Genomic DNA, 144,179 nt, shown 5'->3' with positions numbered 1-144,179 from the left:
CTATTTTAATACAAAAAATGTTCTCTCATGGCCGGGGTTTTTTACCAAGGGGCCAGTACAGAGGAAGGAATGTTCGCTGGCAACAAGACAGAGGGGGACATCATCAGATGAGCCCACAACCTCAACAGTTGTATGTCAAAACTCGAAACAAGCAATACTGGTGGTAGATAATGTAACTACTACAGACACTGAAAGATGTGAGGATACACTACCAATCTACAATTTATCGTCTACAACTTTTAGTGTAGAAGAGTCTTCCTTATTGAGTTGTGGTTTATCATTTGTTCCATGCACCCCACTCAATAAATTCAAGCTCCATGAAGACTTATTTGCCTTCTTTAGAAAGGTCAGATTGAGGAAATTTTTCATGGATAGACCAGTGGAACAAGAAAGTGACAACTTATCAAATTGTAAACCTCCTTCCACCTTTACCCCTACACTGGACATGGTAGGACCCGAAGTTCATATTTTTGAGCAAAATGTATTAAAGGATATTGCTCGTCTTTTGAAAGGCTCTAATAAACCGCGGTTTAATTTTCGAAAACTGAGAACATAGCCTTGAAAAAAATTGAAACCGATTCAGACATAGTGATTAAACCCTGTGATAAGGGTGGGGGTATAACTATTTTTAATATGGAATATGACAAGAAGATGCTAGAGATGTTATCAAGAGCTTAACATTACAGACCAGCACAGCCTAAAGAGCTTACAAGATTGAATGTATTGATCCGTGACATGACACAAAAATCCCTGAGGGAAGGTTATATCTGCGATGATGAGTATACCTTCCTGAACAAAACATGTCCCATAACACCGGCACTGTATGGTCTCCCTAAATCGCATAAAGATGAAAGACATTCCCCCATGCGACCGATTATTTCAACAATAGGTTCTAGTACAGAGCCACTATCAAAATATGTGGATTCATTTTTATGCCCACTGACTCAGAAGTATGCCTCATTTATCCGAGATACTGGAGACATAATTATCAAAATAGAGGGAATGCCATTTAATCCGGAAACAGACATCTTAGTAACGCTTGACATTGAGGCGTTGTACACCAACATTCCTCAATGTCAAGCGTTACGGGCAGCGGCATCACTCCTACACAGGTATCCTAGCAATAGTCTGGGCGGTTTTATATTGCAATGCCTGGAAATTGTCCTCTTGAACAACTTTTTTGATTTCAATGGGTCCCTCTATAAACAAATTAAGGGCACGAGCATGGGGGTTTCCTGTGCCCCCAGTGTGGCGAACACATACATGGGAGAGTGGGAACTTAGGAATGTTTTTAATGAGGCGGCTCCATTTTTTGACAATATTTTTATATGGAGCCGTTTCATTGATGATATTTTTTTGTATGGAAGGGTGATGAGATGCAATTGCAAGAATACATGCTGTGGTTAAATGCAAGCGACAAGAATATTAAATTCACTGCAAACTATAGTTCCAGTAAGGTAGAATTTCTGGACATCATGATTGATGGTGGGAGTTGCAGCCTACAGGTCAGTCTTTATAGAAAACAGACAGCAAAAAACACCATATTGCAATTTGGGAGTTTTCATCTCAATTGTCAAAAAGATTCTATCCCCTTTGGGGAATTTCTCCGTATTTGACGGAATTGTACGAATATGGTTGACTTCCATGTGCATGGTGATGCACTTAAGAAAAGGCTTGTAAATCGAGGGTATCCTCATCGTCTTGTACGTCAGGCTTACAAAAGAGCCAAATACTATGATAGAGAGGCACTACTGAAAGGAACAAAACGGAAACCACATTGTAAAGTCACCTGTGTGATTAATCACTTTGCTCTGAAATTCAAAATGAAAAATGTGATTAACAGAAATTGGAGAATTTTAAACACAGATGACAAAGATACTCAGCTTCCTCAACCACTGATAGCCTATCGGAGAAACCAGAACCTCAGGGATCTGTTGGTTCACACGAGAAATAAACCCAAGCTATCTGAAAATCCAATGACTATTACCGGTCTTCCGGTGATACTTGGAAACCATAGATGTGGCTCATACCATGCTTGTGATGCGGCTCTGGTGACAGATTCCTTCTGCTACAATAACATCAATGTGAAGTTGAGGTTTCTCACTAATTGTAAGTGTAGCAACATTGTATATGTACTCCTTTGCCTTTGTGGGCTGGCATATATAAGGGAGACAGGCCGTGAGTTTCAACTTCGTTTTAGCGAACACAAGTCTGCTATAAGTACGAAAAAAATCCCCGCTCCATTGGTACAACACTTTTTAGATACCCACCATCATGAATCTGATCTTAAGTGGTGTATATTAGAGAAAATCTAAACCAGAATGAGTCAACTTGCTGAAACAACTCGCAAGAAACGTGAGACCTTTTAGATCTTCCATTTGGATTGCATACGTGGAGAAGTGTGGCTCAGGGGTTAGAGGCGGCAGACCCGGAAGCTGAGATCGGTCCTGGACCAGGGTTCAATTCCCCGCCTCAGCGGGTCTTGGGCTCTAAAATTCCACGGACTCGATAATTCTCGTTCCGGTGCCTACTTGACTCATGGGTTCACACTCTGCGACTCTGGGCAATAGCTTGCTTAATCTCCACTACGGCCCCTCGCGGCGGGATGCCTGGCTTTCACCTTGTGGATACCCTGCTTGGGTTATCTCACAGGGGAATACCAGGACGGGTTCCCAAGGCAAGCGCCTTGATGCCTTCGGGTGATACGTGCGCTATATAAATCGCAATACATTTACACATACGCAAAGGGCTGATTGAGGATATAGCCTGGTATGTGACCAAAACCTGATAACACCATGATGATGTACCAAATTTTGATCCTTCGCACACACGCAGTATTTTAATTGTGTAAAGCACTTTTCTAACCTCTTCATTATTGGATGTTAGCCATTTTTTTAGCGTCTTTGACGATTATTGGTCAAGTAAATTAGAGCGCCTCTAATCCACATTGAAATGTGGTTCTTATATTAGATATCTGTATGTTCTAGTGTGATGTTAGGATCACACACTCTAGAAACACAATTACCTTTTTGTATACATGCAACCTTTTTTGATTGTATTTTTATTACCTCAATATGTATCAACCCTCTTTGTGAAATTATCTTTCTTTGTTCTCAATTGGGTGCAGTATTTTGATTCAACATATGATTATTGTTGAGTTCCAGGACTGCGTTCCTTATAATGAGGAGACTTGGTAGCCTTTGTCTATGGCTATTAGACATTAGGAACCGTCATCATTTCTTGATCATGTGATCTTACATATATGGGCCACCGTACTTACATCGTTTGGTGGCGTTGACTTGAATATATGTGAATTGGTTTTAGTGTTAAATCAAATCATTTTCGTATTATTGCAATCCCCTTTCCCTGATGGTAAAGGGCACAATTGGATTTGAAATACTATCAATGAGGTGTTTTGAGATGGCGTCCTCGTGACCAAACAAGTATGCAATCCTTCATTTAGGTCCATGATTGAATTAAAATTTTCGCCATGTGGTATCGCGAGATTGATGTACATGTACGAATCCAATGACTGGATATTACGGTTTTGATCTATACAGGTACTCAACATTGTCTAAGTTAAAACCAATTGATATTCTTTTCTTTTTTGTAATTAAAACTTCATTTATTGTTGTGAGGTATATACACTGCCTCTCCTGATATACGGTCTCTTGGGAGTTTCAAGATGGCGCCTGCTATAACAATGGTTAAGGTAACCCTTCGTTAATGTTTACTATCTACCACTGTTACTGGGGATCACCTGATTTGTCAGGATACAAGACTTTTTCGCGCCACGCCAGGATTTAAAAAGTTTGGAGCCCACAATTTTTTTGTTTCGTGGGACTCATCGGGCAGTGTGGATGCAGGAACTATGCTTTCCGGGAACCAAGGTGAGAACCGAATGATGCCTAGTGGCATATTGGTCGCTACTTTAATACGGGACCTGCATGGGTGTTTTTAAAAAAAACCTGGGAGGGTAACTGTCCCAGCGCGGAATATCGGATTCTCTTGTGTACCTAGGTAAAAAACAATAGTCATTGTCATAACTCGTAACTCGTTTGGCAATAGTAAAGAATCTTTAGTATGCTCAGTGGCCACTTATGATGTATGTTGGCCTAATTTATACGAACTGACAGGGTTAATATACTTTTGCGAGTAAGAAGTTTGGCATAGGCTGGGACGCTTATCAAGAACACTGAAGACAGTGTAAGTCACACGCATCACAATGTGAGTCTATGTGTTTTTTTAGGCATAACAGGCAACCTATATATCGGTGCCAGATACTCTGAAGACTGCACTTAATGGCGGAAGAAAAATCGTTTTTGAAAACATATGAGAGATTATATGAAAGTTAGTATGTGTCATTACTACTCGGATTACATTATAACTGCCGGTCCAATGGATCATATCTAATTATTGGACGCTGTCTTTCTCACAGAATTTCGTGTTTGTTCACCTATCTGCCCTGAATGGCCCAAGAAGATACCTACCAATATATTTAAAGGAACTAGATATTAGGTAATAGTTTCCTTTGAGGTGTTCTCAGTATGGTCCTTATATAGAATGCTCCTCTATTTATAGGATAACAGTGTGACTACTTTTGGATGATATGGCCGGACGACAGTATTTGATCTAAAATTGGAGTTTTAATATGGATTTTATATAAACTATAGTGCTTTGTAAGTAAACTGGTATACATACAGTATAAAAACATTTATTTCTCTTTTCTTATCTTTTTCATTCTTTGATTCTTTATAAAGAGTTTTTCTTTCACATGGGTTTTCTCTTTAAAATTCTTGGTGATGGCTATTCTTACTTGCATGATTGTTACTATGTTTCTAGACACGGGGATAGTCTTTTGAAAAAAAAGTATTTTGTTTTTTGACGTCTTGGTGCATATAATGATAAATTAGTATGAGATTGGTGTATCCCCCCTATTGTGATAGATGTGTGTCCATACTGGTTCCAACCACATCAGTTTGATAGATATAACATGCCCTATATTCGTGCTGTTTTTTGTACAAACACAACAGTGTTTTCTTCTATGTGTTTTCAGATCCCCTGGTGTTTGAAAGTGAAGAGTGAGTATCTGCACAGGTCCTGAGGAAGGTGGTTGTAATATACCAAATCCACCGAAACGCGCGTCAACCCTGCGTGGAATCCTGTTGAACATTCTGTGGTTCTCGTTATGGCAGTATATGACTGGTGTGAAAGTGAAAGTGTATGAATCTGAGTGATTGTAGTGTAATAGTATTTATGGTATTCTATAACCAGGGGTATATATGTTTCTCTTTTTGAAATCAATTCTGTTTTTGTAATGAAAAACAAATGTTGTATTAAAATAGTAGCAATGAAATATTGACAAATTGATGTATCATGTGGAATTGAGATGAACCATGTACTACATTTTTACATGTTATATTTATAAAAAATGAAAAAAAGAATATAATAAGTTGAAAGAAAGAGATAAAAAGTGATGATAAAATAAATAAATAAGAAAAAGTATAATCAGGAAAATATATGTGTCATTGTTGTGTTTTGAAGGTTTAAGAAAAGGATATGAACAATGTTCAAATGTATAAAGTATATAGGCTATGAGGGAACTTTCTAGTGTTTTGCTCATTTTTTCCCCTCTTTTCCCTGGCCTTAAGTATTTTTAGAGGGGTCCCCTGTTTCATGTTATGCCATGGTCTTCTCCGCCAAACTAGATTGCTTACTTTCCTAAACAAGCATTTGCAATGCAATAGGTCTCGCATTCGTGAGAGTTTGAGCTATTGGCATTGTAAATGACGATGCCTTTTATTTGTGTGTTTTGAAATTCTGTAAGTGGTGTGTAAACTTGCACTTTATACTTATAGTCATTGCTTAGGAGAAGCACAGTTGGCAGTAAAAGAGGCACAGTAAGTGCCAGCCTTGTTTCTTGTAAGCAACAACTATAAGTACGCACCACTGGCAGGTTTTCAAAACATAAATAAAAGGCATTGTCATTTACAAGGCCAATAGCTCAAACTCATGCACATGTGAGATTTATTCCATTGCAAATGCTTGTTGAGCTCTGAGACAGAGGCGGCAGCAGCCATAGGAAGGCAGGGACCGTGACATCAGGCCGTGCATTTCAAAAGCAGGAAGGGGGAGGAGGCAGCTGCAGCCAAAACAGACCTCGGACTTTGAATGCACAGCAAATGTGGCAAGATAAGAGCAAGATTTACAGCTCTGTTTACATCAGAGCTCTATAAACCAGGAGCACTGGTCTCTCATGCTCCAACTTAAAGAAAGAAATAGTGCTCACAAGCTCTGAGTGACAATACATGTAACAGGGGGGCAGTCTTTGAAAATGGGCCGCGTTTTTAAAGCCCTTATCATGAACACAGCATGTCCTGCAGATACAGTGCAAGAGCTGCCTCGGTGAGATCATAAAACGGCCTTTACCTCTGGAAAGGTGCTGCGGGCCAAAGCCAGAGAGTGGTCCCTTAGTGCTGCTGCTAAATACTGACTTCTGGCTGCCACCGTGAACGCATGCAAAGACTGCACAAGAGCACACAGCATGACTGCTATGTGCTTTATCTCTTCGATAGTTATGAGACTGCTAGAGGACAGGTAGGTGTGCTCGGAGATAGAAACAAGCTGGACATAAGGAGCGGAATTGAAACAACAGCCAACAAGAAAGAGTGACAGAGACAGCTTGGATAGCGCCATCTTGTCAAATGAGTTACTTTTATGCTCTTCCTCCCTAGAGAGGGCGTTATATTTTATTTTACATGCATTTTAGCATTCCATGGCTAACAGAGGCCCAGGAGCATAAAGTGATTTACACAGAATGGCGTTAGGATTTAGTCGAGGGGCCGGTAGTATCATTTCGTTTCACCGTACAAAAGTGGCAGCACAGGGCACAGAAGAAGAGAAATATAGAAGACAAGCACTGGCGTTGCCAATAGGTCTCGCAGTAGGAAAGTTGGAGCTATTGGTTTTGTAAATGACATTTTTTATTTATATATCGTTATTGGCATTGTCAATAACAATATATAAATATAAAATGTCATTTACAAAACCAATAGCTCCAACTTTCCAAATGCGAAACCTATTGGCAACGCCAGTGCTTGTTGTGGTTATGGCCCAGTTTTTCATTCTGTGCGCAACATATGGCTGAGCAACAAAGTATTCAATATAATAAAAATGCAGCAAAGTAAGTGGGGCTGACACAGAAGCAGACTGCAATTATGCTCCTATTTAGGCTTACACTCCCTTGCCCTTCTTTATGTATTGATGGACATGCTTCTAAAACTGGAACAAAAGAAACAAGTATATGCAATAACCAGATCACACACACCGTCATATTTTATATACAGCGCCTTACGTTTTAGATGTCAATCCTGTAGGAGAGTAGGGTCTGCTATCCTATGGTCACCCCAAATTTTTGCTTTTTGCTTCACTGGTTTCTGACTTAATGTGGCTGTGGGCCTGCTAATCAGACCCACAGCCTGCTGTTCTCTCTCTAAATTACTGCCCATGCACTCTAGGTGCATTACGAATTGCATTACGAATTGGAACTGGTTCACCTTGTTGGCCCCTGTAACAGTGTACCCTAGGTACCCAGGGCATAGGTGCATCCAAGGCCTACCAGGGGCTGCAGCATGTATTGTGCCACCCCCTGGCCTGGCCTCCATATTTGACACAACTGGCTGATCACTCAGCTGGGGTAAGTTGGTGTAATCACTCCTATGGAAGGCCTCATCAATCCTGAAAGCAGAGTGCTTGGAAATATGTGAGATGGTGCTCTAGCATGAGATGGCCCTGTCTGCAGCTGTCGGGAACCACTCCCTAAGCTGTTCCGGGATATTGCCATACCATATACTCTTAAGTGCATTATAATCCTCGCGGTTATATGCTATCTTTGGTTTGGCTTTATCAAAACATGTCGAGTAAGGTGTCATACGAATTGGAATACTATCCCCTCGACAGTTCTGTCGACGGGGATAGCATTCCACCCTTCTAGAAGGACACGACATGTGTGTAGCCTTAACCCCGGTTAAAGTTAAACAGAGCCTCAGCATCACAAAATGGATGCTGCCACCACAGACACGAGTCTGACCTCCTGCTGCTGGGAGTCCTTCCAGCGAGGAAGGCCTGGACAAAGGGTTTCCTGCCTGGGGAGGTGCGAGCACCACCCCAGACAGGGTTTTGTGTATTGGGTAGGACAGGGCTGAATAGAAACAGACATGCCCGGGGCACACAAGGTGTCCCCGTGCATAAGCCAGTCCAAACCGGTCCTGGGAATTCCCAGACCCAGGCCTGGCGAGGAGCTGGACAAAGGAAAGGGGGTGTAACCGCCCCCCTTCCTGGTTCCTCCCAGAGGAGGGACCTAGTAGGTGATCCACCCCTCAGATTGGGAATAAGAGTGGGAGCAGTGCCATTGCACAGCAGATCATCCTGAATCAACTTGAAAACTAAGAAGACGACTGGACTTCGACATTCTGCTGCTCAGAAGACTGAAGAGAATCTCCCTTGTGGCCTAGGAGTGGCCACCCTGTGAATACAGGTACCAACCAGCAAATCGACGTCTGCTTTGCCGCCGCCGGAGCCCGAGCCCAGAGCCTGACAAGACCCAGACTCCCAGACTTCTCACAGCCCGATCCACAGTCCCTGCAAAGAAGGGACCCGTGGAGGCACCGAGAGACGTGGGACCGGCCATCTTGGAAGACCCCCGAAGAGCTGACTGCGCAGCATCCGAGGCATCCTCGACGTTGTGCTTTGGGGACTAAGACCCTCAACCACCGAGCAGCCCTTGCACCGAAGATCAGCCCCCCAGCATCTCCACGATCTGCGTGGGGCCCTTTTGCATTGTGCCACTCGACGCGCCATCCCGGCCACTAGCCACGCGGCCAGCGGCCATCTGGGCGACAAAACCGAAGAGTTACACTGCGGGTCTGGTTGCTCCAGACTTGCCCTCGCTCCTGTAAAAAGGAGCACCCGCTCTGACCTTGCTGGTCCGAGTAAGAAGCCTTTTTCAACTCCTGCGTGGCTTGCATTAGCCAAGGCCTGTTTGCTCCGATCAAGTTGCCGACACCGCCAACAGCGAGAAGCCTACGTGGGACAGCTTGTGACCGACTCCTGGACATCCTCAACCCCCGGTGTCCACGTGGCTGCCGAGAGAAGCTACACCTCAACGCCTGTTTGCACCCGACATCGCCTGGTTCCAATCTGGTTCCACGGTAGTCACTGGCTAGTGACTTTGAACATTGTCCCCTCTGCTTTCAGGTCTTCACATCTTCAGATCCACCCTTGGATCCACCGGAACTCTTCGCATCAAGCCGCCTGCAGCATCTTCAGCTCCAAGCACCATCGACCAGCGTGACGAAACCCGACACTACTTCGACCCTGTGCACCCGCTTCCTGTGGGTGAGGTAACTCCGCTCCTCCGGTGCTCCCACACTGGTACACATCTCTAGGGCCTGTGTCTCAAGTTTCAGCTTTCTAGGTCACTCAGAAGGTTCTGAACTAACTAACTTTGTACTTTTTACGCACCATAGACTTTGCATTGGTGAGTGCGTGCACTTTAAACATTGCACCCGAGTCCCGCGGGCCTTTCCCGACTTAGTCACTGCTAGTCTCGAATAGCTCCAGCAATTCCCAAGGCCCTAGGCCTGTTTCCTTTCCGATTGGTATCTCTTATACCACTTTCTTAGTATATGGTTTAGGTGGCCCCTAGGGTTCATCCATATTGTGCAACTTTTGTGTATTTTAGACTGTCTTGTGTTTAACCCTTGTGCTTCTGTGCTCATAAAGAGTCCAGGGGATACTTTTAGTTAATAAACCTATATATATTTTCAATATATATATCTGTGTGGTGTCCTTTCATTTGGTATTCAAGGGGGTTGTGTATGGTAATACAGCTGGCTTCACATGCCTTTCAGATTTTAGCCTAAGACTGCTTTGTCCACGTTACCACTAGGATAACTGGTCTATAAGGTTGACTTACAACCAATCATCATAAGGGTTGCTTGGCATGGTACAAAGTGATCACTAGAATTAGTGAGCATTATATACTAGGCCAACTTCTCACAAATCCTGCAATACAAGTGTTACCTTTCTGGCCATCTAAACAGCAGCCACCTTGCTGTAAACTCTACCACTGCTGCTTAGTGGAGCTAAGCAGGGTACGTTAGGGATCAAAAACAATTACCACAAAAATAATCCTTCATGCACTTGATTTAAACAGGGGAAAATGAACTTAGCCAATATGTTCTGCTATTCTGCTTGTCATACACTATTGACAGGTCGGAAGGAGCGTTTTATTTCTTCCCAGCTGTTCACGCAGATCTTTCTCTCATGCTCGCTCACAGTGCCAAGAAGAGCGTGCTAGATTTAGGAAAGCGCATCACAGCGTAAGCTATTTTTAAACCTCCTTGCACGTGCGGCCATGGCTGAGTCAGCACGTGTGGCGCGTGGACAGTAGCGCACAGGCACAGTGACGCTGCACATAGGAATCCTTTAATTCTGTCCAGGGACAAATAGGTTTACGTGGATGCAGGGTCACCACATGTCATGAAGCCTCAACTTGAGCTAGCATTGTTGTCTCAAAAACTGAAAAAATTGCAGGAATCAATTATCATGAAAAAGGTAACGTACAGCAAAATGCGCTTCATGCCTAAAACGTGCCCAAAGGAATTGAGTTCAATCTGGATGTGCATTTATAGCATGCATACCATGCTTGAAGTAAACCACTAATGCTAAATATTGGCCCCTCTACTGTTTTACTCACAAACATGCCCGGGAAAAATCCTGCCCAAACTCGAAAATGACAATTACTTGGTGCTCGTGCAATCAAAGAGGCAGTTGTATGATGGTAAAATGGTCTCTGACGCTTGGGGCGTTACACTAACACTAAAGACAAACTGCCAACATATCGGTCTTCTATCATTACAGATGAGTCAATACACATATTCGGAAACGAACACGAAAACTCCAGATACCTCTAGAAACTTGCATAAGCTAACTAGCCGAAGCCAGGAACTCGCCCAATGCTCCAGTGTGCTAAATACAGCCCATACGTTTGGCGTTCGGACAGTTATAACACTGCTATTTACAGCAATTAAATCTGAAAACAAAGTGAACAGTCCTTAAGTTAAGGCTAGTTACAACCTCCTAACCAGTGCAACATGTGATATACAGTGTGTGGTGCTTAGCTACAAAAACGTGCCTCAATCCTTTCTCGGGAATGCCGCCATCACCATGCTCCGTTCACTAAGTGAGAAATCCGGACGCCTTTTAAACAGACTGTGGCGTTTGTCAAAAAGTAATGTGACCTAAATGTTGGCGCAAGTAAAATCTACATGGGAACAACAGACTATGGATAGTGCACAGGTTGTGAATTAGTAACTCAAGAAAAGTGCTCCGTACATGCTGGAAAGCCCTTACTTATTTAGGAATACTAAACATTCCGAAGCCTAGAATTTTGAGAGTACATGTTTTCATGATTAAACAAGACGGAGGGAAGGCAGAGAAGGGGAGGGGGTAGGAGAAATGCAACACGTCGGGCAGGGGAGGGGGCCGAGTTAGAGAGAGGCAGAGACAAGTTAGACTGAACTGTCTGTTCAGAGAGTGGGTTGATGGGTAGGTAAACAAGACGGAGGGAAGGCAGAGACGGGGAGGGGGGAGGAGAAATGCGACACGGTGTGAAGCAGCAGGGGCCTTTGAAGTGAAGCAAAGCTTCACTTCAAAGGTGTGGGAGGAATGCTGCTACGGCCTGGGGGAAGCTGGCTGGGGAGGGGGAGGAGAAATGCAAGTTTATGGCCCAAAAGCGCGTGCCTGTGGCCACGTGAACTCGAAGAAAACCGCAGCAAAAAGCCCGTGGTTTCACGAGGATTTTGAGCACTTGAATTCTCGCTCCCTCAATGCGCTTGCGCGCATTGTAGGTCACGAGACCTAAAAAAAGAGGGACATAAAGAGATGGAAAAAGTCAGAGATTTCAAGAAGTGGTGTGGAAAAATAGAGAAACAGTTTGCCATTGAAAGTGACGAGGGCGAAAAGAGGCGTGAGGGATGTACTTTGCTTGCAGTGGTTCTGCTTCAGCCTTGCAGCTTCGTTGCAATGGAAATAAAAGAAGGTTCTATAATGCCATCAAAAAAGCACTCGAAGCAGAGTTTGAAATGGTATTGTAGCTGTAGCGGTATTCTTTGCCCAGGAGTACATGTGTGATCTTAGGAAGCCTGTACTCTCCCATTAAAAGCCCCCACTGAGAAGAGCAAGTACTCTTTCCCGCTCAAACTAAAGAAGTGCAGGTACTGAGTACCTGTGAGCACTGGCTCATTTAAAGCACATAAGGAAAATGAGCAGTGGAATTAGGAAAGAGGCTCATGTGAAAAAGAACAGAGACGGGTGCAAAGCAAGTGTCACAGAGAAAAAGTGAGGTGTCTCGGCTAAACTTGTAGAGAACCGACAGAGAGAATGAGTGCCAAAGTAGAAACAGACAGAGTGGGAGAAACAGAGGGGCTAAATTGGCTCGAAGCAAGTTTCTCTAGGAAAGAGGGAAAAGTCTAAGAGAAAGGAGAGGAACTAAGAGGAAAAAAGAAATACTAAAAACGGCGAGACAGAGAAAAAGAGGGAATGTAACTTTTGCGAAGATAAACTGGAAAGGTGAATCAAAGAGAGATAGATATAGACAAAGGGTGGCAGAACCATGAGAAGGGAGAGAGTGACAGGAATGGGAGGGAAAAGGGTCAAGTGTCAATGGAAACGCGGGTGTGATAATCGGAAGTATGAGTGAAAACTGATGGAGGACACTCGCAGAAACTAAGAACGCGAGAGAAAGAGTAGAGCGAGGTAAAGTGAGAGAACAAATGAGACTGAAAGAGCAAAATATAGAGGTAGGAAAGGGAAAAGATTGAATTTTCATCCTCACACTGAGAGCTGGGGGTAAAGCTGAAGAGTAATCTAGGGGAGCTCTGTGAATCAGAACCGTGGCTATCAGAGGCGCGGCATGAGCAGTGTCACCGGGGCTCAGGGACCGAGGGTCCAATTAAAATCAAAGCAGAATCCGCACTGTGAAATTAAACACACTAAAAAGCAGTTCGTATTTTGCAAAAATATTTTTAAATCAATTTAATGTGTCGTGCTAAAAATGATGTGCCTCAAATTGTGTAGAAATATGCAGAGATGTTTCTTTTCCAGTAATTGATATTCCTTAAATATAATGGTGTCATCTATTTTACATTCTGTTTGCTGCAATAGTTTTGTAACACTGTAAGTGAGGGTAAGATAGACTATATAGGTTGGAAGTAATAATAATGTTAATCTAGATATAAGGGTTTTGTGTAGTGCTTGCTACGTGGATATGGCTGTTTCTGCAGTGTTCATGTTTTTATTTTCACTCACCAACTTTGCCATGATTGCATGCCCTATTTCCCAGCAGCATACCACTTCCTTTCAGACTTTTTCAGGCAGACAAGGGACCTGATATTGATGGTTATCTCGAGGTGTTTTTTTTTTTTTTATTCTAGCCAGAATGGTAAAATACTTGTCAGGAAGCAACTCTACCTGATGGATAGATGGTATTTATCACACCCATTCAAATCTGAAATCCAGGAGCCCAGCAGCTTTGACCTGCTGAAATCTATACTGGAGGGGGTTGGGGCAACCCTACCTGATGGATAGATGGTATTTATCACACCCGTTCAAATCTGATACCCAGGAGCCCAGCAGCTTTGACCTGCTGAAATCTACACTGGAGGGGGTTGGGGCAACCCTACCTGATGGATAGATGGTATTTATCACACCCGTTCAAATCTGATATCCAGGAGCCCAGCAGCTTTGACCTGCTGAAATCTATACTGGAGGGGGTTGGGGCAACCCTACCTGATGGATAGATGGTATTTATCACACCCGTTCAAATCTGATACCCAGCAGCTTTGACCTGCTGAAATCTACACTGGAGGGGGTTGGGGCAACCCTACCTGATGGATAGATGGTATTTATCACACCCGTTCAAATCTGATACCCAGGAGCCCAGCAGCTTTGACCTGCTGAAATCTACACTGGAGGGGGTTGAGGCAACCCTACCTGATGGATAGATGGTATTTATCACACCCGTTCAAATCTGATACCCAGGAGCCCAGCAGCTTTGACCTGCTGAAATCTACACTGGAGGGGGTTGAGGCAACCCTACCTGATGGATAGATGGTATTTATCACACCCGTTCAAATCTGATACCCAGGAGCCCAGCAGCTTTGACCTGCTGAAATCTACACTGGAGTGGGTTGAGGCAACCCTACCTGATGGATAGATGGTATTTATCACACCCGTTCAAATCTGATACCCAGGAGCCCAGCAGCTTTGACCTGCTGAAATCTACACTGGAGGGGGTTGGGGCAACCCTACCTGATGGATAGATGGTATTTATCACACCCGTTCAAATCTGATACCCAGGAGCCCAGCAGCTTTGACCTGCTGAAATCTACACTGGAGGGGGTTGAGGCAACCCTACCTGATGGATAGATGGTATTTATCACACCCGTTCAAATCTGATACCCAGGAGCCCAGCAGCTTTGACCAGCTGAAATCTACACTGAAGGGGGTTGGGGCAACCCTACCTGATGGATAGATGGTATTTATCACACCCGTTCAAATCTGATACCCAGGAGCCCAGCAGCTTTGACCTGCTGAAATCTACACTGAAGGGGGTTGGGGCAACCCTACCTGATGGATAGATGGTATTTATCACACCCGTTCAAATCTGATACCCAGGAGCCCAGCAGCTTTGACCTGCTGAAATCTACACTGGAGTGGGTTGAGGCAACCCTACCTGATGGATAGATGGTATTTATCACACCCGTTCAAATCTGATACCCAGGAGCCCAGCAGCTTTGACCTGCTGAAATCTACACTGGAGTGGGTTGAGGCAACCCTACCTGATGGATAGATGGTATTTATCACACCCGTTCAAATCTGATACCCAGGAGCCCAGCAGCTTTGACCTGCTGAAATCTACACTGGAGGGGGTTGGGGCAACCCTACCTGATGGATAGATGGTATTTATCACACCCGTTCAAATCTGATACCCAGGAGCCCAGCAGCTTTGACCTGCTGAAATCTACACTGGAGGGGGTTGAGGCAACCCTACCTGATGGATAGATGGTATTTATCACCCGTTCAAATCTGATACCCAGGAGCCCAGCAGCTTTGACCTGCTGAAATCTACACTGGAGGTGGTTGGGGCAACCCTACCTGATGGATAGATGGTATTTATCACCCGTTCAAATCTGATACCCAGGAGCCCAGCAGCTTTGACCTGCTGAAATCTACACTGGAGGGGGTTGAGGCAACCCTACATGATGGATAGATGGTATTTATCACACCCGTTCAAATCTGATACCCAGGAGCCCAGCAGCTTTGACCTGCTGAAATCTACACTGGAGGGGGTTGGGGCAACCCTACCTGATGGATAGATGGTATTTATCACACCCGTTCAAATCTGATACCCAGGAGCCCAGCAGCTTTGACCTGCTGAAATCTACACTGGAGGGGGTTGAGGCAACCCTACCTGATGGATAGATGGTATTTATCACACCTGTTCAAATCTGATACCCAGGAGCCCAGCAGCTTTGACCGGCTGAAATCTACACTGGAGGGGATTGGGGCAACCCTACCTGATGGATAGATGGTATTTATCACACCCGTTCAAATCTGATACCCAGGAGCCCAGCAGCTTTGACCTGCTGAAATCTATACTGGAGGGGGTTGGGGCAACCCTACCTGATGGATAGATGGTATTTATCACACCTGTTCAAATCTGATACCCAGGAGCCCAGCAGCTTTGACCTGCTGAAATCTACACTGGAGGGGGTTGAGGCAACCCTACCTGATGGATAGATGGTATTTATCACACCCGTTCAAATCTGATACCCAGGAGCCCAGCAGCTTTGACCTGCTGAAATCTACACTGGAGGGGGTTGGGGCAACCCTACCTGATGGATAGATGGTATTTATCACACCCGTTCAAATCTGATACCCAGGAGCCCAGCAGCTTTGACCTGCTGAAATCTACACTGGAGGGGGTTGAGGCAACCCTACCTGATGGATAGATGGTATTTATCACACCCGTTCAAATCTGATACCCAGGAGCCCAGCAGCTTTGATCTGCTGAAATCTATACTGGGGGGGGTTGAGGCAACCCTACCTGATGGATAGATGGTATTTATCACACCCGTTCGAAACTGATACCCAGGAGCCCAGCAGCTTTGACCTGCTGAAATCTATACTGGAGGGGGTTGAGGCAACCCTACCTGATGGATAGATGGTATTTATCACACCCGTTCAAATCTGATACCCAGGAGCCCAGCAGCTTTGACCTGCTGAAATCTACACTGGAGGGGGTTGGGGCAACCCTACCTGATGGATAGATGGTATTTATCACACCCGTTCAAATCTGATACCCAGCAGCTTTGACCTGCTGAAATCTACACTGGAGGGGGTTGAGGCAACCCTACCTGATGGATAGATGGTATTTATCACACCCGTTCAAATCTGATACCCAGGAGCCCAGCAGCTTTGACCTGCTGAAATCTACACTGGAGGGGGTTGGGGCAACCATCCCTGATGGATAGATGGTATTTATCACACCCGTTCAAATCTGATACCCAGGAGCCCAGCAGCTTTGACCTGCTGAAATCTATACTGGAGGGGGTTGGGGCAACCCTACCTGATGGATAGATGGTATTTATCACACCCGTTCAAATCTGATACCCAGGAGCCCAGCAGCTTTGACCTGCTGAAATCTATACTGGAGGGGGTTGAGGCAACCCTACCTGATGGATAGATGGTATTTATCACACCCGTTCAAATCTGATACCCAGGAGCCCAGCAGCTTTGACCTGCTGAAATCTATACTGGAGGGGGTTGGGGCAACCCTACCTGATGGATAGATGGTATTTATCACACCCGTTCAAATCTGATACCCAGGAGCCAAGCAGCTTTGACCTGCTGAAATCTACACTGGAGGGGGTTGGGGCAACCCTACCTGATGGATAGATGGTATTTATCACACCTGTTCAAATCTGATACCCAGGAGCCCAGCAGCTTTGACCAGCTGAAATCTACACTGAAGGGGGTTGGGGCAACCCTACCTGATGGATAGATGGTATTTATCACACCCGTTCAAATCTGATACCCAGGAGCCCAGCAGCTTTGACCTGCTGAAATCTACACTGGAGGGGGTTGGGGCAACCCTACCTGATGGATAGATGGTATTTATCACACCTGTTCAAATATGATACCCAGGAGCCCAGCAGCTTTGACCAGCTGAAATCTACACTGAAGGGGGTTGGGGCAACCCTACCTGATGGATAGATGGTATTTATCACACCCGTTCAAATCTGATACCCAGCAGCTTTGACCTGCTGAAATCTACACTGGAGGGGGTTGGGGCAACCCTACCTGATGGATAGATGGTATTTATCACACCTGTTCAAATCTGATACCCAGGAGCCCAGCAGCTTTGACCAGCTGAAATCTACACTGAAGGGGGTTGGGGCAACCCTACCTGATGGATAGATGGTATTTATCACACCCGTTCAAATCTGATACCCAGGAGCCCAGCAGCTTTGACCTGCTGAAATCTACACTGGAGGGGGTTGGGGCAACCCTACCTGATGGATAGATGGTATTTATCACACCTGTTCAAATCTGATACCCAGGAGCCCAGCAGCTTTGACCAGCTGAAATCTACACTGGAGGGGGTTGGGGCTAGGAGAGGGGGTAGTTCCGTCTTCAAACCAATCGGTAATTACAGGGTTTGTTGAAATCCGACCCACTTGTAAATGCAATCCCCGTACGGCCTAAACAGAGTTTTAAAATTTTGTAGATTTGGCTTAGTGAGCGCTTGGAGAGCAGAGGCAGCTCCGTGGTCTCTGCGTCGGAAAGGGAACAAGGCCGCCCGCTCAGCGTCTCCTTCCTCTGTGTACGTCGCTGTACTGTACTGTGTCACTGAATGCAAGCATTTGCCCTAATATGTCAGTGACGACACGTCATCGTCACGCGACACACGCACACATGGGGGGGCGACACAGTACTGTGTCACGACTCACACTTTGGAAAGCTCTGCCCTAACAGATCGTCTAATAAAGAATAAAGGAGCAGAATTAAGGTTACGTCATCCCTCCTAAGCGGTGCTATTGGATTTCTATACCTTACAAAACATTCTCACCTCAAAACCCATCCTTCCCAGTCACGATTTTACAAAACCTTTTATTCCCAAAACAGAAGCGTTGGGAGTTGGCTTAGGTACAACACTGTCCCAAAAAGATGAAAGGGAAGTTGAAACCCCCTCCTATATATCGCTGCATGCTATTTCAGCAAGAAAAGAACAATGCTACAGTGGAAAAAGAAGCCTTAGCTCATAAATGGACTTCGATACTACTTGGAAGGACAGCCTTAGCTATTAAATGCACTTTGATACTACTTGGAAGGACAGGAAATTGTCCTCTATGCATACCATGCTCCTGTTGAATGGATGGCTCATAACAAGGGTAGAAACCCTCGCATGCTAAGATGGTTCCTGGCCATTTCGCTTTTTCAACACCATAAGAGAAGTGGGAGAACAAGAGAAAGACGCCAGCATGGAGGAGAGACAGGAGTGAGATCAGCAAAACAAAGAGACACCAGAAAAGAAGCCTTGAGTCAGCGCCACACTGGAGGAGAAGAATCAGCAGGACCGCAGCAAGGCAGAAGACATCCGCTAAGTGTGGTTCACCACCGAATGGTAGACATTGCCAGAGATACTGCTGCAGCCCGCAGCAGCTCAGGAGAGCTCTGAGCAAGGCGGGGTGCATCATTGTGGGTAGGGGGAGTACCTGCATGAAGGGGAAAGAAGAAAAACTGGTTTCCCATGCATGTGTCCTAGAAAGTGCCAATATACAAGTAGTGGGAGTATAATATGAAATTCTCCCTTAAGTTTGGCACAGGAACTGAGAGATCCGAAGCTTCCATTTTTTTCTTTTTCTTTTCTTCCCTACCTTCTCCTTTTGCACTTTTCTATGAACTTATTAATAACCTTGTGCACTCCCTCCGGTCCACCATGATGCTCCTACCAGAGAGAAAAGAGACACTGAGTCTTTAGAATCCTTCATCGTGGGTGACCTGGTGACGGGAGAAAATTGTAAAAGAATAGAGTAGCTTACACCTCGCATTGCCCCTATTTATTTTGGAGGAGACTGCCAGTGGCACCATCCCTCAAGAAACCTGTGGAGAGAAAAAGGAAACCATTACCACACCTGTCAAGGCCAAGAAGCCGCAGCCCTCAGTCCATACCCTTTGGAAGTTGGTTTATCTATATTATTGATTCATAAAACTGTAGCAATACCCTAACACCCAAATAAAAGGCAAAATTCATCGAAGCCATAATCTCATGAATGACCAAATGAAAGGAGAACCACAACAGGTATATATAAAAAATATATGTATTTATTCTAAACACATCACTCTAGTCTCTTTATGAGGCTAGAGGCAAAAGTACAATACAGTAACTTACCCCTTTAGTACTGGACAATTTGAGAGTCAAGACCAACCGGAGCACCAAAGTACTCGTGTTACCTCACCCAGGGAAGCTGGGTGCATAGGTGTCTTTTCGTGTCGGGTTTCGTCGTCGTTTCCTATGGAGAGCTGCAAAGAAGTGCTGCAGGCGACCAGATGAAAAGTGTCCGGATGGATTCAAGGGTGGATCGAAGATCGGAAGAACCTGAAAGTAGAGGGGACAGGGTATGGGTCACTTGCCAGTGACCAGGGAGGCAACAAGAAAAAGCCAGCCGATGTTGGGTAATTTCAGGTTCAGGAGGTGAAGCTTAACTCTTCAGCCACAAGCACCAGGAGGCATCAACGACAACCAGGATCTGGATTCGAGCTGTCCCACATCGGATGTCGAGTGTTGCGGTGTCTGTATCCGGATTGGACCCAACAAACCTTGGCAACAGCAACCCACGCAGAATGAAAAGATTGGCTTCGGAGTAGACCAGCAAGGTCTGAGGGACTCACCCTTTGGAGGCTGGGTCATTGACAGCGATGAGTCCAGGATGGACCCCAGATTGCGTGTGTGGTCGGTGGGAGTCGGTGCAGCTCCCAGTGTGGCCGGCCATCTGGAGTCATCCCAGGAGGACGGGGTGCAGCTGAGGATGAGGACCTCCATCTTGTCCGAGTTCAGTTTCAGGTGGCTGTTCTTCATCCATTCGGCGACAGCCTTCATTCCTTCGTGGAGGTTGGTTTTGGCGGTGGTGGGGGCCTTGGTGAGGGAGAGGATCAGCTGGGTGTCATATGAGATGATGTTGAGGTTGTGCGTCGGGCCATGTGGGCGAGCAGTGCCATGTAGACATTGAAGAGTGTTGGGCTGAGGGATGATCCTTGGGGTTCGCCGCAGATGATCTTGGTGGCTTTAGATTGGAACGGAGGGAGCGGACACTTTGGGTTCTGCCGGTGAGGAAGGAGGTGGTCCAGTCAAGGGCTTTGTCATGGATCCCTGCGTTGTGGAGGCGTGTGCGTAGGGTGTGATGGCTGACGGTGTTGAAGGCAGCCGAAAGGTCCAGGAGGATGAGGGCCGTGTTTTCTCTGTTGTCCAGCAGGGTCCTGATGTCATCAGTGGCAGTGATGAGGGCAGTTTTGGTGCTGTGGTTGCTGCGGAATCCGGATTGGGATGGGTCCAGGATGTTGTTTTCCTCGAGGAAGAGGGTCAGTTGCCTGTTGACAATCTTCTTGATGACTTTCGTCAGGAAATGGCCGGAGGTTTTTGAGGTCCTTAGGGTTCGTCTTGGGTTTCTTGAGTAGGGTGTTGATCTCGGTGTGCTTCCAGCTCTCTGGGAAGGTGGCGGTCTTGAAGGAGTTGTTGATGATCTTGCGGAGATGGGGTGTGATGGTGGAGCTTGCTTTGTTGAAGATTTGGTGCGGGCAGGGGTCTGCTGGTGAGCCGGAGTGGATGATGCTCATGATTTTGATAGTGTCGTTGTCGTTGACATGGGTCCAGGGAACCAGGGGATTAGTGTGGCTGGGGGCGGTGAGTCTGAGGTGTCGGTAGCTGTCTGTTGGGGGCCTGGTTGTTGAAGCTGTCGTGGATGTCTGCGATCTTGCGGTGCAAGAAGGTGGCTAGGGAGTCACAGAGGTCTTGCGATGGCAGGATGTCGCTGGAGTTGGAGCTGGGGTTGGAGAGTTCCTTCACGATGTTGAAGAGCTCTTTGCTGTTGTGTGCGTTGTTGTCAATGCGTTCCTTGAAGAAAGTCCTTTTGGCGGTTCGGATGAGTTGGTGGTGTCTGCGGATGGCGCTCTTGTGGGCTGCATTGCTGTCCAGTGTCTGTTCGTGGTGCCACTTCATCTCGAGCCTTCGGCAGGTCAGTTTGGATGCCTGGAGGTCGACGGTGAACCTGATGGCTTTTCTGTCAGTGCGTATGTTTGAAGGTTACTTGATCAAGGCGTGAGTGTTGGCACAGTCGTCAATCCTTTGCCTGAGGTTGCGGGCTGCATTGTCAGTGTCCGCGGTGTCAGTTGGTGGGTTTCGGGCAAGGGTGGTGATTAGCTGGTCTTCGGTGACTTTGCTGCAGCGGGGGTCGGTTGTGTGTGGTGGTGCGTGGTGGGTTTCTCGAAGATGAAGTGGATGCATCGCTGGTCGGTCCAGTGGAGTTCGGTGGTGTGGCTGATGGTGATGTGGTTGCTGGCGGAGAAGATGCGGTCGAGCGTGTGTCCGGCGGAGTGGGTGGGTGTCATGACAAGCTGATTGAGTCCGAGGTTGGCGAGGTTTTCGAGCAGGGTCGTAAAGTTACTGTCGTTGGTGCTCTTGAGGTGGAAGTTCAGGGCTCAGAGGAGGAAGTAGTCCGGGGATGCAAGGGGGTGCGTGCTGACAAAGTCAGGGATGGAGTCGCTGCACTGTGGCCATGGTCCTGGGGGTCTGTAGACAAGGGTTCCTCTGAGGGTGGTGTTGGGGTCGATGTGCATCTGGAAGTGCAGGTGTTCAGCGGCGCTGAGAGTGTTGTCGGTGCTGGTCGAGATTCTGAGGGTTTTCCTGTGGGCGATGGTTATTCCTCCTCCTGCTCTGTTGGTATGGTCCCTGCAGATGATCGTGTAGCCGTCCGAGATGGCTATGGCGATGTTGGGTGCCGAGGAGGGGTTCATCCAGGTCTCCATCAGGAAGGCGACTTCCGGGGAGGATGAGTCGAGTGGGTCCCAGAGTTCAATGGCATGCTTGCGGGCAGACCGGTGTTGAATAGTATGCATTTGAGGTGGTTGATTCCTACCCTGTTGGGCGAGGTGGAGGCTTGGAGGCTGGTGAAGCTGCAGCTCCGGCAGGCGAAGGGTCCTTGGGTGTGCTTCGGGGTGGCCAGGAAGTATGAACGGCCATCGTTGAGTGCGTGAAGGGTGTTGGTGTCATAGTGGCGGCGGGCATTGTAGCGTTCGCGGGGGCCAGGGGGTCTGGTGCTGGGTGCGGTCCAGGTACGGACGAGCATAGATGGGCTTGCATTCGCCACGCCTTCGGCGCGGCCACAATAAGAAGGGGAGGTGGGAGTGAGGAGCAGCTGGGATGCGGGAGCGGGATGAATGGGCGAGTGGGGAGGCGGGGCTGCAGCGGCAGGAAGGGGAGAGGAAGGCTGGAATGCTGGAGGGCTACAGAGCGAAAAACGGGCGGAAGCACAGAATACAAAGAAAATGAATACAACAATGGGCACAAAATAATACAGAAGCAGAATACTAAAAAGTAATACAACAGTTTGGTAACAGATACCGCAAAACATAATACAACAACAGACAAATAACAGGCAAAAAGGAACAGAGTGAGCACACAGACACTTAGGGCTCACCACTGGGCCACCAGGTATAAGGCGCAGGCGGGAGCCTGCAGGTGGAGGAGGGCTGAGAACTCGCCGCAGCAGGGAGATCAGGGAGCAGGGACACGGGCACAGACAGGTAGAGCTGTGTGGCATGGGGTGCGACCTGCATGGATCAGGGTCAAGGGTTGCTCCTTTATCTCACTCTTGATTCATGGCTGTTAGAATTGGGGGTCTCTGGTTGGCACAGGTAGGCACTTGTGACAAGCAGGGACCCTCTCCTCTACTCAGGGCCAGGGAATTACCCTTTCATAATAACCCCTGCTCACCCTTTGGGTTGCGTGGCGCGAGCAGCCAAGGTTAATCTTCAGGGCGCTAAGTCAGTTAAGCATTTATGACCACATACAGTAAATACAATGACGCACCATGAATGGACACCAGTCGTAGAAGTTGTATCAAAAATACATAGCTTTATATCAAAATACTTAGTTGCGGAATTATCACAAGACCATATAACGTTTTAAGAATGAGGCCACAAGATGTTATTAAGCAATAAGGTGAGAAAGAAGCTTTTCTAGTTCGTGATTCTGTACTTAATCAGCAAAGTTCAAGGGGTGACACGCGATCCCCCACCTTCCTAAAGCGGGTCCTGGCCTGGTCGCACAGTTTGCGGTTGGCCAGGCGCTGCGAAGCGCGCTGGCGTACTCTGGGCTGAGCGACGGCAGGGCGGCCTACTGAGGCTCACGCGCTGTGCAGTACGAAGCGTACGGCGTGGTCTGCTTTAGAGCGGGGTATGAGTTGAAACAGTGCAGCGGGGAAAACAGAACGTTGCAGACCCCGAGTTCATGACTGGCACTGTACCTTGATTTGCATGATGTAACATAGGCGCTTCAGTCCACAAGGCGGTCCTGGTGGGGAAGAGGCGTACTCTCTTATTACGTGCCGGCGGGCGAAGCGTACTTTCTGATCTTTGGGGGCTTGATGCTTTCCACCAGGCAGGCGCGGCACAGGACCTCCAGTACGGATCGTACTGGGGGTCTCTCCAGAGTGCGGCGCGGCCTTCTCAGATCTTGGAGTGCAAAAGCGGGGCAGCCGGATACGTTACGACGTACGGCGGCCATCCGAGTCTGGGGATCGCGCTCCGATCCGATTCTGGCGGGAGGGGTGAAGGGGCACACCAAGGGCTCCAGTAGCAGGCAAGCGACAGGGGAGCAAGCAGCCCGGCCCGACGGGTGGAGAGGGCCTCGGTCAGAGCAGGGCTCTCAGCGGGAAAGGGTGGACAGGATCCTGAGTGTCACTGCCCTAGGAGGGGGCGAGGGCACCAAGGATCACAGCTCTGGAGGGAAGGAAGCACACGGCTGGCCAAAGACGAGCGAAAGCACAATGAACCCACTGGTCCTGGGGTTCAGTTCAGGGGGCAAGCACAATCAAGCCCTTGGAGATAGTTTCAAGCACAATAAAGCAAAGTCTTCTCTGGCCTTTTCCTCTTCTTCCTCAGCAAGGCACCACTGCAGGCCAGTCCTTCAGCTTCTTCTTGGTCCTTCTAGTTGGGCAGAGGTTCATTGTGGTAAAACTGGATTTGATTTCTTAGGAGCAGGACTCCTACTTTTATACTGAGTTTCTTTTGTCCTGGCAGACCAGGGGGGCCTTTGCATAGCTCATTCACGCTCTGGAGTACTTTGTTTTGGCAACTCTGGGTTAACGACTATTACTCTATTGTCCTGAGCCAGTGCTTTCTCTCTCACTACAGCAATCTGTACCACAGTGAGGATTTCCTCAGTACGTGCGAAACGCATTTCAGCGTTGGTGTACAAACGTGATTTGTATGCAATCTGTACGGTATAACTTTAATTGCAAGTGATATATATGTACCTAGTGGTTTCAGCACCTATGCGGATCACCAGGTTAGTTGTGTTTACACGTGTGTGCAAATGTTTGGAAGATAACATATCAGCTTGTGCGGAACATACAATGTTTTTATGGTCCTGTGTACAATGGTTGATTGAAAAATCAGGTCTAATTAAGTCGTAGAACAGTTTTATTCGTTCTGCGTAATCCAAAATGTATGCTCTGCCAAAATTTAAAAAATCCTAAAGTGGATTGTAATCTTTTCAGAGTTGTTGGAGGTTGGAGCAGTGCACATTTTTCAGAAAAATGTGCTGCCAGGCTTTTGGCTTCACTTGACAACTCATTTCCGAGAAACAGGATAATGAGGTGGGCAATTTTAGATTTTTTAAATTAAATTTGTAACGCAGGTGAGCGAATCCAAGGGTTATGTGGTTCACTCTAGCCAAGTGTTCCATTGGCTCATAGTCCATCAGATAAATCTCATCTACATAGGACAATGCTTCCTCATCTAAAGTTTGAAGTAACTCCGTTACCCTGGCTGAAAATAGCCCCGGGCTGTTCCTATACCATTGAGGTAAACGACAAAATTGATGCTGTAAACCTAACACTGAAAATGCGGTCAAATATCTGCTTTCAAGTGCTACATTCGGGCAGAAAAATCAATTCGATATATCTAGGGTTGTTTTGTATCTATTCTGCAAAATGTTCTCCTTAGCATGGCACTATGTGCATTTTGTAATGCAAATATGCGTGTGGAAGTGTTCAAATGTCAATATGAATTGTCCGGTTTCAATACAGGAAACAAAGGATTATTCACGGGTGAAGTACAATTTTCTATCTACCCTGATACTCAAGCTGTTATAGGATTTCCCTAACTTGCATTTTAGCTTCATGTTTTATTGGGTATTGTCTCTGCGGCTGAGGAACTGGTTTTATTGGTATTCCCATTAAAACCACACAACATGATAGTGGTAAAATGCAGGAGCTAGCGCTAATGCCTGCACCTGCACATATGACTGTTTAACTGATTCTGGAACGAAGTCGGAGAAGGCAGGTTAAATAACCTTTTCTCCCAGTGGGCATTCCATTACGAACTCAGGAGGCCAATCCTTTTCAGGAAAAAGAAAGTCATAACCATGTATCGGGTTCTCCCAAAAGAGAGCCTTGATCTTCCTGAGTATGTCCCCCTCCATTTGGAGCATTAGTTTGTATAAAAGATGTGGGATACTTACCCTTGTATCAGGCGTTTCCACTGTGATATGCTCATTCAGTGTTACAATCACTAGAAAATTTATCCGGTTCCGGCGACCTATTGCGACTTCTACCGCGCTGTCCAGCATTGTCACTTCCACTCCTGTTTCAGAAGCAGAGTCCTCAGTAGTCTGGGCATGTCTTATTTTAATCCCTCTACCTTCTTCTTTTTGAATTGTGATTTTTGAGTCTTTTGTCCTCTTTCTGGATGTAATCTGAAGTGTGATGCATTTCCCTTTTTGGCTTCACATGCTCTTCTAATCTGCGCTCTGACCATCCACCTCTCTCAGAACCTCTACCCGATGAATCCTGAAAGGAACGAGAGGATTATGTATCAGTATCCTGATACTTGTCAGGTTTTTTAATGTTATCACGGTTTCTCAGATTGCCTTTTTTGTCAGTGGATTTCTGCTGAGGAGGCCGACCCTGTGATTGTGTGTTATTTTGTTTATTTTTTTGTTTATTATATCATTTCTTCCTGGAAGAATTGGGTGCTTGCTTAGAGTTATCCTTTTCAGAATTACTCTTAACTTTATGGAGTAATCAGAAACTCCCGGTCCGCCAGAGATCTCCTGCTGCAACCTGATCACTTTCAGAAAAAAAAACGTACAATCGTGCTTTTTCTGTGGCCGCTCCTAGAATATGGAACTCTCTCCCACCCTCCATCAGAAGAATCCCTTATCTGTCATGTTTCAAAAAGGATACCAAAACCTTCCTTATGGGTGAATTCCGCATTTACATTTTGGCTTCAACCACCACTATGACCCTGATATACGTCTGGCTATTGCCTCCCTTCGGATTACCTAGTCACCCCACTAAGAAACCTGTTATGTATTATGCCCCCCGCCACCTCCTAATTGATTTTTTACTCTTGTGATTCTAAGCTTTTTTGTACAATCCTATAATTCCTTTAAAGCACTGTGATACCCTAACGGGTCAAGTAAGCACTCTATAAAACAAAAAAACTAAAAATAATTGTGTTTTCCCAGATCTGGCCCCAAATTATCTCTGTCTAACGTAGCATAGGTTTCCTCGATAAGTCTAGGTAATTCCCATTCCTGTTGTGCAGGAGTGAATTTCCTCAGGCATTGGTGTATAGCCGATGCTGCTGCTTCCCCTTTTATGTTACTTAACATAATGGTCGTGTAACGAGGTGCCTTGGCACGAGAGAAAGGAAACGAAAACCCATGGCGAATGGTGGCTCACCGATCCATTTCCTCCTTCCCCTCCCGACTATCAGGACCAATGGGAGCCGCTACCGCAAATGGAGAGAAAACAAAGCGGTGCCTTTAAGTGGGCGTGGACCTCAAGTGAAGAACCTCCTCAGCATGACAAGACTCTCGCAGCTGCGAGTAAAAACCCGGAAAACGACCAGTCAGTGTGGAACCACCCCGGAGAAGACGGAGCAAGGAGAGTAGGAGAAGAAGACCAAAGCGAGGTGCGGCGTGATCCAGGAGGAGAAGAAGACGAGCCAGGAGGCCAACGGATTCACGCTTCGCCGTGCCACACTCCCGAGGGAGTAGTGTGGCTATCAAAGGTACGGCAGAGGCTTTCAAGGTGGGCGGGGAGAAGGAGCTCGGGTCCACCATAGGAACGGAGACACTATAGTTAGTGCCTCCGGTTGTACATAGCACCCCGCTTCCCTTGTCCTACCTCCATTTCCCTCACTCTCTACTCTTCACGAGATCTACAGTATAGCCTACAGAGTCAGCGGTGTCCCTCACTCCCCGGTTCCCCACGGGATGTATATAGCATGAGGACGTGAAAGTAACAGTCCTTCTATTTCTGTTTTGTTTCATACGACCCCGTGAGAGAGAGTCCCCAAGGAGCTGCCAGGAGGGAGACTGCGAGAAGAGAAGGGACAGCACAAAGACAGCCTCACCACGGATACCTCTGAGTTTGCCCGTGAAAGACTGACATTTCGCCGGAAAAAACTATATGTAAAAATAAAACCTGCTTTACCAAGACGAAGTATCCAGCCTCTCACTACCTCCCCCGTTACAGTGGTGTCAGAAGTGGGATCCGAAGACCTCCACCAGCAACCCCTCATGGAACAAGTGATACAACACCTCATCGAGGGACAAGACAAACTGGAATGGGCCATTAAATCCCAGATAACATCGGCGGAGGCTGATAGAGAACTGTTTAAAAATGCCATTAGTGCCCAACTTGAAAACTTCCAGAAGGTCACACAAACGTCCGGTCCAGCAGCTGAACGGAGAACAGCAATGCCTCATCCCTCGGGTGTCTCCCTACAAAAGTATGTACAGGGGGAAGACCCCGATGCCTTCCTGTCCAATTTTGAAAGAGCAGCACAGGCATGTGGGTGGCCTCCGGATAAATGGCCGTTTTTCTTGGCCCCGCTTCTATCCGGGGAGGCGCAAGCGGCCTATCAAGTGGCCAACCATGCTGGAAACACCCCTTATGCTGAAATCAAGGAGGTCATCCTAGACCATCTCGGGTTGGACGCAGAGGCATATAGGGTTTGTTTCCGAAGATAGAAGGGAGTCTCGGGAGAAAACCCCAAGACCCTATACCTCAGACTAAAGATGGCAGCAGAAAAATGGTTAAGACCCGAACAGAGAAGCAAAGAAGAGCTTATGAACAGTATTGTGTTGGAGCAATTCATGGAAGCCTTGCCATACGGCACGCAAAGATGGTTGCGCCAACACTCCGGACTGACGGTAGCCCAAGCCATCAACATGGCCACGAACTATTCCAGAGCACAACCACGTACGTTTGCCTGGGACACCGACAAAAATCCCAAAACGAATCTGGCTCCAAAGCCAGAAAAAAAGAAACAAGAGACGACCCCATTAATGAAACCCCGCCCCACCAAAATGGATTTCAACCCCATTAAGGGTCCTCAATGTTTCGATTGTGGTGAATGGGGCCACATAGCCAGACTCTGCCCACGACGAAAGCCCCAAGAAGAACCCATGGAAGTGGGGTATATCCCCAGAGCAGTAATGTATACGGCCGAGATGGGTCCAACGTTTTATGTACGTATATCCATAAACGGGAGACATGTCTTGGGGTTGTTAGACTCGGGATGCCGCCAGTCAGTATCAATCAATCAATCATCGTATTTATATAGCGCACTACGACCCGGAGGGTCTCAAGGCGCTTTGGGAGGGGGGGGTCCGCTACTGCTCGAACAGCCAGGTCTTGAGCTGCTTCCTGAAGGCGAGGTGGTCCTGGCTCAGGCGGAGGTGGGTCGGGAGGGAGTTCCAGGTCTTGGCGGCCAGGTAGGAGTAGGACCTTCCTCCTGTTGTGGCTCTTCGGATGCGGGGGACGGCGGCGAGGGCGTGGCTGGTCGAATGGAGCTGGCATGTGGGAGTGTAGAAGTTGAGGCGGCTGTTGAGGTAGCTCGGACCTTGGTTGTGTAGGGCTTTGTGTGCGTGGTTGAGGAGGTGATTCTCTTGTTGACCGGGAGCCAGTGCAGGTCTCTCAGGTGTCCGGAGATGTGGCTGTGTTGGGGGATGTCGAGGGTGAGTCTCGCTGAGGTGTTCTGGATTCGCTGGAGTCTCTTCTGGAGCTTGGCGGTTGTTCCGGCATAGAGGGCGTTGCCGTAGTCCAGACGGCTGGTGATGAGGGCCTGGGTGACCGTCTTCCTGGTCTCGGTGGGGATCCACCGGAAAATCTTACGTAGCATTCGCAGGATGTTGAAACAAGACGAGGAGACGGCGTTGACTTGTCTGGTCATGGAGAGGGAGGAGTCCAGGATGAAGCCCAGGTTGCATGCGTGGTCTTTTGGTTTGGGTGCGGTGCCCAGGGCAGGGGGGCACCAGGAGTCATCCCAAGCAGAGGGCGAGGAGCCCAGGATGAGGACTTCCGTCTTGTCTGAGTTCAGTTTCAGGCGGCTGGTCATCATCCACTCGACTACGTCTTTCATCCCTTCGTGAAGGTTGGCTCTGGCGGTGGCGGGGTCGTTGGTAAGGGAGAGGATCAGCTGGGTGTCGTCGGCGTAGGAGATGATGTTGAGGTTGTGTTGGCGTGCGATGGTTGCGAGAGGGCTCATGTAGACATTGAAGAGGGTGGGGCTGAGCGAGGAGCCTTGAGGAACGCCGCAGGTGACTTCGGTGGCTTCTGATCTGAACGGCGGTAGGCGGACTCTCTGTGTCCTTCCAGCGGTCAAGGAGATGATCCACTCCAGTGCCTTCTCCTGGATTCCGACGTTGCTGAGGCGCTGCACTAGGGTGCGGTGGCAGACAGTGTCGAATGCCGCAGAGAGGTCCAGGAGGATGAGGGCCGCTGTTTCTCCGTTGTCAAGCAGGGCTCGGATGTCATCGGTGGCTGCGATGAGGGCGGTCTCAGTGCTGTGGTTGGCCCGGAAGCCGGACTGTGATGGGTCGAGGGATCCATTCGTCTCGAGGAAGGCGGCCAGTTGCTTGTTGACGGCCTTCTCGATGACTTTGGCTGGAAACGGGAGGAGCGAGATTGGGCGGTAGTTTTTGAGTTCGGTGGGGTCCGCTGTTGGTTTCTTCAATAGAGAGCTGAGTTCGGCGTGCTTCCAGCTCTCCGGGAAGGTGGCGGTGTCGAAGGGGGTGTTGATGATGTCCCGCAGGTGGGGTGCGATGACAGCGTCGGCCTTGTTGAAGACGTGGTGAGGGCAGGGGTCGGTGGGAGATCCGGAGTGGATGGAGTTCATCGTGCGGATGGTGTCTTCGGTGCTGATCGGGGTCCAGGCACTGAGGGTGGTGGTGGGGGGCGATGGTGCGGGCATGGGAGCGTTGGTTGGGTGCTGAAGCTGTTGTGTATGTCAGCGAACTTGTTGTGGAAGTAGGAGGCGAGGGAGTTGCAGAGGTCTTGCGATGGGGTGATGTCGTTGTTTCAGGCGTTGGGGTTGGAGAGCTCTTTCACGATGTTGAAGATTTCCTTGCTGTTGTGTGCGTTGTTGTCCAGCCGTTCCTTGAATGCTGTTTTCTTGGTGGCGTGGATCAGTTGATGGAGCTTTCGGGTGGCGAGCTTGAGGGTGGTCATGTTGTCTGGTGTTGGGTTTCTTCGCCAGGCTCTCTCGAGGGCTCAGCAGTTCTTCTTGGAGCTCTTGAGTTCGTCGGGGCCTTCTTGCTGCCGGGTCTGCTGGGCGGGGTCCTCAGTGGGGCGAGGTCGTCTGCGCAGTTGCTGATCCACTTCGTGAGGTTGTCGGCGGCCTGGCTGGGGTTTGCTGAGCTGGCGGGATGAGAAGACGGGGTCGAGTGTGTGTCCGGCGTAGTGGGTGGGGGTGGTCACCAGCTGCTTGAGACCGAGGTTGGCGAGGTTGTCCACTAGGGTGGTGGTGTTGCGGTCGTTGTTGTTCTCCAGGTGGAAGTTGAGGTCGCCGAGGAGGATGTAGTCTGCGGAGGGGAGGGCGTGCGGGCTGATGAAGTCAGCGATGTCTTCGCTGAATTGTGTGCGTGGTCCCGGGGGTCTGTAGATGAGGGTGCCTCTGAGGGTGGTCTTGGGGTCGGTGTGGATCTGGAAGTGCAGGTGTTCGGCGGATGTCAGGGTGTCGTCGGTGTTGGTCGTGATGCGGATGGTGTTCCTGTGGATGATGGCGATGCCTCCTCCGGTCTGGTTGCCGCGGTCCCTCCGGGTGATCTTGTAACCGTCTGGGATGGCAATGGCGATGTCGGGCGCTGAGGAAGCGTTCATCCAGGTTTCCGTGAGGAAGGCGACGTCTGGTGATGTTGTGTCGAGGAGGTTCCAGAGCTCCACGGCGTGTCTGGGGACGGAGCGGGTGTTGAGCAGGATGCACTTGAGGTGGTTGCTGCTGGTGTTTGGCTTGGTGGGTGCGGATGCTGTGCGGGTCCGGAAGCAGGTGAACTTGCAGGAGTGGCAGCTGAAGGGTCCGTGGGTGCGTCTCGGGGTGGCTCGGTAGCATCCAGGGATCCGGCCGGTGTTGAGTGCGTTGAGTTCGGTGGCGTCGTAAGTCCGGCGGGTGGGCTGGGATCTGCGGGGGCCAGGGGTCCTGGCCCTGGGCGGGGTCCAGGCGTGGACGGGCACAGACGGGCTTACCTTTGGCACACCTTCGGCACTCAATCGGTGCTCCCGCTGCGCGCGGTCGCTCTGGGGGCGTCATAAGAGAGGAGCCGGGAGGGTGGGTCAGCTGGGTGGCGGGAGCGGGGCGGCCAATGGGCAGGGGGGGCGGGGTCGGCGGAGGTCTGTGGCGGGAAGGGGCTCACAGGGCGGCTCTGCAGCGGCTGGGTCGTCCGGCGGAGGAGACCCAAGGAAGGGGGAGGGCAGCAGAGGGGGGTAAGGGGTACACAGGGCAAGCAGGAAGGGAGAAAAGAAAATGAGGTGGCAGCAGAGGGGAAGCAGGAAGGGAGAAAAGAAAACGAGGTGGCAGCAGAGGGAAAGAACGAAATAGGCAGCAGCGGGGCAGCAGGAGGGGGGAAAATGCAGAAGGCAGTAGCGAGGCGGCGGAGCAAGGCTCAGGCTGGCAGCAGTCAGCAGCAAGGCTCAGGCAGGCGGCAGGAAGGAGCAGCGGAGTGGGGGCGACCTCACCTTGGAGAAGGCTCAGCGGTCGTGCAGCAGTAGTGTAACAAAATCTAGTGTTACCTTCCCAGATTCTTCCCAACACCCTAGTGCATATTAGATGCGTACACGGTGACGTGAAGCCCTATCCCGTAGCTAAAATCACTATAACACCACAAAACAGAACCCCTGTCACGGTTAAAGCGGGGGTTGTGGCTTCGCTTCCTGAGGACCTCATAATAGGGGTAGACAACCCTGACTTCATGTCCCTATTCAGCACCAAGTTCCTTAACCACATCGCTGCTGCACATTTTCCCCTCCGGTGCTGAAGACTTCAGATTTACATCGTTTCATGACGAGCTCAGCTCGTCATCAGCACAGCTCCACTGTGCCTCATGACGAGCTGAGCTCGTCATGAGCATGGAAAGGGTTAACAAAACAGAAGGTCCTCCAACCAAAATACCGGCCCTGTTAGCAAAAGAACCCTGGGTCCTGGACAGGAGCTTTCGGTTCACACAAAGCAACGATGCCACCCTGTTTAACGCCTGGGAAGCGGCACATGCAGCTCAGTCCAATAGAGTAGTAGCTTACCCTCGTTTTGTCATAAAACAGGATCTTCTCTATAGGGAAGGGAGAGCAGGCGATCCGCCTCAATTGGTTGTCCCTATTGATTTCAGAGAGCAAGTCCTATACTATGCTCATACTCACCTCACTGCAGGACACTCAGGGGTGGAGAAAACCACGCAAAATATCACCAGACATTTCTTCTGGCCAGGTATTTATAAAGAGGCCGAAAAGTATTGCAAGAGCTGTGAGATATGCCAAAAAAAGAACATGACCAGACCCCAGGCCGTTCCCTTACAAACACTACCCATCATAGGGAAACCATTCGAAAGGGTTGGAATGGACCTTATAGGTCCTCTGCCTCGTGCCTCAAGGGGACACACCTATGCACTGGTTGTAGTGGACTACCATACCCGGTTCCCCGAAGCCTTCGCTTTAAGGGCACCAACCACGAAAAACGTAGCAGACAAAATGTTGGAGTTATTCACCAGGGTGGGATTCCCCAAGGAGATCCTAATGGACCAGGGGACACCTTTCGTGTCTAGAATGATGAAAGAGGTGTGTAAAACGTTAAATCTCCACCAAATAAAAACGTCAGCCTACCACCCACAAACGGACGGTCTCATTGAGAGATATAACCCAACGATAAAAACGACTCTAAAGAAAATGTTGACTGTGGAGAATAAAGATTGGGACACCGTATTACCCCTGGCCCTATATGTACTGAGAGCACAGGTTCAGAGCAGTATAGGGTGTTCGTCTTTTGAGCTGCTTTATGGCAGACAACCTCGTTCTCTACTAGAGATAACCAAGGATGCTTGGGAGCAAGAAGAGAGTGAGGAGCGCAGGTCCTTCTTGGACTACACTCAACAACTCAGGTCCAAGCTAGGGAAACTGAGGGACCTGGCCTATTCTCATCAGGTACACAGTCAACAAAAACAGAAAACCCATTATGATAAGGGCAAGAAGTGGCGTAAGCTAGAAAAGGGTGATTGGGTGTTAGTATTACTACCCTCTTCAAGCCAGAAGTTTAGGAGTGAGTGGTTGGGTCCGTATCCGATAATCGAAACGATAGGGAAGACGACCTACAGAGTGTGAATGTCCCCAACGAGACAGCAAACATTTAACATGTTAAAGAAATGGATTGGGCCCCTTCCCCGGTCCGCCCATTTTGGCCTACCCGTAAGTGGAAGCCAGTCCACTCTAGAGCAATTGCCTATCAACCCCGAATTATCCCCAAAAGAGAAAGAGGACTTCTTAAGTGTTCTGTGCCCTTTTTCCTCATTGTTCTCCGATACCCCGGGTTTGACTCACTTAACTGAACACCAGATAGACACGGAAGAAGGCAAAATGATAAAACAACAACCATATCATATCCCTGCTTCAAGGAGAGCAGATGTCCGGAGGGAAGTGAAAGACATGCTTGGGTTAGGCGTGATCAGGCCCTCACGCAGCAACTGGTCTTCCCTGATCGTATTGGTCCCAAAACCAGACGGATCAACCAGATTCTGTATGGACTTCAGGGCCCTAAACGCCATATCTGCCTTTGACGCCTACCCGATACGCCGGGTGGACGAACTAGTGGAGAGGATAGGAGAAGCCAGGTACATAACCACCCTAGACCTAACGAAGGGTTACTGGCAGGTCCTTCTGAGAGAGGAGGATAGGCGAAAGACAGCATTCGCCACGGAGGACGGGTTATATGAGTTTAATGTTCTCCCATTTGGGTTACACAGGGCCCCGGCCACATTCCAAAGACTTATGAACAATTTCCTACTTGAACATACTGACTATAGCTCAGTATACCTGGATGACATTGTCATATTTAGTAAAACATGGGACCAACATCTAGAGCACATAAAGCGCATCATGGAGGCACTACAGGAAGCTGGCCTACACGTAAATGCAAAAAAGTCAAGAGCTGCATATCCCAGGGTTAAATATCTCGGGTTTTTGCTTGCTCCCCCAGGAAGAAAAAGTGAGGGCTATAGTGCAAACACCATTTCCGAGAACAAAAAGGGACTTAGGGGCGTTCCTAGGCCTCAACGGCTATTACAGACGCTTTATCGAGAACTTTGCAGAGATAGCCAGTCCTTTAACCAACCTCCTAAGAAACACCGTAAAACCCGCACAACTGCTCAAACCCTCAAACGAGGCCAAAGAGGCCTTTGAGTACCTCAAAAATGCTATAATAACCAGTCCGGTCTTGATACCACCTGATTTCAATAGACCCTTCACGTTGGCCACAGACGCTTCAAACTCCCATCTGGGAGCTGTCCTGTCACAAGAGGGGGAAGACGGGAATGAACATCCCATTGTATTTCTTAGCAGGATGTTACATCCTCGGGAAAGGAACTACCCTACAATTGAAAAGGAATGCTTGGCCATACGCTTGGCCATTGACAAACTAAAGTATTACCTAGAGGGACGTTCCTTTGTCTTGTTTAATGACCACGCCCCATTGCAATGGATGCAGAAGAATAAATCCCAAAATCCGAGAGTACTGCGGTGGTTTCTATTTCTCCAGCCCTATTCATTCACAGTGAAACATCGCAAAGGACAGGATAACTGTAATGCGGACTTCCTGTCCAGGGCACATTCCCTCCCCGAACGGGAGAGACCAGGGGGGGAGGAGTGTTACGAGGTGCCCCGGCACGAGAGAAAGGAAACGAAAACCCATGGCGAATGGTGGCTCACCGATCCATTTCCTCCTTCCCCTCAGGGCTATCAGGACCAATGGGAGCCGCTACCGCAAAGGGAGAGAAAACAAAGCGGTGCCTTTAAGTGGGCGTGGACCTCAAGTGAAGAACCTCCTCAGCGTGACGTGACTCTCGCAGCTGCGAGTAAAAACCCGGAAGACGACCAGTTGGTGAGGAACCACCCCGGAGAAGACGGAGCAAGGAGAGTAGGAGAAGAAGACGAAAGCGAGGTGCGGCGTGATCCAGGAGGAGAAGAAGACAAGCCAGGAGGCCAACGGATTCATGCTTCGCCATGCCACACTCCCGAGGGAGTAGTGTGGCTATCACAGGTACGGCAGAGGCTTTCAAGGTGGGCGGGGAGAAGGTGCTCGGGTCCACCATAGGAACGGAACACTATAGTTAGTGCCTCCGGTTGTACATAGCACCCCGCTTCCCTTGTCCTACCTCCATTTCCCTCACTCTCTACCCTTCACGAGATCTACAGTATAGCCTACAGAGTCAGCGGTGTCCCTCACTCCCCGGTTCCCCACGGGATGTATATAGCATGAGGACGTGAAAGTAACGGTCCTTCTATTTCTGTTTTGTTTCATACGACCCCGGTGAGAGAGAGTCCCCAAGGAGCTGCCAGGAGGGAGACTGCGAGAAGAGAAGGGACAGCACAAAGACAGCCTCACCACGGATACCTCTGAGTTTGCCTGTGAAAGACTGACATTTCGCCGGAAAAAAACTATATGTAAAAATAAAACCTGCTTTACCAAGACGAAGTACCCAGCCTCTCACTACCTCCCCCGTTACAGGTCGATAACGCAGAAAAAGTTCCATCAGTTTCATCCCTAAGTTCAGGGCAGGTCTTGACCCGTACTCATTCTGTACCTGTTTCGGTACATCAGGTAGAACTGCTATTGAAGGGGTACTATGAGTTCTGGTGTAGACTGCAGCGAAGACTGTACACCAAGTGGCACAATCTTCACAATAGGGGGCCAATCTCATTGACAAGCAAATTGCTAATATTCTGTGTTTATGCTGTGCTCCCGTATGGTGACAAAACACTTCAAGCTGGCTTGTTTTCTGTGCACTTCAGAATGTAATTTGCTCCTGACCGGCGAGAACTTTTCCGATAATTGAGGGCTGATACCAGTAGCAACCAATTGAGGTTGCGCAGCTTTAGCCATCTGCGCAGAGTTAACTGTCAGTGTTCTCATGCTGTACTGTGTAAGATTTCTGTAAATCTTTACTAAATCATCATATAGTGTTGCTATTTCTGCTGCATCTAAATTGACAAGATTAGGATGTGGTGTATGAGCAGCTAGGACCGGCAAGTCACTCCTTCTTTACTGAGCGGACCCAGTCTCACATCTTCTATGGCATGGGGGAGGGCACCTTTAAAGTTTTTAAACCAATTTATATGTTTTTGGTAAGTTAACAGAATTTATATGTCCACATATGGAAAATGTTCCCATCGTATCGTATCTCATTTTCAATGTAAGTGTGAAACAATTTTGAACGAGCATTCGCAGGTGGGAATCTAACCCAAGACTAGAGTACCTCTGTTCTGAATGCTTTATGTGCCTCGACCACAAAGGTAACGTCACCACCCGTTGCCGGGAGGCCTTAATGTAATAATTTCAGAGTAATTGAATGTCTGCAATTTTCTTTAATATTTAGAGTAACAACATCCTTTCCACTGGTTCCTCCATTTATGGACATTGTGTGAAGGGAGTAGAATTGTATGGAGACGAATTTATGGAGATAGTGTTTGCACAATATGGGAACATTTTATCCTACAAGCTTGCATAACCTATAGTCAATAAATAGGGTATACCTACTCAGCTGAGGCAGATTTTCCTTATCACCACGTACGTCTTCGGTTTGGAGGTGAGTAGTATTCACTGAGTAAAGTACAACTGAACTACTCAGATAGACTGATAAATAAGAGCCCAACCAACATTGGTGGTGCCATGTCGTGCAGTTCCCACTAATCCGTATTACCTGCACATTTGTTTGGACAACATGAATTTTGGGCGAGGTGACTAGACTGATTCAGGGCATCCCCGCAGGATGTGTTGGCCTAGAGACCAGCTAGCTCGCAGTGCCACCATAAGCCCTCAAACCTTACCAGGGAATGAATAGTTTCCAGCAACCACTGAACATGACAACCCTGACCCCTCAGGGATTGTGGAAACGGATCAGAACCTTTCTCTCAGTCACCCGTGCTTACTAGTGCGCAGATAAATATACAGAATACACAGTGAGACACTTTCAATATATTTATTGAACCAATGTTATTCTTGTATGGAATACATGTGCTGCAATAATCAGAAGACAGAAGATCAAAGTGATCACAAGCACCAAAATAGTAAATAGTAGGTACAGCTCTACCAGGGTGCTAAAACAGTGTATATAAGTAGGTATATAAACAAGGCAGCAATCAGGCACAATCCTCGTATGCAAAACACTACTCCAAGTGTACCTAGATTGTATGTAGGTTTAGAGACAAGAATCTTCGCAAGGAATGATCCAACCCCATTACCTGGAGGGAGAGAATGAAGGACCCCATCTTGGTCACGAACTGGACACCCCTTAGGAGATGTCAGGCTGCTGCGTGGTGAAGTCTCAGCATGCAGGGACCTTCAATGTCAGATGAAGTGCCTCCCCTGCTAGTCTATCGGGATGCTCATTATTTATATTAGAAATCAGCCTTGCTATGTACATTGTTGATAGTAATGTTATGGATTTGTTGATAGCTCTGTCACCCCGTGGACGAAGATAGAACGACATTTGTACATAGTGCGTAAAGAGGCCTTGTACATGATGTATGAGGCATCATGATAATGATGTGCACAGCTATATGTGTAAAAAAATAGTTTCAGAGAAACTAATCCAACATTGTTGTCTTTGGAAATATTTGCAAAAGTTCAGGATAGAAATGTTATTGTGAAAAAGTGGACAATGTAAGAAATGAGCAGCTTTGCTACGTGGGCCTAACCCAGGAACGTAACATAAGGTGTTATACTATTTATTGCTACTTTTCCTCCTGTATCGGGTGAGGATCAGACTAGATACAACTTGCACTTCCTCATAAGGTGGCAATACCCTGTTGTGTCATATACACTACTATGAGGTGAGGGTGAGAGTAGACACGACTTGTTACCTCTTAAGGTGGCAATACTCTTGTTGTGCTACCTACTCCTATACGGGTTGAGGCTCAGACTGGACACACCATGAGCCCCCCCAATACTGGAAGAGCTTCACAATGGAGCTATCACGCCAGAAGTCACCTCAGTTTGCAGTGACAATCAGTCGGAGACAGGCTCCGGAAGTAGTGTTGAGAAGTGACCTTCAGCCTTGCCCTGTTTATCATATCCAGGCAAAGCTGTGATATAGGATAGCCAAACACAGAGCGAAGGTGATTTCAAGCATCAGAATAGTAAATAGTAGGTTCAACTCTACCAGGGTGCTAAAACAGTGTATATATGCAGGCGTATAAACAAGGCTGCAATCAGGCGCAATCCTTGTATGCAAAACCCTACCAAGTCCAAGACTCACCCGCAACCACCGCACTCAATGTCTCCAGCCCCCAGCAGAGTTTGACCACCTGGATTACCATCACCTCTAAAGACACCCTCAGGATCAGGAAGAACATCCACTCCAGAGCCCCCTCGGATCCATGCCCTAACCACATCTTCAACAGAGTCTGCACCTCCATTGCACACAAGCTCTGCTACACCATCAACTGCTCCATTGAGTCCGCCACCTTCCCTGAAGACTGAAAACATGCAAAGATAAACCCCCCCTGCTGAAAAAAACCTTTGCTGACCAGACAGACTTCCAGAACTATATACCCAACTCTCTGCTCCCCTTCCCAGCCAAGGTCATCGAGAAAACCATCAACACCCAACTCTCAGAGTTTATCAAAATAAATAACACCCTGGAACTCACCCAATCGGGCTTCAGAAGCAACCACAGCACCAAGACCACTCTTCTCACCACTACAGACGAAATCCACACCCTATTCGGCTGAGGCGAGACTGCTGCCCTCATCCTCCTAAACCTCTTGGCCACCTTTGACACTCCCACCACAACCTCTGTGCAAGACTCCATGACGCCAGCATCTGCGACAAAGCCCTAGAATGGATCCACTTCTTCCTTACGGCTGAACACAGAGAGTCAGGCTTCCGCCATTCAACTCAGAATGAACAGAGATCAGCTATGGAGTGCCTCAGGGATCCTCTTCAATATCTACATGGCTCAGCTTGCAGCCATCATCAGAAGCCACAGACTCACCATCGTCACCAATGCCGACGACATCCAGCCGATTCTCTCCCTCACAGATGAACCCACAGCAGCCATGAGCAAATTCCACAAAGGGTTGAAGGCAGTTGCCACATGGATGAAGGACAGCTGCCTCAAGCTTAACTCAGACAAGATAGAAGTCCTAATCCTGGGCTCCTCTCCCTCCACCTCGAATGGATTTTGGTGTCCCGCAGCTCTTGGACAACCCCCACACTCACAGACACGCATGACTGGGTGAGAGCTTTCTGCTTAATTCAGAGACTCTGTCCCTCACCACCCCTTGTTGTAAATATTTTTGTCCACCCTAAGCGTGGAAGGGTATTCTCAGATGTGAGACCCTTGCTCATTGCACCATCAGGATTCAAGCAAACCGGGCCGAAGACGGCTGTAATGCCAGAAACCGGTCCCCGGGAGCTGGTTTCCTTCCCAGTGTAAGAATTGGCTTTTGTAGTTTGGTTTGCCCTGTTCCCATCATGCACTGGGACAGGAACAGACTAATTTGCATACAGCCAGGTTCTGAAACTGGGATGGTGCAGTGAGCTAAAAAACGGTGTTGGATCTAGCCCTGATCTCTTGACTGGGTGAGAGCTTTCTGCTTAATTCAGAGACTCTGTCCCTCACCACCCCTTGTTGTAAATATTTTTGTCCACCCTAAGCGTGGAAGGGTATTCTCAGATGTGAGACCCTTGCTCATTGCACCATCAGGATTCAAGCAAACCGGGCCGAAGACGGCTGTAATGCCAGAAACCGGTCCCCGGGAGCTTGTTTCCTTCCCAGTGTAAGAATTGGCTTTTGTAGTTTGGTTTGCCCTGTTCCCATCATGCACTGGGACAGGAACAGACTAATTTGCATACAGCCAGGTTCTGAAACTGGGATGGTGCAGTGAGCTAAAAAACGGTGTTGGATCTAGCCCTGATCTCTTGACTGGGTGAGAGCTTTCTGCTTAATTCAGAGACTCTGTCCCTCACCACCCCTTGTTGTAAATATTTTTGTCCACCCTAAGCGTGGAAGGGTATTCTCAGATGTGAGACCCTTGCTCATTGCACCATCAGGATTCAAGCAAACCGGGCCGAAGACGGCTGTAATGCCAGAAACCGGTCCCCGGGAGCTTGTTTCCTTCCCAGTGTAAGAATTGGCTTTTGTAGTTTGGTTTGCCCTGTTCCCATCATGCACTGGGACAGGAACAGACTAACTTGCATACAGCCAGGTTCTGAAACTGGGATGGTGCAGTGAGCTAAAAAACGGTGTTGGATCTAGCCCTGATCTCTTGACTGGGTGAGAGCTTTCTGCTTAATTCAGAGACTCTGTCCCTCACCACCCCTTGTTGTAAATATTTTTGTCCACCCTAAGCGTGGAAGGGTATTCTCAGATGTGAGACCCTTGCTCATTGCACCATCAGGATTCAAGCAAACCGGGCCGAAGACGGCTGTAATGCCAGAAACCGGTCCCCGGGAGCTTGTTTCCTTCCCAGTGTAAGAATTGGCTTTTGTAGTTTGGTTTGCCCTGTTCCCATCATGCACTGGGACAGGAACAGACTAATTTGCATACAGCCAGGTTCTGAAACTGGGATGGTGCAGTGAGCTAAAAAACGGTGTTGGATCTAGCCCTGATCTCTTGACTGGGTGAGAGCTTTCTGCTTAATTCAGAGACTCTGTCCCTCACCACCCCTTGTTGTAAATATTTTTGTCCACCCTAAGCGTGGAAGGGTATTCTCAGATGTGAGACCCTTGCTCATTGCACCATCAGGATTCAAGCAAACCGGGCCGAAGACGGCTGTAATGCCAGAAACCGGTCCCCGGGAGCTTGTTTCCTTCCCAGTGTAAGAATTGGCTTTTGTAGTTTGGTTTGCCCTGTTCCCATCATGCACTGGGACAGGAACAGACTAATTTGCATACAGCCAGGTTCTGAAACTGGGATGGTGCAGTGAGCTAAAAAACGGTGTTGGATCTAGCCCTGATCTCTTGACTGGGTGAGAGCTTTCTGCTTAATTCAGAGACTCTGTCCCTCACCACCCCTTGTTGTAAATATTTTTGTCCACCCTAAGCGTGGAAGGGTATTCTCAGATGTGAGACCCTTGCTCATTGCACCATCAGGATTCAAGCAAACCGGGCCGAAGACGGCTGTAATGCCAGAAACCGGTCCCCGGGAGCTTGTTTCCTTCCCAGTGTAAGAATTGGCTTTTGTAGTTTGGTTTGCCCTGTTCCCATCATGCACTGGGACAGGAACAGACTAATTTGCATACAGCCAGGTTCTGAAACTGGGATGGTGCAGTGAGCTAAAAAACGGTGTTGGATCTAGCCCTGATCTCTTGACTGGGTGAGAGCTTTCTGCTTAATTCAGAGACTCTGTCCCTCACCACCCCTTGTTGTAAATATTTTTGTCCACCCTAAGCGTGGAAGGGTATTCTCAGATGTGAGACCCTTGCTCATTGCACCATCAGGATTCAAGCAAACCGGGCCGAAGACGGCTGTAATGCCAGAAACCGGTCCCCGGGAGCTTGTTTCCTTCCCAGTGTAAGAATTGGCTTTTGTAGTTTGGTTTGCCCTGTTCCCATCATGCACTGGGACAGGAACAGACTAACTTGCATACAGCCAGGTTCTGAAACTGGGATGGTGCAGTGAGCTAAAAAACGGTGTTGGATCTAGCCCTGATCTCTTGACTGGGTGAGAGCTTTCTGCTTAATTCAGAGACTCTGTCCCTCACCACCCCTTGTTGTAAATATTTTTGTCCGCCCTAAGCGTGGAAGGGTATTCTCAGATGTGAGACCCTTGCTCATTGCACCATCAGGATTCAAGCAAACCGGGCCGAAGACGGCTGTAATGCCAGAAACCGGTCCCCGGGAGCTTGTTTCCTTCCCAGTGTAAGAATTGGCTTTTGTAGTTTGGTTTGCCCTGTTCCCATCATGCACTGGGACAGGAACAGACTAATTTGCATACAGCCAGGTTCTGAAACTGGGATGGTGCAGTGAGCTAAAAAACGGTGTTGGATCTAGCCCTGATCTCTTGACTGGGTGAGAGCTTTCTGCTTAATTCAGAGACTCTGTCCCTCACCACCCCTTGTTGTAAATATTTTTGTCCACCCTAAGCGTGGAAGGGTATTCTCAGATGTGAGACCCTTGCTCATTGCACCATCAGGATTCAAGCAAACCGGGCCGAAGACGGCTGTAATGCCAGAAACCGGTCCCCGGGAGCTTGTTTCCTTCCCAGTGTAAGAATTGGCTTTTGTAGTTTGGTTTGCCCTGTTCCCATCATGCACTGGGACAGGAACAGACTAATTTGCATACAGCCAGGTTCTGAAACTGGGATGGTGCAGTGAGCTAAAAAACGGTGTTGGATCTAGCCCTGATCTCTTGACTGGGTGAGAGCTTTCTGCTTAATTCAGAGACTCTGTCCCTCACCACCCCTTGTTGTAAATATTTTTGTCCACCCTAAGCGTGGAAGGGTATTCTCAGATGTGAGACCCTTGCTCATTGCACCATCAGGATTCAAGCAAACCGGGCCGAAGACGGCTGTAATGCCAGAAACCGGTCCCCGGGAGCTTGTTTCCTTCCCAGTGTAAGAATTGGCTTTTGTAGTTTGGTTTGCCCTGTTCCCATCATGCACTGGGACAGGAACAGACTAATTTGCATACAGCCAGGTTCTGAAACTGGGATGGTGCAGTGAGCTAAAAAACGGTGTTGGATCTAGCCCTGATCTCTTGACTGGGTGAGAGCTTTCTGCTTAATTCAGAGACTCTGTCCCTCACCACCCCTTGTTGTAAATATTTTTGTCCACCCTAAGCGTGGAAGGGTATTCTCAGATGTGAGACCCTTGCTCATTGCACCATCAGGATTCAAGCAAACCGGGCCGAAGACGGCTGTAATGCCAGAAACCGGTCCCCGGGAGCTTGTTTCCTTCCCAGTGTAAGAATTGGCTTTTGTAGTTTGGTTTGCCCTGTTCCCATCATGCACTGGGACAGGAACAGACTAATTTGCATACAGCCAGGTTCTGAAACTGGGATGGTGCAGTGAGCTAAAAAACGGTGTTGGATCTAGCCCTGATCTCTTGACTGGGTGAGAGCTTTCTGCTTAATTCAGAGACTCTGTCCCTCACCACCCCTTGTTGTAAATATTTTTGTCCACCCTAAGCGTGGAAGGGTATTCTCAGATGTGAGACCCTTGCTCATTGCACCATCAGGATTCAAGCAAACCGGGCCGAAGACGGCTGTAATGCCAGAAACCGGTCCCCGGGAGCTTGTTTCCTTCCCAGTGTAAGAATTGGCTTTTGTAGTTTGGTTTGCCCTGTTCCCATCATGCACTGGGACAGGAACAGACTAATTTGCATACAGCCAGGTTCTGAAACTGGGATGGTGCAGTGAGCTAAAAAACGGTGTTGGATCTAGCCCTGATCTCTTGACTGGGTGAGAGCGTTCTGCTTAATTCAGAGACTCTGTCCCTCACCACCCCTTGTTGTAAATATTTTTGTCCACCCTAAGCGTGGAAGGGTATTCTCAGATGTGAGACCCTTGCTCATTGCACCATCAGGATTCAAGCAAACCGGGCCGAAGACGGCTGTAATGCCAGAAACCGGTCCCCGGGAGCTTGTTTCCTTCCCAGTGTAAGAATTGGCTTTTGTAGTTTGGTTTGCCCTGTTCCCATCATGCACTGGGACAGGAACAGACTAATTTGCATACAGCCAGGTTCTGAAACTGGGATGGTGCAGTGAGCTAAAAAACGGTGTTGGATCTAGCCCTGATCTCTTGACTGGGTGAGAGCTTTCTGCTTAATTCAGAGACTCTGTCCCTCACCACCCCTTGTTGTAAATATTTTTGTCCACCCTAAGCGTGGAAGGGTATTCTCAGATGTGAGACCCTTGCTCATTGTACCATCAGGATTCAAGCAAACCGGGCCGAAGACGGCTGTAATGCCAGAAACCGGTCCCCGGGAGCTTGTTTCCTTCCCAGTGTAAGAATTGGCTTTTGTAGTTTGGTTTGCCCTGTTCCCATCATGCACTGGGACAGGAACAGACTAATTTGCATACAGCCAGGTTCTGAAACTGGGATGGTGCAGTGAGCTAAAAAACGGTGTTGGATCTAGCCCTGATCTCTTGACTGGGTGAGAGCTTTCTGCTTAATTCAGAGACTCTGTCCCTCACCACCCCTTGTTGTAAATATTTTTGTCCGCCCTAAGCGTGGAAGGGTATTCTCAGATGTGAGACCCTTGCTCATTGCACCATCAGGATTCAAGCAAACCGGGCCGAAGACGGCTGTAATGCCAGAAACCGGTCCCCGGGAGCTTGTTTCCTTCCCAGTGTAAGAATTGGCTTTTGTAGTTTGGTTTGCCCTGTTCCCATCATGCACTGGGACAGGAACAGACTAATTTGCATACAGCCAGGTTCTGAAACTGGGATGGTGCAGTGAGCTAAAAAACGGTGTTGGATCTAGCCCTGATCTCTTGACTGGGTGAGAGCTTTCTGCTTAATTCAGAGACTCTGTCCCTCACCACCCCTTGTTGTAAATATTTTTGTCCACCCTAAGCGTGGAAGGGTATTCTCAGATGTGAGACCCTTGCTCATTGCACCATCAGGATTCAAGCAAACCGGGCCGAAGACGGCTGTAATGCCAGAAACCGGTCCCCGGGAGCTTGTTTCCTTCCCAGTGTAAGAATTGGCTTTTGTAGTTTGGTTTGCCCTGTTCCCATCATGCACTGGGACAGGAACAGACTAATTTGCATACAGCCAGGTTCTGAAACTGGGATGGTGCAGTGAGCTAAAAAACGGTGTTGGATCTAGCCCTGATCTCTTGACTGGGTGAGAGCTTTCTGCTTAATTCAGAGACTCTGTCCCTCACCACCCCTTGTTGTAAATATTTTTGTCCACCCTAAGCGTGGAAGGGTATTCTCAGATGTGAGACCCTTGCTCATTGCACCATCAGGATTCAAGCAAACCGGGCCGAAGACGGCTGTAATGCCAGAAACCGGTCCCCGGGAGCTTGTTTCCTTCCCAGTGTAAGAATTGGCTTTTGTAGTTTGGTTTGCCCTGTTCCCATCATGCACTGGGACAGGAACAGACTAATTTGCATACAGCCAGGTTCTGAAACTGGGATGGTGCAGTGAGCTAAAAAACGGTGTTGGATCTAGCCCTGATCTCTTGACTGGGTGAGAGCTTTCTGCTTAATTCAGAGACTCTGTCCCTCACCACCCCTTGTTGTAAATATTTTTGTCCACCCTAAGCGTGGAAGGGTATTCTCAGATGTGAGACCCTTGCTCATTGCACCATCAGGATTCAAGCAAACCGGGCCGAAGACGGCTGTAATGCCAGAAACCGGTCCCCGGGAGCTTGTTTCCTTCCCAGTGTAAGAATTGGCTTTTGTAGTTTGGTTTGCCCTGTTCCCATCATGCACTGGGACAGGAACAGACTAATTTGCATACAGCCAGGTTCTGAAACTGGGATGGTGCAGTGAGCTAAAAAACGGTGTTGGATCTAGCCCTGATCTCTTGACTGGGTGAGAGCTTTCTGCTTAATTCAGAGACTCTGTCCCTCACCACCCCTTGTTGTAAATATTTTTGTCCACCCTAAGCGTGGAAGGGTATTCTCAGATGTGAGACCCTTGCTCATTGCACCATCAGGATTCAAGCAAACCGGGCCGAAGACGGCTGTAATGCCAGAAACCGGTCCCCGGGAGCTTGTTTCCTTCCCAGTGTAAGAATTGGCTTTTGTAGTTTGGTTTGCCCTGTTCCCATCATGCACTGGGACAGGAACAGACTAATTTGCATACAGCCAGGTTCTGAAACTGGGATGGTGCAGTGAGCTAAAAAACGGTGTTGGATCTAGCCCTGATCTCTTGACTGGGTGAGAGCTTTCTGCTTAATTCAGAGACTCTGTCCCTCACCACCCCTTGTTGTAAATATTTTTGTCCACCCTAAGCGTGGAAGGGTATTCTCAGATGTGAGACCCTTGCTCATTGCACCATCAGGATTCAAGCAAACCGGGCCGAAGACGGCTGTAATGCCAGAAACCGGTCCCCGGGAGCTTGTTTCCTTCCCAGTGTAAGAATTGGCTTTTGTAGTTTGGTTTGCCCTGTTCCCATCATGCACTGGGACAGGAACAGACTAATTTGCATACAGCCAGGTTCTGAAACTGGGATGGTGCAGTGAGCTAAAAAACGGTGTTGGATCTAGCCCTGATCTCTTGACTGGGTGAGAGCTTTCTGCTTAATTCAGAGACTCTGTCCCTCACCACCCCTTGTTGTAAATATTTTTGTCCACCCTAAGCGTGGAAGGGTATTCTCAGATGTGAGACCCTTGCTCATTGCACCATCAGGATTCAAGCAAACCGGGCCGAAGACGGCTGTAATGCCAGAAACCGGTCCCCGGGAGCTTGTTTCCTTCCCAGTGTAAGAATTGGCTTTTGTAGTTTGGTTTGCCCTGTTCCCATCATGCACTGGGACAGGAACAGACTAATTTGCATACAGCCAGGTTCTGAAACTGGGATGGTGCAGTGAGCTAAAAAACGGTGTTGGATCTAGCCCTGATCTCTTGACTGGGTGAGAGCTTTCTGCTTAATTCAGAGACTCTGTCCCTCACCACCCCTTGTTGTAAATATTTTTGTCCACCCTAAGCGTGGAAGGGTATTCTCAGATGTGAGACCCTTGCTCATTGTACCATCAGGATTCAAGCAAACCGGGCCGAAGACGGCTGTAATGCCAGAAACCGGTCCCCGGGAGCTTGTTTCCTTCCCAGTGTAAGAATTGGCTTTTGTAGTTTGGTTTGCCCTGTTCCCATCATGCACTGGGACAGGAACAGACTAATTTGCATACAGCCAGGTTCTGAAACTGGGATGGTGCAGTGAGCTAAAAAACGGTGTTGGATCTAGCCCTGATCTCTTGACTGGGTGAGAGCTTTCTGCTTAATTCAGAGACTCTGTCCCTCACCACCCCTTGTTGTAAATATTTTTGTCCGCCCTAAGCGTGGAAGGGTATTCTCAGATGTGAGACCCTTGCTCATTGCACCATCAGGATTCAAGCAAACCGGGCCGAAGACGGCTGTAATGCCAGAAACCGGTCCCCGGGAGCTTGTTTCCTTCCCAGTGTAAGAATTGGCTTTTGTAGTTTGGTTTGCCCTGTTCCCATCATGCACTGGGACAGGAACAGACTAATTTGCATACAGCCAGGTTCTGAAACTGGGATGGTGCAGTGAGCTAAAAAACGGTGTTGGATCTAGCCCTGATCTCTTGACTGGGTGAGAGCTTTCTGCTTAATTCAGAGACTCTGTCCCTCACCACCCCTTGTTGTAAATATTTTTGTCCACCCTAAGCGTGGAAGGGTATTCTCAGATGTGAGACCCTTGCTCATTGCACCATCAGGATTCAAGCAAACCGGGCCGAAGACGGCTGTAATGCCAGAAACCGGTCCCCGGGAGCTTGTTTCCTTCCCAGTGTAAGAATTGGCTTTTGTAGTTTGGTTTGCCCTGTTCCCATCATGCACTGGGACAGGAACAGACTAATTTGCATACAGCCAGGTTCTGAAACTGGGATGGTGCAGTGAGCTAAAAAACGGTGTTGGATCTAGCCCTGATCTCTTGACTGGGTGAGAGCTTTCTGCTTAATTCAGAGACTCTGTCCCTCACCACCCCTTGTTGTAAATATTTTTGTCCACCCTAAGCGTGGAAGGGTATTCTCAGATGTGAGACCCTTGCTCATTGCACCATCAGGATTCAAGCAAACCGGGCCGAAGACGGCTGTAATGCCAGAAACCGGTCCCCGGGAGCTGGTTTCCTTCCCAGTGTAAGAATTGGCTTTTGTAGTTTGGTTTGCCCTGTTCCCATCATGCACTGGGACAGGAACAGACTAATTTGCATACAGCCAGGTTCTGAAACTGGGATGGTGCAGTGAGCTAAAAAACGGTGTTGGATCTAGCCCTGATCTCTTGACTGGGTGAGAGCTTTCTGCTTAATTCAGAGACTCTGTCCCTCACCACCCCTTGTTGTAAATATTTTTGTCCACCCTAAGCGTGGAAGGGTATTCTCAGATGTGAGACCCTTGCTCATTGCACCATCAGGATTCAAGCAAACCGGGCCGAAGACGGCTGTAATGCCAGAAACCGGTCCCCGGGAGCTTGTTTCCTTCCCAGTGTAAGAATTGGCTTTTGTAGTTTGGTTTGCCCTGTTCCCATCATGCACTGGGACAGGAACAGACTAATTTGCATACAGCCAGGTTCTGAAACTGGGATGGTGCAGTGAGCTAAAAAACGGTGTTGGATCTAGCCCTGATCTCTTGACTGGGTGAGAGCTTTCTGCTTAATTCAGAGACTCTGTCCCTCACCACCCCTTGTTGTAAATATTTTTGTCCACCCTAAGCGTGGAAGGGTATTCTCAGATGTGAGACCCTTGCTCATTGCACCATCAGGATTCAAGCAAACCGGGCCGAAGACGGCTGTAATGCCAGAAACCGGTCCCCGGGAGCTTGTTTCCTTCCCAGTGTAAGAATTGGCTTTTGTAGTTTGGTTTGCCCTGTTCCCATCATGCACTGGGACAGGAACAGACTAATTTGCATACAGCCAGGTTCTGAAACTGGGATGGTGCAGTGAGCTAAAAAACGGTGTTGGATCTAGCCCTGATCTCTTGACTGGGTGAGAGCTTTCTGCTTAATTCAGAGACTCTGTCCCTCACCACCCCTTGTTGTAAATACACGCATGAAACCTCAGCATCCTCCTGGACTTCTTGCGTTCAATGAACCACCAAATCAACGCTGTTTCATCCTCCTGCTTCCACACTCCTTTGTAGGATCCCCACTGTGTCCAGGAAAATGGTCACCAATGTGCTTGTCAGCAGCAGACTAGACTACGTCAATGCATTCTACGCCAGCACCACCCAGAAGCTCCCAACAAAACTGCAGAGCTTCCAGAATGCCTCCGCCAGACTCATCCTGAACATCCCATGCTGTAAGCACATCACCCGCCACCCGAGAGACCTTCACTGGCAATAAAAGAATCACCTTCAAGCTTCTCATGCATGCCTACAGAGCCCTTCACACCAGTCATGCATACCTCAACCACCGCTGCTCCTTCTACGCTCCCACTAGACTTCTACGCTCTGCCCAAGTGGCCCTGGCAACCATCCCACGGATCCGCAAGACCACGGCTGGAGGAAGATCCTTCTCCTACCACGCTGCGAAGACCTGGAGCTCCCTGCCTCTGCACCTCAGGCACTCACCACTGCTGCCACAATTCAGGAATGACCTCAAGACCTGGAGCTCCCTGCCTCTGCACCTCAGGCACTCACCACTGCTGCCACAATTCAGGAATGGCCTCAAGACCTGGAGCTCCCTGCCTCTGCACCTCAGGCACTCACCACTGCTGCCACAATTCAGGAATGACCTCAAGACCTGGAGCTCCCTGCCTCTGCACCTCAGGCACTCACCACTGCTGCCACAATTCAGGAATGACCTCAAGACCTGGAGCTCCCTGCCTCTGCACCTCAGGCACTCACCACTGCTGCCACAATTCAGGAATGACCTCAAGACCTGGAGCTCCCTGCCCCTGCACCTCAGGCACTCACCATTGCTGCCACAATTCAGGAATGACCTCAAGACCTGGAGCTCCCTGCCTCTGCACGTCAGGCACTCATCATCGCTGCCACAATTCAGGAATGACCTCAAGACCTGGAGCTCCCTGCCTCTGCACCTCAGGCACTCACCACTGCTGCCACGATTCAGGAATGACCTCAAGACCTGGAGCTCCCTGCCTCTGCACCTCAGGCACTCACCACTGCTGCCACGATTCAGGAATGACCTCAAGACCTGGAGCTCCCTGCCTCCGCACCTCAGGCACTCACCATCACTGCCACGATTCAGGAATGACCTCAAGACCTGGAGCTCCCTGCCTCTGCACCTCAGGCACTCACCACTGCTGCCACAATTCAGGAATGACCTCAAGACCTGGAGCTCCCTGCCTCTGCACCTCAGGCACTCACCACTGCTGCCACAATTCAGGAATGACCTCAAGACCTGGAGCTCCCTGCCTCTGCGCCTCAGGCACTCACCACTGCTGCCACAATTCAGGAATGACCTCAGGACCTGGAGCTCCCTGCCTCTGCGCCTCAGGCACTCACCATTGCCGCCACGATTCAGGAATGACCTCAAGACCTGGAGCTCCCTGCCTCTGCACCTCAGGCACTCACCACTGCTGCCACAATGCAGGAATGACCTCAAGACCTGGAGCTCCCTGCCTCTGCACCTCAGGCACTCACCACTGCTGCCAGAATTCAGGAATGACCTCAAGACCTGGAGCTCCCTGCCTCTGCACCTCAGGCACTCACCACTGCTGCCAGAATTCAGGAATGACCTCAAGACCTGGAGCTCCCTGCCTCTGCACCTCAGGCACTCACCACTGCTACCAGAATTCAGGAATGACCTCAAGACCTGGAGCTCCCCGCCTCTGCACCTCAGGCACTCACCATCGCCGCCACAATTCAGGAATGACCTCAAGACCTGGAGCTCCCTGCCTCTGCACCTCAGGCACTCACCACTGCTGCCACAATTCAGGAATGACCTCAAGACCTGGAGCTCCCTGCCTCTGCACCTCAGGCACTCACCACTGCTGCCACAATTCAGGAATGACCTCAAGACCTGGAGCTCCCTGCCTCTGCACCTCAGGCACTCACCACTGCTGCAAGAATTCAGGAATGACCTCAAGACCTGGAGCTCCCTGCCTCTGCACCTAAGGCACTCACCACTGCTGCCACGATTCAGGAATGACCTCAAGACCTGGAGCTCCCTGCCTCCGCACCTCAGGCACTCACCATCGCTGCCACAATGCAGGAATGACCTCAAGACCTGGAGCTCCCTGCCTCCGCACCTCAGGCACTCACCATCGCTGCCACGGTTCTGGAATGACCTCAAGACCTGGAGCTCCCTGCCTCTGCACCTCAGGCACTCACCACTGCTGCCACGATTCAGGAATGACCTCAAGACCTGGAGCTCCCTGCCTCTGCACCTCAGGCACTCACCACTGCTGTCAGAATTCAGGAATGACCTCAAGACCTGGAGCTCCCTGCCTCTGCACCTCAGGCAGTCACCACTGCTGCCACAATTCAGGAATGACCTCAAGACCTGGAGCTCCCTGCCTCTGCACCTCAGGCACTCACCACTGCTGCCACAATTCAGGAATGACCTCAAGACCTGGAGCTCCCTGCCTCTGCACCTCAGGCACTCACCACTGCTGCCACAATTCAGGAATGACCTCAAGACCTGGAGCTCCCTGCCTCTGCACCTCAGGCACTCACCACTGCTGCCACAATTCAGGAATGACCTCAAGACCTGGAGCTCCCTGCCTCTGCGCCTCAGGCACTCACCACTGCTGCCACGATTCAGGAATGACCTCAGGACCTGGAGCTCCCTGCCTCTGCGCCTCAGGCACTCACCATTGCTGCCACGATTCAGGAATGACCTCAGGACCTGGAGCTCCCTGCCTCTGCGCCTCAGGCACTCACCATTGCCGCCACGATTCAGGAATGACCTCAAGACCTGGAGCTCCCTGCCTCTGCACCTCAGGCACTCACCATTGCCGCCACGATTCAGGAATGACCTCAAGACCTAGAGCTCCCCGCCTCTGCACCTCAGGCACTCACCACTGCTGCCACAATTCAGGAATGACCTCAAGACCTGGAGCTCCCTGCCTCTGCACCTCAGGCACTCACCACTGCTGCCACAATGCAGGAATGACCTCAAGACCTGGAGCTCCCTGCCTCTGCACCTCAGGCACTCACCACTGCTGCCACAATTCAGGAATGACCTCAAGACCTGGAGCTCCCTGCCTCTGCACCTCAGGCACTCACCACTGCTACCACAATTCAGGAATGACCTCAAGACCTGGAGCTCCCTGCCTCTGCACCTCAGGCACTCACCACTGCTGCCACAATTCAGGAATGACCTCAAGACCTGGAGCTCCCTGCCTCTGCACCTCAGGCACTCACCACTGCTGCCAGAATTCAGGAATGACCTCAAGACCTGGAGCTCCCTGCCTCTGCACCTCAGGCAGTCACCACTGCTGCCACAATTCAGGAATGACCTCAAGACCTGGAGCTCCCTGCCTCTGCACCTCAGGCAGTCACCACTGCTGCCACGATTCAGGAATGACCTCAAGACCTGGAGCTCCCTGCCTCTGCACCTCAGGCACTCACCACTGCTGCCACAATTCAGGAATGACCTCAAGACCTGGAGCTCCCTGCCTCTGCACCTCAGGCACTCACCACTGCTGCCAGAATTCAGGAATGACCTCAAGACCTGGAGCTCCCAGCCTCTGCACCTCAGGCACTCACCACTGCTGCCAGAATTCAGGAATGACCTCAAGACCTGGAGCTCCCTGCCTCTGCACCTCAGGCACTCACCACTGCTGCCAGAATTCAGGAATGACCTCAAGACCTGGAGCTCCCTGCCTCTGCACCTCAGGCACTCACCACTGCTGCCACAATTCAGGAATGACCTCAGGACCTGGAGCTCCCTGCCTCTGCACCTCAGGCACTCACCATTGCTGCCACGATTCAGGAATGACCTCAAGACCTGGAGCTCCCTGCCCCTGCACCTCAGGCACTCACCATTGCTGCCACAATTCAGGAATGACCTCAAGACCTGGAGCTCCCTGCCTCTGCACGTCAGGCACTCATCATCGCTGCCACAATTCAGGAATGACCTCAAGACCTGGAGCTCCCTGCCTCTGCACCTCAGGCACTCACCACTGCTGCCACGATTCAGGAATGACCTCAAGACCTGGAGCTCCCTGCCTCTGCACCTCAGGCACTCACCACTGCTGCCACGATTCAGGAATGACCTCAAGACCTGGAGCTCCCTGCCTCCGCACCTCAGGCACTCACCATCACTGCCACGATTCAGGAATGACCTCAAGACCTGGAGCTCCCTGCCTCTGCACCTCAGGCACTCACCACTGCTGCCACAATTCAGGAATGACCTCAAGACCTGGAGCTCCCTGCCTCTGCACCTCAGGCACTCACCACTGCTGCCACAATTCAGGAATGACCTCAAGACCTGGAGCTCCCTGCCTCTGCGCCTCAGGCACTCACCACTGCTGCCACAATTCAGGAATGACCTCAGGACCTGGAGCTCCCTGCCTCTGCGCCTCAGGCACTCACCATTGCCGCCACGATTCAGGAATGACCTCAAGACCTGGAGCTCCCTGCCTCTGCACCTCAGGCACTCACCACTGCTGCCACAATGCAGGAATGACCTCAAGACCTGGAGCTCCCTGCCTCTGCACCTCAGGCACTCACCACTGCTGCCAGAATTCAGGAATGACCTCAAGACCTGGAGCTCCCTGCCTCTGCACCTCAGGCACTCACCACTGCTGCCAGAATTCAGGAATGACCTCAAGACCTGGAGCTCCCTGCCTCTGCACCTCAGGCACTCACCACTGCTACCAGAATTCAGGAATGACCTCAAGACCTGGAGCTCCCCGCCTCTGCACCTCAGGCACTCACCATCGCCGCCACAATTCAGGAATGACCTCAAGACCTGGAGCTCCCTGCCTCTGCACCTCAGGCACTCACCACTGCTGCCACAATTCAGGAATGACCTCAAGACCTGGAGCTCCCTGCCTCTGCACCTCAGGCACTCACCACTGCTGCCACAATTCAGGAATGACCTCAAGACCTGGAGCTCCCTGCCTCTGCACCTCAGGCACTCACCACTGCTGCAAGAATTCAGGAATGACCTCAAGACCTGGAGCTCCCTGCCCCTGCACCTCAGGCACTCACCATTGCTGCCACAATTCAGGAATGACCTCAAGACCTGGAGCTCCCTGCCTCTGCACCTCAGGCACTCACCATTGCTGCCACAATTCAGGAATGACCTCAAGACCTGGAGCTCCCTGCCTCTGCGCCTCAGGCACTCACCACTGCTGCCACAATTCAGGAATGACCTCAAGACCTGGAGCTCCCTGCCCCTGCACCTCAGGCACTCACCATTGCTGCCACAATTCAGGAATGACCTCAAGACCTGGAGCTCCCTGCCTCTGCACCTCAGGCACTCACCACTGCTGCCAGAATTCAGGAATGACCTCAAGACCTGGAGCTCCCTGCCTCTGCACCTCAGGCACTCACCACTGCTGCCACAATTCAGGAATGACCTCAAGACCTGGAGCTCCCTGCCTCTGCACCTCAGGCACTCAACACTGCTGCCACAATTCAGAAATGACCTCAAGACCTGGAGCTCCCTGCCTCTGCACCTCAGGCACTCACCACTGCTGCCACAATTCAGGAATGACCTCAAGACCTGGAGCTCCCTGCCTCTGCACCTCAGGCACTCATCATCGCTGCCACAATTCAGGAATGACCTCAAGACCTGGAGCTCCCTGCCTCTGCATCTCAGGCACTCATCATCGCTGCCACAATTCAGGAATGACCTCAAGACCTGGAGCTCCCTGCCTCTGCACCTCAGGCACTCACCACTGCTGCCACAATTCAGGAATGACCTCAAGAGCTGGAGCTTCCTGCCTCTGCACCTCAGGCACTCACCACTGCTGCCACGATTCAGGAATGACCTCAAGACCTGGAGCTCCCTGCCTCTGCACCTCAGGCAGTCACCACTGCTGCCACGATTCAGGAATGACCTCAAGACCTGGAGCTCCCTGCCTCTGCACCTCAGGCAGTCACCACTGCTGCCACGATTCAGGAATGACCTCAAGACCTGGAGCTCCCTGCCTCTGCACCTCAGGCAGTCACCACTGCTGCCACAATTCAGGAATGACCTCAAGACCTGGAGCTCCCTGCCTCTGCACCTAAGGCACTCACCACTGCTGCCACGATTCAGGAATGACCTCAAGACTTGGAGCTCCCTGCCTCCGCACCTCAGGCACTCACCATCGCTGCCACAATGCAGGAATGACCTCAAGACCTGGAGCTCCCTGCCTCCGCACCTCAGGCACTCACCATCGCTGCCACGGTTCTGGAATGACCTCAAGACCTGGAGCTCCCTGCCTCTGCACCTCAGGCACTCACCACTGCTGCCACGATTCAGGAATGACCTCAAGACCTGGAGCTCCCTGCCTCTGCACCTCAGGCACTCACCACTGCTGTCAGAATTCAGGAATGACCTCAAGACCTGGAGCTCCCTGCCTCTGCACCTCAGGCAGTCACCACTGCTGCCACAATTCAGGAATGACCTCAAGACCTGGAGCTCCCTGCCTCTGCACCTCAGGCACTCACCACTGCTGCCACAATTCAGGAATGACCTCAAGACCTGGAGCTCCCTGCCTCTGCACCTCAGGCACTCACCACTGCTGCCACAATTCAGGAATGACCTCAAGACCTGGAGCTCCCTGCCTCTGCACCTCAGGCACTCACCACTGCTGCCACAATTCAGGAATGACCTCAAGACCTGGAGCTCCCTGCCTCTGCGCCTCAGGCACTCACCACTGCTGCCACGATTCAGGAATGACCTCAGGACCTGGAGCTCCCTGCCTCTGCGCCTCAGGCACTCACCATTGCTGCCACGATTCAGGAATGACCTCAGGACCTGGAGCTCCCTGCCTCTGCGCCTCAGGCACTCACCATTGCCGCCACGATTCAGGAATGACCTCAAGACCTGGAGCTCCCTGCCTCTGCACCTCAGGCACTCACCATTGCTGCCACGATTCAGGAATGACCTCAAGACCTAGAGCTCCCCGCCTCTGCACCTCAGGCACTCACCACTGCTGCCACAATTCAGGAATGACCTCAAGACCTGGAGCTCCCTGCCTCTGCACCTCAGGCACTCACCACTGCTGCCACAATGCAGGAATGACCTCAAGACCTGGAGCTCCCTGCCTCTGCACCTCAGGCACTCACCACTGCTGCCACAATTCAGGAATGACCTCAAGACCTGGAGCTCCCTGCCTCTGCACCTCAGGCACTCACCACTGCTACCACAATTCAGGAATGACCTCAAGACCTGGAGCTCCCTGCCTCTGCACCTCAGGCACTCACCACTGCTGCCACAATTCAGGAATGACCTCAAGACCTGGAGCTCCCTGCCTCTGCACCTCAGGCACTCACCACTGCTGCCAGAATTCAGGAATGACCTCAAGACCTGGAGCTCCCTGCCTCTGCACCTCAGGCAGTCACCACTGCTGCCACAATTCAGGAATGACCTCAAGACCTGGAGCTCCCTGCCTCTGCACCTCAGGCAGTCACCACTGCTGCCACGATTCAGGAATGACCTCAAGACCTGGAGCTCCCTGCCTCTGCACCTCAGGCACTCACCACTGCTGCCACAATTCAGGAATGACCTCAAGACCTGGAGCTCCCTGCCTCTGCACCTCAGGCACTCACCACTGCTGCCAGAATTCAGGAATGACCTCAAGACCTGGAGCTCCCAGCCTCTGCACCTCAGGCACTCACCACTGCTGCCAGAATTCAGGAATGACCTCAAGACCTGGAGCTCCCTGCCTCTGCACCTCAGGCACTCACCACTGCTGCCAGAATTCAGGAATGACCTCAAGACCTGGAGCTCCCTGCCTCTGCACCTCAGGCACTCACCACTGCTGCCACAATTCAGGAATGACCTCAGGACCTGGAGCTCCCTGCCTCTGCACCTCAGGCACTCACCATTGCTGCCACGATTCAGGAATGACCTCAAGACCTGGAGCTCCCTACCTCTGCACCTCAGGCACTCACCATCGCTGCCACGATTCAGGAATGACCTCAAGACCTGGAGCTCCCTGCCTCTGCACCTCAGGCACTCACCACTGCTGCCACGATTCAGGAATGACCTCAAGACCTGGAGCTCCCCGCCTCTGCACCTCAGGCACTCACCACTGCTGCCACAATTCAGGAATGACCTCAAGACCTGGAGCTCCCTGCCTCTGCACCTCAGGCACTCACCACTGCTGCCACAATTCAGGAATGACCTCAAGACCTGGAGCTCCCTGCCTCTGCACCCCAGGCACTCACCACTGCTGCCACAATTCAGGAATGACCTCAAGACCTGGAGCTCCCTGCCTCTGCACCTCAGGTAGTCACCACTGCTGCCACAATTCAGGAATGACCTCAAGACCTGGAGCTCCCCGCCTCTGCACCTCAGGCACTCACCACTGCTGCCACAATTCAGGAATGACCTCAAGACCTGGAGCTCCCTGCCTCTGCACCTCAGGCACTCACCACTGCTGCCACAATTCAGGAATGACCTCAAGACCTGGAGCTCCCTGCCTCACCACTGCTGCCACAATTCAGGAATGACCTCAAGACCTGGAGCTCCCTGCCTCTGCACCTCAGGCACTCACCACTGCTGCCACAATTCAGGAATGACCTCAAGACCTGGAGCTCCCTGCCTCTGCACCCCAGGCACTCACCACTGCTGCCACAATTCAGGAATGACCTCAAGACCTGGAGCTCCCTGCCTCTGCACCTCAGGTAGTCACCACTGCTGCCACAATTCAGGAATGACCTCAAGACCTAGAGCTCCCCGCCTCTGCACCTCAGGCACTCACCACTGCTGCCACAATTCAGGAATGACCTCAAGACCTGGAGCTCCCTGCCTCTGCACCTCAGGCACTCACCACTGCTGCCACAATGCAGGAATGACCTCAAGACCTGGAGCTCCCTGCCTCTGCACCTCAGGCACTCACCACTGCTGCCACAATTCAGGAATGACCTCAAGACCTGGAGCTCCCTGCCTCTGCACCTCAGGCAGTCACCACTGCTGCCACAATTCAGGAATGACCTCAAGACCTGGAGCTCCCTGCCTCTGCACCTCAGGCAGTCACCACTGCTGCCACGATTCAGGAATGACCTCAAGACCTGGAGCTCCCTGCCTCTGCACCTCAGGCACTCACCACTGCTGCCACAATTCAGGAATGACCTCAAGACCTGGAGCTCCCTGCCTCTGCACCTCAGGCACTCACCACTGCTGCCAGAATTCAGGAATGACCTCAAGACCTGGAGCTCCCTGCCTCTGCACCTCAGTAGGCGTGGGCGGAAAATCCGTTCCGCTCGCGGATTTTGCGGATTTTCGGGAAATCCGCAATCCGCGAGATTTGCGAATTTCCCGCAAAATCCGCAAATCTGCGAGCAGCGGATTTTGCTCGCACTGCTCGCACTGTTCGCGTGAGTTCGCGCCCCGCGAATAAGTGCAAAATTGCAGAAATACGATCTTAGCAAAACTGAAAGTAACTACTTACCAGGTTCAAAAGTTCAGGCTCATCATTAGTAGCCATTTCCTGGAGTGCTTCCTGAGGGGCCCCTCCAGAGTTCAGTTGCCAGTTGAAACTAGTATGTGACCCTGCTCTGCACCTCAGAATAGTTACACATATGCCACAAAGGTCCTGAATTACAGCTAAGGGAGACAAGCAGGAGCCAGGCTGGAAGTTAAAATCCATTAATCAGCCCCTAATTCATTATTGTCAGTTGGGGCAGGGCAGGTGTTGTAACTAATTTTGCAACAATGAAAGCACTTAGCAAGTGCAAAAGATCACTAATCAGGGCGCACTAAGGAAGCAGGTGCCAGCTAAAAAAATATTCTGTGACACATGAATCAGCCCCAAATTAATTCAGGTCACTTGAGGCAGGGAAGGTGTGCTTTGCTTTGCCGAAAATAATGTACACTGGACAACCAGAGGGTGTGGTGATGAAACAGAGGGTGGCATGGGTGGGCCAGAGGGTGGCATGAGTAGTCAGAGAGTGGCAGTGGTGACAGAGAGTGGCAGTGATGAAGAAGAGTGTCCCAAACAGGCTGGACACGTAGAAACAAAGAGTTCGCGAAACTTGCGACCCGACAGGTAAGTTCGCAATTTGCGAAAGTGTACAAAACCCTCGCGAACTGGCAGAAACACGGGCGAACACAAAAAAAAAAAAAATCCGCAAATTCGCGGGAATTCGCGGATTTTGCGGATTGCGAATCCGCAAATCCGCAAAATTCGCGAACGCGAGATCCGCAAAATTCGCTCATGCTTACACCTCAGGCACTCACCACTGCTGCCAGAATTCAGGAATGACCTCAAGACCTGGAGCTCCCTGCCTCTGCACCTCAGGCACTCACCACTGCTGCCACAATTCAGGAATGACCTCAGGACCTGGAGCTCCCTGCCTCTGCACCTCAGGCACTCACCATTGCTGCCACGATTCAGGAATGACCTCAAGACCTGGAGCTCCCTACCTCTGCACCTCAGGCACTCACCATCGCTGCCACGATTCAGGAATGACCTCAAGACCTGGAGCTCCCTGCCTCTGCACCTCAGGCACTCACCACTGCTGCCACGATTCAGGAATGACCTCAAGACCTGGAGCTCCCCGCCTCTGCACCTCAGGCACTCACCACTGCTGCCACAATTCAGGAATGACCTCAAGACCTGGAGCTCCCTGCCTCTGCACCTCAGGCACTCACCACTGCTGCCACAATTCATGAATGACCTCAAGACCTGGAGCTCCCTGCCTCTGCACCCCAGGCACTCACCACTGCTGCCACAATTCAGGAATGACCTCAAGACCTGGAGCTCCCTGCCTCTGCACCTCAGGTAGTCACCACTGCTGCCACAATTCAGGAATGACCTCAAGACCTGGAGCTCCCTGCCTCTGCACCTCAGGCACTCACCACTGCTGCCACAATTCAGGAATGACCTCAAGACCTGGAGCTCCCTGCCTCTGCACCTCAGGCACTCACCACTGCTGCCACAATTCAGGAATGACCTCAAGACCTGGAGCTCCCTGCCTCTGCGCCTCAGGCACTCACCACTGCTGCCACGATTCAGGAATGACCTCAGGACCTGGAGCTCCCTGCCTCTGCGCCTCAGGCACTCACCATTGCTGCCACGATTCAGGAATGACCTCAGGACCTGGAGCTCCCTGCCTCTGCGCCTCAGGCACTCACCATTGCCGCCACGATTCAGGAATGACCTCAAGACCTGGAGCTCCCTGCCTCTGCACCTCAGGCACTCACCATTGCTGCCACGATTCAGGAATGACCTCAAGACCTAGAGCTCCCCGCCTCTGCACCTCAGGCACTCACCACTGCTGCCACAATTCAGGAATGACCTCAAGACCTGGAGCTCCCTGCCTCTGCACCTCAGGCACTCACCACTGCTGCCACAATGCAGGAATGACCTCAAGACCTGGAGCTCCCTGCCTCTGCACCTCAGGCACTCACCACTGCTGCCACAATTCAGGAATGACCTCAAGACCTGGAGCTCCCTGCCTCTGCACCTCAGGCACTCACCACTGCTACCACAATTCAGGAATGACCTCAAGACCTGGAGCTCCCTGCCTCTGCACCTCAGGCACTCACCACTGCTGCCACAATTCAGGAATGACCTCAAGACCTGGAGCTCCCTGCCTCTGCACCTCAGGCACTCACCACTGCTGCCAGAATTCAGGAATGACCTCAAGACCTGGAGCTCCCTGCCTCTGCACCTCAGGCAGTCACCACTGCTGCCACAATTCAGGAATGACCTCAAGACCTGGAGCTCCCTGCCTCTGCACCTCAGGCAGTCACCACTGCTGCCACGATTCAGGAATGACCTCAAGACCTGGAGCTCCCTGCCTCTGCACCTCAGGCACTCACCACTGCTGCCACAATTCAGGAATGACCTCAAGACCTGGAGCTCCCTGCCTCTGCACCTCAGGCACTCACCACTGCTGCCAGAATTCAGGAATGACCTCAAGACCTGGAGCTCCCAGCCTCTGCACCTCAGGCACTCACCACTGCTGCCAGAATTCAGGAATGACCTCAAGACCTGGAGCTCCCTGCCTCTGCACCTCAGGCACTCACCACTGCTGCCAGAATTCAGGAATGACCTCAAGACCTGGAGCTCCCTGCCTCTGCACCTCAGGCACTCACCACTGCTGCCACAATTCAGGAATGACCTCAGGACCTGGAGCTCCCTGCCTCTGCACCTCAGGCACTCACCATTGCTGCCACGATTCAGGAATGACCTCAAGACCTGGAGCTCCCTACCTCTGCACCTCAGGCACTCACCATCGCTGCCACGATTCAGGAATGACCTCAAGACCTGGAGCTCCCTGCCTCTGCACCTCAGGCACTCACCACTGCTGCCACGATTCAGGAATGACCTCAAGACCTGGAGCTCCCCGCCTCTGCACCTCAGGCACTCACCACTGCTGCCACAATTCAGGAATGACCTCAAGACCTGGAGCTCCCTGCCTCTGCACCTCAGGCACTCACCACTGCTGCCACAATTCAGGAATGACCTCAAGACCTGGAGCTCCCTGCCTCTGCACCCCAGGCACTCACCACTGCTGCCACAATTCAGGAATGACCTCAAGACCTGGAGCTCCCTGCCTCTGCACCTCAGGTAGTCACCACTGCTGCCACAATTCAGGAATGACCTCAAGACCTGGAGCTCCCCGCCTCTGCACCTCAGGCACTCACCACTGCTGCCACAATTCAGGAATGACCTCAAGACCTGGAGCTCCCTGCCTCTGCACCTCAGGCACTCACCACTGCTGCCACAATTCAGGAATGACCTCAAGACCTGGAGCTCCCTGCCTCACCACTGCTGCCACAATTCAGGAATGACCTCAAGACCTGGAGCTCCCTGCCTCTGCACCTCAGGCACTCACCACTGCTGCCACAATTCAGGAATGACCTCAAGACCTGGAGCTCCCTGCCTCTGCACCCCAGGCACTCACCACTGCTGCCACAATTCAGGAATGACCTCAAGACCTGGAGCTCCCTGCCTCTGCACCTCAGGTAGTCACCACTGCTGCCACAATTCAGGAATGACCTCAAGACCTAGAGCTCCCCGCCTCTGCACCTCAGGCACTCACCACTGCTGCCACAATTCAGGAATGACCTCAAGACCTGGAGCTCCCTGCCTCTGCACCTCAGGCACTCACCACTGCTGCCACAATGCAGGAATGACCTCAAGACCTGGAGCTCCCTGCCTCTGCACCTCAGGCACTCACCACTGCTGCCACAATTCAGGAATGACCTCAAGACCTGGAGCTCCCTGCCTCTGCACCTCAGGCAGTCACCACTGCTGCCACAATTCAGGAATGACCTCAAGACCTGGAGCTCCCTGCCTCTGCACCTCAGGCAGTCACCACTGCTGCCACGATTCAGGAATGACCTCAAGACCTGGAGCTCCCTGCCTCTGCACCTCAGGCACTCACCACTGCTGCCACAATTCAGGAATGACCTCAAGACCTGGAGCTCCCTGCCTCTGCACCTCAGGCACTCACCACTGCTGCCAGAATTCAGGAATGACCTCAAGACCTGGAGCTCCCTGCCTCTGCACCTCAGTAGGCGTGGGCGGAAAATCCGTTCCGCTCGCGGATTTTGCGGATTTTCGGGAAATCCGCAATCCGCGAGATTTGCGAATTTCCCGCAAAATCCGCAAATCTGCGAGCAGCGGATTTTGCTCGCACTGCTCGCACTGTTCGCGTGAGTTCGCGCCCCGCGAATAAGTGCAAAATTGCAGAAATACGATCTTAGCAAAACTGAAAGTAACTACTTACCAGGTTCAAAAGTTCAGGCTCATCATTAGTAGCCATTTCCTGGAGTGCTTCCTGAGGGGCCCCTCCAGAGTTCAGTTGCCAGTTGAAACTAGTATGTGACCCTGCTCTGCACCTCAGAATAGTTACACATATGCCACAAAGGTCCTGAATTACAGCTAAGGGAGACAAGCAGGAGCCAGGCTGGAAGTTAAAATCCATTAATCAGCCCCTAATTCATTATTGTCAGTTGGGGCAGGGCAGGTGTTGTAACTAATTTTGCAACAATGAAAGCACTTAGCAAGTGCAAAAGATCACTAATCAGGGCGCACTAAGGAAGCAGGTGCCAGCTAAAAAAATATTCTGTGACACATGAATCAGCCCCAAATTAATTCAGGTCACTTGAGGCAGGGAAGGTGTGCTTTGCTTTGCCGAAAATAATGTACACTGGACAACCAGAGGGTGTGGTGATGAAACAGAGGGTGGCATGGGTGGGCCAGAGGGTGGCATGAGTAGTCAGAGAGTGGCAGTGGTGACAGAGAGTGGCAGTGATGAAGAAGAGTGTCCCAAACAGGCTGGACACGTAGAAACAAAGAGTTCGCGAAACTTGCGACCCGACAGGTAAGTTCGCAATTTGCGAAAGTGTACAAAACCCTCGCGAACTGGCAGAAACACGGGCGAACACAAAAAAAAAAAAAATCCGCAAATTCGCGGGAATTCGCGGATTTTGCGGATTGCGAATCCGCAAATCCGCAAAATTCGCGAACGCGAGATCCGCAAAATTCGCTCATGCTTACACCTCAGGCACTCACCACTGCTGCCAGAATTCAGGAATGACCTCAAGACCTGGAGCTCCCTGCCTCTGCACCTCAGGCACTCACCACTGCTGCCACAATTCAGGAATGACCTCAGGACCTGGAGCTCCCTGCCTCTGCACCTCAGGCACTCACCATTGCTGCCACGATTCAGGAATGACCTCAAGACCTGGAGCTCCCTACCTCTGCACCTCAGGCACTCACCATCGCTGCCACGATTCAGGAATGACCTCAAGACCTGGAGCTCCCTGCCTCTGCACCTCAGGCACTCACCACTGCTGCCACGATTCAGGAATGACCTCAAGACCTGGAGCTCCCCGCCTCTGCACCTCAGGCACTCACCACTGCTGCCACAATTCAGGAATGACCTCAAGACCTGGAGCTCCCTGCCTCTGCACCTCAGGCACTCACCACTGCTGCCACAATTCATGAATGACCTCAAGACCTGGAGCTCCCTGCCTCTGCACCCCAGGCACTCACCACTGCTGCCACAATTCAGGAATGACCTCAAGACCTGGAGCTCCCTGCCTCTGCACCTCAGGTAGTCACCACTGCTGCCACAATTCAGGAATGACCTCAAGACCTGGAGCTCCCCGCCTCTGCACCTCAGGCACTCACCACTGCTGCCACAATTCAGGAATGACCTCAAGACCTGGAGCTCCCTGCCTCTGCACCTCAGGCACTCACCACTGCTGCCACAATTCAGGAATGACCTCAAGACCTGGAGCTCCCTGCCTCACCACTGCTGCCACAATTCAGGAATGACCTCAAGACCTGGAGCTCCCTGCCTCTGCACCTCAGGCACTCACCACTGCTGCCACAATTCAGGAATGACCTCAAGACCTGGAGCTCCCTGCCTCTGCACCCCAGGCACTCACCACTGCTGCCACAATTCAGGAATGACCTCAAGACCTGGAGCTCCCTGCCTCTGCACCTCAGGTAGTCACCACTGCTGCCACAATTCAGGAATGACCTCAAGACCTAGAGCTCCCCGCCTCTGCACCTCAGGCACTCACCACTGCTGCCACAATTCAGGAATGACCTCAAGACCTGGAGCTCCCTGCCTCTGCACCTCAGGCACTCACCACTGCTGCCACAATGCAGGAATGACCTCAAGACCTGGAGCTCCCTGCCTCTGCACCTCAGGCACTCACCACTGCTGCCACAATTCAGGAATGACCTCAAGACCTGGAGCTCCCTGCCTCTGCACCTCAGGCACTCAGCACTGCTGCCACAATTCAGGAATGACCTTAAGACCTGGAGCTCCCTGCCTCTGCACCTCAGGCACTCGCCACTGCTGCCAGAATTCAGGAATGACCTCAAGACCTGGAGCTCCCTGCCTCTGCACCTCAGGCAGTCACCACTGCTGCCACAATTCAGGAATGACCTCAAGACCTGGAGCTCCCTGCCTCTGCACCTCAGGCAGTCACCACTGCTGCCACAATTCAGGAATGACCTCAAGACCTGGAGCTCCCTGCCTCTGCACCTCAGGCACTCACCACTGCTGCCACGATTCAGGAATGACCTCAAGACCTGGAGCTCCCTGCCTCTGCACCTCAGGCAGTCACCACTGCTGCCACAATTCAGGAATGACCTCAAGACCTGGAGCTCCCTGCCTCTGCACCTCAGGCAGTCACCACTGCTGCCACGATTCAGGAATGACCTCAAGACCCGGAGCTCCCCGCCTCTGCACCTCAGGCACTCACCACTGCTGCCAGAATTCAGGAATGACCTCAAGACCTGGAGCTCCCTGCCTCTGCACCTCAGGCACTCACCACTGCTGCCACAATTCAGGAATGGCCTCAAGACCTGGAGCTCCCTGCCTCTGCACCTCTGGCACTCACCATCGCTGCCACGATTCAGGAATGACCTCAAGACCTGGCTCTTCCACTGAATTGCAGACCCACCCCCCACACACACTCATCTCATTGAGACCCTCACGGGTGAGCAGTTGTGCTTTATAAGATTACTGATTGATTGATTGATTGATTGATATCATACCTGGGCAAAGCTGTGATAGAGAACAGCCAAACATCGAGAGAAGGTATGCTGAGCGATCCATCTCAAGAAACCCGATTCACAGGGTTTCTATGTACTGCTTGTGCTATGTTTTAGCATAGAGCTTGGAAGAAGATCTAGGGTGGTAGGACGAAAGAACTTCCCAACCATATTAGAAAAGTTCATGTTATTTTCCCTGACCATGTCATGCACTACTACATTTATTTTTGCATTCTGTGTGGCTACCGTTCATATTTTATGCACTACCCTTGGGCTTTATAAGTACATATTTTAAATCATACCCCATGCTTCTTAATGCACTTTTTAGTGTGTTATTCACTTATGAAAGAGGGTTTGGAGTTTCGCTTTGTCCCTGATTCACCTAGTGGGAATGATAACGACCAGAAAACACTCCCGGCACAGCACTGCACAGAACCCTCAGGACTAAGAGAAACTCCAATCAAGGTTGGGGGTTGGAGTCGGGTGTAATATCCACAGTCCCAGATTTGTATCGCCAAGCCCCAGGAGGCGGCTATAAAGAGGTTGTGCCGGACTGAGAAATGCCAGAGTGTTTTCTATCATAAGGTACTGAATATTGTCCTCCTATAGGGGATCATTCTCATCATATTCTGGGGATTGTGGGATCATTCTCATCATATTCTGGGGATTGTTGCCATTACCTGTGATATGAGTAAACGCAAAGAGGCAAGCTCAGCTCCGGGGGGTGGGGGCAAGGGGGACTTTGGATGCTTTTCTAATAAGGGCTGAGTCCCTGTTAATCCATTAAATTCAGTTGACTGAAAAGAGGCTCTCATTGGATAAGCTAATAGAACACAAGAGATTGTCCATGGGTTCTATAGCTAGGTGTCCACCCCCCACTACTGGGATTCCCCCTGGTCAACACAACACGGTAGCCAGTGCCATCACTAAGGCTACAATTCATACTACCTTATCACCATTGAGGGTGGACCTATCTCTACAAGCCATTGAGTCAATGGACGATGACCGTAATTAGACGCATAACACCACACAAGAGGGGGAGGGTATAACAGGCCGCATTTCCATGACACTTGACTTAGTAGGGTTAGGGGAAGAGGAGGATGTCATATCTATAGATGTGGCAGACAAAATACTCACCCCAAGGTCCAGTCCAATCCCGATTCAAAAAGGCCCTGCAGGCCAAGGGTACATCAACTATGACCACCGCCTTAGCTGAGGCCAAGGCCCTAGCTAACAGCTCAAGGAGAGGGGGACAACATATTTCAAAAAAACCAAGGCAGAGGGGAGGAGTGAAAGTGAAGGGGGTTACTGAAGAAGGGGTGTCTACAACCCCCACCCTGTGTCAGAACTGCAGAGAGACAGCGACGCCGCAGGGAAGGGACAGAGAACTAATGTCAAAGTTGGAGACGCTATTAACCTCTCATCTGGGGCCCCTGTATGAGAGACTGAACGTGATAGAAGGGCAACTTTCATAGCTACTCACACAAGGTAGTACTGTGGCCTCAATGGTGAAGGGGCCACGGCCTATGGGGAGGGGGGACGCTGAGACTAGTACACACCCCAAGGTAGCACAGTCGGTAGATCGCATGGGAGGGGCAAACAATGAAATAGTCCTGCACATGTCTAGGCAAGAGGTGGTAAAGAAGAATCCAATAGAGGGAACCAATAAGAGCAAGTACCTAGGACCATCTAGTTCTAGGGAAGACAACGGGCAGACAAGGGAGGAGAGGCTAGAGCACAGATCTAAAAGTAGAAGTAGTGCAATGAGCCCAATAAGTAGTAGTAACTGCTAATGTAACCAGCAGCAGTTTTATTTGCAATAAGTTTCAGAGTAGGAATCCAGACAATATAAGCAAAGTCAAAGAGGGTGTGTCGCTACCCCACTAAGGACACACAATACATAGCACGGTTTATGCACAGAGACAGAGAATGAGACCTGTAACTAAAATAATACGGATTTTTTTTTAAAACCTCTAATGACACTGTTGTTGTAGATACAGGCTAAATAACCAAAAGGCTAAACCGGTAGAGTGCCCCAAAAGACACTTACCTCTGGTATCAGTATTATATTACAGACAAAAACAGGGGGTAACTGAATTAGAATAACATCTAATTGCGACCAAAATTAATAAAGGTCGACACTGATCATAGAATTCTCTCACAACATCACAAGAGAGGTGCCCAAAATTATACAAACACCGGATAACTTATCTTCTCCCTTAGCCTGCAAAGTAAAAAGACAAGTCTATTAATAGAAATGAATGTATCCATTCTTTAGTATATAAACAAAGAAACAATGCTTGCAATGTAACCCCACACAGGTCAAATTGAGGAAGAGTCTCCGACGCTGCCTGCAGAATTAAAGGTATCCAGCGACGCTGCATTGAGGGACATTGAACCCCATTTTAGTGGGTGAGTAAAACTATATAATCGCTAAAGCCCTGAATATCAATCGTGGCAAGAGTTCTAATTCTCGACTAATGGCAATGTACTACTAACAGGAGCATTGGGGTTTACCACCTATCACCATAGCCCCCTTTCTCTAAAAAATTAATATTGTTTAGTTTCATTGTATCCTACTCCACCTATCCATTTGAGACCACCAGGGATAATGTACAATTACCCAGATGTATAGTCTGTGCAAAAAATATAATTTCTGCCTCATTTTACTTCCAGTTTTATATCTATAATACGGTGGCCCCCCTCCAGCATTAGCCTCATCAATGCAAAGTTCCTGAGATAATAAGGTAAATAGACATAGGCTAACTATTATCAAGGGGTCCAATTGGACAAAACAAACTTCTTGTTTAGAATTTTAAAAAAACAAGCATGATGACCTTGTATTCCTTGCAGAAAGGGACCGTTTACTGGATTTAAACAGACCAGATGCTCTACAAAATTGAGGGACATCGATCCTAATTCCCTCCGAAATTGAATATGAGAGGGATAGTAAATTACTAACTCACAGGTATGCATTATGATTTTCCCTCAGATGCTACCTAGAATGGCTACCTTCTGTGACCATATTTAAGAACCATGTGTATAGCCTGTTATACCTCAAATGCCTGAACGATGTACCAACGAGAAGCCCTATTTGACCAATAGAAATACCCTATTGTTGTGTGTATTAAAAATGTGCCTAAAAACAGTATTAATCATGTTTTTTTTTTAAAAAGAATGCTAAAGAATGCCATGATATGTATCTAATTGTAATGTTCTATTGTATAGAATTGTTTGTCCTGAAGAAGGTGGTATCATTCATACACCGAAACGCTGCGTCGACAACTCCAACAACTGTGATTCTTTGATCATTTTTAACTGTGTATTTTCTATTGATTTTATCTTTATACTGTAATTGCACTGAATATTTGGCACTATTATCTTATTGTACTACATTGTTTTAATTGATTTGTAATAAATTGTATTATTTATAACATACAGACTCCTTAGGATTCTTGATTTGTTGAACACATGGTTTTAATTGCATAACACTGTACATCATTTGTGTCAATCTGGCTTTTTGAGATATAAGGGAAATACACTAAAGGTTTCTTATCAGTTGAATGTCTTGGGACTTTACTCTAGAGCACAGATCTAACACTGGTGCTATAACTAGATCTTCCGGGGGTAGACCTACTAAACCCGAAGAACCAGGGTCATCACTAGAGGAGCAGGCATTGGACACCCGGGATTTACCCGTACTAGACCTCCCACCAGCTGCAAGCCCCTACACAGTAGTTCTGACAGGGATCCCAGCATTTAGAGACGCGAGGGAAGAAACCACACGCTCCTTGATCAACAAAACAGTTCATTGGTTGGCCAATAATTTAGGCTTTAACATTAGAATCACAGGCATATTCTAATGGCCAGAAGAGTGTCATGGATCGGAAATAGCAGGAAGGGTTTCCCGGGAGACTGTAATTTTAAACTTTAGATATCCGGTAATGGCCAGAGAACTTTTGTATTATCAAAAGTGGGGGGACCTACCAGGAGGAGTGTGGTACTAGCATCAGACTGCTCCCACTTAGTTTCTTTTACAGAGACCTGATACACCCTATGAACAGGTAAGATCTGAGGCGAAAGCCTGCAAGGTCAACCTGGGGGGATCGTCCAGAACCATTATTTAATCGATACGCGCCACTCCAAAGTGTTTCCGCCTTAAGTGAATTAGATTGACTGGTTGGGGGGGCCAATCCTAGGACAAGGGGTGGCACAGGAGGATGTGCACCACAGCAGGGATAATGAAGGGTTAGTCTAGGAGATGACGGTGATGTCAAAAACGCCCCTTATTCATGGAGCCCATAGCACGCTGGATATAGAGACAAATCCACGTAGATTAGTTGCAACTTTAACTGGGCACATTGACCAAATGTCTAACTCTCCAGTAGTAGGAGGGCAGGGAAATATTAATATAATCTGCTGGAACATAGCAGGCCTGTCCAGTAAACTAAAAAATTAGGACTGGCTAGGATATTTCAGGAGATTTAACATTATTTGTCTGCAAGAAACGTGGGAGGCAGATTGTAGCGCACTAGCACTGGAATGCTACAAAATGTATTCTGTTCCAGCATGTAGATCCTCTTCAGGGCAAGTCAAGGGAGGCCTAATTACTTATGTGGATTTGAGGTTACATGGGAAATGGGAGGACTTAGTTTGGGATTCAGAATGCACACAGGGAATACGGTTTACGAACAAGGGATTAAAATTAATTTTTATTAATTTTTGTAATGCCATCAAGGGCGGACAGACATTAGCCAGCTTGGTAGAGCTGGAACATAGGTTGATAGGATTAGAACCGCATGGGGTTGCTAGCGCCCAACTGGGGGTGTTGGGAGATTTTAATTGTCACTTGTGCCCCCACTTAATTAGCAGTAAGGGGGAATGGTCCGCTTGCCCAAGGGAAGAGGGACTGCACATGGAACACAGCAGGGAGGGATTTGAGTTAAGCAAGCTGTTGGGCACACATGACACGATGGATTTGATAGGAGCAGCGGGGGACTATCGTATCCTCCCAACCTTTAAAGGGAAGGGAAGGGGCTCTGTTATTGATTTTATTTTTGTTCCAAGCTCCTTAATATGTCGAATATTAAGTTTTAATGTGGAGTTTAGCACCTTTAGTGACCATAACCCCCTGGTGTTGATCCTAAGGGACCCTGACTCAGTTAAACATTCCCATCGTAAGTAGACCAGAGGCTCCTTTACAGCCACGGACTGGGAAGGAGACTGAGATGGTCAAACATCAATTGTGATAAATTCTACAGGGCACTACTGACGGAGAAAACCCAGCAGGTCTGGAAGTGTCTAGACCCAACAGTAGAGGAGGTGGACCACATCAATGCATTTGAGGGAGTAGCACATTGTATTGACGGCCTGCTTAGACGTAGAACGCCAAAAGAGGATGAGGATACTCACAGGTGGTTTGATCAGCAAGGCTCTAGTGCCTTGAGGGAACTGGAGGCAGCTTTAAAGATTGTTCCCAAAGATAAGACAACGGTGTCCACTTGCCGGGGGAGGTATAAACAGGCACTAAAACAACGCAAAACTTCATTGCAATAGCAGGCTTGGGAGAATCTGAGGGAAGTGGCTGAATCAAGGGATATGACCGCCTTCTGGAAAATTCTAAATAAACCCTGTTTTCAGGATAAGAATAAATCCAAGCCTGTCTGCCATGTCCTGCCAGAGGCTTGGGTGGAGCACTTTCAAGGCCTCTATAATCATGAGAGTACGAGCAATTTAGTACCATCAGCAGGGATAGGAAATCAAAGGGTTGTTGAAACCCCATTTTCTTTAGGTGAGATAAAAGCGGGAATTGAGGGCTTAACCCGCAATAAGGCCCCGGGCCCGGATGGGATCCCTCCAGATCTCCTATTAACCCAGGTAGACTTGTGGGCTTCTATTTTATTAAGAGTGATCAATACGGCAGTGGAGGCAGGGATGCTGTCATCCTGGTTTACTGCGACAATTGTCCCAATCTTCAAAAAGGGTAACAAAGGTAACCCACAATGTTACAGGCTTATTTCCCTCATTGATGTCACAGTGAAAGTCATGGGGAGAGCTATTCTTAATCGGTTTATGGATTGGGCAGATGAACATGACATCATTTCGGATATACAGTATGGCTTCAGGCCGGGTCGCTCAACCTCTGACCAATGTCTCAACTTTTATCTCCTTGTCGCCAAGTACACTGTTGCCAGCGATGAGACTGTGTACTTGGCTTTCATGGACCTCACAGCAGCATTCGACCAGGTTAACCGTAAGAAACTGTGGGAGCTATTGGGGGCCATGGGCGTGGATTCAGGACTGGTTAATATTTTAAGCACTTTGCACCAGTACACTTCAGCCCAGGGCAGATACAATGACGAGGGAGACATTTCTGATTCTTTCCCTTGCTCTAGGGGAGTGAGACAGGGCTGCATCCTGGCGCCTTTCTTATTTACTTTATATATTAATGGTTTAGATAAGGCACTGGGAGCATTAGGGGTGGACAGTCCGAGGATAGGTAGAAGAGGGATCCCGGTTCTGCTTTACGCGGACGACCAGTACTTCTGTCACGTACTGCGCGGGGCCTTCAGCACCTCATTGATGGCTTTGTCATCTTCATGGAGAACCCGGACCTGTCCGCTAATCTCTCCAAATAATACATCATGGAGATGGGAAAAAGGCCAGGCAGGAAATTCACCTTTAGGATCTGCATCCACTGTCTAGAAAAATTGCAGGCATTTTCTTATCTGGGAATTTTATTTGATAGCCGCATCAGGTTTAATACTCTGTCAGATGAGAAATGCAGATCTCTTATCAGCTCTTCCGGGGCAATCATGAATTTTGCACTCAGGTTGGGTCGCTGGGCTCCTGAGCAAATCTTGAATTTGTATAGGGCCATCTGTAATGCCAAAGCACTATATGACAGTGAGATTTGGGGTTTCATTGACCCATTAAGGATCCAAATAGAAGAAAATTAATTCCTTTGACATTTGAGCATCCCCTCCTATTAAATCCACGAAGAGTTAGGTCTCATTTACATCAGAGATGAGATTCAATTGAAACCTCTCACTTGCTGGCTTAAAATATGGACTAACCCTGAAGCGGCTCTAAGCAAACAGATAATAACTGATTGCATTACCAGGGAGACCCTGTTGGGCCTGGGTTTTGCTGATTATTTTAACACCCCGAGATCCTTGTTAGCCCGGGACAAGGCGATTGTTCAGTCCGCTTTCTTAAAGAACAAGGCCTCCATCAGGGAAGACACAGAGATGGTAAAACCATCCGTGAGAGCCCACCTCTTGGCTAAATCCAGCCCAGGTTTGGAACCATACCTGTCTTATTTTTATAATGCTCAGGACAGATTCCTGATGACTAGATTTAGGTTGAACCTACTCTATAACACACTGGGGTGTCCTTTGGGGTTTCTATAATCCATAGAGTTGAGGGGCCCCTGCGGCTGCGACTATAAGTCTCCGCAGGACATGCTCCATTTTGTTTTGTTGTGCCCCTATTACGGTCACCCCAGGAAGTTGTTTTTAAAGAGCATTTTAAAGAATGCTAGGTTCAAACACGGAAAGGTTGCGCTATTGTTCTTGAAATTGTCTGAGGAGGCCTTCACACTTTTTTGCACTGTTAATTTCCTAAAGATGGCCGCAAGACTGAGAAATACTAAGGACAGGGGATTATGACACTGGTCGTTAAATTATCCTTTTTTCTCTTTGGTACCAACACTTATGATGCCCTTCTCCTTGTTTTTTACACAGATGAATTTTATGCTTGGGGGTTTTTCCTTTTTTACCATGTTGGTTTTATATTACCCTTGTTTCGTAACTTGCCCTTTTTGAGTGTGATCTGCTCAGGAGTGTTAGACTTTCTAACTTTCAGCACATTTTTAACCTTATTACCCACGATGATTTGCTCTGTTATTTGCTAATATTTTGTACCAACTGTCTAGGTACCCGGTAGAAGGTTTTATTTCTTGTTTTTTTTAAAATTCTAACTGTATTGTACTTTTATGGTATTGCTGTATACCGAATAAAGTAATTTTGATTGATTGATTGATTGATTGATTGATTGATTGATAGTGGAAGGTCAGGCATTTGTTGTGTATGCTGGTCCTACGTTGTGCAAGGCCATGTAGGCATGACTCATCATCTTGAACTGGCATCTCTTCTGAATCGGGAGCCAGTGTAGTTTCTTGAAATGGGGTGTGATGTGGATCCTTCTGGAAGGTTGGATATGAGTCTTGCCACTGAGTACTGTATTGTCTGGAGTCTCGTCTGGAGGCGTGCAGTGATTCTTACGCAGATTGTGTTTCCAGTGTCCAGTCTGCTAGTGATGAGGGCTTGCATGATGGTCCTTCTGGTGTTTGCCGGGAGCCATCTGAAGATCTTGTGGAGCCTGCAAAGGGTGTGGCAGCAGGTGGATGAGATTGCATTGCCTTGTTTCTTCATGGATAGCTTGCTATCCAGAATGATGCAGAGGTTGCGGGCATGGTATGTTGATGTGGGGGGTATGCCGTGCTCCATGGGACACCATGGGTCATTCCATGGTGAGGTGTTGTTCCCAAAAATGAGGACTTCCTTCTTGTCTGGGTTGAGTTTGAGACAGGTGTACTTCATCCAAGCCCTTGATACAAGCCCTGGCAATGCAGAGTATATATGGTTGGGACTTTAATTCTGCCCATGATACCTCCCTAGATAGATCCTTCCCCCACCACAACATGAGAATGCAATCAGAATGACCCACGCATTGTGGACTGGGTTATGCTTACCCAGATGTGAAACATCCGGTGGCAGATGAATCCTCGTACACGAGAATACTCGTTGTTCTCACCATTACACTAACTGCACACCAGAATCGGCTTGCTCCTATGCAATCCCTCTGTTGCTTCCTTGGTCTTGTGACCTGAATGTCTAGGCCACACACTTTCAGACCACAACCACCTCAAAATGATGATTCAGTGGGGCAGACGACATGCACCAGTATCTACTAGGAGGCTGTGTGCCCCGGCCCTACAGGACAGAGTCTTCTGTGATACTGAAGGTACACATGTCGCCATATTTGAGACGAAGGAAGGGACTGCCTATACGACAGTGATAGAGTGGGGTACCTTTAAGGGTCTCACATAAGGCCAGTGCATCAAGATGTAGCATTGTGTAAAACATGCCTTGCGAGCCCAGAACCTCTCTCTTGAACAAACAATATGAACAACGGAAATAAATGTGGGGTAGCTGCATGAAACTAGAACACAATCACCCCTCTGTGAAAGGAGTGAAGAGAGGCGGTGGTCAGACTAGGAACACTACACTATAAGATACTAGCATGGCTACTAAGGTCGTTGACCTCAAAGACCCCCAGAAAGGCCAGCAGATCCCAGGTGGGCGTGATATTGAATGTACAAGCATATATAAACCAGGCTTTCCTGTAGTACCAACCAGACGTCTGTATACCATGCTGTGTTGGGAGTGCAAGCGCCCCAATTAGATGAGTATTTGAATAGACTGACAATCCCCAGACTTAACCCCCTTCAGGGACATACACCAGACGAAACCCTGACCACTGAGGAAATTGGCTTCATGATTGACTAGATTGCGTGCAACAAAACTCCTAGGATGGTCGGGTTCTCGGTGGACTTTTACTTCACCTACAGAGCAACCCTCTCTCCAAAGCTACTCCAAATGTACCAACAGGCCCGGCAGGTGGGCACATTGCCGGGATCCCTATGGGAGGCTATGATATTAGTCCTGCCTTAGCCCAACAGGTACCCCCTGGAGCTACGCTCCTACTGGCCACTGTACAACAACCACAAGATTTGCAGGAAGGTCCTTGCAAACAGGTTGCTCCCCTGCCTCTCTACATTGGCACCAAGACCAGAATGATTTCGTACCTGGGAGAAAAATATGTCTTAACCTATGGCGCCTCTCCGGCTAATGGAAAAGAATCTTCATGAATTGTCTCCATACACAGCACTCTCACTAGATATAGAGAAGGCCTTCGACACCCTTAAGTAGTTTTACTTAATGAAAGTGCTGATGGGCATGACACTAGGCCCAAAAATATTACACTGGATAAATCTCCTCTACACAAACATGCTGGCCCGCATCCGGACAGGCAGAGATCTCAGTTTCTTTTGAATGCAGCAAAGATGCCTGCTGTCGATTACTTTCGCCCTAGCCATGGATCTGTTCGCTGTCCAGTTTCGGTCACAGGACCCAGCAATCAGTATACCGAGTGAGTCAAATTAAGAGGACATATCACTGTATGCTGATGATGCATTTGTGTACCTCAGGAACATGCATTCATATCTACCACAGGTGATGGATGTTCTAGACTATTTTGGTAGGGTTTCTAGACTAAGGCTAAATTGGACCCAATCCAGCTTATATCCCATGCGCAAACTAACAACTTAAAACAGGAAGTGCTACCCAAATTAGCACTGGGGTGGCACCCTAACATCTTCAGGTATTAAGCGATGAACTTACCAAACGACAATGAACGTGTACAGGGCAAATTAGGTGATATCCAAGGTTTGCAGCTCCCTGTTGTTTTGGGGCTCCCTGCAACTATCAACCCATGGGTAGAGTGGAAATGCAAAAATGCTGTTAATACATTTATACTGCTTCTCGACCACTCTAGTTTACCTGCCTCTGCACTTCTTCAGGAAATTGGACTCTGTTTCTGTTCTGTTCGCAAACTTTACTCTACCTTGGAACGGGATAGGGGATGTACATTTAAAATACTAATAAAGAACTACAAACTACTGGGTGACTTGGAAGACGATTATTCCTCAATACAGCCCTTGTTTGTGATCTCGTTACAGTTCTCACATTATCATCTGCACTAGAAGAGATGGGAGCCTGGGGTGTCTGATCACAGAAACTCATTTACATACAAAGGGGGGGTGAAAGCCTGTTCACAAAGCACAACACAACTTGTTTATGTAAAAGTTTGAACATTGCACAGGGAGGGTGATTCAGTGTGAGTGTTGTATGACAGGAGCGAGCAGTCTTAGTTGCTAGGACATGAATCTGCCTCTTGAGCTCTTTCAACTGTTTGAGACTGTTTGAGAGGCAGTCTCAAATTCCCGGGGCACAGCTACCAACAGCTTCCCTCATAATTTTTGATTTTTGTATCTACAGGTGGTGCAGAAGCCAACTAAGATAGTAACCTTAGTGTGCTTTCTGGAGTCAGCCTGATTTGCTTTTCCCAAACTTTGGTCAGCAAAGGTAAATGTGTCTTCTACTGAAGTGTTCTTAGCACGCTTTTGGTAACGTGGCTTGAGCAGTATGGCCTAAGACACGCTCGAAGGAAAAGCAAAACAGTGGAAGTCACAAATTTCAATACAGTTTATTAAAAATAGACAAGGAACTGTAAGATTCAAATCAAGTTTAGAGCAAAAAGAATATTTAATAATTATTCAGAAGCAAAATCAAAAGGTGGGCTGTGATTTAAGGATTATTAATTAGCAAAAACAACTGTCAAAACCAAACAAAAAGGTAAATAAATAAAAAACAAGCAGTTCTACTGAATCAATCAAGAAGTCACCAACAAAATTGTAGCTGACTTTGGGAGCTATGCTCGAGAGGACAAAGATAAGTTTAGTCTCAGGTAATGATTAACACTGGAATTTGGTGCAGGGTTTTTGGCTGAACCAGTCTCAGAAGGTGACGAGCTGCACAGAAGTGGCTTGAAGTGCAAAATTCCCATAGAGTAGAGTTGGGTCATCAAGTTGAACCTGAATCCACGGCCATCAAAATGTGTGAAACTTCAAGCAGTTACAACAGCTGCGAAGTCTTCTGAGCTTCCAAGTTATGGAGACGGTTCAAGGTTGAGGATAAGAGCCAAAGCATGGAACCTGGCAGGCTTAAGGCATGGTTAAGGAGATAGCAGGTTCCATTGGAAACAAAAAAAAGATGTGGATCTTTGTAATACAAGGCTGTGTCTTTTTGGAACAGAAGTCATTAGGACTATTTAGGATGGGGCCAAGAATGGTTTGCATATGGCTGACCTCATCTGTAGTTACACAAAGACTAGAGAATGATGTGGTGGGGTGTTGCAGAGATTAACTACCAGTCCATCCATCACTTTTAGTTTTTCTCAATGATCAGCCCTACGTGGTACAGACATGAACAGATGTTGGTCCCATAGAGACCTATGACAAAGGGACTCCTGCTGCAGCCCCCTGGTGAAGCTCGTTAAGGCTGGAAACAGTTTGAGGTTCAAGCATTCCTGATCCTTGGAGGCGTGGTCTCAAAGTTCAGGATCGAATGGACTTTGTGGGTCAGTCATTGCTTATAAATACTCAGCAAACAAAACACGCTGAATGGAATGAGGCCACAAATAATTACAAAAGAATGAGGTTAATTCAAGCATTTCCATCCCACGCAGTGTGCTTTTCTCAGTAGACAGTTTGTTGGACAATCAATGGATCAATGTCTTTGTGGCTGCTTCATGTAAATGTTTTGCGAGTCTGAAAGCTCCTCCCCCAGGGTTTACAGTGAGCACCTTTTATTTTCCCACATTGTCTCTCTTATGTAGAAATGTTACATTTACAACTAAAGTTTTTGTCACATTGAGAGCACGAGTCATTTTCCTTCTCATTGTGGGTTCTCTCTTGTTGAATGAAACTGAATCTCCAGCAGACTCTTCCGTGGCATTTAGAACAATGATGACGTTTTTTCTAGGTAAGTTCTCGCAGGTTGAGTGAGAACCGATTTCCGACTGAAACTTTTCCAGCATTCAAAGAGCTAATAAGGTTTATCCCCAGTGTGGGTTCTCTCATGTCTAGTGAGAGTTGTTTTCAATCTGAAGCTTTTGTGGCATTCAGAACACTGATACCGTTTATGCCCAGTGTGGGTTCTTTCATGCACAGTAAGGTTGTATTTCTGACTGAAGCTTTTACAGCATTCAGAGCACTGATAAGGTTTTTGCCCAGTGTGAGTTCTCTCATGGTAAGTGAGAGTTATTTTCCGACTGAAGCTTTTCTGGCATTCAGAGCACTGATAGGGTTTGAGCCCAGAATGGATTATCTCATGTTGAGTTAAACCACATTTGTGATAGAAACCTTTTTGGCATTCAGAACACTGATACGGTTTCTGCCCAGTGTGGGTTCTTTCATGCACAGTAAGGTTGGATTTCTGACTGAAACCTTTCCGGCACTCAGAGCACTGATAAGGTTTTAGTCCAGTGTGAGTTTTCTGGTGTTCAATTAAACTGGATCTCTGACTGAATCCTTTCCGGCACTCAAAGCACTGGTAAGGTTTGTGTCCAGTGTGAGTTCTCTCATGTTCAATTAAACTGGATCTCTGACTGAATCCTTTCCGGCACTCAGAGCACTGGTAAGGTTTTTGTCCAGTGTGGGTCCTTTCATGTACAGTAAGGCTGGATTTATGACTGAAGCTTTTACAGCATTCAGAGCACTGATAAAGTTTTTGTCCAGTGTGAGTACTCTCATGGTAAGTGAGAGTTATTTTCCGACTGAAGCTTTTCTGGCAATCAAAGCACTGGTATTGTTTATGCCCAGTGTGGGTTCTTTCATGCACAGTAAGGTTGTATTTCTGACTGAAGCTTTTACAGCATTCAGAGCACTGATAAGGTTTTTGCCCAGTGTGAGTTCTCTCATGGTAAGTGAGAGTTATTTTCCGACTGAAGCTTTTCTGGCATTCAGAGCACTGATAGGGTTTGAGCCCAGTATGGATTTTCTCATGTTGAGTTAAACCGCATTTGTGATAGAAACCTTTTTGGCATTCAGAACACTGATACGGTTTCTGTCCAGTGTGGGTTCTTTCATGCACAGTAAGGGTGGATTTCTGACTGAAGCTTTTCCGGCACTCAGAGCACTGGTAAGGTTTTAGTCCAGTGTGAGTTCTCTCGTGTTCAATTAAACTGGATCTCTGACTGAATCCTTTCCGGCACTCAGAGCACTGGTAAGGTTTTTGTCCAGTGTGAGTTCTCTCGTGTTCATTTAAACTGGATCTCCGACTGAATCCTTTAAGGCACTCAGAGCACTGGTAAGGTTTTTGTCCAGTGTGGGTCCTTTCATGTACAGTAAGGTTGAATTTATGACTGAAGCTTTTACAGCATTCAGAGCACTGATAAGGTTTTTGTCCAGTGTGGGTCCTTTCATGTACAGTAAGGCTGGATTTCTGACTGAAGCTTTTACAGCATTCAGAGCACTGATAAGGTTTTTGCCCAGTGTGGGTTCTTTCATGTAAAGTGAGATTGGATTTGTGATTGAAGTGTTTCTGGCATTCGGGACACTGATGGGGTTTTCGTCCAGCGCTAGTTTTCTCATGTTTAGTGAGGTGGGATTGATGACTAAAGCTGTTCCCACAGTCATTGCTCTTATTCGAGTTGTTTGTTTCTTCAAGTTGGCTTTGTTCCTGGATACATGTCATCTTAAGACTGAATTTGATTTCTGATTGTGTACTTGTTTATGTTACAACTCAGCATTAACTTCTAAAATACATTTCAGATGCTCTTCTTTATGTATTTTAACTAATGATAGTTTTTAACTGGAAATTATTTTCCTACCTTTAAAGGAACCGATCTAACTTGTCTTATTAACTTTCACTGAGGAGCCCCTTGTATTGATTAAGAGGCCTCTCAGGGATTCATTTTCACCAAGTTATGCCCAGAATGTTTGAGAATGTTTTAACTTTCCTTGAAATAATCCTTTTCGTTGTGTTTCTCTTGTTTAATTAGTCTCATTTAGTGATTCTAGTTTATCACATTTGAATTAGGAATTTTAAAAGCACTGATAAGGTCTTTGGGCTTTAGTGTTTGCCTGTTAGGTATGTTTGCTCATACCAGTAATGACAGATGATATGGGCATGCCAGGGTGGTTTATGAATTATCAATAGCGTAACACTGGCCCCTTTTATACTTTCTGTGCCAGTATATGCTTTTTTGCACAGTAGCTAAGACAGGAACATGATAGACTTTGGAGTTAAAGGACACTTTGAAACCACTCGGATCAACCCAAGAGACAGAGCTGGTAGGGAAAATCTTTCTATATTGGAAATGGTAATCCAGTATCTTTGCTGTAACGACATCTGAGAAAGAGTATTTACAATGACTTTCTTTTAAACAATCTTTTCTCTCCTCTCGTCTTCAGGAGACAGAGACAAACGCTTGCGCTTGTAAACCAGGAATATTAGTCTCTTTGACGGGTCTGTCACATCACAACACGTCTACGGATGCTGATCGGTTGGGGAGGGTTTAGGTCTCAAAAGCATTTCTCATAAACCATAAAAACAGAATTACAGCACTGAGTTTTCTCAAGTGCACCGCGTGGGGATCAATCGTGGCCAATGTTCTCCTCAATCTGAGTTACTGACACTTGGTAAACATTTATGGCCATTTTACTATAGGGATTTGACAACTTTCTCATTCACCAGTTTCTTCCGCACCAACATCCTCACCATTCCTGGCACATAGAATGTGTTTCTTCTCAAGAGCTCGAAAATGTTTTAACTTTCCTTAAAATAATCCTTTTCGTTGTGTTTCACTAAATTTAAACCTTCTTTTTTCTGTTCATGCTTCAGTCACCTGTAGAAACGGAGTCAAAAATTGTAAATGAAAACAAAGAAAAAATATTTGTGACCTTATACTTTTCACAAAGAAAGTATTGACAAAAACAAGCCAGGGAATCTGTTGAGTATCATTTCTGATAGTGGTGAAACAGCTCGGGGACACTGTAGATTGGGAGCTTCGGATTACTGAAGCTCATGGAGATGAGAGAAAGCGTAATTAATAATTAAGAAAGAAACACAAGTTGCACATATATTGCGACATAGATTCTCAGAAGCAGCCAACACTATCAATTTACACTCTCTGTTCAACAGACTGGCATGATAGTGAGATATTTGTAATTCTTTTAATGAATTATTAGATGTTACTTACTCCCCTACTCACTTAAACTATTCATCTATTCCTTTTGCAAGGTATCTAGGAAGGGACATTTTATTGTACAAAGGAATTTACCTAGTTTTAATCACTGCTTTAAATGCCACTGTAGACTGACACGGTGTCCAGTTAGCTCAGTGGAATTTACTATTTCAAATTGTGCGGATGATAAGTACTTACTTGGTGGCTCAGAACTCATCATGCTCCTCCAACAGGACCCAGGCACTGCAACACCTGAAAAAGTGAAAAAAACAGCACAACAGTAAAGGAAACCAAAAAGGGTCAGGAAAAGAAAAACACAAAATAGAGGAAAGGAAAAAAAAGCTATCTTCCACTTTGACCTCAGGGGTCCAGCACAGGAAACTGTGCAGCAGATGCTTGTGAACCCATAAGTTACATATAAACACAGTGCCTCCAAGGTCAGCACCAGGTACGGCTCCACCGGTTGCACCACCCTAAAGCAAGCACTGTGTGCATGTGTGTCCACACACATATATTGTGTCTTTTGCTTGTAGTAGATAAGACGGAAAAGGATAGTATAGGAGTAGGTAAAGAGATAGAAGTCAGATCAAGAGAAAAAAGACGCCCAAAGAACAGTCAGAGGGGGGAGAGTATCACGTGGTGTAGAGGAGAAGCCAAATGTGCCAATAGTTAAGGAACTGCTGGGTAAAACTGACCTAAGAAGGAACTGGACCTGCACTACACCCCCAACATTTCCAGGAGGAATGTGACTCCATCATATTATTATCAGAGGTTTGATGACAACAAGAATAGTGCACAGAGGGAGTCAAATGTTGAAGCTGAAGAGACAAAAACAAAACAGAGATCAAGAAAGGGAATAGAGAAAGAAGAAACAGGGGAAAAGGAAACTTAAGAGTTATAGGAATCCTTACCTGACAGTTATATTATATTTTGTTCCTCCAAGGGTGGCAGCCACGCTGCACTTCCTGGTCATCCCAGAATACCTTGAAAGGAAGTAAAGAAATAGTTTTGCATCAGACGACTATCACACTTCATCACATTTTACAAATAACCATCCTGAACTTACAACACAAAAGAATCTCTTGTTCTCTGGAGGCCATTGTGAAGCAAATATGGGTATGAATAAATACTTTTTTGGTTCACCAAGAACCATGATCCCTTGCTGGAAAAGGTCTCTGTGAATATGGAGTGCACCCACAGTCTCAGAGAACAAACCCCAACAACACAGCCCACGTCTTCATAACCCCCATCTTTCCATTTACAGACCATGAAACTTGCAAATCAAAACAATCTGGTTTGCAAAGGTATGTTAAAGTCCTTGAACATAATTCTGCCCACACTTCATAAATCAACCAGACTCTTATATTTATACAAACCATGCTCTCTGAGCAACTGCAATTCAAGGTCAAACTGATGCAGAGTTTGAATGCCAAGCAATGGAAGTAACAAAGCATCAATGTGTTGGCGCTTTTTATCTATAACTTATCTGAAGGGATGATGCGGAGGGTCAGCATAAATAAATCCTTCACGAGACAAAGCTTGGAACATTGAAATGTTTAGATCTCCATTGAAGACAACAAAGCAGCAGCAGCCTATACAACCTGATATAGGCCCGCTGCTCGCAACATTACAATGTATGTATGTAAATGTAAATGTATAGGCATTTATATAGCGCACTACTTACCCGTAGGGTCCCAAGGCACTTCGACCGCTGCGAAACCCTTCCTGGCTTCCCTGAGAGATGGTCCCTTAATGGGTATCTCCATGGTGAGACCAGGCATCCCCGGCGGTCTGGTGGGGCCGTTAGTGAAGATGAGGCAAGCTAATGCCCAGAGTTGCCGAGTGTGATCGCTGATCAGAGTGGGCACCGAGGCGAGAGAATTATCGAGTCCGCTGACCCTGGTCCAGAAACCTGCCGCTCCGGGAATCGAACCCTGGTCCCGGGCCGTCCTCTGCTCTCGGGTCTGCCGCCTCTAACCAGTGAGCCACAATGTCCTAATACACAGCCTCTGCCTCTCTGAAATATATGGATTGGACAGGAGAAGGCAGAAGATAGAGCCTGCAGCAGGACACACAGGAGCCTCCCCCCTTTCTCCTCCCGTAGCTCGCAGTGTCACTGGCATCTCGGAAGGAGGGGGGGTTCTGCTCATCTCCCGTATCTCCCGACTCACCTGAATGATGAAAAGCAGTTTAGCCAAGCCCAGGGAGAACCAGGGGCTGACTTCAGCCTCCTTTCACAGCGATTGTTGTGATTGCTCAACAATTAACCCCTGTGGTCATGCATGCGGCTGTTAACTGTTCAACATTCACGCTTACAGCAGTTCGGAGTACCGGAGGAGTTTCAACCCCCTGGGTCTCTGGGACACCGTTGTTTTATTAAGTAACACATTCTGCTCTCATAGGTCAAAAAGTGTAATGACCTTATAGTCAGCCATAGAAGGCAATACTGCCCATTAAAGGACCATTCCCTTGGTAAAGACACTTGCCTTTGGAGCTACAACAAGCTACAAAGCTATATTAAAGGTTTCAAATTATTACTGAAGGCATAAACATGGTTACTCAGTCAGAGAAATAATGATCATAATATTTGCAGGAGGATCACATAAAGGTAACCTCTAAAGTATATCAAAAGACAGACTCAGAAATAGCTCTAGCTGTAAAGTCAATAGACAGACCACCACAACAAATGTGTGCTAAGAAACAAGAAAACTTTTTTTATAATATCAAATAGCAAACTAGAACCTGCTTAGTTAAAAATCAAGGAAACGTTCTTAAGTTTTTAGACAGAGAGAACACATTATTAACATGGTTCATGATGAGGTAAAAATGACAGCAATCAATGAATGTTCATGAAAACATGGCACAACAAAATGTAATTTAATAAACCACACCCACAAAATGAATAATGAATTGTGACTCTTCACCTAAAAGCCACCAATCATTTTACAAGGTTATTCCCTAACATAATAACTGGATCTTAATCACAGTTTAAGTTTGTGGCCATTCATCAATGACCCAATTTGTATGGGAACATTTGCTGACAGCTTATTAGTTGTTTATTAGAAATGCCTACAAATTGGACTTGTTTCCCAAGAGGGGTGGGTTGGGAGCTCCCGTCAGTCTGACTGTGGAACGGGAGGCACATTTATTGATTAAAAGAGATGCTGGATTCCCATTTACTTATTCTACAAAAGGGCCCTCTGGGTGACCTCAAGGACTGCACCAAGCACGCAATCCTTCTTCCATCTCAGGCACCGTCATTGTGTCTGATTCAGTCCAGTAGAAACTCCTAGTGTAGATGCAAGTTGTGGAAAATCCTTATTACTCACTAAAGGATGTTGTTGAAATCTTACATTTGTTTAAAATTTAGCGTTCTATTCTGCACTGGGCTGTGGGGCCATCGGGACTGAAGGCATGTTCCAATTATCTGCCTTTGATTCTGCAAGCTCGGCACAGAGGCCAGTTGGGCTGGGACCACTGACTGTGACATCCCATTCTGTACCATCTGATTCATGTTCAGTTTCCCAGGTTCCTGCAAACATCGCAAGGATCATGTCTTATTCTGCACATTATTAGTGTTTGAAGTATTTAAATTGCCACTGTCAGTAAAACCTATATCCTGAGCAGGGCCGGACTGGCCGTAACGGGCTTCCAGTGGTTCCCCGGGAGGCTGAAAGAGTGGGGGGGCGATTCTTCAATGCTGGGAAACATATTTCTTACTGGGGGCTGGTTTTGCTATATCGCTCACGCTTTATAAAGATCCTAAAATAAAGACAGAATAATCCCTTCCATGGGCGACTGCTGCTGCCTCCCCCTGGGGACCCCTGTAGAAGGATAGGAGGGGCCCCTCTGCTTCTCCATATGGGAGGGGCCCCTATGTTTCTCCATATGGGAGGGGCGCCTCTGCTTCTGCTTATAGGAGGGGCGCCTCTGTTTCTCCATATGGGAGGGGCCCCTCTGCTTCTGCTTCTGGGAGGGACCCCTCTGCTTCTGGGAGGGGCGCCTCTGCTTCTCCATATGGGAGGGGCCCCTCTGCTTCTGCTTCTGGGAGGGACCCCTCTGCTTCTGGGAGGGGCGCCTCTGCTTCTCCATATGGGAGGGGCGCCTCTGCTTCTCCATATGGGAGGGGCGCCTCTGCTTCTGCATATGGGAGGGGCGCCTCTGCTTCTCCATATGGGAGGGGCGCCTCTGCTTCTGGGAGGGGCCCCTCTGCTTCTGCTTCTGGGAGGGGCCCCTCTGCTTCTGGGAGGGGCGCCTCTGCTTCTGGGAGGGGCCCCTCTGCTTCTGCTTCTGGGAGGGCCCCTCTGCTTCTGGGAGGGGCCCCTCTGCTTCTCCATATGGGAGGGGCGCCTCTGCTTCTGCTTATAGGAGGGGCGCCTCTGTTTCTCCATATGGGAGGGGCCCCTCTGCTTCTGCTTCTGGGAGGGACCCCTCTGCTTCTGGGAGGGGCGCCTCTGCTTCTCCATATGGGAGGGGCGCCTCTGCTTCTGGGAGGGGCCCCTCTGCTTCTGCTTCTGGGAGGAGCCCCTCTGCTTCTGGGAGGGGCGCCTCTGCTTCTCCATATGGGAGGGGCGCCTCTGCTTCTGGGAGGGGCCCCTCTGCTTCTGCTTATAGGAGGGGCCCCTCTGCTTCTCCATATGGGAGGGGCCCCTCTGCTTCTGCTTATAGGAGGGGCCCCTCTGCTTCTGCTTATAGGAGGGGCGCCTCTGTTTCTGCTTATAGGAGGGGCCCCTCTGCTTCTCCATATGGGAGGGGCCCCTCTGCTTCTGCTTATAGGAGGGGCCCCTCTGCTTCTCCATATGGGAGGGGCCCCTCTGCTTCTGCTTATAGGAGGGGCCCCTCTGCTTCTCCATATGGGAGGGGCGCCTCTGCTTCTGCTTATAGGAGGGGCACCTCTGTTTCTGCTTATAGGAGGGGCCCCTCTGCTTCTCCATATGGGAGGGGCGCCTCTGCTTCTGCTTATAGGAGGGGCGCCTCTGTTTCTCCATATGGGAGGGGCCCCTCTGCTTCTGCTTCTGGGAGGGGCCCCTCTGCTTCTGGGAGGGGCGCCTCTGCTTCTCCATATGGGAGGGGCCCCTCTGCTTCTGCTTATAGGAGGGGCGCCTCCGTTTCTCCATATGGGAGGGGCCCCTCTGCTTCTGCTTCTGGGAGGGGCCCCTCTGCTTCTGGGAGGGGCGCCTCTGCTTCTCCATATGGGAGGGGCGCCTCTGCTTCTGGGAGGGGCCCCTCTGCTTCTGCTTATAGGAGGGGCGCCTCTGCTTCTCCATATGGGAGGGGCCCCTCTGCTTCTGCTTATAGGAGGGGCCCCTCTGCTTCTCCATATGGGAGGGGCGCCTCTGCTTCTGCTTATAGGAGGGGCCCCTCTGCTTCTGGGAGGGGCTCCTCCGCTTCTCTTCTGGGGGTGGGAGGTAGAAATTAGATGGATGGAAAGAGAGGAAGAGGAGGGGGAGGCTGGTATATCTTAAGGATTGTGAGGGCCCTGGACCAAACATTTTGGGGCCCCTGCTCAGACCAGTTGTGGATTCCTGATCCAATCAGACTGCTCTAGACTCTAAAGTGTGTCCAATGACCCAGCAGCAGCTCACTGACACTGCGCACAATCCCTGCCACCCACCTGTGATACAAATATATGAAAACAAACTGTGTTTAAAAACCATTCAAGGTCATCAGGGCAGGGCTGTGTGGAGAACAGAGCCAGGTCTATCAGGGGCCCCTAAAAGGCCGGGGCCCGGGGCCAGAGCCCACTTTGCCAAGGCGGTGGAGATGGATGGATGGGTGGGTAGATGTGTCAGTGGGTGGATGGATGGGTGAAATGGATGTGTCAGGGTGGATGGATGAGTAGATGGATGGATGGTTAGATGGATGGGTCAGTGGCTGAGTGGGTGGGTGGACGGATGGTTGGGTGGGTGGATGGATGGGTGGATGGATGGATGGGTGGGTGGATGGATGTGTCGGTGGGTGGATGGATGGGTGGGTGGATGGATGGATGGGTGGATGGATGTGTGAATGGAAGTGTCAGTGGGTGGTTGGATGGTTGAGTGGGTGGATCGATGGGTTGGTGGATGGGTGGGTAGATGGATGGATGGTGGATGGGTGGGTGGATGGGCGGATGGATGTGTGTTGGCGGTTGGATGGGTGAGTGGATGGATGTGTGGGTGGATGGATGGGTGGATTGATGGGTAAAAGTCTGATGAGGAAAAATAAGTGTCAGCTTCCAAAAAGAGAGTGCTGAAGGGCCCCACCTCAGACCACCACCTCAAACTAAGCTCTAATCTACATCTTACCGCTTGCTTGACAAATGAAAGAATTTTGGGCCATCAGGTGGGCTGAGGGGAAGAAAATCAGACAGGAAGGAGAAGAATGAAAGAAAAGAAAACACGAAAAAGAGAATGCTTGAGGAAGAGAATACACGCGAGTCACCCCATGACCACATCTCCTCGACCCATCTCTGTGGACTTCTGATACAGCGAATGTCTTCGTCTTAGCTGTTGCTTCTTGCTCAAACGCTATGGTGGTCTCATGATCCTACGGGTGGGGGGGTAATCAGGTCTGGCTCATGGTGGCCTCATGATCCTACGGGAGGGGGGTAATCTGGTCTGGCTCATGGTGGTTTAATGATCCTATGGGTGGTCTGGCTCATGGTGGTCTCATGATCCTACGGGTGGTCTGGCTCATGGTGGTCTCATGATCCTGCGGGTGGTCTGGCTCGTGGTGGTCTCATGATCCTACCGGTGGTCTGGCTCATGGTGGTCTCATGATCCTGCGGGTGGTCTGGCTCTTTCGTCCAAACATCTTGTGTCGGTGTAGATGTGGCCAAAGAATGTGATCTCTTCTTTTTCTAGTTCACGCTCGACTGGATTCAGTCAATCCAACGCCGTCCTGCTGGAGGTCTCTCCTCCTCAGTCAGGAAGCCCAGAGACTCTGGGCCTAATTTATGAGGTTTTGGGTAGGGCAGCACCACAAGGAATCTTGCTGCACTGTCCTACGTCAGAACAAAAGGGTAGGAATGCACCGTATCTATGTGATTCAGCGCATTCCTGTCCTTTTCCCCAGTGCAGGTGTAATGCAAGGGTGCCCGCGTTGCAGGGTTGATTGATTGTAGGGAGACGTTCCTGCACAAAGTCAATCACAAGAGGCGATTTCCTATTACTATAGGTGTGTAGCAGAATGCAGCACAAATAGAAAAAGGAAAGCCCGAGGAGAAATAAAAAATACATCTTCTGGTTGTGCCTCCCTAATGCCACCCACAGTAACAACTATGGATCACCCGTTTCATGCAGTGCTGTGCGTGAAAGGGGCACATATTTATAAGGCCATGAAAAGCCATGTAAAGTGTTTTCACGTGGCCTTATAAATATGCAGTGGCACATTGCGCCACTGGAGCTTAAAAAAAGTGAAGTTCCGGCGCCGCAAAAGTGCCAGTCTCTGGGTTCTACGTGCACCAGCATGGGACCTGGCTAGGTGCCAACCATCTGGTCAGCTCTCAGCTTTAGTTGGCTTCATCTTGCCAGGCACGAACGGCATCTCCTTTTGGATTCTGGTGTAGAACATGTTAGCCCTGTGGGACCCCGATTTGCAACTTGTGATAACGCCCATTGTCCACAATTGTGTGTCCTCCAGTTTACACTGTGGGAAATGTTGGGGAACACATTTCGGTTGAGGTGGGGTTTTCCGCTTCACTACACCTTTCTTCCCATATCCTTAATCCCTCCCGCTCTCAGGAACATTCACCATGACTGTTCTGAAGCAATTCTTACCACCCATCACTGGTCAGAAGGATGTGGTACATGGCCTGCCTGCGCCTCTCCATGTGCCACCTGCCACATCTGCCTCGAGTGGACCTTCTTTCCCAATTGGAAAGTCTGGAGATCGAGAGGGGCAGGAAAGGCACCTCGTTCTCCAGAGCCTCCACCTTCATGCCTGGAGATTGAGAGGGACGGGACCCGCACCTCGGTCTCCAGAGCCTCTACCTTCATGTCTGGAGTTTGAAAGGGTCATTGGAGCTCCTTCCAGCTGCCAATGGAGGTGGTCGATCTAATTTTATCAGCTTGTTGCCCCTCCACCTAGTCAGTCTCTTCTGGAAGATAAAAATCATACATCGTCTGGCGTGTTGATCATAACGTGGACCCTTCGAAGGCTCTCCTTTCAGAAGGTTTCCATTGTGCTCTGTCGCTGGTCCTGCAGAGTTGAGCAGTAGACGAAGGATACTTTGATTCCCTGTCCAGCATGCCTCATGCAATCTCCAATCATAGATATTTGAGGGGACTGGCACATATCTTTGCACCTATTCCATTGCTTATGCGTCAATGGACTTGTTTTCACATTTCTGAGCCCCTCCATAATTACCAGCTATGGTTACTGATCCTGTACACCGTTTTTTGTGGTTATTATTTTGATGATATACAACAAACAACAATGGTTCGCTGTAGACTTATTATGAATTAAGACAGTTTACAAACCATAGAACGAAATGGAGTGTCTATAGCGCCTGTAAGTCACTCGAGGAGTCGAGTCATACGTCTTCACTTTGTCTCGGTGCACCCCTCACTTCTTTATTCACATGAGCAGCTGTTCACTTCTTGCGCACTTTATTTCATGATTCTTGCTGATTTCATTTGCTAAATTCTGTGAATAGATTTAATCAAGTGTGATTGTTCTATCTTTGCTTTTGAACTGTATTTTCCATACTGTCCACGTCATGTCAGCAAATGTTAAAACTGTACATTTCTGGTTAATGGACCGCTCTTGGTATTTTTCAGAAATCACTCTACAGCAGGGTTCTTCAATCTGTGGGGCGCGCCCCCCTGGGGGGGCGTGGCGCCATCCCAGGGGGGGGCGCGGGCTCCACTTCGATCTTCCCTTTGTGCCCGTTTCTTTGTCTGGGTGATTCTCCCAGGAGGGGGCCAATTCACGGAGTTAACAGCGTGCGAGGCAGGGGTCTCCTCTGCTAAAAACGAAAGCAAACAAGCAGACACGCTTTCAGTTTTAGCAGAGGAGACCCCTTGCCTCCCACTGCAGCTGAAGCTGTCAGCTCTGTGAATTAACCCCCTCCTGGGAGAGTTAGCTCTTCCCTGAAGGGAGAGAAGGTTTCCGGAGAGGGTTTGAGGCACGGGCGGGGTGGGCTCTGGCCCAGGGCCCCAGCCTTTCAAGGGGGGTGGGAGTGAGGGGGAGTTGGGGGGGGGGGGCGGGAGTCCTTCAGTTATTTTGGGAAGGGAGGGAGAGGTTGAAATCCGGGTTTGGGCCATGAATCGGGACAGTGGGCTCTGGTCTGTGGTCCTCAACTCATGAGGATCTTTGTGTGGGCACCCGGTGTTCAGGGATGTTGGTCTGCAGATTCGAATTTTAATCATAAAAGGTGTGAGGGTGGAGTGGGGGATGTATGGGTGGGGGGTGGATGGATGAGTGAGGGAATGGATGGTGAGTGAAGGGGTGAATGGATGGTGGGAGAGAGGATGGATGCATGAGTGGAGGGATGGATGGGAGTGGATGATGTGTGTATGGTTGGAAGGGTAGATGGATGAGTGGAGGGGTGGATGGATCAGTGAAATGGTGGATGGATCGATGGGGGGTGGATGGTGCACGAGTCGGTGGGTGGATGGATGAGAGAGGTGATGGATGGATTGATGTATTAATGGGTGAAGGGATGAATGAATGGATGGATGAGTGAAGGGGTGGATGTGGGGATGGATGGGTGATTGAGGAGGGTGGATAGACGGGGGGATGGATGGGGGAGTGAAGGGGTGGATGAGTGGTCAATGGATGGATTCATGAGTGGATGAGTGGATGGATGAGTGGGTGGATGGGTGAAGGGTGGATGGAGGGATGGGTGGCTGGGTGAGGGGGGAATGGAGAGAGAGGGGGAGGATGGATGGATGGATGAGTGATGACATGGATGAATGATTGGCAGAGTGGATGGGCAGGTGTGTGCATGGATGGGTGAGGAGAGGAGCATGGAGATGGATGGGTCAGAGAGTGCATGCATGAGGGGGGGAGGGTGGAGAGCGGGATGGATGGGTGGATGGATGAGTGGGGGTTGAGTGGGTGGACGGATGAGTGACTGGGTGGATGGATGAGTGGGTGGGGGGATGGCTGGATGGGTGAGAGGGTGGGTGGTTGGATGGATGAGTGGATGGATGGATGGGTGGAGGAGTGGATGGATGAGTGGAGGAGTGGATGGATGAGTGGAGGAGTGGATGGATGAGTGGGAGGATAGCTTGGGTGAATGGTTGGATGGATGAGTGGGTGGATGGATGGGTGGAAGAGTGGATGGATTGGTGAGGGGATAGATTGGGTGAAGGGATGGATGGATGATGGATGGTTGGGTGAGGGGGTGAATGGAGGGATGAAGAGGTGAGATGATGGATGGAGGGATGGAAGGTGGATGGGTTTGCAAGTGGTTGAAGGGGTTTGGATGTGGATGGGACTCAGATGGAGGGACGGAATGAATGGTGGGGGAGTTGGTGGATGACAAGGTGTACATGATGGATGGGGAGGGTTGTGATGACTTCCTTTGCTTTCTTGGTGCCATGAGAGTTGTGGTTCAGAGTGGAAGGTATTTGAATTGTTTGGCTGCTCCCTGGCCTATGTGTTACTGTTCTGTATTCTATCTGTGCTCATATGTGGGATCTATGCATCATGCGTGTGACATTTTGCGTGACGTCCAGCTGCTACTTGAATGCGGGGCCCCCATGGGCAAGGTCGGGTTCCATGTTTTGGGTTCCGCTTGGTGAAGCACCCATGGTGTGTTCCTTATAGTGGGTTCATCACGGCGGTCCTCCCTTTGGTTCACTTGTGCATGGTGCTTTACATCCTACAATGTATTTGTTTATTTGTTGGGGAGTTTGTGAGATTGGGTTCTCAGCACTTGCGGTGTTGAAGACTAGGTACCGTTTAGAACTGGATGTGGAGCACAGCCTGAGGATGGCAGTGGCAGGGATTCACCCACAGATTGAGAGTCTAAGTGTGGCTGGGCACCGGCACACCCGTCATATTCATGTTGGTGGTGTTGTTGTTGATCTGTGTCCTGTGTAAGGCAGGGCATCCTAGTGGGGAGAATTTGCGCACATTTTGTCTTGGAGGATTGTGTTTTGAGCTGTCTGGTACGCCTCTGTCGTTTCGTCACACCCACTCACAGGCTTGCAGTTTGCTAGGCACTCTTGTTGTGTTGAGCATTTTTTGCCGGATATGGCCTGTGGTGTGCGCGTGGCGGTCGATCATGTGGTGTGCCGGATTCCCGAGGTTTCTGTCGGGTGGTGGGGGGGCCCAACATCTGGGGGAATTCAGCTGGGGGGGCTCAACCTGGAAAAGTTTGAAGACCTCTGCTCTACAGTGAAGCGTTGTTGCTTGTTATCTGCTGTTCCCCCAGGTTCCTCGTCTAGCAGTTTGGCTATACCTTTGTACTCTTTATAGCATCACTTTGTTGCGGCGCATCAGTGAGTTACAGGCACTGAGCGTGTGGCCGCCCTTCACATTCTTCTTCCTGGAGGAATTATTCCTCAGAACTACATCGCCTCTCCTTCCCAAGGAGTGACCTCTTTCCATCTGAGGCGATCTGTCACCCTTCCCACCTTCTACCCCCAGAGGAGGCGACATTACATCAGTAAGAGCCCCAAAAGGAAGTCTACATTTATATTGGCCGACTGTAGAGGCTGCAAGAAGGGCACCTCTGCCCAGAAGTGGACCTTATCTCATTGTATCATCTTGTGCATCAAAAAGGTACTGACTGAGGGAATCTGCGCTCAGACCCGCAGAGCAGAGTCCTCCGCATCAGCACTTGTCAGGGGTGTTCCTGTGGCTGAGATTTACTGTGCGGTGACATGGGCTTCCCTCCACACCTTCGCGAGGCGTTATTGCATGGATTCAGAGGAGAGGAGGGAGGGCCAGTTCAGACATTCAGTGCTTCAGGGCATTTAACAGAGTTATTTAACACCGTAAAGACTCTTGGTGCGATTCTAGAATGATGCAATCTTTAGGAAACTCTTACAGTCACGACTCAAGACCTGGACAAAGGAGAAAAATATTCTCTCTAACCTTCAGGCCGGATTCTGAAAAGGCCAAAGTAGAATCGACCAGGCTCTGAGGTTGTACATAATCTGTGTGAAATACGTGTCCCTGGAAGCTCCCCACATACCCCGGTAGACCATTTATATTGGAAAACTCATCTGGCGAAGTTGGAAACAAACTTGACGCCACAATTCTACATTTTGCTAACTCAAGCAGCAAGAGACCAATAAAAGGAGCACGGACGCATTCAAGACAAACGCACGGGTGGCTTGTTCTTCTGGTGCTAACTGTGAGATTATACGAAAGTTCAGGCTCTTCATAAACTGGGAAACATCTTCTTGTGAAGTTTACTGAACCTGGGTCCTGGTACCCCAATGGCAGCATTAACAGCTGAGCTGGGGTTCACCACACTGGAGGATCTCGACCCCGTAAGACACCGGGGGCGAGTGTGACCGACTTCAGCTCTTGCCTGATATAGAATGGAGCTGCAGGAACTGCGATGATGCAGGAACTATAATAGTTTACCCTGGTTCAAGCAAGTTAAGAACATTTTAACATCCACTTGTAGGGTAGAGCAATAGAATAACTTGGAACTGATGAGTAAGGCAACCCTAGAACTGGTTACAAAGACATATTGGTCATTCATGTGGAGCAAGCAAGAAGCCGGGAGAGGCATCCTTCTGACTAATTACCAGAAAGTAACATGTGAACGTCGCTGGGGGCCGTTCTTGGACTTGCCGTTCCCTGCTGAGAAAATGGCTTTATATCTCATGTTCAGATTAGGAACTCCTTAGGTACGGGCCTTTACTAAATCACGGGTAAAGCCCCTGGAGGCGGATCTGACACGTGCCCCCGAACATAAGGGGGACCCGAGTCATTTATGCGTGTTATGCTGTTGTATGATATGTCGCATAAAATCCGAAGGTACTACCTACGTCCCCTTTTGCTAGCACGTAAACTGAGATGCTGCAGTGCAGCACTATCATTATGTTATAGAACTGATCGTGTGGAGATTTACCAGGCAGTTGCTTTGTATATGCAGACCTGCCACACACAGCAGCGAAGGAAGTGGGTTCAAACCATAAACCAACTGTAGTGATGGTTTTACCATTTTCGGTTTGTCTCTGGGGGCTGTGGTTGTTCTTTGACATATCTGCCCTCATAAAATGGAGCGTGGCTCGACTCCGGCATTAAAGGCACTAGGGCACTATGGACGACCTGGAGCCCCTTATTGACTGAACAGAGCATCGAGAGGTATTGTTGCACATTTCTATTTGCACCTGCACTTTATAAAATACTCGCTTAGGTGTTGGCCGTCTATTGGCGCATATCTGAGGGTTAATTTCCATTGGGCTGTCAGCAAAACTGTCATTATTTGGTCAATCTCGCTTTTCTACCATACTAGGTAACGTCTGCGCCACAAGCTTGTGCTCTTCTTTTATTTCTGTTGTTTATAAGATAGCTTTCAGGCTTCCTAGCAGGTTTACTTGCTCTGAGTAGGCAACGAGCAGACGGAGATGCCGGTATCTGCACCTAGGTACGCGCTTGTGAGCTGGTACGTTTTGTAAGATCTAATGACCGCTCTATCTAATTGATTGGTTTTAATAGTGATGTACGTCATCCGTTTGCACTTGCACTTAACGTCAGATCATGGACGATGCACAAGGTGTAGTATTTATATCAACTGTGCTTAAGTTGTTTTAAGTGAATACAAATTGTGATTGTTTTATTATGTGCTGTAAATATTAATGTTTTCGGCATTATGGCATAAACCGCTGACAATAAACTTTTGCCATCAAGTACCACACCTGCAGGAATGCTCAGTGGGTTGTGCGCTTCTAGAATTAACATGGACTTCTGTGGAAGTGTGTCCCTCCAGAAAGCAGAGTAGAACATACAGTGGAAGTCAAGAAAGGTTTATTTAAGTATCACAGCTACAGAGACCCCATCCATCATCAAGCTAAGACCGACCGACAAATGTCTCTATTCCAGCCACCACCTAGCAACCATCCCCACATTCCAGAGTATCATGACACAGGACGTCACCCCTTCTCCCCCCTTACACATTCTAAACTTGAAGAAAATAAAAGGAAACTTAACTATGAATGCAAAGAATGCTGAGAACATAATAGAGAATGCAGTTACGATCTTTGAAGAACTCAACAAAGCGATTTCATAGGCAAAGAGAAAACTGGGGTGCATGGCAAATGGAAAAGCGCTCACTTTAAGAAACACAATCGTGCAAACGTCGGGGAATACCTTTCAAGTAAAATGGTCCAGAGCCCCTTTCTCATGCAACAGGCTCTTCCACCTCAGAGCCCGAATCAGGCCCACCAGTTGCGGTGCTAGTATCAAAACTAGCACTAGCCTGACACTTTGCCACGCAACTTGAATTCCAAATTCTATGGTCCCTGGTCTTTATTGCAATTTTCAAAACCTTGATAACATTAAATGGAAGAATGAATTTGGATCTGCCTCCGCCTTTCCTGGGAGACTTAATCTTGCCCTAGTCTCCCACGTCGACCACTGTTCTCTTCACAGCCATCCTTTTATCATACAAGATCCTTCTTTTTTTCATCACCCCTTTCTCTCTTTCCAGCCCTCCATGCTGCTCACCTTTTTATCCACTAAGGTTCTTTTGGTCGTTACCCACAACCGAGTGACCTCCGTGTTGGGGACCCTTCCTTTAAATAAACGAAAGGGAGTTTCAACAGTGGACGATCAAGAAGTGTACCTATACTCGCGAACCTTCTTCCTCATGGCTGCAGGTCAAGGAAGTCCCCTTCCAAAGATAACCCCTGCTCACCCCCTTGGTAGCTTGGCACGAGCAGTCAGGCTTATCCCGGAGGCAATGTGTGAAGCGTTTGCGCGTGCACCCAGCAACAACACCCAAGGCCCACCACAAAGGAAACTCGACACAAGGTTATATATAAAAATAGCCTTTGTAATATACCAAACACATTAGATAATAAACACACAATTTACAATGTGCCAACAGGCACGGGCAGAATTTACAGGGGATTATATACACGGGACAGGGCCACGTGGACCACTGTCAGGAATAAGAACTTTTAGAACTAGCACTTGGTAGAAATAGCACTTTGTAGGAATAACACTTAGAACATAGAATAATTGTAGCACCAAATAGCACATGTAGCACACAACCAGTAAACACTGGTAAAAGGTAAGTACACATTACGCAACCCTAACCACCGTAGGCATATATCACGCAGGGCACCATGAATTCACTAGTATAACTATACGAGGTAAAACAACCTCCTAGGCATAAAAATACATTTAGGGGTATAGGCAAAAAGCATTGCATATTATGCAGAAACACAGTAGGTAAGTAATCACACATTTGCGCAGAAAATCATATATCTAACCCCAGGCCAGCTTGGCCTCTCAGAGGTTCACAGGCCCAATGTCCAGAATGTCTGGGCTGGCTGCGCAGGCAGCCAAAGAAGATTGCACAAGGCCTAAACGATGCAGCTGCCCACTAAGTGCTGGGCAGCTGGTGAACTGAGCCTGGCTCTCCTCTGGGGCTTTGAATATAGGAATGCGACCAAACACGACGTGGGAGCCACGCAGGCTCTAAGCTCCAAAATGCCCCCTAATACAACGTGGGGCCTCGTGGGCTCTGAATACAAAATGCTCGCTGGAGCCTCGTGGGCTCGAAATGAACGGGGCCCCAACACGTTGGAGCCTCTTGGGCTCTGAAACAAAATGTGCCCGGGTCACGTTGAGCCACGTGGGCTCTAAAACAAAGAGTGTGCCCAAGTCACGGTGGAGCCTTTCAGGCTCGAAACCACAATGCCCCCAGGAGCCTCTCGGGCTCTAACTAAAACAATGCCCCGAAATCAGGTGGAGCTTTGTGGGCTCTAAACAAATGCATCCTTTAGCAGAGGAGCGACTCGCCGAGACGCCCGCACTCACCGGCTGTTGGGAGGTGGCGTCTCCGCTGGCTTCCCTTCTCCTTCCTGCGGCGGTTCTGCGGGGCTGCAGGCGGTGTCCGTGAGAGCCTCCCGGACTCCGTGGGGGCTCTCCGGTCTCTCAGTTTCCGCCGCGGGTCCCAGGCGGTGCAGCCTCACCTAGGAGAAGCACCCCCTGGCTCGAGGTTGAGGCTGGCTGGGCAACCAATCACTGCACGGCCCTTCAGACGAGCCTCTAGGCTCCGGGGCACTTGAACCAATGGCAGCGCGGCCCGGGAGACGAACCTTCAGGCTCTGGGGCGCACTAGCCGATGGCGGTGTGGCCCTCTCGATGAGGCCCCGGGCTGCGGAGGTGAGTCCCTTGGCAAGATATGGGGTAGGCTCCAGTTTAGAGGCAAAAGTCCCTGGTGGAGTGGGCACCCACTAGGGATTTCAAATCAACAGATGCGCGGAGGAATCCTGGTCTATCTCCGATGCGGCTGGTGAGATGGGGTGGACTCCCGCACCGTAATTAAGCTGCCAGTCACCACCCACGTGGGGTAGGCACCCGCTTGAGACACAGGAAGCAGGGTGGCACCCGCAAACAAGCGCCAAGTCTCTGGCAGGGTGGGCACCCATCAGGGGCACAAGACGTCACAAAGGCAGGTGGTCCCCATGCTGGGGACTCCCTCTGCAGGGCGATCTCAGCTCCGTGCTGCAGTAAAAAGCAGAAGCACTCCCTGGAGGAAAACAAAGCGCTGTAAAGAAATAAACGATTCAGAAAAGGGGGTGGTGATGAACAGAGTGTCTGAATTAAGCAGACCACTCTTACCCAGTCCAAAGATCAGGGCTTGATCCATCACCGTTATTTAGCTCACTGCACCATCCCAGCTCAGAACCTGGCTATATGCAAATTAGTCTGTCCCTGGCCCACTGCATCATGGGAACAGGGCAGACCAAACTACCAAGCCAATTCTTCACCAGAAAGGAGACAAGCTTCCGGGGACCGGTTTCTGGCATTTCAGCCGTCGTCTGCCCGGCTTGCTTGAATCCTGATGGTGCAGTGAGCAAGGGACTCATGTCTGAGTATACCCTGCCACACCTATAGTGGCCAAAAACGATTCAGAAAAGGGGGTGGTGATGAACAGAGTGTCTGAATTAAGCAGACCACTCTTACCCAGTCCAAAGATCAGGGCTTGATCCATCACCGTTATTTAGCTCACTGCACCATCCCAGCTCAGAACCTGGCTATATGCAAATTAGTCTGTCCCTGGCCCAGTGCATCATGGGAACAGGGCAGACCAAACTACCAAGCCAATTCTTCACCAGAAAGGAGACCAGCTTCCGGGGACCGGTTTCTGGCATTTCAGCCGTCGTCGGCCCGGCTTGCTTGAATCGTGATGGTGCAGTGAGCAAGGGACTCATGTCTGAGTATACCCTGCCACACCTATAGTGGCCAAAAACGATTCAGAAAAGGGCTGTAAAGAAATAAACGATTCAGAAAAGGGGGTGGTGATGAACAGAGTGTCTGAATTAAGCAGACCACTCTTACCCAGTCCAAAGATCAGGGCTTGATCCATCACTGTTATTTAGCTCACTGCACCATCCCAGCTCAGAACCTGGCTATATGCAAATTAGTCTGTCCCTGGCCCAGTGCATCATGGGAACAGGGCAGACCAAACTACCAAGCCAATTCTTCACCAGAAAGGAGACAAGCTTCCGGGGACCGGTTTCTGGCATTTCAGCTGTCGTCGGCCCGGCTCGCTTGAATCCTGATGGTGCAGTGAGCAAGGGACTCATGTCTGAGTATACCCTGCCACACCTATAGTGGCCAAAAACGATTCAGAAAAGGGGGTGGTGATGAACAGAGTGTCTGAATTAAGCCGACCACTCTTACCCAGTCCAAAGATCAGGGCTTGATCCATCACCGTTATTTAGCTCACTGCACCATCCCAGCTCAGAACCTGGCTATATGCAAATTAGTCTGTCCCTGGCCCAGTGCATCATGGGAACAGGGCAGACCAAACTACCAAGCCAATTCTTCACCAGAAAGGAGACAAGCTTCCGGGGACCGGTTTCTGGCATTTCAGCCGTCGTTGGCCCGGCTTGCTTGAATCCTGATGGTGCAGTGAGTTTGGTAGTTTGGTTTGCCCTGTTCCCATCATGCACTGGGACAGGAACAGACTAATTTGCATATAGCCAGGTTCTGAGCTGGGATGGTGCAGTGAGCTAAAAAATGGTGTTGGATCTAGCCCTGATCTCTTGACTGGGTGAGAGTATTCTGCTTATTTCAGAAACTCTGTCCATCACCACCCCTTGTTGTTAAATATTTTGTCCACCCTAAGCGTGGAAGGGTATACTCAGATGTGAGTCCCTTGCTCATTGCACCATCAGGATTCAAGCAAGCTGGGCCGACGACGGCTGAAATGCCAGAAACCGGTCCCCGGTAGCTTGTTTCCTTCCCAGTGTAAGAATTGGCTTGGTAGTTTGGTTTGCCCTGTTCCCATCATGCACTGGGACAGGAACAGACTAATTTGCATATACCCAGGTTCTGAGCTGGGATGGTGCAGTGAGCTAAAAAACGGTGTTGGATCTAGCCCTGATCTCTTGACTGGGTGAGAGTATTCTGCTTAATTAAGAAACTCTGTCCATCACCACCCCTTGTTGTTATGTAAAGAAATAAAGGCACAGCGCACCCAGGCGCTTGAGGTGCACAAAAGTCCAGGGCATTTTACATGGAGTCACAGCCCCTTTTTATACACATAACTCCTTTGTCTGAGGCTGCAGGGTTAAGGGAAAATCAGACGCAGCTGGTTTTGGAGCACTTTGTTGTGCTCAGCCCCTCTCCCCATTCACTAGTCAGGCTAGGGACATCAGTCGCACCGCAGGGGGCGAAGCCAGCATTGTATAGGGAAGGCCCAGCCCTATTCAGGTCCCAGGTGCACTCCTCCCACCCATCTGGCTGTCAATCTCTCTATTCACCACCGGGGCAGACCCATCCCGACTCCTGGAGCCAGCCAATCACAAGCCAGACAGTCAATTCATCTTTATTACACAGACCTGCCAACTTCTAGTTGATCACACGAGTCCGCACATATCAACTCGACCCTACACTCCCCACACATCAGGAACTAACATGGAAACACACATTCCCCTTGCATTCCTATGGGAGGGCAGGCCAATCTCACCACACGCACTCAAGAGTGCGCACGCACTTTACACTGGGACACAGTGAAAGTGCGCAGAAGCCAAAAAAATCTAACACAAGGTCACAATTAAAAGCTAAAAGTTTAGGGGTATACCTGCCAGAAGGGCCAAGTCCAACAATGGCCCAGTCCCAACTTTCACCACAGGCAACAGCTTGTTGCATAGTCTCTTTAATAACGTTGACAAACCTTTCCACCACACTATTGGTTTGTGGATGGTACAGGGCCGCGTTCTTATTCTTGATCCCCCTGGAGCTTAGAAACTCTTCCATGACTAAAGATGTGAACTGAATACCATTGTCAGACAAGAGTGTTAACGGGAAACTCTAGAAACTCAATCACTACACCAGACTCAACGGAATTAACAATATTGATATCAGGCCAAACGGAAAACATATCAATACACACAATCAAATAGCAATCCCGAGTCTTCAACTTCACAGGTCCCAAAATATCGATTGAAACGTCCGTCCACAGACCAGAAGCCTGTTCTCTAATAACCATGTGTTGCATCTTGCACTTCAATATCCTGTCACACCACGCACATTCAACACATTCACGCACCAACCTCTCTACATGTACATCCATGGCAGGCCACCAATATGCTTACTTGATCCTTTCCTTTGGCATGGCAATGCCCATGTGCGAGGTGTGAGCACTCTTTACTAGCTTATCCGTTAGTACAAGGGGTGCAACCAACATACTACCGCGCATGAGGAGACCATCCTCCACCGTCAGATCTTCCCTAACTTGCCAAAAGCCTTCGAGGACCTCTTCACAGTCCTTCTTTTCACACCAACCACCTTGTGACCATGGTTAGAACTGTCTGCAAGTCTAAATCGTTCATCTGAGGTTCCCTGTACTCACTCTCAAGAATCAACCCTTCACTAATCAGACACAAATTAATTCCTTCATCCAGTTATTCACCTCCAAACCACTCAACATCATCCGTCGTTTCACACTCCTCACCCCGAGTCTTGACAGAAAGTCTGCCAGAACTGTAGAGTCACAACCCACTTCAGTATCCTATGGGAGACAAAGTCAATGTCTTTCTTGGAGAAGACCTCCCTAAGAGGATTGTGGCCAGTAAGATTTCTGAACCTTTTCCCCCACAAAACCTTTCTTAGCTTGGGTACCGCCCAGAAAACACCCAGAGCTTCTTTCTCCACAACAGAACAGTTGCATTCAGCACCTCTCAAGGGCCTAGAGACGAAAAGAATGGCTTTATCCTCCCTATCAAGCATCTGCAAAAGAAGTGATCCTAACCCCTTCGAGCTGGCATCAGTGATGAGATAAGATGCCTTTGTGGAGTCAAAACTTGCTAGACAAGGTGTTTCATTCAGATGTTTCTTAACCGCTTCGCTGCGGCGGCTTTTCCCGCTGTGCGCGGCAAATTCAAAATTACCGCGTTACGTGACGAGCTGGCCTTGTCATCCGCGCAGGACAGGTAAGCGCGATGACGAGCCCAGCTCGTCAATAGCCCCGAAGGGGTTAATGCACTCAAACACTTTCCCACAGCCCTTTGACCCAACAAATGTGCTTCGCTTCTGGAGGACAGACCTCAAGCAAGAGGTTTTCTCTGCAAAGTTCGGAACGAACTTTTGATAAAATTCAGCTATGGCCGGAAACTTTACAAACTCTTCCTTGTTTAAAGGGGTGTGCAAATTACAAAGGGTATTTAGCAATGACACTTTGGATTCGATGCCTGCATTGGACAAAAAGTGCCCTAAGATATCAAATTTGCACTTGTCAGCCCTAAGAGTGCGGTAAGCATCATGTAACTTCTTCAATACGGACCTCAGCCTCCCATCATGCTCCTCAAGATCCACACCAAAGATGAGCACATCATCTGGGTACACCTTGACACCCTGAAGGCCATCAGGAATGCCCTTCATCGCCCACTAAAAAACTGAGGCTGCAGAAATCAGTCCAAAAGGCATTCTTAGAAATCTAAAGGTACTAAAGGGTGTTTCAAAGGAGGTAAAGTCCTGGGAAGAGGAGTGAATTTTCCGAATATTCTGAAGAGGAGTGAAGCCTGGCCTGGTGAAAGGGAGAGGTCAAGTCCAAGGATGAAAAATGCCTTCCCCCCTCATGAGAACACAGCATTTTAGTTATGTGGTGTAAAGGGCAATGATCAACAATAACTGCTTCATTGAGCTCCCTCGAGCCGACACAGAGCCTTTCCTCCCCATTGGCTTTGCGGGCCATAACAACAGGAGAGGCCCACTCCGTTGCTTCAACTTCTTGAAGGTTTCCCTTGGCTAAGAGATTTTTTAATTCAACTTTTATACTCTCCCTTACTAACAGATGTGCATTCCTGACCTTAGCTCCTTAGCTGTTTTTAGAACAGCATTAGATTTAACCTTTATCCGATGTACACAGTCTCGATTAGCATTACTAACAACCCTAATTGGTGGTAATTCTTTTAGGCAGACAGATCTCATTGGGATCAACGCAGATATGTAGATCACATTGATGGAACCAACTTATGAGCGAGTCCCCTTTCATCAAGACATAGATTTTACCCGGGATGACTCTCCTTTTGAAGTCAATTGTGCCCCAGAAATAACCCAGCAACTCAATAGTCACCCCACCTTAACCTTTTGGTCTAATGTCTGGCTTCAACAGGGTGACTTTGCCCAGCAGATTACGCTCATAAAATGTTTTGGGGACTAGCGTTACCTTGGCCCCAGAGTCGAAGAGCATGTTCACGGGAGCATCATTGATCAAAACTAGCTCCTGAGGGCAATCATCAGCATTCCCTGTGACTGGGAGAATATTGATTTCTTCCAATTCTTCTTCATATAGATCAACTTCCCTGACTTTTTTTATGCCTGTGCCCTTTCTGCAGTTCTTTGAGACATGACCTTTTCTCTCACACATTTTGCACATGGCCTTCCAGCATGGGCAGTCTTTAAAGTTGGCCATATGGCCTGGCTGCCACACCTGAAGCACTTCCCCTGAAAATTGTTTGTATTAAAGGGCTTTGAAGTGGTGCTCGATTTGGGTTTAACAAATCTATCCATAACCACCTTGACATTAGTGTTCTCCTTTTTATCACCTGAACTGTCTTTGTGTATAATATTAACACACGCTTTTGAATGCTTGTGACTTTTGGCTATGGTCAGCACTTCTTGAAGCAATGGCGTGCATTTTTGCCACAGGGCGTCTCTCTTTTTATCGAGGACTCATCCCAATATGAACTGATCTCTTAAGAGCTCATCTAAAGCTGCACCAAAATTGCACGTGGAAGCCAATTTGCGCAAGGAAGTATGCACTGTTCTACCGACTCATCCTGCCATTGCATCCTTCTCCCGAAGTGATATCGTTCAAGGAAAGTACTCACTATGGTGAGGTAGTGAAAGTCCAACTTTTTGATGCAGATCTCGTATTCATTAAGAGTGGCAGAGTCACTATCAGAGAGTTCAGGAAGGTGTTCAACGACTTCTTGTCCCTCAGAACTGAAGGAAGTGGCCCTTAGGGGCCACCCGGGTTACTAAGAACCACCTGCTATGCCTTCCCAGGAATGAAGAGTCGTTCAGACAGTAGAGAATATAAACAGGATTTATTATCAGTTCTCGGCAGAGAGAGATCCGGTCAGACCTGAACCCTAAGATGGTTGCCGAGTGGACTGCCTTCCAAACTGGTTACAGTAGGTAAAGAAGCTTCCCAGCATCTCCCACCCGGCCCACCATGGAAATGTACTGGCTCGAGCTGGACCCGAACAATGGGGGCTCAGAGAGATGCGCTACTACTTGCGAGATGGGTACACCTTTTCGGCAACTCACGGTTATCGTGCTGGGCTTCAGCGTCTCTAAACGTGGGAGCAGAGCTACACGCTCAGTTTGGTATTTGAAGGGAGAGCACCTTATTCATTAGCAAGTCGAGAAACAACCTTGGACATAAAAGAAAATAACAGTGAAATACAGTGTTCAGCTGAGGCAAGCAATTCTGGATACATGGGCCTAATGCTGGTGCAGCCTATGCAGTCTAAATAAGGATTACAAAATACAAAATGGAGCCACACTTGCTAACTGAGACTTGCACATTACGGGGATAGCTCAACGGGTTGCATACAAACGTGGCAACGGCTACTAACTTAGCTATATAATGGTAATCTAATATAGCACAGTTCAAGGATAGCAAGAGATTTTTCAGACTAACAGACCCTCCTTTTAGCATTATATGCTAATTGGCTTTATTTGGCTATCCGGTAGGGTCTTTACAATGATAAGGGGAAAAGGATATAGTTATCTATCCATAGTAAATGTGAAAAGAAAGCGAATGCAAACATCATAAATTGTAATCAATATTCGAACACTCCCTCGTCGATTAACATTATTGACTGTATTTCTTGCATCATCATGAGAGTGTGCTTATTATTACTTTTTGGTAGTGAGACACTGGGAATGAGTCTGCTTATGCAATACGTGCAGCAAGCTGGGTGGCAATTTATGCATAGACAGCATGTGAAAACAAACCCTGCAATAGCTATCAGGAAAAGGAGTATTTTCCAACCTCATAATGTCAATATTCCCCAGAGCTATCCCGAGAGGGACCAGGTACCATTGTCTTCGTGAATTTCTGAAGCCAGTCTATACAATTTCTGCACTGCAGATTTTACAGTCGGGGCACTGACATGTATGTACACGCAGCAGCTGCTGCTGACGATGACATGGCAGGCTCCACCCCTGTCAGCTAAGATAAAATCTAAAACCATCCGATTTTGAAGCGAGACACGTCTCGTAGCTTGGAGCTCAACTGTAATATTAGTCAGTATTCCTGCAGTGGTGTTAAAGACTCCCTCATCTATTCTAGTCAGGCGTCGGATATTGCGGGAATTGAACATCGGACCCCAAAACAGTATGATACCCTTCATTATGTCAGTAAACTGCTGCAATTTCTTTTTTAGCTTTTTTAGTTGGCCAGTATTATCCACAGGAGTGGGAGATCACCGGCTGGACTAGGAGACTGAGCTGAGCTAGTCTGTTGTTGAGTTGTACCACTTTTAACTTTAGAGCTTTGTGACATAGCACACCAGCTTGCCTGTCTACTAGTTGAGCACTGGGGTGCATCTGTGTAGCGAGTGCATGGATGGTGCGCCAAAGCCTGTTAACATTCTTTCACTCCTGGACCATGCCCAGCACGTGAAACACTCTCTTAAAAACATCTCTTAAGTCAAATGGCTCTGTCCAGAGGTCCTACACCTCGGCTGCCCTCCACTCTTGTATCCATAACGGTAGGCCCAGTTCTTACATTTATTCACCTGCTCCACACATGCATTGCCCTGCTATCAACATTCCTTTTCCAGCCGGAGGCCTGTGAACAAGATTTTCAAACCATGTATTTCGCATGACTTTTCATGGATCTCTCCTCCTACTCATGCTTTTCATCATCACCTGTACAAACCACTGTGGCCACATTTAATGGAACAATACTGAGGTGCGCTTATTCTTTCCACGCAAAGGCCCACATGCTTAGAACTGCTTTACAAATACACAAAATGCCCAAGGCACAGCTCCACAATGTAAAATAAAAAGAACTCTCAGTGTGAAACACACCAGCAAATGATACAAAGCGTGCTGCATGTTATGTTATGTTATGTTATTGTTTTTTATTGTGCGCACAGCTACTCCAGCCAAGGAGCGTCCTGGCGCATAGACAGGAGAAACATAACACAACAGGGAAAAAGAAGACTAAAAGGGACAGCTAAAACAGAAAAGTTTTTATTGCTTTCCGGAAGGTCGTAAGGTCCTCCAGCAAACAGATATCAACCGGAAGAAAATTCCAGGTTAGTGCAGCTTTTACGAGCGTCCTCCCTTACGGCTGAGCCTGAATCTAGGGACTACAGCAAAGGCCTTGAGAACGGAGGGCGCGTGCGGGGACATAGAAGGAGAGGCAGCTGGACAAAATTTCGGGGCCTATACCTCTCAAGATCTTAAAGGCCAGACAAAGGACCTTAAAGAGAATACGCTTCCTCACAGGAAGCCAGTGTAGGGAGCGAAGAACACTCATCACCGGGCAAAATCTGGGCAGGCCAACAATCGCTCTGGCCGCCGCATTTTGAACCCGTTGCAGGCGAGTAAGCTCAGCCTGGTTAGCCCCGACCAGAAGAGAGCTAGCGTAATCCAGGCGAGAGATGATAGTAGCCTGGATTACCAGCTGTCTGGTTGGGGCATCGAAAAATTTGAGCACAGGTCTTAAGCCTCTCAACAGGCCAAAGCAACAGGCTGCTGTTCTTTTGGTATGTCCTACAAAGGAAAGGCCAGCGTCCAGCCAGACCCCCAGATTTTTCAACTCTGACACCGGGATCCGAGTAGGTCCCAGCTCTGGTGGCCACCATTGGTCACCCCACAACTCCACTCCCCTTCCGACAATCATTACCTCCGTTTTAGTGGCATTGAGCTGGAGACAGTTTCCCGTCAACCAGCTGGCCACCGCCTTCAGTCCATCCTGGAACCTGGGGGCATCTTGTTCCGCGTCCCCGCTGAGAGTAACCGCCAGCTGTGTGTCGTCGGCATATGAGACCAAAGTTAGGCCCCACTGCCTAGCGACATCAGCCAGCGGTCTAACGTAAAGAATAAACAACGTGGGGCTCAGCGAGGACCCCTGCGGAACCCCCATGGCCAGAGGCTGGAAGTTGGACTTGAAGGGAGGGATGGCAACACAGAAGGAACGATTGCCGAGGAAGGAGTGGAACCATTGCAGCGCCTGACCACCGACGCCAATCTCCTCGAGCCGATGCAGGAGGATGCTGTGAGATACTGTGTCGAAGGCGGCGCTGAGATCTAATAATATCAGCGCCTCCGTTTGACCAGCATCCAGCCTCGCACGGAGATGTTCCACCATCACAAGAAGAGAGGTCTCCGTGCTGTGCCCAACACGGAAGCCATTTTGTGTGGGGTCGAGGGCGTTGGTCCGGGCTAGATGTTCTGACAGGGCCAGATTGACATGAGCCTCTGTTATCTTTGCCGGCCAGGGTAGCAACGAGATGGGACGGTAACTTTCAGGCTTAGACGGGTCCAGGGAGGGTTTTTTGATAATCGGGGATACCACCGCCTGCTTCCACTTAGTTGGAACTACACCCGACTCCAGGGAGAGGTTGACAAGGGAACACACAGCAGGGCGTCCCATAAAGGCCTGCTCTCTAAAGAGAGCAGGTCTTACTGGATCAGATGGAGAACCAGATTTAACTTGCAACGCAAGCTTGTCAAACCCATCCGAGGTGAGAGGGGGAAAATAGAGCAGGGTAAACTGGTGAGGTGTCCCATTGGAACTTCCCAGGTCGATCCCTATGCTAGGGAATGTCCGATAGATGGCTTGGACTTTTCCCAAAAAGTAAGAAGCAAGGGATTCGCAATGGGAGATGGAGCTCACGGCCACAGGGGTCGTCCGCTTCGCCATGAGATCTTTCACGGTCTTGAAGATGGCCTTCGACGGGTTAGTGCTGTTTCGAAATTCCATGCCACAAGGGTCTTTATTATATCAGCTGCTTCATCCAGCAGTACAGCTTAATGGCACCAAACCGTTCTTCCTTTGAAAAAGGTGCTATGCATGTGGTGTTTGTACAGCACAAACCTAACCTAAAAGCAGCTGAGCTCCCTATCGGTCCAAGGCAGGGACAGAGTCAATGAGTGATAAGTGAGGCAGCTGTATAGTGGAATTGTTACTGCATTGTGATCAAAGGGCCTGAATGAATGAATGAAATAAAATGTATAATGCGCAACTAAAACCCGGAGGCATCAAGGCGCCTAACAAAAACAGGTCAGAACACAGAAGGCAGAACACAACTACGAGTATGACTTTGCAAAAAGCCGAGTTTTCAGAGCCTTTCTGAATGACTGCATTGTGGGAAGGGGCTTAAGATCCACCGGAAGGATATTCCACCACTTAGGTACCAGAGTGGAGAAGGCTTTGCCACCCCATTTAGCTCTACGGGTGCGGGGGACTAATAATAGAGATTTGTTAGTAGAGCGTAAATTCCTCGAGGGGCTATAGGGAGACAAGATGGATCCGATCCCAGTAGCACTACCTCTGGCCAAGGCCCCGTAGGTCATGCACATTGTTTTAAAAAGGATCCGATCTTTGATGGGGAGCCAGTGTAGCGATTTTCTGGTGGAAGTGGCCGAGGCACGTCTGGGCAGGTCTAAAACAAATTTGGCCGCCGCGTTCTGGACCATTTGCAAGCGCTGCAGCAGACCCTTGTTTAGTCCCGCATACAGCGCATTGCAATAGTCCAGACGGGAGCCAATGAGTGCAACCACTACCTGTTTTCTGGCCTGCTGAGAAAGATAGTGTCTGATCTTCCTCAGTACATGGATAATTCCCCAACAGGTTGAAACTGTCCTATTGACCTGTTGACGCATGCTGATGGTGGGGTCAATCAGGACTCCTAGGTTTTTAGCTGATAGAGCAGGCCTGAAACTAGCAGCATGTGTGCTAATTCCTCAGCAGTTTCTCCTCTATGACAGGTAGAGCGATGCAGGCCCAGATCAGACAGAAATGATACATTTATAGCTATGTAGTATTTTGAGATAAAGAACTGGGTAGTAGGACGCTGGCTTCCAATAAGACAGCACCGAGCACCCCACCTCAGCTGCACATGGGGACTGCATTGGCTAGATGAACACCGTGCTCTTGCAACCGCTCAAGTCATGCCTGCAGCCGCTACAACATGTTAGCGAAGGGTTACTTGAATCCTCGATTCCAATTCACATAATTTAACTACACACATCACAGTTCTCTCCCCTCACCGTATCCAGCGCATGTTTCCTGACTCGACACCAAAGTGCTGCGCGGTAAATTGGGTAACGCCGGCTTCTAACATATGGTGTGGGGGTGCCCATCACTACAGATGTCATGGCTTGAGGTTACAGCCACCATATCGGAACTCGCAGACCATACACGGTCACCTACTCCTGAATCCTGCCTGCTAGGCCTTCGCCCTAAAGCAAAGGGGGGTAAACACTTACACCAGTTTACAGACCGTGCATAGGTACTTTTGAAGCGCCAAATTGAAATTTCTTGTAAAGCAACATCTGTGCTAAGAGGCAGCTGCATACTCTCCTGCAATGTGCACGAGCAGAGGCCAACACACTACACATGCTACTCACTAGAGGAGTAGGTAGTGGATGGGGGGGAATATGGATATCCTTAGCATAGAAGCCAAAAACGATTTTCGACCACCATGAAGGAACTATATACTCTGTACAATTGTACCAAAGTATGATGTATATCCTCCTGTCCATGCAATTGGCGTTCCCCTGAGGACGGGAGCCACGCCGGCATATGGCATGGATTAGACATCATGTTGATCTACCCTTATGTATTCGATGCAGTCTCCCCCTTACACCTGCTTCCTTATATTTAATTTTTTTAGTGATGCGCTGTCTGCGATTAGGATTGGAATGTTTTATTGTCCTCCTTGCCTTGTGATCACCCTTTATCTTAGTAGCTCTTGCTCCGTCACTGATGTAAATGGCAATGCTGCCGAACCATGATGTGTTTACATATGTCACATATATTATGTCATTGATGCTGCCTGCAACCTGTATCCCTAATTGAGTTTCCTCTTGTTGATGTTTTAAAAGAATAAAAAATAAAAAAACTTTCACCAGCTGCAATCAAATATTTATGAGATAATGAGATGCAAACATACCTCCATCCTGCACATCCTGGGACTAGACTGCTGGAAAGAGATCAATGGGAAATGAGACAGGTTTGGAGGTGAACAAAACACTGAAACATTACCTGAAAGAGCAAATTCAAAAAAGAGAGTTAGGAGAAGATAGATGGATATTGGTAATGGCACTAGGGACAAGCAAGAGAAGGAAATACACTCAACTTTCTTTGGAAAAACACCAGCCTTGTGAATTTTTACGAAGCAAAAATGTTTTAAACGTTTATAAAACACTGAAAAAACACCACAATTTAGACCCTATATAAACTGATAACAGAAAAGCTTTCAATGTGCATTATCAGAGAAGAGGAATTGCTGCATGCACGGGAGGATTTACAACGAGACCTAGTGTGCCATGACGGTGCACCAGGTTCAGTTTTCCGTAGTCATGTATTCCAATGGGCTCTGGGAAGTGCAGTCTTTTTGTAACTGTGTTTAACTTGGATGCTGATAAAGCAAGGGATGAAATGCATAATAGTTGAGACCTTCTGAATCTTTACACTTAGGAATTCTGAGCATGCATACACCACACAATGTGAAGTGCACACTTGGATTAGAACAAACAGATGACAGACAAGAAAAGAAGTGGAGAAGGGCAAAAGGAAGAGAAAGAAGCTGATTGAACGCGGCATGAGGCAAGGCCGTCCCCTTTCACACATACTCTTCCTGATAGCCCCAGAGACCCTCACATTCACCCTATACTGATCAGAAGGCATTTGGGGAACTGAAACCAAAGCCGGCAACCTGGAAATTATGCTGTAAGCAGACAACATACTCCTGACTTTAGCCTCTCCAGAACGTTTGTTGTCAGCACCGATGTTCACCATATCAGATTTTAAAGCGTTTTCCAGGTACACAATGAACTGGACCAACATTTGGGAAACAGAGACAAGTTACATTAATGACGCAACAGGGCATAACATAGTCAAATCCAATTCTCCAGCATCTTGCCTCCCACTATGATTCGAGAACACAAACCGGGGAGACTGGTTTAAAACATGGATTCCAGACAGAGAGCTATCCCCCTGCTTTAATATAGAGAGGACTCACAGGACGCAGGCCCCAAGTCAGCCTAAGTCATCATCACATGGAGGAAAGTACCCTTTTTGGATGGTTACCCCCAATCTTTTTGCTCCAGATACTGCTGGTTAGGACTCAAAGTGCACTGGAGCAGGCTGAAATTGCTATATGTGAATTGGCATCCCCAATTGGCAATGACTTTAACACCTTTAGAAGTCCCTAGTATATGGTACCAATGGTACCCAGGGCATGGGTGTTAAAGGGTTCACCAGGGACTGAAGCACTATTTATGCCACCCTGAGTAGCCCAAGTAAACTACTCACATGAGGACGGCCAATGCAGACTGCAGAAAAAGTGTAAATTGCTTGATCTCGACTCTGCCTTCACCAGGTGTGGTAAAGTCAAACACTATTTTTAATATATATCAGTCACCCTTAAAGAAGGCCTCCTGAGACAGACAAGTAGCTTGGCTTGCTTTGGCCCGAGGATCCGAGTAAACTCCAAGCAGAGCTAAAGCCAGGCGTCCTTCACTGGCTCGCCTACCTCTATAAAATAATCTTATGTTATGTTAAGGATATTTATAGAGCGCATGGCTACCAGAAGGCGTCCCTGTGCTAGCAGAGATTTATGGCAGGCCACACCAGCTTAGTCGTGGGTTTTTGGAATAACCAGGTTTTCAGACGTTTACAGAAGGAAAGGGGGTTGGGTTCTGAACGTAACTGGGGGCCCCGGGGGGGGGGGCGAAGCTAGGTAGAGAATGGGGGGAGATGATGGATCGGAGGATGGGGGGCCTTTTTTCCAGAAAGATTTATGAGCAATACATAGGGACTTGAATGTTATTCTTTCCACATCAGGAGCCAGTGCAAGGTTTTCAGGGCAGGTCTTGCAGAGTGGCTGTTGCAGATCTTAAGAAGCATGCGTGCTGCACAATTCTGAATAACTTGCAGTTTGTTTGTTGTCACCCCTGGAGCTCCTAGATACATTTTTGTAGTCGAGGCGGGAGAGGATCAAGACCTGGACCATGAGTTTCCTTGCTGAGAGGGGGAGGAGTGGGAGGACTTTAAGGAGCATCTGTAGGATTCCATAGCAGGATGCGGCCAGTTTCGTCGCCTGATAATAAATTGTCAGTGACCGATCTAGCCACATGTCGAGACTTTTGATCTGATTTTTGGGCGTGGGTGGGGAGCCGAGACAGTTTGGCCATGCCAAACCGATATCAAATGTGGGTGACTTACCCAGAAGCATAAGCTCTGTTTTATTTCCATCCAATTTAAGGAAGGAGGGTTCCATCTATTTGGGAACTCTCTCCAGGCAGGAGCCTAGGCATGGTGAGGAGTTTTCTGGATGATTTAAGGCCACCACTAATTGAGTGTCATCAGCGTAGGTGACAATTTCTATCCCAAAAGGGAGAACAATCTTTGCCAGGAAGCTCATATAGATATTAAACAGCATCGAGCTCAGAGACTAGCCCTGAGGAACACTGCAGTCAAGTGGGATCCGGTTTGAAATGTTACCCCCTTCAAAGGCTTGGAAGGTTCTATTCTCGAGAAGAGATTGCAGCTAGGTGATAACACTGCCTGATAGTCCGACATTCCTCAGTCTATGGATCAGGATGTCATAGTTAACAGTGTCAAAAGCGGCGCTGAGGTCCAAAAGGATGATAGCTGTCGATTCACCTTTGTCGATAATCATTTTGGGCTTTTCAACAAAGCCAGTAGCGCGGTTTCAGTCCCATGTTGGCGGCAGAACACGGTTTGCAAGGGGTGAAGTATGTTGTGAGATTCGAAGAAGGTGGAAATAGCTGAATCAACATGCTTTTCTAGCATTTTACTGAACCCGGGAAGGAGGGAAGGAGGGCGGTAATTGCCAAGAATGTCGCGGTCAGCGTTGGGTTTCTTCAGTAGCGCCTTCACCAGGGCGTGTTTCCAAAGTGGCGGTACTAGTCTGGTCAAGATGGAGGAGTTAATCATCTTTAGTAACACCGGGAGGACTACTTCCTCAGCCTTGCTTAGCAATTGAGGGGCTGCCCGGTCACAGGGAGAGATGGATTTTACTAAGGCACAGATGTTCAATAGGGTGTCCATAACCAAAAAGGCAATTTCCTTGAGAGCATGCTCATCGGGCACGGAGTTCTCCATGGAAAGCGGATTAACAGTGGAGGCCGGAGGGGGAAAGAAATTGTAGATATCCTTGATTTTATAGGAGAAGAACTCTGAAAGCTGTGAAAGCCATTGATGCAGCAGGAGGAAGAGCTGCTGGCGGCACCAAGCTGGGCACCAGAAAAGGAGACACTGCCTGGCGGCCGTGAAACTGAAAGCACGGCCGGCCGGCCGTGAAAGCCTTTGATGCAGCAGGGGGTGGAGCGGGAAGAGCTGCTGGCGGCACCAAGCTGGGCAACAGATGGCTGGCAATTTGATGCTGTGCACGCGCATTTAAACTCATAGCGCTTGCGCATTGAGCTAAAAGCGCACATGCACTGCATCAAATCGCCAGTCTAGTTAAACTCTGTTTAAGCCCCTATAGTCTCGCAAGCTCAATGCGCATGCGCATTGACAGGCGAGACCTATAAAGTCAATCTAGCTAACACTGCATCTACCATCGCTAAGCAAAAAGAACACTTCAGACCCATCACAAAGCGACATGGGTCACTTACAGAGACACAGCAGCCAACGGAAACACTAAGCGACTTACAAAGACAACTGGAAATAAGGTCAGCACTGCCAGAGATCCCGCAAATCACCCCAGAAAGTAAATATGGTAGAGCACAAAACTAACTGACTCGTCTTCAACCGTGCATGGTCACTCCAAACATGCCGCTTTGTAAATTAACGATAAGCGACTACACGGTCTTGAGCACCTTCGCTTCGGCCGTTGCCTTTTTAAGATTGCGGTCACGGAAGTCTACATTTGGGTACGGCTTCCAGTTAGTCCCTTTTCTACTTCCTTTAACCCCTTGGCGCGGCCGCGATTCTGCGCCTGTGCGGTGTTTTTCGAAGTGGGCGTGTTTATGACAGCCGTCATCAGCACACGAGCCCCGTGATGCATGACGGCTGGGGGCCGTCAACAGCATCGAAGGGGTTAATTACGTTGGAAATACAGCTGTGAAACTACCTGTCCTGCATGCCAGTGCATACAGACACATTGATTTAGCCGGTTCGAAATGGAACTGTAAGAGACTACGTGGTTAGTTTCTTTAGTTTACTTTATCCCCATAACGACAAGTTCGGAACGCTTCAGCTCTGGGCAGTTTGATTTTCATTTTTATCACAAACGGAACACTTTAAGCTACCGCACTTTGGTTCCACACTTTGCTTAAATTTCACATTTATAGTCTCCTGAACACTTTTGATCTGGACTGTTTTGAGCATGTGCACAAATCCAGTACTACTCACTCTTGAATAATGGTGCTACTCCTTTTTACCTCAAACTCACAGGACGCTCCCAATTTGCATAGGTGGTTTACTATTCGAAACACCACGGTGGATGTTTTTCTTTGTTTCTTTACCGGAATTTTCCATTTGGATCTTTGAATACATGCATTTCTATTACCTTAAAGGAAAATTACCCCTGAAGAAGGGTTGTGTTCCAAAAATCATTGGGATTGATTTAATCAATGAAAAAGTGATTTACGTCTGGAAGTGTGATCATTGAAAACGATGAACGTGACTGTTAGACTTGGCCCTTTTTCCCTGAAACTTTTTGCTATTCACCCCCCCCAATTAGAGGATATCTCCCCCATGGTAGAGGAATGTAGAGGCCCTGTGTGGTGTGAGATGCCATAATACATGCAGCGCAATGGTTGAAGCGGAGGTGTGGCGGGGCTTCCGTGGTGATGAGGGAGCCCTGTGTGTGGAGAGAGACTGGAGCGGGAGCGCACCCCGCCGGTAAGTGCCCCGGCAAGTGAAGCAGCACCCGAGGCGAGGGGAGGGAGGCCCCAGAAGCCGCCTTGAGCCTCGCGCCCGCCCTACTGAAGTCCCGAGTCCCAGGAGTGGGCCCGGGTGATGACAGGAGGTAGCAGCACGGGCAGAGACCAGAACAGCCAGTGAGTGAGGCCGCATTGTGGGACTGTCGGGGGCCGGCCGAGGCATTCTGTCAGTGCTAGAGGCCCCCAAAGTACCAGATGGGCCCACACTGATCACCGGGCACAGCTGCGCCACACAGGATCAGGCAGCTGCATTGTAGGCGCATGGATGGAGTTCTCCAGCCCCCGAGAGGGGCTCTGACGTGACCTGCGCCTCCTTGCCTGATTTGTGGACCCCAGCTGCACCGCCGGTAGCGGCCACCTGCAAATTGAGGCATACCTGAACCGAGTCCCTGAGTGGGGCTCCGACTTCCCATTGTTAGGGGGGGTGTCGGGGCACAGTACTGGTAACCGCCCCCTGTGCCCGAATTCTTTTACAGGCAGCTGCCGTATTATGGGGCACTCTCAATTGCACAGTCCAGAAAAGGGACTCCCACATCCTCAGGACGGCCCAGTGACTTGGTGACAGCATCTTCCACAACTGCCCCGCTGGACAGAGCTGCCTGAGAGTTGTTTTGGATATCGACGATACAATTTCAAAAACGATGTCCCGAATTCCATACATCTTAGATATGTGATAGTCTCGCTGGACTAATTTTTAAAACAACACATATTTGAGCTACAATTTGAAGTTGGCACAAATTGATAGACCACCTTCTTTTAAACTAGACAACACGAGGTGATGGTCAATTGATACACAGCTGAGTCAGAAAGAAATGAATGCTACTGACATTCTTTTTATGTGTTTGTCTTTTGTCTACCTTGTCTGTGTTACTAGATTGATGATTACAATCGGTGTGATTATAGAAATTTACCTCCGGAGTATCATTCTTATGCTCTGGTCCCTCGGCAGCTGGTACAAGTGAAGTGGGTTGCCTGAGGGTAAATATTGAGAATACATCATTACACACATATTACCAAAGGGTGGCGAACTGGGTTTTTAATATTTCTATTGTACTTCCTTCTTGACAGTTGACATAGAACAGAGTGGCCAACAGTGGTGTGGCGACAAGGTGTGTAGCCCTGACGAATCTGCCAAAGACACTGAGGCAGAGAAACATGTTGGCCCAGTCTGGAGATATCATGCCAGTTGCCCCGAGGGTGGTGTTCCTGTGAGGTGTCATTCGGTTCTTCACTAATTTTTTGTGTAGAACTCTGTCTGTTTACTATCTTATGTGGTTGATACTTGGTATTGATCAAGGTCTCAGACAGCTGTCTGTTGTTTTATGAGACTGTCAAGAATCGTTGGCCAATTATAACTTTGCGAATAACATTGGACGTATTGCAGTTAATACCCTCGAAGACAAATACGGTATACAGGGGAGAGTAACAGTGATCAGGATTATATGACTGGTCTGTTACTAAATTCACTGATATAACTTACATCCGAAGGACAGGGTTTTTTGTTGTTGACAGTTTTTGAGTGGAGGGCAACCCTGTCCGTTTATTTCCCTCTGAGCTCCTTTTTTGTGATAGCCCCTTTGAGCTGTTCGAATGTGATGTTGCCTCTAAAGTGAAGGCTATTTTCCCTGCTGGGGCTTGTGCCTAATGTCATGCCCAAAGTTATACCTAAGGTTATGCTTTATACCTTGTGCCCCCTGGTTCTAGGCCTGAAGTGTATGCCTAATGCTAACTAGATACAGGCGTAATGTACATATGCTAATAGGAGTAGGCCAATAGGTTTATGCCTAATGGGAGGCTACGGTAATGATGCCTAATGGTATTACCCTGATGTTCTAGGGTCATGCCTATTGGGAATATTATCCCTACTAATGTTGTTATGCCTCATTTGCGTTGCACTTAAATAATGTGATGTAGGCGTCCAGTGCTGATTCCTTGCCCATATGTTCCCATGCTCATACTTTGGTGGTGATATGATGATGCAGGGATGTCTTCCTTCTAGACCGTGTGTGTAGGTCCCATGCGACTGGTGTGCATTTACGCCTAGGGAGGAGCCTCATGATTTATGCAAATGTGTGGAGGCCCTTGCACTGATGGTCATTGTGCATAATATGCCCCTAACATTCACATGTTTATGCCCACAGGTGTATGCCGATTGATAATGCTTTATGTTTATGGCAATGTTGCTAAGGCTAGGCATAATGGACTTATGATAATGCTGTGGTGTTATGCTGATAATGTTTTTCCCCTAAGGCTAAAGCTGATGGACTCTACATCTATTCCTTAGACTTATCTGATTGACCCTGCCTAGTAAATAGTCCCATGTGAATTATTACCTAGTGCCAGCTGGCACAGTTTATCTGCACCTGTGATTCCCTTCTGATGTGTTCATTCTACAATACACATACTGTTTTCCACCTAACCTGGTGAGGAGTCTTTTCGTAGTGTCCCTTGTGTGTCGCCTGTGTGTGCGGCGCGGATGCTTTATACATTAGGTTTCATCTACAAGAGCGTGCCACAATCCACAGATTCATTTTGCATCTCTTTAACTACCAGGACCGCGACTGCATTATGCAAGTCGCCAGGTCCATGGGCCCCAGGCAAATTGCCCAAGGCTGAGTGACCATCCATCCAGACTACACTACAGAAGCACAGAAACTCAGAGGTTCATTCTTGCTTGTCAAACAGGCCTGGAATGTTCTCTTATGTACATGGCTACATTGCTCCTGGTGGACTCTGAAGCCATGCTATTTTTCACAAAACCAGCAGATGCCCAAGGCTGGCTGGAGACTAAAGAGGTGTAGCCAGCGCCTACATTCAACCGAATACAGACTAGAAACCTCCAGATCACAAAGGCATGAGCACAGGAGCAGGCCCTCCAGCGAACAGGCGGTTCAACAACGTACTGTCAACATTGGAAAATACGACATCAAAGCACGTCATGATACATGTACGTAAAATAAGGAACTCGCGTCACCACCTCAGAGATATACAGAAGGCGCTGTCACTCTCTTGAGCAGAGATACAAAGGCAAAAACGTTTATCGCATTTAAGCGCAGAGAGTTTTAACTTGAAAGAAGGTTGGGCGCTGTGTCCAATCGTAATCTCAGGGATCACACCTGCGGGTTCCCAGAAGTCTTTAGGACTCAGTAGCTCTTCTTATAATGTTCATAAATAAAACTAGTCAAGGGGGAAGTGGTGCCAAATAGAAAGTGGACACCTCATTGGGTCTGTCCCCTGCTACTGTGTTTCCAGTTCAAACACCTCTTAGCCAACAAAATAAAATGAAACCCGCCAGGTGTGAGTGTATTATCACTGTGTAATTCTTAATCAGGCATGCGTAGAATTGCACAATCGTAAATCCTGCGCACGCGTGGTTCGCCTCCTCGGTTTGTGAATGGGTGTGTGCGCGCGCGCGCAGGTGGGTGTGTGCGCGCACAGGTGGGTGTATGTGTGCGCAGGTGGGTGTATGTGTGCGCAGGTGGGTGTATGTGTGCGCAGGTGGGTGTATGTGTGCGTAGGTGGGTGTGTGCGCACAGATGGGTGTATGTGTGCGCAGGTGGGTGTATGTGTGCGCAGGTGGGTGTATGTGCACGCGCAGGTGGGTGTATGTGTATGCGCAGGTGGGTGTATGTGTACGCGCAGGTGGGTGTATGTGTACGCGCAGGTGGGTGTATGTGTGCGCAGGTGGGTGTATGAGTGCAACTAACAAGCATAGACAAAGCCAATAGTTCTGGCTTTCCACAGTGCTAATCTATATGTAGAAAATCTTCAGATAGCAAAACAATAATCTGAATGACAGAGCACAGCTCAAACACGTTATAAAAGGGACTCAAGTGGGCCCACAGCTCTGAGAACAATAGTAGCAGTAGCACAAGTCCAACTATATATGCAACATAAATATTTTATTCATAAGTCTTCTCAAATGTTGACACGTAGAGACAGAAACAAGAACAGCCGACATGTGTTTTGTCTTGGGACGACTTTTTCAAGGCTGTTTAACAGAATAATACATTTTATTCATCACTTTTTAATAGTTATTCACAAAAAATGTTTTTGTATGTAGAAAAATCTATTAAGATTCTAATAAAAACATGCCTGTAGAAGAAACAAGAAGGGATAGAAAGGAAGGTCTTAAAAGTGTTGGGTAAAAAAGGGAAACGAAGGGAAAATGTTGGGAATATCCAGTGAATCACAAAGACACCCAAGTACACAAATTGAAGCTCCAAGTGAAAGAAAGAAAAAGTCAATTAAAATGAAAAATAGACCCAATCTCCATATAGTAAGCCAATTCCAAATCCAAGGATAATTCGTGACTGATCACTTCCAAAGTGAAAAAATTCCAGAGAGAAACATATAAGTAAATACCTAAGTTGAGAATGTTATGAATTTCATGTGAGGCGTTTCAAAGGGTATTCAGATGAGGTAGTATGGCTGCCAAGCTAGAAGATGTTCTGCAAATACGTAAAAAAATAAAATAAAGGAGAAAATCCACGCGTTATGCCTATACAACCTTCTTATATGTTTTACAACTAGCTCCTCAAACTCCTGATTGATCTCGTCAAAACATAGATCCACATGACCTTTCATACCAGCTAAAATATATATTTACTGGAAAGGTATATATGTGATGTAGTATAGTCAAAACAATATATATATATATATATATATATATATATATATATATATATATAAACACCTCCTCTCAGAAGAAAGAAGCAGGAGCCTCAGTGGGGATGAGAAGCGGCAACACCTTTATTTCAAACAAGTGGCGAGTATATATTATATATATATATATATATAAATAATGTAACTAATGCAAGATACAATGAATGGTTTAACTCATGTGGGCTGCTTAGTAACAAGCCAAAACTTACTAAATCCAATGAAGAGTACTGGGCCCGCAGTCTAATAACCGGCAGTTAGATGGAGCATCCGAAATATGACACCCCTCACAGCGTAAGTACCAGCAGCTAAAGAGATCAGTATAGGTGATAGTAAATGTAAAGTATCAAAAGATGACTCAAATCACCTATCTCTAAAAGCCAGCTATAAAGTGACCCTAACAACCTCTCTTCCCAGCACTTACTTTAGAGAGGAGTATCTGTGGCCCAAGTAGTCGGTCAGAAATATTTTCTCTGTGTCGAGTGAACCTTCGTAGTAGTTATACGTAAGTAAAGAGTCCTGGAACGACAAGTAAGTAGAAACCAGAACATTGGTAGGCAAACTATTGGACAACGGGTAGTGTGCTCTTGCACTTGCCCTAATCGTCAAACATCGAAAAGCCTGAAGAAGCCATCAGATACAGGGAACACTTACTTATAAATATTCAGAACGATCTTCTACTTCAATATTGGTGAGAGCGCCATGATAGCGAGCATAAACCACTTAGTAATGGTATGGTCAGAAAGCCTCCGGGTGTAGGCAGCTAAATGGAAAAACATTTAAATAGGCCATTAGGTCAGCGGTAGTATCGAGCATATAGAGTGCCTTGAACGCACTAGGTTGAACAAGCAAACCAATGTTGAGACAAAACAAGAACAATACAAACTCATCATAGAAATAATAAATAGATGTTACGTCCTCTGTAGTTGTGTCCCTGCGTGGACACCGTTCTGTCATTGCTTTTTTAATGCCCATGTGCGGACACCGTACCAGCCGTGAGGTCATCAGCTGACAACTGTCCGTTGACAGTTGACAGCTGATCCCTGCACTGCATTGACAAGTTATGCTCCAGCTCCCCTGGAGCCTGTGTTAGCGATTATAAATAAAGAACTTCTTCGCTTATTATCTGGTGTGTATCGGAGTTCTTTACAAAGTGGCGACGAGCACCAACACGAGAACTCAGCACTCAAGGAAATATAAGTAGATGTTACGTCCTCTGTAGTTGTGTCCCTGCGTGGACACCGTTCCGTCATTGCTTTTTTGCTGTCCCTGTGCGGCCACCGTACCAGCCGTGAGGTCATCAGCTGACAACTGTCCATTGATAGTTGACAGCTGATCTCTGCACTGCATTGACAAGTTACGCTCCAGCTCCCCTGGAGCCTGTGTTGGCGATTATAAATAAAGAACTTCTTCGCTTATTATCTGGTCTGTATCGGAGTTCTTTACAAAGTGGCGACGAGCACCAACACGAGAACTCAGCACTCAAGGAAATATACAAGGATACAGCCATAGAAGATACGCGATTTCAAGTACTTCGTGTCAGGTGAATTCCAAGATTTGCAAAGAATAAATTGATGTGGTTAACATGAGTGCACTTAAGGTCGGAGAACAGTCAAATATGTAATTAAGGTGAACACAGTAAACTCAAACGAGTAAAAATTCTGAAGAAAAAGAAACTTGATAAAATTTGAACATGCAGACATGAACTTTGGCTAAAATACTTACTTGGAACTTGCGATCGAAATAAGAAGTAACAAGGAAAAATTATCAGAAAAAAACGTACTACAACAAAGAAACCAAGCAAGAATTTTCAGCGAGCCACAAGCCAAACTTCATCTAGAAGTCTAAACAGCAAGTAAGCTTCGAGCAACACATTTCAAGTTATTTTTTTTTTATTTGACAGTCTCTCTTCAACTTTTAATATTGCTGGAATTACATTCGGACTGGAAAATACACTTGCTGAGGTACCCAACTGCCTTAATGAACACTCACCAACTGCCGCATTGAATAATTCTTCCTATGTCATCAGTCCATCTGTGTAAACGTCAGCGACGTAGACGGACGCCTCCAACGTCAAGCGGCCATCTTTAAAGTAATAAATCAGCAGTCCAGTTTACCTGCCTTGTACATCAGCGCCATTTAAAAAAAATAAAGAACGAAAAATAAACGCTTCTCATCCACACAGCCGGAGCGTAATTATGAAGCATCTTACTAGCAGAAGGGATCCTAAAGGATATATAAATAAGAACTTCTTCGCCATTATCTGGTGTGTATCTGAGTTCTTTACAGTAGATCTCTGGTAGAACAGGTCACTCACCCCACCCCCATCGAGGAGCGAAAATCCTTAGTCACTTGGCAGAACTTTTTTTTTTCTTTTTTTATTGTCCTCATTTACTACCCAGGTTAAGCAGTTAACATCTACCAGGGCACACCACACCATCTCAGACATCTGGGTGACAAGGCTCTAGATCAAACTAGGCAATGCCAGTAGTTGTGTCGCAGAACCCCAACCGAAATACGTGCAATAACCAAAAAAGGGTAAGCTGCTGAGCATGATGTTTAGCCCACATACAGGACGCCACCTGTTAAATCTAAACCACGGGCCAAGGCAGCGTAATCATTGGACCGGGGGAAAAAAAAAAAAAGAAGCAAAAAACCCCGCAGAGACTCTAGGAATTGGTGGCAAAGAGTCTTTCCACTTTCTGCAAATTTCTCTTCTAGCCAACAAAATAGAGTAAAACAGAAGATTTTTAGCTGGGCCTAAGACTCTATTTACTAATTCAAAGATTATATGTGGTGAATTTAACATAATTGGCCGATCAAGAGAAGTTGACATAAAGCAGCTAACCGATCCCCAAAAAGATGACAAAGTTGGACAATCAAAGAACATGTCCAGATCCGAAGCCGCACTTTCTCCGCATCTCAAACAGGATACCGGTGAGCTTTGAGAGAATTTAGAGAGCCTCTGCGGTGAATAGTACGCCCTATGCAATGTAAAGAGAGGGTTGCGACGTAACCAAGCTGGTTTTACAATATTCCACAGTGTTTTAAAAGAATCTAACCAAAGATTGGTAACGTCTTGGGCTAAGAAAGAACTTCCCCAAAGTTTATCGGCCAGTTGGAATTCGCCGTCCATCTCCTCCAACATTGTATGGTACCAGAAGGAGAAAGGGGCTTTTATCCAGTAGCTGGAACTCAAGCTGGTTTCCTCCACGCAATAGGGACCTACTATTAGTTACGGTCTGTGCCTGACCCCAGCTAGTCATCTGCAGGTATTTAAACTTTGAAAGATCTAATCCAGTCCTATCCCCAATAGAATTCCTTCACAAAATAGATCACCCCATTCTTTAAGCCCTGCCTCCCTCAAAGGTAAAGCAAGGCTATCCTTCAGCCAAGCCGGGGTCCCTGGTGAATCCCAAAGAGGTGCTTTACTAGAAAAATAGCCCAGTGACACCGAACTACGAAGTTTAAACCAAGTTTTAGCCATCCCTTGTAGGACCTTTAGTTTTACTTTTTTAAAGAATTTGGGGTCCCCAAATTTAAACAAAAAACCTTCCAAAGAGAGTCTCGCTCCACTCAGCATGGCTCTAAACATGCAACCTATCCCACAACTGGTAGGCATCTTCAAAAGCATGCGGGAATGAGTAAGTTGAAATGCCCATGCAAACATTTCTATGGAGCGGGCGGGGCCGTGACGGAACCACTCTGTCACAAGCACAGCGCGTCCGTGGCTCGTGACGGAGTGGTTCCGTCACGAGCATGGCGGCGCTGCGCGGCTCCCCCCTCCTCCCTAGCGCCGCGTCTAAGTGGTTAAATAAATAAAATAACAAATAAAAACCGACACCAGTAATCAGACACCAGGGACATCATCTGGTATTCCACAAACACACACACGGTGAATGGGATTATATGGAATTTTTTGACTATGGCGATGACGTTCATTGTCTCTATTTTGTTCTTTATAAATAACAAAAAAAAAAAAAAAAAAACATAAGATCCAATAAAAATATTATTAAACACACACACATGGTTGGGCGCTTTGCGGACACCTCACCTCTCCTTATGCACTGGTCAGTGGGGGCTGCAGGGCCTGGGGTAGAGGGAGCACACCCAGGGCCCGGCCCCCCTGAGTCCGACACCGAGGGCCCGGCTGCCTGTGAGGAGTGGGGCCCGGTGTGTTATTCCCCCGAACGAACAGGACATGGCGTCTCACAGTTGCGCAGGTGCAGCACCGCGCGTCACAGCTGCGCATGTGCGGAGCAAAGACACTACTCCCTATCGCAGAACAATTAAAAAGTGTTGGGCCCTTACACTGACTGCAGACTGTGAACAGCCCTGGATGGAGGATATTCAGTCTCACTGCGCCTGCGCAGAGGAGAGACACTTCCCCCCATAGAGGAGCTTTGCACTTCAATACATCTCAGCGCGTGCTGTATCTCATTCATTGTGTCCCCGCGCGGACACTTATTCTTGTGCTTCTTTATGTCTCTGCTCGGGAGAAGGGGTTGGAGCCCAAGTCTGGCATGTGACACGTGTCACTCAGTCATGTGGCATATGCCACATCTGATGTGACATATGCCATAGATTTTCTACTTGGTCTTTCATTATTATCATTTGAGCATTTCCAAAGGACTATGTTTCACTCTGCTTTCACTCTGCTAAAATAAATAAATTGTTTAAAAAAATAAAAATAATATTACAAAAATAATTTCCCGAGGTGGGGCTTGAACCCTGGTCAAAACTCACTCAAAGCCCCTGCACATACACTGTGAGCCACCTACTCTGCTGAAAGCTCCCCAGCCAAAGCTATATATGTCATAAAATAAGGTTGTCAGTCCTTCCTCTATTTCTATTGTCTTTGGACTATAGATACCAGAAATCTTCTCTCGATTTACATTCTTTAAATACAAATAGCCCTTCCTTTCATACAGTCTGCCACTAGCCCCATGCATTTCCAATTCTTACACAATCATCCCCAAATTCTCATTCCACTAAATAAGTGATTTCTTTCATAGCAAACCTGTCCCCCCTATCCACGTGCCACCCAGCATGCCATTATCAATGCCTGACATGCACTATGAGTAAGGAGGCCATAGTTCTCCTAGATACTGCTAGGGGGTCATTTACAAAGGCACAGCTTTCATTTGTGGAATGTAGAAATGAAATAAAAAATAAAATAAAAAAAAAGAATGCTTTTCCCCACCTGGGGTTTGAACCCTGGTCAAAACTCACTCAAAGCCCCTGCACATACACAGTGAGCCACGTAGTCTGCTGAAAGTTACCCAGCCAAAGGTCTTTATGTCATAGAGTAAGGTTGTTAGTCCTTCCTCTATTTCTATTGTCTTTGGACTTTAGATACCAGAAATCTTCTCTCGATTTACATTCTTTAAATACAAATAGCCTTTCCTTTCATACAGTCTGCCACTAGCCCCATGCATTTCCAATTCTTACACAATCATCCCCAAATTCTCATTCCACTAAATAAGTGATTTCTTTCGTAGCAAACCTGTCCCCCCTATCCACGTGCCACCCAGCATGCCATTATCAATGCATGCCTGACATGCACTATGAGTAAGGAGGCCATAGTTCTCCTAGATACTGCTAGGGGGTCATTTACAAAGGCACAGCTTTCATTTGTGGAATTTAGAAATAAAATTTAAAAAAAAAAAAAAAAAAAGAAAGCTTTTCCCAACCTGGGGTTTGAACCCTGGTCAAAACTCACTCAAAGCCCCTGCACATACGCAGTGAGCCACATAGTCTGCTGAAAGTTACCCAGCCAAAGGTCTTTATGTCATAGAGTAAGGTTGTTAGTCCTTCCTCTATTTCTTTTGTCTTTGGACTTTAGATACCAGAAATCTTCTCTCGATTTACATTCTTTAAATACAAATAGCCCTTCCTTTCATACAGTCTGCCACTAGCCCCATGCATTTCCAATTCTTACACAATCATCCCCAAATTCTCATTCCACTAAATAAGTGATTTCTTTCATAGCAAACCTGTCCCCCTATCCACGTGCCACACAGGATGCCATTATCAATGCCTGACATGCACTATGAGTAAGGAGGCCATAGTTCTCCCAGATACTGCTAGGGGGTCATTTACAAAGGCACAGCTTTCATTTGCTGAATTTAGAAATTAAAAAAAAAAAAAAAAAAAAAAAACATTTTTCCCACCTGGTGTTTGAACCCTGGTCAAAATTCACTCAAAGCCCCTGCACATACACAGTGAGCCACGTAGTTTGCTGAATGTTTCCCAGCCAATGGTATCTATGTCATAGAGTAAGGTTGTTAGTCCTTCCTCTATTTCTATTGTCTTTGGACTTTAGATACCAGAAATCTTCTCTCGATTTACATTCTTTAAATACAAATAGCCCTTCCTTTCATACAGTCTGCCACTAGCCCCATGCATTTCCAATTCTTACACAATCATCCCTTAATTCACATTCCACTAAATAAGTGATTTCTTTCATAGCAAACCTGTCACCCCTATCCACGTGCCACACAGGATGCCATTATCAATGCCTGACATGCACTATGAGTAAGGAGGCCATAGTTCTCCCAGATACTGCTAAGGGGTCATTTACAAAGGCACAGCTTTCATTTGTGGAATTTAGAAATAAAATTAAAAAAAGTATATATATATGATTTTCCCTTCCTGGGGTTAGAACCCTGGTCAAAACTCACTCAAAGCCCCTGCACATACACAGTGAGCCGCCGTCTCTGCTGAAAGACAGCCAGCCAAAGGTATCTATGTCATAGAATAAGGTTGTCAGTCCTTCCTCTATTTCTATTGTCTCTGGACTGTAGATACCAGAAATCTTCTCTCGATTTACATTCTTTAAATACAAATAGCCCTTCCTTTCATACAGTCTTCCACTAGCCCCATGCATTTCCAATTCTTACACAATCATCCCCAAATTCTCATTCCACTAAATAAGTGATTTCTTTCATAGCAAACCTGTCCCCCCTATCCACATGCCACACAGCATGGCATCATCAATGCCTCACATGCACTATGACTAAGGAGGCCATAGTTCTCCCAGACACTGCTAGGGGGTGATTTACAAAGATATAAAAGGATGTCGTCAGCTTAGAGCGAAATGCGATCCTCAAACTCCGGGGTCCAGCTGATACCACTCATCGAGGGCTGCCAACGCAGCCAGGCAGCGAGCGGTTCCAAGGCCAGAGCAAAGAGGAGAGGGGACAACGGGCATCCCTGTCGCGTTCCTCTCCCCAGTACAAAGGGGCCAGAGACTTTGCCATTCACCACTACCTGGGCCAGCCGCTCCTTGTATAACAGTTTTACCCATCTGATAAATCCCAGTCCGAAACTAAACTTTGCCAGCGCGGCCCAAAGGTATGGCCACTCCACCGTATCGCAGGCCATCATTGCATCCAGGGATGCCAAGATGGCCGGCTCACGTATGGACGCCACTCTCGCGAGGACTCCATGGAGACGCCGCAGGTTCAGTGTGGTATTGCGATGTGGAATAAAGCCGGACTCATCAGGATGGACTAAATCACCAATGACTGTTATCAGGCGATTCACCAGAACCTTAGCCAGAATCTTAGGCTCGGCGTTCAAAAGTGAAATGGGCCTATAGGATGTACAATGTTCTCGCGGCTTTCCCTCTTTGTGGATAACTGCAATGGTTGCGAGCCTTTGATCACGGTGGAGGAGGCCCGCATCATGCGATTCAAGAAACATAGCCCGGCGTTATGGCGCTATCTTGTCGGGTCTTAGTTTGTACAGTTCAATAGGGAGCCCGTTTGGTCCCATCACTTTGACTGAACGCACTGAACGGATCGCCAGCACAATCTCATCAGCAGTCAGTACAGCATCGATCAATTCCCTGTCTTCGTTAGCTAGGTGGGGTAAAGCTATGTCTCGCAACAACAAGTGCGAGTCAGTCAAAAGTAACTTTATTTCGATTGAATTTACAATCATAACAAGTGCATTTAAAAACGAATATTTACAACAGTATAAAAAATTCCATTTGCTCATTAATTACTAAAGAAAGTGGAGCGCTATTGCTTCAAAACAATAAGAAATCGTTCAAGTTCAACTAAACACTGACACTCTATGCACAAATATATTATCACATTAGTCATTTGCGCGGAAATAAAGTCTTAAGGAGCAGTGGTTAGTAATTGGGAATGGATTTTCAAGCAGGTTTTGAGGTAGCAGGCTACAGTTTTGGCAACATACGGGGTGTCTAAGTATTGAAGTGCCAAAAGAACCGGTCTGCATCTTCTCAATCCTAAGTGCCGGAGAAGTGGGACCAGCCAACGTTTCCGCGGGGTCTCATAAAGACTGCAGAAGAAGGTTACATGCAGGGTTGACTGGCGAGTATGACCATCACATGGACAGTTAGCTATTTCACGTGACCAATCAGAGGGCACAGGCAGTGAGACAAGGCGATAAAATACATCAAAACGAAATCTGGTTAAAACATATCTCTCATAATTAGACAAAAAAAAAGACAGATAAGGTTGAATGCCATAGGAGGATTGAATCATCGTTAAATGAACATTTGACTTTTTACCAAGTTCTGAACACAAACGTAAATTGCTTAAATGGGCGACACATATTTTTTTCAAAGTTTTTCTAGGTATAGCCAATAGAGATTCAGGGTCAGTGAAATATGCAGGTCAATTCAGATCATTTAAAAATTTAAAAACATATAACAGCCAGGGAATCTTTTTCCAATAGGTCAGTGTGAGACAGTCAGATATTAGTGACCTAGTAAGATGACATTGCTCCTGAGTCCATATACGATGCCATAGGAGAATCGGCTGGTACCTAATGATGTCAGTTAGATACTCCCAGCCGAGCTCCATATGGGTGCCGTAAGTAGGAGCACTTCGGGGAAGGGCTAATATATATTTCAAAAAGTCATTTTCGATAATTTGAAGCTCATCTGCGGGCGTATAGCCCCATACACCAGCCCCGTACGTGGCCACGCTCATGCATTTAGCTTGGTAGATCTTCAAAATCACAGCAGGGGCGGGCTTGCCCAGTTTCCTTGAGAATGAAGTCAACGCCGATGTTGTGCGTTGAAACTGCAATTTCTTGCTGGAAATGGCAGGTTTCCAGGACAGATGCTTATCAATGAGAATACCTAGATAAGGGTAGGTGTTAGCAGTTTCTAACCTGGTCTTCTCAATAAAAGGAGATTTGCATTTTTGGGCTTTCTTGCCAATATTCATAACAAAAGTCTTGGACTTATTAACTTTAAGTCCAAGAGAAAGCATGAATTGGCAGTATTTATCTAGTTGAATCTGTAGTTGGTTAGGTGTCCTTGCTAGGATGACAGAATCGTCTGCATATAATAATGCAGGGATTGGGCGGGTGTTTATGCAGGGGAGATCTTTACTTTCAACTAGCATCGCTTGCTCCAGTCCATTAGTGTAGATGTTAAATAAGAATGGAATAAGGACGCAACCCTGCCTAACGCCTTTTGCAATGTTAAAGGATTCAGAAAGCTCCCCTTTGATGCTGTATCTCACACAAGCTTTTGCATCCGAGTATAACTCTCGGAGGAAATTCAGCAGTGCAAGATCTATGCCCAGATTACTCAAGATCGCCCATAGTGTGGTAAAATCTAATTACCCATGCTTAATTTATGCGGTAAAATCAATAAGAATAACTCAGATAAATAAGAGGCAAAATCCGTGATATTGAGGTTTACTCAAAAGGGTTTTATTCCTTAAAAAGGAATTGGGTATTTGGCTCGAGCCAAGGTGGCATACCATTCCGTCACCACACAGGTTCGGGAAGGGACTGACAGACAACATTTTATTGACAGTTATTCATATATATAGTCAATGCATTACAGTAAGACATATGCAGAAGGCGTAACAGCTGAAAAGAGAGATAAAATGCTCATACGTAACAGGAAAAGGCGTTGCAATAGGCGTGCATGAAGGCGTGTACTAGAAACGTCATTTATCATGAGGTCACAAGTAGGTGGATCCATAAGAGAATCCTGCAGTGTCAGCAGATTTTCATGGCAGAGATGCGCGTGCAGCAGTATGACGTGTGACTGACGTGTAACTGGAGGGTGAAGGGGACTTGACATTTAGCCCTACAAGTGCAGACATAAGTCTGGGATGTCAGACCAACCTAATCCCAAATCGTATCTGATATCTTATGTTTAAGGAACTGTAGTATCTGGAAGGGAAAGGTCTCTCGGACGGAGGCTATTCTATACTGGTTGTGAGTGCGTGTATAAGCGTCTTGTGTCTACGCGTCTGCATGAGAGGTGAGGGGGCATGGGCCTACCATGGCAACGGGGTCTATGAATCACTTGCACGGAGACAGAAAGGCCGGGCCCATTGCTCCTGCAGCTGGGAGGATGTTTACTTGAACGACGAGACAGGAATGTATTTTCGAGGAGTGGAGCAGATAAATCGAAGGTTGAATACAGTCTTGGCAGGCAGTAGGCTGAGCTAAGCGCCGTGAGCCGCGCGAGAAGTAAGGCAGGGGTCACTGGTACAGGAGCAGTCTGGGCTGAGGCCCTCAGAGTCAGAAGGCTGGAAAAAGAGGTTTGATGGCAGAATCAGGGCCTACTTTGCCAGAGCTGAAAAACGTGTAGAGTATACCACAAAAAGACGTTGGCATAGCATATTAAGAAACTGAATATTCAATCCGTTCATGGCGGATCTGAAAGAGGACATGTTAAAGATGGACGCAAATGTATTTGCGTCTTCATAGCTGGCACAGGAGGGAAATTACATGCACTTCAAGCTAGTACATGGAGACGGTGGGGTACGCGTTAGGGAACATTACTTGACCAAAAATCTATATTTCCTCAATAGCTTGGAATGAATTACGCAGTCGAATGCGGAACTCAAGTCCACATAGACTAGGTAAAGATTACCGCCTTTGGCCCAGGCGTATTTACCCATAAAAGCAGAGTCAGTTTTAAGGCCTGTTCTACAGTGCCCAGACCCTCCTGGAAACCAAACTGTAAGTCTGTTAAGATCTTATTCTCTGTGGCCCAGTCCCGTAGTCGTTCCAGAATTAATCTGCCGGCGACCTTGCCCAGAGAATCCAAGAGGGAGATGGGCCTGTAGCAGGCTGGGTTGTCCCGTTCTCCCTTTTTAAATATGGGTAGGAGCACAGAAGTGGACCAAGAATCAATAAGGCCGATCTGAGTCACTGCGGACATGACCTGGGTAACAATTGGGGACCATAAGTCTATGTTGCTAACAAAGATGTCTAAGGGGACCCCATCAGGAACGGGCGCTTTACCGGTCTTTGAGGAGGTCAGCGCCGCGGTCACCTCCACTAGATCGAAGTGGAGGTCAATAGGGTAGATATTGTTACTAGTGACAGCTGCCGCCTCTAGTCTAGGAGCCTCAGTTGTCAAGGTGGGGTCCCCGAAGATCTGCGAGTAGTGTGCTACCCATTTATCAGCGGGTACTGCCACGTCAAGATGCCGTACAGCAGTTGCATCAGCTAGGAAAGGGGCCTTAACTGTTCTCCAAAACAGGGTACAGTACTTGCTTAGTGTGCTCTGGTGTAGTTGGGCCCAGAGATTATTTTTTATTTCCCGTTTACGGGATTTTTGTGCCATCTTATAGTTTTTTCTTAAAGACGCAATTAGGGGCTGGTCCTTGACTTGATTGTGTAGAGCGTTTTTTAGTGCACGCTGGGCTTTACGGCAATGGGAATCAAACCACCCACTGGAATCCTTATCGTTATTGTGAGTCTTATGTTGGCGAGTAAGCTCTTGTCTGATGGCTTCTAAGATTTTAACGAAGCTAGAGAGGATCAGCTGAGGGGATGATGACATCTCCAAACAGTGATAGATTAAGGGAAGGGTTCTTTGGATGATCTTGCTAGTGGCCTCTGAGGGATTGATCATCGACCATTTGAGAGTATAGCCATTAATTTTACTCATCTACAGGGAATGCTGCGTTAAGAGGCTTGTTTTTGGACAGGCTGAGGATGGGGTATTTAATACTATAGTGGTGCTGTTTGAGTAGTGATCGCTTGAGGGATCGGTACCAGTTGTAAAGTGTTTCAATCGGTTGTTTAAAGATTGGGAACATAAGATAAAATCAATAATTGTGCTAAATCCTCTACCGTGAAAAGTCATCTTGAACTCAACAGCAGGACTCACTAAAATGTTCGCGAATTCAAGTACTAGAGCAAAAATACAGTTATTTAAAGCGTCACCAACACTACTGTGGGCGAAGTGGGCCAGGGGGGCGTCGTGCTCGTCTTGGAGCCCACAAATACCTTTGTTATAGTTGTTACACAAATAAACATTGAAATCCCCACCCCACACAACATGGCATTGTAGCTGTTGGTTCTTGGCTTTCTGATCTTGTAAATATAAAGTGATTTCCAACAAAGATTTTACACAGTCACCAGGCGTGGAATTATTGTACATATTGATGAAATAATAACAAGAACTATTGTCTGGAACTAATTTGAGAATTTGAAAGATTGGAAAGACTAACGGGACTTCCGTGGTCGTAAAAGGAATTAAGTTGGAAATGTAAATGGCTAAGCCATCCTTGGGTCTTCCATGAGTGGACGGTATGGCCGGAAGATGGAATGTTTTGTAGCCCTGGATGTGAATAGGATCAATTGCCCAGGTTTCTTGAAGGCAGATTAGCTTATATTTATTGGTCACTTCTAGCCAGGACTGGAGATGGATTTTGGATCTAAGGCCAGCTACGTTCCAGTATATGACTGGAAGATCCTGGGTTGATGAAAAAATAGGGTTTGAAAACTGAGGTTCAGCAGAGGAGTGTGGGGGTTGGGACAAGGACTGAGTGGTTGGGACGGAAAGGGAGAGGGTAGGTTTTGGATCACTGACTTGAAGAATAATAGGTTGTTGGCTCAGAGGTGAGTCAACTGGGGTAGCTGACAAAGTGTGACACAAATCCTGGTGAGTAGAAGTTGACGGCTGTTGGGTCAAGGGTTGCTGGGGAGGACAAGACTCGGGCTGGGTACCAGACAGGGGTGGCAAAATAGAGCCGACCGTCCGAGTGCTCTTACAGGAGTGTTTGGGGTTGGGCGGAACATTGTTGGGGCCACTGTCTGAGATGGGTAGAGTTGGTGGTCAGTCCACCATATCCAAACAGTCATATCTATTGGACAATGGTGGGCCTCTCCAGTTTTTAAAGTTGTTAAAGTGGCCTGGTGGTGGATTGCTAAAACCGTACCCAGACCACTGGTCTCGATCTCTAATCCCACCCCAGTTCCCTACCCTCGTCCAGGACCACGGAGGACCAGCGTTACGTCGTGTAGTCGGGGGATAGAAGTACGACAGATTGTGAGTGGCTATCCCTTCAGTAGAGGTATGATCACCCCAGGAGCAGATATGCTCAACTGTATTGGGATCTGCAAAGTTTACTATAACGCAGTCGCCCTGGATGTTTTTCGGTTCGTTGCCTAGCCAAGGCACTCTGCGCACTGTAGTAACTCTGTTGTCCATAAAGATTGGAAGAGGTCTGTTGCTGGACAACCATTATATTACTTTGTTTTTTAAAGACCATACCGGTTCGTCTTAGTTTGGGGAGAGTTCCGGAACACCAGTCATTATTACTACATATGGAGAAGCCTCGGTGGGAGATGAATAGGGGGAGTCCTTCTATTACGGTTTTTCGGAATGGTATTGAATCCAGTAGAGTTTTTGGGATGGGTGGGGGCAGGAGTGGGGACTGCGGTGGTATAAAGGGAAGAAAGAGGATTTAAATGGGTAGATGATGTTGGGTTGGGATTGGTTGCAGAATGTGACGGTAAGGGATTAGTGGATTTGGGAGGTGGTTGCGGCTTGTTTGTAGGTGTTAAAAAATGTTTTTGAGTAGGCTTCTCTGGGGCTTTTTGTTTGTTGGTGTTGGGATTCTGCGCAGAGGTTACAGGCTTTGATGTTTTTACGTTTAAAGTAGTGGGCCTACCTTGCGCCAAGTTGGAATCCTTCTTGTTTCCCTTACTTTGGTTTAGTCCTAGAGACAGTTGAGTTAGTTGGGACTGAACCAAGTGTAGAGCCTTTTCAATTGGTTCCAAGTGGGATTTAAATAAATCTCCAATTCTGGTAAGCAGTAAGCTATTGTTGCTACATGTGTTAGTTGTAAGGTTACCATTTTCCATGTCTCCTCCACTGTCATAGCTACTGGAGCTAGTACAGCTGATATTCGGGTTAACAGAGATAGGATCCACTGCTTGTGCACTTGACAGTGAAGGAGAATGGTGGGGGGTTGAAGGGTTAAAGATTTGCGGGGGAGTATCAGAGACAGAAGGAGTTGCAAGGATAGTTGTAGAAGAAGGAATGGTGGAGTGGTGGGACTTAGTAGTTGCCTTCTTCTTCAATTTTTGGGGAATTGCTCCTTCTCGTATACCCCTGGCTATTGGGTAGGAGGGGGGATTATCTGGTTGGGTAACAAAAATAACTGGAGATTTTTCAAGAGAGAAATGGGATTCGGAAAGATCTAGGGATGCAGATAGGTCCACTGTGCGGGGGACGGTGTGCATTTCTGCATGTGCTGTCACTGGAGGGGGCAGATCAACAGGACGAAGTCGGGTTTTTGCAGTGGCCAGTAAGCCCATTGAAGAGCGTCTGTCAATCATCAGGTCCTGTGAGATCCTCCGGTCCAATAGAATGATACCCTGCTCAATGGCATCGTTAGCTTTCGTTATAAATTGGTCTATTGGCCCAATGACCTCAGCTGCAGATTGAGCCTGCTTTTTAACAGTATTCCTGGTGGTTCTCGGACACATTGTACCATAAGGATCGTAACAGTAGTAAGGTACAATGGAACTTCTAAGGCCAAATAGCAAAAACTGGCGGGACCTAAATAGATGTTTTGTCAGTGGCAAAATATAAAAGCAAACTGAAAATAGGGTGGCCCAGTCCAGTCCTGCCCGGTCTTGAACGGGCTTAAACGGGCCCGCCCTTGGCCCGGGCTTCGCCCGCGCTTCGCCCCGCGCGCGTCCCGCGGTGCGTTTGGGTCTGTTCAATTTTTGGTGAGCTAGTTAGGGGGCATGGCCGCCGGGGGAAGAGGCACCAGCTGTTAGGTGTAGAGGCTGCTGGTCCTCGCAGTCCCCCGGTGGAGCCAACAGGTAGCCTCAAGCTCTAGTGCACGCTGGGAGCTTGCAGGCTGTCCGCCGATTTTGGAGAAGCTCCCACCAGCGGCGCGACCTTTCCTGTGCAGATTAGGTGTTGCAAAGCGCCCTCCGAGTTCAGCGTTCAGGTATCCTCCTTGTTGGCAAGTAGAGTTTAAGCAAATGAGCGGCAAATGCGAGTCCTCTTCGGGTCTGTCCGATACGGGAGAATAAACCCCCTGAAAATATTCTGCGAAGCGTTCCACTATTTTCACTGGGTCAGTAACTCTCATACCACTCTGACTTTCAATCACCGGAACCACCCGACTCGCTCTCTCCTTCTTGTCCAGCCATGCAATCAATTTACCTGCCTTATCCCCAACATCTTACAAACGCCCCTGCTGCTCTCTACTCATGGATCTGGCAGCGTCAGTGACCAGTGCTTTATAATCACTCTGTTTGAGACTAAGAGCATGAAATTTCTCCTGAGTAACATCATGTTCCAAATCTTTTCCAACTCGTCTATTTCGGATTCAAGTCGGATTACTTCTTCATGTTTACTCCTCTTGGCACAGGAAATCAACGACAAAGCCTGCCCACGGATAACTGTTTTGAAAGCCTCCCAAAGTGAAACAGCAGAAGACACTGACCCCAAGTTTTCAAGTAAATAGTGCTCTATAGACTTAACCAATGCTGCACGGGTCCTAGGGTTGCGGAGGTACCATGGGTTTATGGGAGCTAACCTCCCTTCTGCTCCAACACCAGTATCCAACACCATGAGTAGCGGGTAGTGATCTGAAATGCCACGAGGCAGATGTCTAACCTCCTTAACCATCATGGCCTGCGCCGCTGGCATCAGTACATAATCAAGCCTAGAGAGGCTGCCATGTGCCCCGGAGTGGAAGGTGTATTGTGTCTGCCCAGGGTGTAGCAAGCGCCGACAATCTACTAATCCCAAAGTGTCCATAAGCCTACTCAGCCAAGCCTTTGATCCCGGCAGGTCCCTAGGTGGATAACGATCTTCCCTCCCACAAACAACCGAAATAAAGTCACCACCCACTATCAGGAATCCTTCCGGGAGATTCAGAAATGCTTTACCGATATCTTCAAATGTGGACTATTGCAGACCAGGTGGGACATAAACAGACATTAGAAGTATGGTCTTTACCTCCCATCTGCCCACTATTACTGCATAACGTCCCCTGTCATCATAAATCACCTCGTCAATTTCCAAGGGGAGGGAGGCTCTGATCATTACCCCCACCCCGAGACCCGGAGGTGAAGCCCGAATGAGCGACAAGACGATAACCTCGTCTGCTCATGGATGAGCAGGAATTTTCTATAAGGTGTGTCTCTTGTAGCAGGACCACATCTGGTGACATTCTCTTGAGTAGTTGGAGAACCACCCCTCTTTTAATTCTGTCCCCTAGACCATTGACATTCCATGACATTAGTCTCAACCCCCTATCCCCCATCCCAATAGTGCCCAGCACCCCATCCCAGAGAAAGAAAGACTAAGCAATCCATTACGATGAGGTGGAGGTCGGCTGGTCCCCCACAGCTTCATGGCTGCCATGGGGTAGTGGTGTAATCAAGCGGGTCAGAGAGTGCTGCTATCCGCCTGGAGGAAGACCTGGGTTTGTGAACAAAAAATATCTCTTTAGACTGTGTCAGTATCCTGGAGTCGTTGAAGGCTCTGGCCCCGCTGCCATTGCATGTAGCTCGAAATTAGCACCTGTCTTATTATATACAGCATCGCCGTACAATCTCCTCCCCAGTCGCCACCCCGCTCCCGCCTCCCAGCTGCTCCTCCCTCGCTACGCCCTCGCCACTATCTACTTATGACAGATGCATTTACGCGCAGCGGGCGCGCCCTAAGCGCGCCGAAGGCGCGCCAAAGGTAAGCCCGTCTACGTCCATCCGCGCCTTGACCGCGCCTAGCGGAAGACCCCCTGGCCCACGCAAAAACCACTCCACCCGCCTAATGTACGATGTCGCAACCCTCTCTGCACTTAACACCGGCCGACTACCCGACTGCCACCGAGCCGCCCCAGGACGCACCCATGGACCCTTCACCTGCCAATCCTGCAAGTTCTGCTGCATCAGGACCCACACTGCAACCACTACCGCCAAACAGAGCCCAAACAACAACCACCTAAAGTGGATCCTGCTCAACACGCGCCCGGTCCCCAAACACGCCATTGAACTATGGAACCTACTCAACACCACATCACCGGACGTTGCCTTTCTTACAGAAACCTGGATGAACGCCTCATCAGCGCCCGACATCTCCGTAGCCATCCCGGACGGATACAAGATCATCCGAAAGGACCGCATCAACCAAACAGGAGGAGGTATCGCCATCGTTCAAAAGAACTCCATCCGCATTACGACCAGCTCCGGCGACACCCTCACAGCTGCCGAACACCTTCACTTCCAGATACACACCGACCCCAAGACCACACTTAGAGGCACCCTCATCTACAGACCACCAGGACCCCGCACACAATTCAGCGAAGACATCACCGACTTTATCAGCCCACACGCCCTCCCCTCCGAGGACTACATTCTCCTAGGGGACCTCAACTTCCACCTGTAGAAGAACAACGACAGCAACACCACCACCCTTCTGGACAACCTCGCTAATCTCGGACTCAAACAACTGGTAAACACCCCCACAACCACGCTGGACACACGCTGGACCCAATCGTCTCCTCCAGCAAGCATGTTTCCTTCAACCACGCCACAGGACTCCACTGGACAGACCACAGCTGCGTCCACTTCAACTTTAGAAAGACCACGACCCACCACCACCCACAACAAGTCCCCCGCAGAAACTGGAACATAATTACCACCGACCAACTCACCACATCGCTAAACCAAAACCCTCCCGCCAAATCATCGGACCCAAATCAAGCAGCCGTCAATCTCGCACAATGGATCACCCACTGCGCTGACGAATTAGCACCCCTGAAAAACCATCACAACAACAAAGGTAGCAAAAAAGCCTCCTTGTTCAATGACGACCTCAAGAACTCCAAAAAGAACTGCCGCACCCTCGAGAAAACGTGGCGAAAAAACCCAACCACAGACAACATGACCGCCCTCAAGGACGCCACCCGCAAAGACCACCAGCTGATCCGATCCTCCAAGAAATCAGCATTCCAGGATCGAATCCACAACAACGCCCACAACAGCAAGGAACTCTTCAGCATCGTCAAATAGTTTACCAATCCCAGCGCCGTCTCCAGCGACATCACTCCCTCTCAAGACCTCTGCGACTCACAAGCATCATTCTTCCACAGCAAAATCGCTGACATACATAACATCTTTGGCGACCAGTCCACCCCCCTTACTACCGAACTGAAGCCCCCCACCACCACCCTTTGCACCTGGAACCCGATCAGCACCGAGACACCATCCGCTTGATGAACTCCATACACTCCGGATCACCAACCGACCCATGCCCCCACCCTGCCAGTCGTTTGGTCTGATCATTTTCTTGCCCATTTTGAAATACCATCTACTATGGCTTCTCCGGCCAGCGCCACGAGACAGCAGGGCAGCAGTTATAGGGCACTTCATCGGGTGACCCCAGATATGCTCACGCATGCTCTGGTTGATCACCCTGTGTCTTGTACTGGTGACCTGGAGAAAGATATGGAGAGCCTGCAATCCTGGCTTCTTGCCAGACTAAATGAGCTCGCTCCTTTACAGCCTCCCAGGTCCGCTGCTCGACGGGTCTCTGCCCCCTGGTTTACGGAGGAACTAGCCCACGCCCGTAGGCAATGTAAAGTTGCTGAGCGGGCTTGGAGAGCCCAGTATGAGCCTGAGGCTAAACAACGTTATAGAATCATGATGAAGTCATACCATGATCTAGTCCTTCAGAGCAAGAAATGTTATTTCGCCAAAAGGATTGACGACGCAGCTAACTCCTGTAAGGAGATTTTTTCAATTGTGCGTGAATTCACTAGCCCCCGGTCCATCTCTACTCAGGGTGCTCCAGTGGAGACCTGGGCTAACACTATTGCCAACTTCTTTACCACCAAAATTAGGCAAATCCAGGTTTCTTTCCCGTTGAGAGCCCCAGATGATGTGTCTGTGGTGCCGATTGAGACAGCTTCTCTGTCTCCCTCAGGCCCAGCTCTGCTTGACTTTCCTCCCCTTTCGGTTGCCACATCTTTAGCCTTGATGAGGAACCTTAAATCGGGCTCACCGTTAGATCCGTGCCCAGCAAAATTTCTAGCAAAAATGGCAGACGCCATCAACCCCATAGCCAATCCTATCATCAATTTATCCCTGAGCCAGGGCTTTCTGCCCCAGGCCTGGAAGCAAGCCATGGTCATCCCCCTGATTAAGAAGCCCTATCTTGACCCAGAGGCACCTTCTAATTATAGGCCAATCTCGCTCCTTCCAGCACTGACTAAGATCCTGGAGAAACACGTGCACAGCGTGCTTTCCAACTTCCTGGAGTCTAATGATTTACTTCATGAATCCCAATCGGGCTTTCGCTCCAACTTAAGCACCGAGACGGCGCTATTGGAAGTCTCGGAGATCGTTAAAGAGGTGCTGGACACGGGAGGCAGGGTGATGTTAGTCATGCTAGACCTGTCGGCGGCGTTTGACACCGTCCCCCATGAGGATCTCCTCACTAGGCTTCGTGACATTGGGCTAGGGGGGACGGTGCTCAACTGGTTTTGTTCCTTTCTGGCAAACCGCCGCCAGACGGTCTGGGTCCCACCCGGATCCGCCGAGATGCCGCCATTGGGAGTCGGAGTGCCTCAGGGCTCTATTTTGAGCCCCACTCTATTTAACATCCTTATGACCCCTCTGGCGACATTGGCGGAGTCCTATGGGGCCCGGATCGTCCCTTATGCTGACGACACCCAGCTCCTTTTCACCTGTCGTAAGAGCGAAGAGTTCGATGGAGAAAGGATCCGTGAGTGCCTTGGGGCTGTTTTTAGCTGGTTTTCACACAACAGCCTTAAGTGCAACTCGGACAAATCTGAAATACTATTCTTCGGATGCCCATCAGAACCAGATTGGCAGGGATGGTGGCCTGCTGACATGTTCCCTCCCACTCAGTCTTGTAAGTGGGCGAAGAACCTGGGAGTTAAAATTGACAACGAGCTCTCGCTCAAATCCCAGGTTTCCACTCTTACGGGAACATGTTTTGGGATTCTTAGAATGCTGCGCAAGTTCTTTCCCCTTCTCTCGGAGCAACATCGGAGGATCACTGTTCAGGCCCTCATAGGGTCCAGATTGGACTATGCCAATGTCCTATATCTGGGCTTGCCTGAATATCTCTTCCAGCGTCTGCAGGTCACCCAGAACGCTGCTGCGCGCGCTATTTTTGGCCTTCACCGCCGCACTAGTGCCTCTAATCTCCTTGTATCCCTTCACTGGCTTCCGGTGCGGAAGAGGATACTGTTCAAGGCCATGACTCTTGCCCATAAGGCCTTGCATGGCAATGGTGCCAAGTATCTTCAGAGGAGGCTGGACTTCTATCGACCTGCACGATCCCTCAGGTCAGAAGCCTTGGCTTTGGCTCGGGTGCCACGCATCAAAAGGGCTCGGCTAGGCGGCCGGTCCTTTAGTTTCCTTGCTCCTCAGCTATGGAATTCTCTACCGGTGTCCCTGCGAAACACCGCAAACCTGCTTGTCTTCAGGAAAGACTTGAAAACCTGGTTGTTCGCTGGATAATCTGTCCCCTCTTCTAGGCCCCTGCTTTGTTATTGTTATGTTTTCTAGCTCTTTTCTCTGGTCTGGAGCTCAAAGCGCCGGGACACTCCTTTGGAGTAGCCGTTGCGCTATAAAAGTCCCATTTTAACATAACATAACACATCTTCAACAAGGCTGACTCCATCATAGCACCCCATCTCGGGGATATCATCAACTGCTCCCTCAACACCGCCACCTTCCAGGAAAGCTGGAAACATGCCGAACTCAGTGCCCTACTAAAGAAACCTACAGCAGACCCCACTGAACTTAAGAACTACCGCACCATCTCGCTCCTCTCTTTCCCTGCCAAATTCATAGAGAAGACCGTCAACAGTCAGCTCGCCGCCTTCCTCGAGTCCAACGGCTCCCTCGACCCCTCTCAGTCTGGCTTCCGAGCCAAACACAGCACCGAGACCGCCCTCTTCGCAGCCACAGACGACATCAGAACACTACTCGACAACGGGGAAACAGCTGCCCTCATCCTCCTGGACCTCTCTGCAGCGTTTGACACGGTCTGTCATAGCACCCTAGTACAACGCCTCAGTAACGCCGCGATACAAGGAAAAGCATTGGATTGGATCATCTCTTTCCTCGCCGGAAGAACCCAAAGAGTCCGCCTCCCCCTTTCAGGTCAGAGGCCACCGAAGTCATCTGCGGCGTACCACAAGGATCATCGCTCAGCCCCACCCTCTCCAACGTCTACATGAGCCCCCTCACATCCATCGCACGCCAACACAACCTCAACATCATCTCCTACGCTGACGACACACAGCTGATCCTCTCCCTCACCAAAGACCCAAACGTCGCCAAAACCAACCTACACGAAGGGATTAAAGACGTAGCCAAATGGATGAAGAACAACCGATTGAAACTGAATTCTGACAAGACGGAAGTACTCATCCTAGGATCATCCCCCTCCGCATGGGACAACTCATGGTGGCCACCGACACTGGGCAGCGCACCCAAAGCAACGGACCATGCTCGCGACCTGGGATTCATTCTAGACTCCTCCCTCTCGATGACCAGACAAGTCAATGCCGTCTCATCATCATGCTTTAACATATTACGTATGCTCAAAAACATCTTCCTTTGGATCCCCACCGAAACAAGAAAGACAGTCACCCAAGCACTTGTCACAAGCCGACTGGACTACGGAAACACCCTCTACGCCGGAACCACAGCCAAATTACAGTAAAGAATTCCAACGCATTCAGAACGCCTCCGCCCGACTCATCCTAAACATACCCCGCCACAAGCACATATCCGGTCACCTGAGAGACCTCCACTGGCTCCCCGTAAACAAGAGAATAACGTTCCGTCTCCTCAGCCACGCACACAAGGCTCTCTACGACCTAGGACCTAAATACCTCAACTCGCGCCTGACCTTCTACACCCCCACCCACCAACTCCGATCTTCCAATCAAGCACTCGCCGCGATTCCACGCTTCTGAAGAACTACCATGGGAGGAAGGATCTTTCTCCTACTTAGCGGCCAAAACCTGGAATTCTCTCCCCACCCACCTCCGCCTCACACAGAAACAACTCTCCTTCAGAAAACAACTCAAAACTTGGCTGTTTGATAAGTAGCGAACACCCCCTCCTCAAGCGCCTTGAGACCCTCTGGGTCAGGAGAGCGCAATACAAATTTTAACTTGACTTAACTTGACTTGGATCGGCCATCGATGTGTCTCAAACCCTGCAATGCCATGAAACACACAGCCGTATTGGATCTTAGATCCAGCAACAGAAATCCATGCAAAGTAACTCTGCATATAACTTGCCTTAATGGCGTAAGTTACAACCCTACCATGTCAAACCCAGGGGCGGCTGGTGTACACGGGCAAGATGGGCGTCGCCCTCCCACCCTGTGGGGGACTGTGGGGGACTAACAAAATGCATGATGGAACACTGAGCAGTTAGCAATGCATTTTGCTGGCTGCTTGTGCTCGATAAACAAACATGTTCAAATGTTGTTTTTTTAAGGGGGTGGTGGAGGATTGCCTTTGTTCTGCACATGCTTTTGGCTGGGCGAAGATTTCTTCGACCTGGAGCCATAAAGCAGGGCAGTGACGACACACTGGAGCGTGCAGCCTGTGTCTCACTGCCAGAATAGCATTTATATTTGGGCGTTATTCCTTTGGCCCAGGGAGGAGTTGGAGGCCCTCCATTAGTTTCAATGGCTGAGGGCGGGACAGTCCGGGCGGCTTTGATTTTGTGGGGTGTGGCAGTGGCCATTGCCTCTTCCACCAGACCTAGCAACAGTTTGTTGTTTTGCATGTGATTGATTTGCTGGGGTCTGGGGGAGGAGTCCAAAGACCACCAAATTCCAGTATTTCCCAGTTTTACTTTTGGCTTGCTTCGTCGTGGCTGGCTTGTGCGTGCTATCATTGCTATTGCCATGCTGTGTACTGCAGTCAGGGCACAAGTCCTAAAAAAAGAAGTGGGGGTACGCACCAAGTTAGGTGGTGTCACCGGAAGTGACGTCACAACAGGAAGTGACGCCACAAAATTTACTTTCTCCGTCTGAAATGCGTGAATACACACAAGATACATGTAGAAGTATAATACTGCAGTAAGTGGCAGTCACTCAAAACACAAGAACACACTATACACAAGACCCATTCCTCAGATTACACGGTTATTACAGACGGCACTACGGGCATCTGTCGGTGTCCCTGGAAGTGACATGCTCGGCGTGTTGACGGCGCAGCTCCTTGAAGCCTTGGTGCCTCGTTTGTGCTCTGAGAAATGCTGGCAAGGGGAGGGCGTGAGGTGGAAGGGGAGATTAGTCTGAGGCTTGGGTGCATTTAGAAGGCTCTCATTCACGAGCAGGTGCAGACTCAGGCACCCGTTCCATCTTTTGGGCAGGGGGGACGGCGTCCACCCGGTAAAAACACAGTAAAATAAGTGGTGAGACGCCGTCCACCCGCGTGGTACCCTGACTCGAGCCCTGACTGCAGTCCTCCTGGTATTGAGTCGAGACGAGGAGCCTGACGAG

General features: G+C 48.5%; 1 protein-coding gene and 1 long non-coding RNA gene across 2 annotated transcripts; both read right to left on the bottom strand.

Annotated features, from left to right (window-relative positions):
* Window positions 1–78,795: 78,795 nt before the first annotated feature.
* On the bottom strand, window positions 78,796–80,564 carry LOC147664098 (uncharacterized). The gene is made up of 3 exons (XM_086949988.1): window positions 79,620–80,564; window positions 79,087–79,283; window positions 78,796–79,002 (listed from the first exon to the last, which is right to left on the bottom strand). The coding sequence occupies exons 1-3, from the start codon at window positions 80,497–80,499 to the stop codon at window positions 78,850–78,852; spliced, it is 1,230 nt and encodes a 409-aa protein (XP_086806114.1). The 5' UTR covers window positions 80,500–80,564; the 3' UTR covers window positions 78,796–78,849.
* A 2,336-nt stretch (window positions 80,565–82,900) lies between these two features.
* LOC147664097 (uncharacterized) lies at window positions 82,901–124,595 on the bottom strand. Its single transcript, XR_015305192.1, has 3 exons — window positions 124,452–124,595; window positions 110,770–110,861; window positions 82,901–82,974 (listed from the first exon to the last, which is right to left on the bottom strand). It is a non-coding gene; the product is annotated as an uncharacterized LOC147664097 (long non-coding RNA).
* Between the last annotated feature and the right edge of the window lie 19,584 nt (window positions 124,596–144,179).

This window comes from Lissotriton vulgaris, unplaced genomic scaffold (assembly GCF_964263255.1).
Source record: "Lissotriton vulgaris unplaced genomic scaffold, aLisVul1.2 SCAFFOLD_1464, whole genome shotgun sequence".
Lineage (NCBI taxonomy): Eukaryota > Metazoa > Chordata > Amphibia > Caudata > Salamandridae > Lissotriton > Lissotriton vulgaris.
This window is presented reverse-complemented; position numbering and strand designations above follow the sequence as displayed.

Coding starts and splice junctions, on each gene's coding strand:
- LOC147664098 (XM_086949988.1), bottom strand. CDS start 80,499: ATGACATGTATCCAGGAACAAAGCCAACTTGAAGAAACAAACAACTCG. Junction 79,284..79,619: donor TGAAAGAACCCACACTGGGC/ATAAACAATACC, acceptor CTCACACTGGAC/TAAAACCTTATCAGTGCTCT. Junction 79,003..79,086: donor ATCAGTGCTCTGAATGCCAG/AAAAGCTTCAGT, acceptor TCTGAATGCTGT/AAAAGCTTCAGTCAGAAATA.